General features: G+C 41.8%; 6 protein-coding genes across 7 annotated transcripts; 1 reads left to right on the forward strand and 5 right to left on the reverse strand.

Annotated features, from left to right (window-relative positions):
* Positions 1–32,618: 32,618 nt before the first annotated feature.
* mybbp1a (MYB binding protein (P160) 1a) lies at positions 32,619–55,507 on the reverse strand. Its single transcript, XM_049592215.1, has 27 exons — positions 55,263–55,507; positions 53,863–53,958; positions 51,817–51,900; positions 51,650–51,724; positions 51,348–51,455; positions 50,962–51,152; positions 50,537–50,704; positions 50,142–50,259; positions 49,038–49,327; positions 48,850–48,960; positions 48,638–48,763; positions 47,857–48,054; positions 47,445–47,553; positions 46,867–46,960; positions 45,689–45,852; positions 45,181–45,300; positions 44,526–44,699; positions 43,484–43,657; positions 43,126–43,283; positions 42,061–42,195; positions 39,714–39,804; positions 38,846–38,977; positions 38,679–38,747; positions 38,472–38,585; positions 35,683–35,784; positions 35,453–35,577; positions 32,619–33,259 (listed from the first exon to the last, which is right to left on the reverse strand). Exons 1-27 carry the CDS (start codon positions 55,437–55,439, stop codon positions 32,899–32,901), a joined length of 3,864 nt encoding a protein of 1,287 aa, XP_049448172.1. The 5' UTR covers positions 55,440–55,507; the 3' UTR covers positions 32,619–32,898.
* Positions 55,508–57,133: 1,626 nt separating this feature from the next.
* tbl2 (transducin beta like 2) lies at positions 57,134–67,361 on the reverse strand. The gene is made up of 7 exons (XM_049592504.1): positions 67,162–67,361; positions 63,115–63,239; positions 62,640–62,824; positions 61,390–61,541; positions 60,838–60,964; positions 60,010–60,162; positions 57,134–57,860 (listed from the first exon to the last, which is right to left on the reverse strand). The coding sequence occupies exons 1-7, from the start codon at positions 67,286–67,288 to the stop codon at positions 57,401–57,403; spliced, it is 1,329 nt and encodes a 442-aa protein (XP_049448461.1). The 5' UTR covers positions 67,289–67,361; the 3' UTR covers positions 57,134–57,400.
* A 2,032-nt stretch (positions 67,362–69,393) lies between these two features.
* On the reverse strand, positions 69,394–85,376 carry pom121 (POM121 transmembrane nucleoporin). Its single transcript, XM_049592189.1, has 13 exons — positions 84,775–85,376; positions 81,872–82,081; positions 81,462–81,611; positions 79,842–79,922; positions 79,534–79,705; positions 79,357–79,445; positions 79,194–79,273; positions 77,275–77,396; positions 77,052–77,151; positions 76,424–76,699; positions 73,971–75,710; positions 73,100–73,198; positions 69,394–70,931 (listed from the first exon to the last, which is right to left on the reverse strand). The coding sequence occupies exons 1-13, from the start codon at positions 85,344–85,346 to the stop codon at positions 70,831–70,833; spliced, it is 3,792 nt and encodes a 1,263-aa protein (XP_049448146.1). The 5' UTR covers positions 85,347–85,376; the 3' UTR covers positions 69,394–70,830.
* Positions 85,377–87,137: 1,761 nt separating this feature from the next.
* LOC125898964 (G protein-activated inward rectifier potassium channel 3-like) lies at positions 87,138–94,199 on the reverse strand. The gene is made up of 4 exons (XM_049593068.1): positions 94,144–94,199; positions 91,489–91,711; positions 88,840–90,043; positions 87,138–87,463 (listed from the first exon to the last, which is right to left on the reverse strand). The coding sequence occupies exons 2-4, from the start codon at positions 91,666–91,668 to the stop codon at positions 87,252–87,254; spliced, it is 1,596 nt and encodes a 531-aa protein (XP_049449025.1). The 5' UTR covers positions 91,669–91,711; positions 94,144–94,199; the 3' UTR covers positions 87,138–87,251.
* Positions 94,200–95,940: 1,741 nt separating this feature from the next.
* On the reverse strand, positions 95,941–106,213 carry zw10 (zw10 kinetochore protein). The gene is made up of 16 exons (XM_049593056.1): positions 106,016–106,213; positions 105,082–105,216; positions 104,865–104,966; positions 104,337–104,414; positions 103,288–103,447; positions 102,770–102,949; positions 102,396–102,593; positions 100,720–100,856; positions 100,443–100,625; positions 99,673–99,896; positions 99,125–99,196; positions 98,856–99,025; positions 98,624–98,754; positions 97,618–97,749; positions 97,114–97,316; positions 95,941–96,665 (listed from the first exon to the last, which is right to left on the reverse strand). Exons 1-16 carry the CDS (start codon positions 106,118–106,120, stop codon positions 96,545–96,547), a joined length of 2,331 nt encoding a protein of 776 aa, XP_049449013.1. The 5' UTR covers positions 106,121–106,213; the 3' UTR covers positions 95,941–96,544.
* An 849-nt stretch (positions 106,214–107,062) lies between these two features.
* On the forward strand, positions 107,063–121,150 carry mks1 (MKS transition zone complex subunit 1). Of its 2 annotated transcripts, none has more exons than XM_049593065.1 (18): positions 107,063–107,435; positions 107,604–107,725; positions 109,560–109,612; positions 109,723–109,890; positions 111,764–111,864; positions 113,393–113,521; positions 113,731–113,835; positions 114,047–114,155; positions 114,296–114,352; positions 115,791–115,833; positions 115,917–115,979; positions 116,081–116,151; positions 116,240–116,309; positions 116,423–116,530; positions 117,486–117,619; positions 119,387–119,469; positions 119,602–119,699; positions 120,395–121,150. In XM_049593065.1, the coding sequence occupies exons 1-18, from the start codon at positions 107,359–107,361 to the stop codon at positions 120,496–120,498; spliced, it is 1,695 nt and encodes a 564-aa protein (XP_049449022.1). In that variant the 5' UTR covers positions 107,063–107,358; the 3' UTR covers positions 120,499–121,150. The 2 variants fall into 2 exon arrangements, with proteins under 2 accessions (XP_049449022.1, XP_049449024.1); XM_049593067.1 differs by having other exon boundaries at positions 111,767–111,864.
* Positions 121,151–121,896: the final 746 nt, after the last annotated feature.

The following is a 121,896-nucleotide window of genomic DNA, read 5'->3' on the forward strand; positions in this document are numbered from 1 at the left end:
GGAGAGGCGCCAGGAAGCAGGTCTATGGCGCAATCATAAGGTCTGTGGGGGTAAAGAGGTGGCGGCCGTTTACTGAAAACCTGCTGCAGGTCATGGTAATCAGAGGACATTAGATAAGTTGATTACCTCGGGAGCTGGGGCTGAGTCCGTGGATCTGGCTGGCAGAGCGGAGCGGAGGCAGTGGGCATGGCAGTGAATACTCCAGTTGCGGATGGTGGCGGTGGTCCAGTCAATGTGGGGGTTGTGAAGCTTAAGCCAGGGTATTCCCAGAATGACAGAGTTTAGAGGTGAAGAAATAACATACAGTTCTACGTGTTCATGGTGGTTACTGGAGAGAACGAGCTTAAGAGGTTCCGTCTTGTGTGTGACCAACTCTAACAGTTTGCCATCTACTGAATGCACCTCTTTTGGAGATGACAACTCGTAAATAGGGATGGCGTGAGTTTTAACAAAGTCAGTGTCTATGAAATTGTCGTCGGCACCAGAATCCACTAGCACCTGAGTGGGGACTGAGTGTGTGAGGGCGTGAATCGTACCTGGCACTTGTACTCTCGAGGCTGAGGAGGAGGAGATGTGGCTCACCATAGTCCCCCCTTCTAGTGGTGAGCCCCGCCTTTTGGCACCTCCGGGCAATGGGAGACGAAATGGCCCTGTTGGCCACAGTAGAGGCATAGCTGGTCTCGCATTCTACGTCGTCTTTCTGTTGGTGTGAGGCGTGCCTGTCCCAGTTGCATTGGCTCGTCGGCAGGTGGCGGTCGCTGCTCGTGTGCGAAGGAGGTGGTATCTGGGGTCCCGAGGTGCAGTCATGGGAGTTGAGGATGCCAGGAAGGAACCGCCTCTTCCCCATCCCCTGTCGCTCCCTAGCTCTTTCCTGATCCTGTTATCCAGGCGGATGGCCAAATCTATGAGGGAGTTGAGTGAGCTACACTCCTCCCGAAGCCAGCTCATCCTTTAATTCCCCGCTAACCCCTTAAGAAAAATTGCCCGTAAGGCTGAATCATTCCACCCACTCTCTGCCGCTAGGATGCGAAACTAACTGCGTATTCAGAAAGCGGATAAATTCCCCTGTTGTAGGTCAAGCAACCGGCTTACAGCCTGACTACCCTTTACCGGGTGGTCGAAAACCCGTTTCATCTCCTCTGTGAATTGGAGATAGTCGTTAATTAACTCTGGTTGTTGGGTGGAGATGGCTAAGGACCAGGCGGCAGCCTGCCCTGTGAGTAAACTCATAGTGAAAGCTACCTTAGCTTGAGGGGTGGAATAAGTGAGGGGTTGCTGAGTGAAAACCAAATTGCACTGGTGCAGAAACTGTGAGCATGTCCCTAAATCTCCTGAATACCTGGCGGGTATGGGGATATATGGCTCCCGTGCCTGAGGTGCTGGGCTGGTTGGCAGGCTGTCGGCTGGGTGGTGATCGCCGGGGCTTGGAGAAAAGGTGAGGCGGTCCTCCAGGGCCGCCAGTTGCCGACTTAGTTGTGAGACGCCGGCCGAAACTCGTTGCATGTGCTCCGACATCTGCTGCAGGGCTGACTCGGCCTGGTTCACCCTGGCCGCTTGCGAGGAGAGTTCCCGTTTCAAAAAATCTGACTCTGCTGGGTCCATGCTGGCCGGATTGTTCTGTTACGTGCCAGTCAAGGAACCAGGACCCAGTAGCAGAGTTCAAACAAAAGCTTTATTGCCAAAATGTTCACAAAAGGAAGTAACGAGGAACACGCTCAAAAAACAAGGAAACAACTGAAAGCGCTCGACAAAGCACGAGGAAGACACTGAGGACTACACGTGGCGACAGGCAGGAGATCACTGAGAGCTCGAGCGAGGAGAACCAGCATAGGGAACAATCCGGCACAGGAGACAGTGAGAGAGTGGCTTAAGTAGCTGGCTGATTAGGCAGAACAAGCTGCAGGTGTGCTGGAAGCCCTGCTCCCAGTGATCGCCCCGCCTCCCGGCACATCCCCTGCAGGCAGAGGGAGAGAGATATCAGAAACATATTTTCACAGAAAAAACGACAAAAAACCGGACCATAACACAAAAACTTTCTAAGGCCTAGATCACACAGAAAATGCAAAACGCAAGGCACACCTCACTGCCTGTTTTTTAAAACTTTTTTACTGAATGCCACTCGTAAGGAAAAGACACTTGCTGCACCTTTTTATTGTTGCTAGGCAACCACCCCATCACCTCCTTACACTAACCTCTCCGCGTAATCCATCTACCGTTTATTTTGGCTAGCTAAAACTACCTACTTATTTCACAGTAATCTGTGTGTAGTTGCTGACATGTTGAGGCAGAGGGTACTGTCTGTAGCTCTGGTTGAGGGTGAGAGGCTGTCAGCAGATAAACAGAGATCTGTGTGGGTACATGAGACCCTAAATAAAAGGCTGGATCATGGGGAGTACCACCAGTTGGTCCAGGAGCTTCTCCTCCATGATGGACGTTTCCAGGCATATTTTAGGATGACTCATGGGTAGTTTGACAACCTGCTGTCTATCGTCGGGTCCTATAGCTCTGGGTATCCAGCAACCACTACCACCAGTTTCTCCTCCATTGTTTACCAACTGTAAACTTGTTGTCGTGACCACCACAGAAGGCCCGCCACTCAAATCATCCAATTGGACAATGGGGAAAAAGCAGAAAGGACATGGGGCACTTTTCTGCTCTGAGTTGAAGCACCGAGAGCGCAGAAATACGAGGTGCGTCACAACGTAAAAACAGCGAGCAAAAAGCTTCATTCTCATTAAGAATTACAAAAAGGCACCTCCAGCTGCTGAAACACTTACTGTGTGATCGAGGCCTACCCAGCTGGCATTCTAATGTTCATTCACTGTTGAATCAAGGTTGAATTATGTTTTGATTTTGAAACTAAAATCTAAAATTAATCAATGTTGAGCGTTGTTTTATCAACTTTAAATGTTGTTTCAAAATTGTTTCAACATTGAAACACATCTTTCTAAAATTTCAGTGTTGATTTATAAGAATTTTTTAACCATTTTACAACCATTATGACAATATTGGTAATGAGTGACAAACAGTGGTGGAAAGTAACTCAGTACATTTACTCAAGTACTGTACTTCACAACTTTCAGTGACTTTTACTTCAGTATTTCAATTTTATACTACTTTATACTTTCACTTCACTACATTTCTGTAAAGCAAAAATATTGTACATTTTACTCTACTACATTTATCTGACACACAAAATGTGACACTGTGCTACAAACTGTGTCCTCAACAGGGGGGTCTGTAACCCTTGGGGGGTCCCCAGAGTTATTGCAGGATGGCACCAAATTGACCTTTCAGTAAGCCCCGCCCCTTTGTGACAGTCCAGCTAGCTGTCACATTAAGCATGGAGCCCACACTGTAACTAACTGCACTCCTTGAAGGAATATCATCATATTTTTTGTAAAACTGAAAGAGTGATTCCAGAGAGAAGCAGACAGAGGGGTCTACAGTCTGTGTTTGAAGGATATATCCAGGATGTCAAACTGACTCAGCAGCAACAACAGGTAAAAAAGACAAAGATAGTTAGAAGCTAAAGCTGAACTATAGGCTACAGATCACAGTGTGAAAGTGAACCACCACATCACTGCTGATCACCACAGAACACAATGAATATAAAGAGAAACTTTGCTGATGTTGAACCAGCTGTGTGGCATCACAGTGTGTGCAGAGGTCAATCAACACCTCTCACACAGCACCACCTTTTAATACCAAATCTGTGTGCTAGGTACCTCAACAGAGGGGGGGCCAAACATGGGGACGATAAGGAACGGTTCCATTGGTACCATCCACAACTTTTCACAGTGGAAATGGAAAAAATGGTTACCAAACTGAACTGAACAGGACTGCTTGGTAGAAACAGGGCTATAGACTTTGGGTTAGTCCCGCTCAGGAAGATGGAGGCAGGTAGGAGTGGTTGGGGATTTTCCATGCAAGTAGATGGACACAGGTAGAGAGGTGCCTGGGGATTTTCCACACCAAGTATTGATATTTTATCATACAAATTAGTAATATTGCAAAAACACTTAAACTTTTGGTTGCCAATTGTGATAGTTTTTTGAATAATATGGCAGACAGACCTGGGATGTTCTCTGGACGAAGAGCAGTGGTTAAAAATTCTGTCTGACAGTGGTAAATATGTCCCAGAGCAAATTCACCTAGTATAGAATAATGCACAGATACTACTAGACACCAGCAGGGCTGCATAGGATGTGTTTATTAACAAATGACTCATGTTGGAAATGCCAGCAAGAAACTCACACCTTTTGACAGTGTATTTGGGATTGTCCACTCATTCGGCCCTTTTGGAGTAAGATTCTTATAAGACACATCAGTAAATGGTTCGGTAAGACATTGCCTCATTGTCTCCAGGACTGTGTTTTTTGGGGGACAGATCAGAAGTATATAATGTGTCAAGGGATGAATTTTCAGTTGTTATTGCTAGAGTCATTACAGCTGCTAGAACAATACTCAGGTACTGGAAGTTAACGAAACCCCAAGTACGAATCCATGCTGACTAGGATGACTAATCGTACTCAAGGACCAATCTGGGGGGATTTTTGGAATTATTTTGCATTGTTATTTTTAAATTTTATCATTATTTATTTTAATGTGTTTATTTATTCAAATTTAATTTTGTTATTTTGATTATTTTTGGCAGACTGGGCCTGGTGCTGTAACCCCTCTTGCACAGATCTCTGTTACCGTGTTGGTATTGTACTCTTATTTTTGTTCGTCAAGATCGAATGTCTCATTTGACATGTAGAACTGTCATGCACCAACCTTGCCAAAATCAGTAAATCATAAGATGTTGACAAACTTTTCCTTCGAGGACATAATTTATATAGTGATAAAGTATCATGATAATATCATATTGTGGGGCCTCTGGTGATTCCTAGTCCTGCCATAAATGAGGCCTTGGAGTGACTCTAGTGTAAGAGATTATCTTTTTTTTCTAGCTTTCCATGACTTACGTAGACATAATATATATTCAACCTCTACAGGCAGGTGTCCTGGTCACCTCGTGGCCAATGTAATATCCATGTTGCAGTTGATGCTGAGGATGTATTAACCCTCGCTCTTTCCTCATGTTTCCTGTTCTCTGCCTCCACTCTCACGATCCAATAAAGCCATTTACAAAAGGAACAAAGCAGGGAGGTTGTGTGTCTTCATTTAGGAATGCACGAATGTAAAATCGTCATATTATAAATCCACACACTCTATCACACACTGCTGCTTGGTGACAGGGTCATCATTAGGAAAAAAGAAAAATCAATTTGTGGAAGACATTTCCTCTCCTCGTGCCTCATTCATTCTTTCCTAAAGCCATTTCTGTTGAACACAAAAGGAAAGTTGCTCCGTATGTGTGTGTGTGTGTGTGTGTGTGTTTGCGCGCGCATGCATGAGTGCATGCATGGTGAAACGGCTTTTGTGCAGTTCATTAGAAATTCTGCTGACAGAGACTTGCAGTGAAAGCAGTGGTGTGTGCGTGGAGGGAATATCAAGAGGATGGCTCCAGCCTGGAGATGGCCTGCAGCTTTAAAGATATCAGCTCATTTCATATGAAGATGCCACACACACACACACACACACACAAAATGAGAGGGCAGCGGCGTGTACATCAATATATGTTTAGCATTCAGGCCCACAAAGCTTTCTCATTACAGTTAATAATCCTGATTAACACAGGCTGCAGTCGGAGCGTCCTGGCACAGGAAGAGGACGGAGTGGCTCAATAATCGGCAGATACATAATGTACAGTGTCATTAAGGAAGACAAAAGCGTAGCTTCAGTTATAGTTTGGATTTATAATGAAACTCACAGTGATGGAAAGTACCTGAGAACATTTATTTACGTACGATTTGGAGGTACTTGAGTATTTTCTACTATTCTCCACTACGATTCAGGGGGAAATATTGTACTTTTTACTTCACTACAGTAATAACACAAAATAAAATCAACATATAAATTGTGATGTATTATCATAAGACTTTATTGATCCACAGGGTAAATTCACAAGCTACCCAGCAGTATATAAAGTACTGAAAATTATCTCTACCTTCGCCATTAAATTCAAGTAATGTGCACATTAATGCCTCAATAATTTTGATCCATTAGTTTACACACCGATCAGCCAAAACATTTAAACCACTGACAGGTGAGGTGAATAACACTGATCATTTTGTTACCATGCAGTGTTTTGCTGGGAAACACTGGGTCATGATATTCGTGTGGATGCCACCTGACACACTTCACACACCCAAACATGGTTAAAGACTAAGCACTCCCCGATGGCAGTGGTACCACCAGCAGGACAATGCGCCATGTCACACCGCAAACACTGCTCAGGAATGACCCGAGGAATGTGACATAGAGCTCAAGGCAACGACTTTGCCTCCAAATTTCCCAGATCCCAATCTGATCAAGCATTTGTCTGACATGCCAGTAACCCATGGGTACCCCAGATCCAAGGTGGGGCCTCCTTGGATCAGTCTTGGCTCTGACATGTCACGGCATGAACCAGGCTTGTGAGGAGGCAGGTTGGGGTGGTGGATGGGTCACGAAAAACTAGACTTTTGCCCAGGACTTTCCCCTAAAATCACATGTTCAGATCCATGTGAACTTTGCATCATTTGGATTGGATTGGATTGGATTTTAAGGTACGTCCTCAACATGTTTCTTTTCCTAAACCTAACCTCAGTAACTTTGTGTTAATTACATAACTGTACGTTAAGGACGTAATGTCATTCGTGGGCGCAAATCCGTTGGATATCATACAAACCATTCTTTGAAAATACATTGCATCGACACAAGACCTCTTGGGACTGTCCTGCGGTGTCTGGGTTTTAGCAGTGAGTCCTTCTTTGTTATTATTATTTATTTTACCTTATTTTCATACCTTATTATTATCATTATACTATTATTATATTACTGTCCTTTTGTTTTTGGTGATCTTTACAATTATTTTGTTCACTTCAACAACTAATATTAATTCTATCACTATTTAGTGCACAAATTTCTTGTGTTTATTTGAAGTTCTTACTATTTTACAGGTTGTTAGTCACATGAATGTAGCCGCTTTCATCAATCATTGTGGCTTATGTTGGTGAATAATGACTGTCGGTGTCTGACGCTGGAAGTAAATGACCAAGCGGCAGTATTTGATGACAAAAAACTGGCTCTCTGAAGGGACACTTGAGGCTGGCTCTAGAAGCCAGTCGGTCCCCATAGACCTCCATGTTAAAATGCCCAACTTCAAAGCATGAATAAACATGTTTACAACCTGGTACAAAAACAGTTTTGGTCTCTGTAGCTAATTTCCCCATTCATGTCAATTGTACAGGGGTGAATATCTAAATAACTCACCGGATTACATTTTGTTAAAGCTTAAAGTTACACATAATTAAGGGTAGGATGCTTTGAGTGATGGTGTCCTCAGCTTCTCAGTCAGATCCACCCCTCGCTCCTCCACAGCTCCACCCTCTCATCCAAATATGGACCAAGAAATCCAAGATGCAATGGCTGAGATGACGAACTCGAGGTTTCAAAACTTGAGTTCACAAATCAGTGGGTGATGTCATTCTACCCACGTCTGTTATTTACAGCCTCAAAATGCTTGTTCTTGCTGGAGCTCCAGAGTAAAGTGTCACAGACGGGATGGAAAACTATAATAAGGTGGTTTTTGGTACTTCAATATATCTTCATATAGGTATCAAAACTTTGATTAAAACACCAGAAAAGTGTAAAATGTAGGAGCTATAAGCTTAAGATCTGAGTCCTTCTTCCACCACTGGGATCTAAACTCAAGGAATTTTTGTAAAGATCCATAACAACACAGGCAGGTGAACACAGTGCAGAAGCAACAACAAGGCGTTTAAAGAAATGAAGCATTTAACTTACCAAACTCAGTTTATAGCAGACCAAAGAAAACAGAACTGGCTGGCTGGATAACACGAAGATCAAAACAACATCTTTAAACAACGGGATGCAAAGACCACCAACTGACAAGAAAAACACACATACACACTGAGAACTAATCACAGCAACAAGACACAGCTTGAGTAGGCGGGCACTAAAGAAAGGAGGGAAACACAAGGATGGCGACCATAGTCACTGTAGCCCCTCTGACACTGCCGCTTCAAGGCAGGAATGTTACACCGTAACGATGCTCGCCGTTCTGTTTAAAAGGTGCAATCATGGAATGTGGGGGTTATAGTTGTGTCACCTCTGAGCTGGAAAGAGAGGTAGCAATAGCGCCAGGAGTTTATATTCTATAAACTATAAATCAGCTATTAAAATTGTTAAATTAAATGAATAATTTCTTATTTTCTCACATATCACAGATATGCAATGATGATTGCTAGGTAATATGTATAATGATGTTATCCAATGTGAAGTCTCTGATCATGTGATGAGACAATGTGTGTATGATAGGGTGGACTTGGGCCCATCGTAACTACCTTACGCCACTGATGTTTATTATATGTTGAGTCAATATTTCATTCTAGGGATGCCATTTGTGGATTGCCACACCATTTATTTGTCTAAATGATTAAACATCCACCCCCTCGCTAGTCAGTACCAGAAATATTAGTCGGTTAAACCAATTAGTGTTTTATTCATGTACAAGGCTGCTTAACTGTCATGCAGCCACCCACCACTGGTGGGGGCTACAGAGCCATCAGACAGCAGTACCCCTCCCTGTGGAGTTATAAAACAGCATGGTGGGAATTTGGAGAGATGTCCTCTCACAAAACCAGCACGGTTTGGCAGTACTTTGATCAAGAAAATTAAAACAAGGTAGCATGTAGGCCGTGTCAGAAAAAACTGGCATATAATCACTCGACTGGAGAAATGCACATCCACATTCAACTCAAGCATTTGTATTTTAACCTGCACGGAACGACGGCTGCTGCTGCCAGCAGTGCTCGCCACACTCAGTCCAAATTGACATCATTCACCCGGAGTCGCTGTGATCCCACCTGGTCTGAGAAGATAACGCAGCTCATCATGACAACGACCTCGCAAGGTATGCTTCCACTTAACTTTGTTGAAGGTAAAGGCCTCAAGAAGTTAACTGAATATTTTGAGCCTGAAAACACCGTACCAAGACGCAAAATGATAACCTCGAGGCTGGAGCACATTCACCATAAAATGAGTGTTCTCCTTTTTTAGATTAGTCAACTAGTCTTAATTAAAGTTTTCATTTAGTCGACAGGGATTTTAGTCGGCAGGAACATCCCTAATACATTCAAGAGGCGCTGATGAGAATAAATTAGTATACTGCAGAATGTAGCCACTAGCAGTTAGCAGCTAACTCAAAGAAGAAGAACAGCAGCTGGAAATAACAAGGTCTCTGAGCTCCTTATTCTCCATTCTCCTTCACGCCTCTTTTGCTTCTGCGATGCCAGCATGCTCTCTTAAATTATGCACTGCAGCAGCATGATGTTGTTTGGTTCTGTGTAAAAATGCAAAGGCGGTATAAAGAAGGGACTTCGGGAGGCTCTATAACACCATCTCTGCGTAAATGGGGCTTATGTATAATGTGAAAAATGTTGCTTGTACTAACAAACCCAGAGTGTTTCAGCATCTTTCAGCTCATTGTAGTTTTTTATAAAACCAAAACAAGGTGGAGACAAAACACAGAGCTTGGAAGAGAGTGAAAATGGGACTTGCTCTCACCAGGCGACCAGAAACACAACTCCAAATGAATAATAATGTTGCTGTGTAACTATTGGATGTGTATATCAGCTGCTGTTTGCTAACTTCACCATATCAGCGTTTCAGCATGTCTCAGCTCATCATTTTGGTTTTACAGCCCACAGCTTCACTGTTGTGGTTCACTCTCTCATCAACCTTGTTTCCAGCCTCAGCAGGCCGTGGAAAAGCACCAATAAACCAACTGCTGCTTGGTGACGGGCAGGTGGCAAGCAGTGTGCAGAGGTGTGAAATTGGACAGGGTTTAAACTTCTCTCTCAAGCTCTTTTTTTTTTCATTCTTCACACAGCCGCTCTGTCACTTTTTGTGTGTACGACAGCATGAAAGCCTTCAAAGAGAGGCAGTCTGAATGTGTGCACCATTATCTCCATTTCTACAACTCATGACTGACTACAAAGATACACTTGGCGCAACATCATCTGTTTGAAGAGGCCTTGACTCTTTCCACTCTTTCCAGAAAATACAACTGCTTTTTTTTTTTTACATTGCCTGTTTTTAAATCTTTTTTTTTTTTTTTTTTAGTTTAAGTCGACCTCCAGGGCACCAAAAAAGCTTTGGCTTGGGATTTTTTTTTATAAGTTATTCCATTTATTTGAAGATTAAGTGGCTCCTCTGTGGTTGGAGTCGGGTCTCTTGTCTAATGTGGGTCAGTCTGACCCGTAAAACTGAGCGGACCTGTATGAATATTAAAATAAGTGCTATAATCACTCTCCATTTAACAGCCCTAAAACATATGCCAGGCCTTAAACTGTGCATGAATAGTTGTATAAATCTTTCAGCATGCACTCATCTTCAGTGTGTTCATCATCCAGGGACCCTCTCTCCCTCCGAGGGCATTCATTTTTCATGGAGCCCTGCTGGTGATGGAGCATGTCCACAAGTAGGAAATTACTGTGAGAATCTTAAACGCTCTGTGGTACCAACACAAAACAGCACAGAGACTTCTTCTTTGCTTTTACCTGTTAGTACACATCATGCTGCTACACAGTCTACTTTAACTGAGGCTCTAAAATGCATAGTCTTTTGAAATGGTAGATTATTTCAGATTAAAAATCCATTCTAACATAAATTTTAAGGCATCGGTGGAGATTTCAAGGGGACGTAGGAGACACATCCCCTTCAGAATTTAGAACATGTGCATTTGTCCCACCCACAATGAAAAGGTATAGAAGGGCTCCCTGACCCTGGGGCTCAAACCAGGAACCCTCTTGCTGTGAGGCGACAGTGCTAAACATTACATCACCGTGCCGCCTTTTTTAATTTCAGTATTAATTCATTTTATGTTCTTATTTGTATACTGTTGTTTTTGGGTCATGGCACCTCTGTCAGTCCTGTCCTGACTTTCTATGTCTCTATTGTACTCACTATTTTCTCCTTTGCTTTATCACTATTGTACTGACAAAATATTATTGTGTCGTCTATGTGTTCTGTTTTTGGAAAATATCAATAAACAAGAAAAAAGTTCAGTCTTAGCCTAACCGATGTCTTTCTTTTTCAGTTTTCATAGGACTGTTGAGATGATTTAAAGTCAGATCAAAGAAAGGCTGTGAGGACAACAGCGATGACGAAACAAACACCCCACAAGGGACAGTCCTGCATGTTCACTCTTCACAGACTTCAGATATTACACACAGTGTTTTCTCAGCTCTCCGATGACTCTGCTGGTGTGGTGTTTGTCAGCAGGGACCAAGAGGCTGAATACAGAGGTGTTGTGGACGGGTCTGTGGAGTGGTGTGTGGGCTGAACCACCTGCAGTTAGTGGTGGACTTCAGGAGAGACAAGACTCCCCTGTTCTCTGTCTCCTTCAAAGGAGATGATGACTACTAGTACCTGGGAGTCCCCCTGGACAGCACCGAGGCCCTGAACAAAAAAACAAAAACAAAACAAAAAAGTGCTGCTCAGAGCCGGCTACTTCCTGTAAAGGCTCTGCTTGTTCAATGTCTACAGTATCAGGCTGCAGATGTTTTATCATCCCAGCTCAGTACCCTGGAGAATTACATCCATATTAAACAATCCTACGTCTCCTGATTTACAATACAACGCCAAAGCTCAGAGCCAATGTTCCCATCTTATCACACAACATGACTTTCTCGTTTACTGTAGCCATGATGTTTCCCTTACTTTTAAGTGATATAATCAATATTTTTACATTAACAACCAAGCATGCAAGCAAAACTGTATTTGTATAGCACATTTCATTCCAGGTGGAAGCACAATATGCTGCATGAGCTACCATGAAATTTACAGCAATAAACACTATGTTGATTGTATAAAGGTAGAGACATACGTAAACACAGTTAAAACACACACATAAGTAATGTGGCTTAAAATCATTAATTAGTAGGAATAAAAAATACAAATAATTAGAGGAGCTCTATGCAATGTTAAGAGCAATAGCAAACCAAACCGGTCTTGCTCTGAAATTGATAAATGCCGGCGCTTGGTCAGTGACTTCTGGGTGTCAGACACCAACAAAAAAGCTGTCCTTTCATGTTGGGCAGGGGGAAACACAGCAGGACAACAGCGTAAGTAAAGAGGGTGAAACTCTGAGTAGGACTGGCGGGAGGGGTGGTGAATGGGTCCAACAACCACCAATTTTCACCCGATGTGAAACAGAAGTAAGGAAAGTAAACAAAAAGCTAAAGTCAAGAGGAAGTGAGAATAAAACAAACTTGTTACATCAGGTAAGATTATTTTTCTTTAGCCATTGAGCTCTTCAGCAGAAATGTTTCCAGGTGATTTGTGTTGTCATTCACTGGCGCACGGTAAATATGCTCTGTTCCTTCAACACTGGATTGTGTTGTGTATGTGCTAACTGGCTAACTAGCATCAATACAGTCTTCTTGTTTCCCTTTTGAATGACGAATACAAACTATGGCCATCTGCTGGTGTGGAGAGTTATTTTCTGTCACACGCATGCAGAATGTACGTGCTGATTGGCATCGGCTGTGGTCTTTGCAGTGTGTTCATGTACAACTTTTTGGCTGAAACACAGGTGACACAGCTGTCAGCTTGTGTCACCGCTAGTTCTCTGAAGTCAGTTTGATGTGTCTGGGTCTTAATCTGAGCTTGTCTGTTTTTTTTGTTGTGGCAGCCAGAACTAAAAGAGCTAAAAGAAGAGTGCATTTTGGACTTATAATGACCAGGTGGCCAGAGACACAACTCCAAATCAATGAAAGTGTTGCTCTGTAACTGCTGAAATTTAAAAAAAAAACAAAAAAAAAACTAATTATTGAATGTAATCCAGGGTTTTGTAAAATCGTTCAATATTGACGCGCTTGTCTGACAATAGAGTTGATCACTCTCTGGTGGTCTGTGTCTTCCTCTGTATGCTGTGGCAGCAGACTGAGCAACTGACACCAATAAAATCAACATCAATATCAGGAAGGCTGGCTTCATCCTGGAGGTGGGAGGTGCATCTCTGGCGGAGGTGTCAAAGAGGCGCTCAAGCTGCTGAGCATCGTGGACAATACTTTGGATCACTGAATGCCACGGCAGGCCCTTAGTGGGTGTTCAGTGTTTTTGTCAGCATCAGGTGCTTGCAAGATGATGCAACTTGATCCTGGAATTCAAATTTGAGTAACAGATCCATGAGTTTGAAAGATTATCAGAAGCCAAAACCCTACATTGTGGTTAATTGTATTATTATGAAGGATTTCACTGCTTTGGAAGGTTACTGCAGCAGCAATCATTAGAAATAAGGTGTTCACGTTTCAAAAGAATCTACCAGGAATGTCAGCTGGCACACTACTGGGTGGTTAATGACTCCGGGTCAGATGAGTTAAAAGGTTACTACCAATTAAAGGAACAGTGTGTAGGATTTAGGGGGATTTAGTGGCACCTAGTGGAGAGGATTGCACATTGCAACCAGCTGAAACTTCTCCCAGTTCGGATTTCTTCAGAGTTTGTTGTTTAGGAGGTTTTTAGACAAATTATCCACAGAGGTATCTTCCTCTCCAAAACAAACGGACCAGGTGATATAAAACTGGTAAAAACAATAAATATAACAGTTTCACGTTACAAATTGGTATTTCTCCTACACTGTTTGGCATGTCGCAGACAGGCCGCCAGCCCAGCACCTGCTAATGTGGGCTCAATTTTTTCTCTGATGACTTAAGATGCAGATGTTCAGGAGATTTTTTCTGGGAGCTGAATTATCCACAGAGGTCTCTTCCTCTCCAAAATAAATGCACCTAGTTATTAAAACAAGTAAAAACACTGAATGAAGCTGTTTCATGGTACAAAAAAAAAAATGTTTTCGCAACATTCTTGTCATGGAGGGTTTGCTGACTATAGTGGCTGATGAATAGAAGTGAATATCCCTGTCTAGAGCCAGTGCTTGGTTTGTCTGTTCTGGGCTGCTGTAGAAACGTGGCGGTGCAACATGGCGATCTCGTTAGGCGAAGACCCGCTCCCTTTGTAGATATAAACAACTCATTCTAATTTAACAAAAACACAATAATAATTTTCAGGTGATTAAACACCAAAGAAAACATACACCCTGCTAACATATCAACCTAAATTCACATACTGGACCTTTAAACTTCACAAATAGACACAAAAAAAGATTAATTGTTTTTATTTTGGTTTGTTTTCTGCTGTGTTCATTCAGCTGTTTCATCTCTGTCCAAATTTTGTTCTGTTTTACAGCTGTGAGCATGCCCTCCTTTTCATCTGTGCAATGCATAGTGAGAAAATAGAGTCATCAATCAACACCACACTCAAAAATCTGCCTTTTTTTTAGTTTGCATATTTTACCACTTTTCCAGTGTGAACACACTACATACTGAAACCTACTCAGAATTAGTATGTAGTGTGGAACTGGGCTGCAGAACATCAGCTGTATGACACCAAGATACTTTGGTGCTGCAGACATGATCAGTCGTAACAGCACAAAATGGAAAATGATTTTTTTTTGTCTGGGAAAGTACAGTATGTTTCCAAAATGCTTTAAGGTAGGTCAAGGTGTGGCCTCATTGTAGAAACATCTCCACGCTGCGCTCTCCTTCACCCACACTTCTATATTTGGAGTATATGTCACATAGCCTGCAGCAATCTTCCAGTCAGGGAGGAGCTGAACTCGATCTGGTGGAGGTCTAAATTGGTGGTTTTCTAACTTACTTCCATGGGTGGATTACGAGACAATGGGCCCCTGGGCACAGATATGCAAAAGGCCCTCCACCTCTCCTACACAGGAGCAAGACACATTGACTTTGTGGTGGTTTTGACTCTATTTTTGTTGTTGCTGCTGGAACTGAAATGTGTTATTTATCATCATCCGAGTGAAATCACATATTGAAACAAAATAAAGTAACAATTTCCATGGACATTTCTGAGTAGGATGGAATTAAAACAAGTTATAATAGCTTAAAAAATTAATTTGACCGCTAAATATCACCACAACTTTTGGATTAATATTAAGTTGGTTTAACTTACATAGACTTGTCAAGGTCAAAACAAATCATGTTAGTTGTAAAAAACTGATAAGTATCTCAGACTATAAATAAAAACAATCAAAGGATTTACCTAATAATACCAGAGTTGTAACTACTTATAAAGATGCATGTAAATTGTTTCATTACTTTTTTTTTTTAAAGCTGAACCTGTTGATTCTTTTTTTTGTTTAAAGATATATTTATGGGCATTTTTTGCCTTTAATTGATGGGATAGTGCAGTGTGAAGGGGGGGGAGACATGCAGCAAAGGGCCACAGGCTGGAGTCGAACCCGGGCTGCTGCGGCAACAGCCTTGTACATAGGGCGCCTGCTCTACCACTAAGCCACCGACACCCCCTGTGGATTCTTTTAAGATTGTTTTCCGTCTTTCTTTAGTCGTTAAGCATCTTTTTTGTGGTTATGTGGGTCTTTGGGGTAATTTTATGTTTATTTTGGTCATTTTTTTGTCCCATTTTAGTGATTTTGTGTCTCTTTGTGGTTGTTTTTGTAGTTATTTTGTGTATCTTTGCAGTTTCTTTGCATCCTTTTGTGTGTTTTTTCCCTGTTTGATTGTGTTAACTCAGCTTATTCTCAGAACGGTTCATATGATATCCTATGAATTTGTGCCTCACCCTCATATATGACGTTACGCCCTCAACGTACAGTTATGATATTAATGTAAAGTTACTGTGGTTAGGTTTAGGAAAAGAAACATAGTGAGGATGCACCTAAAAATGATTCAAAGTTCACAAGGCTACGAACACGTGACTCCAGGAGAAAGTCCGTTTTTTGTGAAATTGTGCCTCACGAGTAACGTAACGTCCTTAATGTACAGTTACGCGTTTAACGTAAAGTTATAGAGGTTTGGTTTAGGCAATAAAGTTACTGTGGTTAGGTTAGGAAAAGAAACATGGTGAGGACAAACCGTAAAATGACTCAATGTTCACTCAAAGTTCACATGGATCTGAACACACGACTCCAGGGGAAAGTCCCCGGTGAAAGTCTGGCTTTTTCGTCAGTGCATCAGTCACTTGATTGCAGGCTTTGGTGGGAGTAATTTGAGTGCAATGCTTTTCGAAGGAAAACATACAAAAAATTTGTGAGAACAGTCTGGTCCATGCCTTGACATGTCAGAGCCAAATCTGATCCAAGGACACCCCACCGTGGATCAGGGGTACCTCTGAGGTACTGGCATGTTCCACGAATGCTTGATCAGATTGGATCTGGGGAATTGATATCCTACAAATTTGCACCTCACAAATGACATTATGTCCTTAATGACATTATGTCCTTATGTAACTGTACATTAAGGACATAATGTCATTTGCACCTCACAAATGACATTATGTCCTTAATGTACAGTTACAATGTAAAGTGATGGAGGTTTGGTTGAGGCAAGAAAGTTACTGTGGTTAGGTTTAGGAAAAGAAACATGGTGAGGACAAACCTTAAAATAACTCACCATTCACTCAAAGTTCACATGGATCCGAACACACGACTCCAGGGGAAAGTCCCAGGTGAAAGTCTGTTTTTTTGGTGACTCATTCACCACCCCAATGTGGCTTGTCACAAGCGCTTGGGACTGCTTCTTTGTTTACTGCTTTCAGTGCATTGGTCACGTGATCACAGCCTTTCAAAAAAACGTGGGATATGGGCTCGTTAACATGAACGATGGGAACCGAGTCGCAGCTGGGAACCGTTCTTTTTTAATATCACTGTGTGCTCCTCCTTTGCTCCTCCCCTGAGCAAAATTCATTGAAGCCTGCTTTGTTTTTAATGTTTATTTGTAAGTGTTAAGGTCACGGTGTTGCATGAATAACAAGTCATGGTAGCTTTACACACATACAAACAATTTGTATAAAGGGTAAATCCAAAATAGTGATGTCACTGTCAAAGCAGAGTGATATGGTGCAACCTTGTGGAATATTTACAATGAATCCAGATCAGACTTTAAAATCTAGTCCACACATGTCAAATGAGGTTATAATCAATATTTCAGAATAATTCAAACTCAGATATTTCAGATATCTAATTTTGTATTATTTTGTTCCAAATCTTACCCCATCATACCTCCCAGTGATTATTTCCAAGATAAAATGAGTTACCACCAGGCTGGCTTCTTAAAACTTAATAAATATAAAAATCAGTCAAATAAGCCAGTTTTTTGAACGTCTCTTTGAAAGGAACGGCTCACCAAGATCCGGCTCCCCTCAAAGAGCCATAAATCCCATCTCTATTGGGTGCACTGCTTTTCGTAGGAAAACATATGAAAAGTTTGCGAGAAGAGCCTGGTCCATGCCTTGACATGTTGGAACCAAGTCCGATCCAAGCGAGCCCCACCATGGATCAGGGGTAACCCTTGGGTACTGGCACATCCCGTGAATACTTGATCAGGTTGGGATCTGGGGAATTGATATCCTACGATTTTGCACCTCACGAATGACATTAGGGGGCCCCTGACACTTTGGGTCCCTGGAACTGTGCTCGATGGGCCCATGTTTACTTTAAGTGACTTTTTTTGTAAAATATTTAATCTCCTCACCAGAAGTAAAAGTGAGGGTGTTGTGTGTATTACTCAGGAGTAGTTTTAATGTGAAATCAAGTGCTCGACAGTTATATTGGGGCTTTTTATCTGGAACATTTCCTTGCTGAATTTCATAACTGCACTGAGTCTATTAAGATCACCAGTTATCTAAGTGATTTGGGCTCATTACTCATCACCATCAGCGAGCCAGAAAATCCAAATTTGGTCAAGAAGGAAGTCTGTGTGGAGATGGGGAAGTGGCAACATCACTGCTGACTTTTCAGACTCTGAAGTGATTTTGAACGGTGTTCAATAAAAGCTGAGATTGTGTGAAGTGCTGGCTGCTTTAGGCTGACATAAAACTTAAGTAATATTATATTAACAACATTTATTATATCAAACGTTTGCCCCCGGAACTGACTGCAGCCACGGGTCCCCTGCAGATACAGCTGTCAGTGTGTTTAATGAACATAGAGGCAGTATTTAGACTGGCTTAATTAAAAATGCAAGAAATTTTTAGTTCCACAGTTGTGATAAATATAGTACACGGCTGTTCCCCATCATGGGCGTTGGTTTCCTGTCAACATTGTGGGGGGCACATTTGAGATGGGGGGTCTGCGGTCGTCTGCCAGACAATTTTGAGCATCAAACACGTATTTCCTGCATTCTGATTGATTGTTATGCACCAGTTTGTGCCTTTTCTGCATCGATTAATGGTTTAACACCCAAAACACGCTGCCTGGGTGAGCAGCCCGTGACCACAATCTCGCTGGACTGCTACAGCTTGTATGTGTTCCATGTTCACACAAACAGTGTTGCTGCTGGGACTCTGCTATAACTACTGTATTTTCATAATTAAGAGCCGACACTCCACTAATTTATGGAGTCGTGCAAGCCTCTGCATTGTCAACAACACGATCCTTCAAATATTTCACAATAAAAGCCTTGTGTTAACAAATAAAGGGATTCTGTCCACAGAAACACTGTCAGAGGGCTTTTATTTTGAAACAGAGACAGAAAGTGTTGAGTTAAAGGAAGAATTGTATTTTTTCATGTCGGTGCGAGGTAATGACATCGAAACTGTAGTGAAAGGTGGTATAAGGTGTCAATATGATCAGCAAAAGACCATTTTCAGAGTCTATTTTTTGCTGAAATCACACGTCACACAGAAAAAATATCAACTCGATCTCACTCTGAAGTCGCTGAAATCTAGCACTTGGTCAGTTACTTCTGGTGTCAGACACCGACGAAAGAAGCTGACAGATAGGACAGGGCGTATGGGTGGGGGGGGTGGATGTGTCCAACAACCACTGACTTTCACCCGAGAGGTTGGTGTTTGCTCCCCATATGACTGTAAAGCCGAACCCTGTTTTTTTTTTTCCTAAGCCTAACCACGAACCAAAATTCATGGTGTCGCGCTGATGTAGTGCATTTATCTTGAAAGAGACTGTATGCAAACTGTACATTTCCTGTGAAAACAGACGTGTATTTTGAAAGAAGACGATGCATGCAACAGACTTAAGTTGACACGGCGTCCCAGAACGTCAACAACCAACACACACAGGGTACCTTGGACGTCGTATGAGGACGCGGAAAGTCCATGACCAAATGTCAATACGTGACGAGGTCCAATATACAGAAATGGTTGTGTAAACTTAAATAATAGCAGAACCTATATATGTCATATAAACACATTTTTAACAAATATAAATATGTACTTAAGTAGGTCTTACAAGGGGAACATGTCCCCTGTGTCCCCCCTGAAATCCACACCTGTGTATACCATGCACATATTCCACAGTACCTCTGAAACTGAAGTAGATGTCCAAGAACATGTGCTTCATACCAACTTTTCTTCTCAGATTCTGGAAAAAGGCAAATAATTGACACATACCTTGACTTAATGTGGCCCAAATGAACGAATGGCAGCTGGACATTATTTACAACCATTATAATAAGGGTTAAACGCTTCAAATCATGCAGCATTTGACTGACCACACCCTCAGGAATGCGTGTGCTTACCGATCAGGCTCTAATATTAAAACTCTCTGACTTTATCCATGATTTGATTCAGCTGTGAAGTGAATAAGCATTTGTTAATGTAGAGATCAGAGTGGAACAAAGGCACTCTGGTGTTTGTAATACATAATCTGAAGAGGAAAAAAACCCACAGCCCTGCCAGCTGACTATACGGGACCTTTAATGCAGCTGCAGCTCTTCATTCAGATGCTGAGTGGAGCAGCGGATGACCGGATGAAGGGACGCTTTTCTAGGAAAAACCAGACCACAGCTTTTTTCTAATCGCATTTTCATAACCCACTCTGATGCACACTGAGGGATTCCCCCCCGTTACTTATAGTGTTTAGCTGTGGAAGCGCTGCCCTGGATGCAGACTGAGCGGATTGCGGCAATCAAAGCGTCCTGAGTGATCGGAGCTCAGCGGCAGCAGCAGCATCTCATTGTATGAAATGCGTCACCGTGATCCTGTTCTCCCATTTACTCATCTCGGCTCTCACCTCACGGACTGTTCCCCGCACTGACAATTTCATCAGGTAAGAATTGCCTTTATTTGAATTTATTTGACTTGAGATGCAACAAATGCAGACATTATCCTCGGACATTAGAAACGCTGCTGCGTGGAGTGCAGGAAAGGATGGCTTCAGTTTGGCTAAATCTTGTAGGCCTACACATTACAATAGATGATGTATTGTCCCGACTTCTACCCCATTTTATATGCACAGTAGCGTCCGTGTTTCTAACTGAGCACACGCTCTGTGAGGGCTGGCAGCTTTAATCTAACACTGATGTAGTGTGAAATGGTGCGCACTGGCCAGGTATATGTTTGATAGTGGTCTTATTGATGAAGCCTGGACCGGTTAATAAGGGCTGGTGGGCGGGTTTGTTCTGATGGGCAGTCTCCTCTGGAGGAGCTGGAGGAGCGGCTCTCATGTGTCTTCTTTTCGGTGCAGGTAACCACATGCGCGGGCCGGTGTCACCGCGCTGAGCCCGGAGAGCACGAAGGGTACTGGGGTCAGAGAGACAAGAGCGGCCGGGAAAGGTGGACCGGATGTCAGCCAGAACCTCTGAGGCCTCGGGACTGTCGGTGCCGCTGCACCGCTGTCACGGGGTTTTCCAGGCCAATAACGGCACCTGCGCGGAGCAGCTGAGCTTTTTTCCGCCGTTCTCCTCCACCCTCGCGCTCCTCGTGCTGGTGGCCGTGCTCGTGGGGATCATCCTCGTTTCCCTGGCAACGTTCCACTTCCACAAGAGGAAGCTCCGGAATAGGAAGATCCAGCGCGCGCAGGAGGAATACGAGCGCGACAGTCGCAGCCCCGCGCGCGGCGCCGGGGCGAGCGGGGAGCCCGCGAGGCCGTGCGTCATCGTCCGGCCGGTGAGATGTGAGGAGAAGCTTTCGTGCCAGAGCGCGGAGCCTGAGAGCGGGGACGCCACGGAGGTGGCGGAGGGCGAACAGGCGCTGCACGAGACAGTTCCTCTTGACTGTTAACTTGGTGCAACTTCAGGGAATGAGACTGTGGAATAAACAGGAAAAGCAATAAGGCACAAAGAACTCCCACACCCATCTCTGCTGCTTGTAGATGACTTAGAAACATTAACGCAGAATACTGAGCAGAATAGAGGTAGATCTACAGTGGCATAGGTTAGCTATGTGGCCACACACCTTCCTAATACACTAGTATTTAGCCAACCAATTCCTTATGGCACTGTATAAAGTATTTGCCTGCTTTGACTTTTGGACCTCCTCCTCTTCCTCAGCCTAAAACGTTGTTTAAACCTCAAAGATGTTTAAACTTTAAATCCTCCCTGGGATGTGACACACGGTTGTGTTGAATTATTAAGAGTTGGTGACACAACACAGACCATAATGGCTCGCTGATCTTCCTTGGCATGTCTCTCTGACACACTACCAGTATGTAGTTAGACTATAATGGATGTTGTGGTGCTGTTAGGCAGTGCAAAGCTGCATATAGGCTGTAGAAAAATGGCTTATTTGTTTGCGTAGTATTTTTTCCTTCAATTAAGTGACTTAGCATATTTGCCTAAAGTACTGTCCTCCAATGTCTGGTAGACATATAGCTCTAGTTAGCCTGACAGGATGCAAGACTTTTTTGCCGTAGTATTGCACATAAGATTTTTTTTTTTAAAAAAATGTGTCAGATAGTAAGTTTTAGCGCTGATATAGTATTTTCATTTTTGAGTATTTATAATGTATTCTCTGACATGTAATAAACTGAGGATCGGTTTCAGTTCAAGCCCGTCCTTTTGTTTTTTTTTTCTTTCTTAATCCTTCATATTGTATCATCGTGGGCCTAATAGAAATTCTGTGTCATTTATTATGATATGAATTCACTGTAAATGTATGCCATTATGAGAGCTGGAATGTTTTACAGTAACATCATCTTTCTGGAGTTCATATAATCTGCCTTATCAAAGGAAAATATGTAATATTCTAAGTTTATAAATAAATACTTACATTATGTTAATCCTTTGAATGTGTCAGTAACCTTTAACAGTTGTGACTCGTTGACTATCATAACAATCCTAATACTCATTGCCATCATTCACTCTACATATATATGCAAATGTTTGGATGGATTTTCATTACATCACCCATTTACGTCACGAGACAAATGACCTTCCTAAGGGAGATCCATAGCGTTTGGGTCTCCTGCATAAGGACCCATTAAGAATCACTGCTCATATAGGAACCATATATAGTGCAAACACTGTCCACTGAATACAGAATCAGACCCACTGCAAATAGAAAGTCTCCCGCATGGACCCCATCAATCTCTCAATTTGATTTATTGACATGAAGGTTATCCATAGAGGTACCACCCTTAATCTCAACATCTCCCCATAATGGCGCCACAGCCTGTCTTATTGGAGGTCAGTGGAAGTGAATCAGCATCAGTCAGTGTTGGCCAGGTACCAGGACACCATGTTCCTAATTGTCCCCAGCAAGAAAAGGCCTGGGAATATGAAGCAGTCTTTGGCAAGGCTCCAGCCCCCTGGAAGATGCACTGACAGACTGCCCGTCGTCTATCTTATCTCATTGGCATAAGTGCAACAGAATGAAACCATTTATCTTCACGGGGAAATTGGAAGTAAGTCAACGAAAGATGACTAATGAATTCTACTTTCAAATGTACATTTCCATCGGAGCAATTTATAGATTGGGGTTTGGAAAATCATACATGTTTACAGCATAAAAACGAAAGGAGCAGCATTCTGTAATAATGAGAGGAGGATTTCTACTCCAAGCGACTGAGAACAGATTCAGTTTTTTCCACCGTTGGTCATAACCAGATATAATTACAGTATTTACTTCCATCTGTCCGTTTGACCTGGCTGTGAGACACATTTCCATCTGCTTAAGGTGGAGTTAAATTATATTTCTTGGGGGTTGGGAGGTGAAACACCTCATGTTGATAAGATAGGATGAGAGAAGAAACTTCCTGTCAGTGGCAAATAATGGATGTGAGTGACTAGGGATGGATGGAGGTCAGTGGAAAACAGATGGATATTGGCAGATCGAGATGGATGAATTTGTGGATGTCAGTGGCTAGGAGAGGATGGGGGTCAGTGGTACTCTGTAGGAAGGGATGGAAGGAGGTCAGTGGAGAGAAATTGATGGAAGACGATGGATAGGAATCAAGGAAGGTCAGTTGGTCTGGAAAGGATGGAGGTCAGTTCCTAGGAATCAGTGGAGGTCAGGGCGAGGAATAGATGGATGAATAGGTGCAGATCAGTGGTAATACGTCACTAAGGATGGAGGGAGATAAGTGGCTTGGAGAGGATGGAGATCAGCAGGGCCAAGTTTGGTCAGTGTCTTGGAATACAAGGTCAGTGGCTGAGAAGGGATATAGTTTAGTAGCAGTGAGTAGCTAGGAATGGATGGAGGAAGGCAATGAAGTTAATAGTGATGGGTTGCTAGAAATGTATGAGTTTTAGTTGCTAGAAATCAATGGCGATCACTGGCAAGGAATGAAAGAACAAACACGGCTAGAACATACACCGATCAACCAGAACATTAAAACCACTGACAATTCCCCAATTCCCAGTCTGATCAAACATCGGTGGGACGTGTTGTTACCCTACCTCACAACCCACAGGACCCAAAAGATCTGAAGCCAAGGCGTTGGTGCCAGACATTATAGGACACTGTCCAGAGGTCCTGTGTTTATGCCTTGACAGGTCAGAGCCAAGTCCGGTCCAAGGAGGACCCACCGTGGATCGGGGGTACCTCTGGGGTAAAAGCATGTCCCTCAGATGTTCAATCAGATTGGGATTTGGGGTATTTTAAAGCAAAATCGACACCTTGAGCTCTTTGTCCCATTCCTCGGGTCATTCCTGAGCAGTTTTTGTGATATGGCATGGTGCACTGTCCTGCTGGTGGGGGGTCACTGCCATCGACAAGTGCCGTTGCCATAAGGGGGTTTACTTGGCCTGCAACGGTGTTTGGGTGGGTGGAGCATGTCAAGTAGCATCCACATGAATGCCAGGACCCAAGGTTTCCCAATGGAATATTGCACTGTAACAAGATGATCAATCACTTCACCTGCCAGTGGTTTTAATGTTTTGGCTGATCAGTGTACATGGATGGAGGAAAGGATGAAGGTCAAAAGTAAGTGGTTAGTACTGAATGTAGGTTGGTGGCTGGGGGTCAGTAGAGGTGGTGAGGAATGATAAAGGTCAGTACGAATGGATGATGGGCAACAGCTAAATGGACAGAGGTCAGCTGCTAGGAATGGATGAGATGATGGCAATCACTTCACCTGCCAGTGGTTTTAATGTTTTGGCTGATCAGTGTACATGGATGGAGGAAAGGATGAAGGTCAAAAGTAAGTGGTTAGTACTGAATGTAGGTTGGTGGCTGGGGGTCAGTAGAGGTGGTGAGGAATGATAAAGGTCAGTACGAATGGATGACGGGCAACAGCTAAATGGACAGAGGTCAGCTGCTAGGAATGGATGAGATGATGGAGATTATTAGCCGGGGATAGATGAAAAAGGACTGTAGTTTTTTATTGTCACACATATGGGGCTGCACTGGAAAGAGAGAGACAGAGGGAGAGACTTTTGTGTGACTTAAGTTTGCTCTGGGAATAGCCTAGTTATTGTGTATAGCCTCATTTAGAATTAATGAGGCCAGTTTTCAGGGTTTTGTTGTCCCACGGGGTTCTGCTCCTCGGTGCTGCAGATAAACTTTGCAAGGGACGATGGCTGGCCAGTGAGTGGATTAGGTCCTCTGAGGCTGTTTATTATAGCATTAATATGGTTGTGTGTATGGTGTGTGTCGCCTCAGGAAACTGGTCTTCAGTTAGGATAAGTATTTAAATGGGGCCACATCTAATAGGAAGATGAGGTGAGCTTTTGTGCTTCCAAGTGCATAAAGGCCTGGTTTTGAAAAGTATTTAATACATAAAGTTTTACTTACTTACTTACTTCAACATTGATTTATTGTCCCACCAGGCCTCTCCCTGAGTGCCATCCCCAGCATGGGTGGATTATAAGGAAACAGGCCCCTGGGCACAGATATGGAACAAGACACAAAGATTTCATAGTTGTTTAGCCTCTTTTTTTCCCTTTTCATTGTTGTTGAGAGTCCCTTTTTGTCTCTTTGCAGCTGTTTTGCATCTTTTTGTGGTCTTTTGTGTCTCTTTGTAGTCATTTTTTGTCTTTGTGGTAATTTTACATCTCCTCCTGGTGGGTAACAAGGAAAATATGAAAGAAGTTAAGGTTATGATGTCAGTGACAGCTTTCAAGATAACACATTCACACTCCAGCCTCATCACAAATCACTGCTTGGTCATGGACTCTCCTGGGTGCATTTGTTGTTGACGTTCTGGGACGCCGTGTCAACTCCAGCCTGTTACATGCATTGTGTCTTTTCAAAATGCACATCCATTTTCACACGAAGTGTACAATTTGCATACAGTCTCTTTCAAAATAAATGTACTTCATTGCACTGTGATTTCACGTTTTTTCTTTAAACACCAAACACACGTGGTTACGTTTAGCTAACACATGCATGTGGTTAGATTAAGGTAACAAAAGCAAGAGGTTGAGTTGAAAAAAAAAAAAAAGACCAGGGTTTCACCAGCTTCCTGGGTGAAGGTCAGTGGTTGTCCTATTCGGACTTCTTCCACCTTAACTTTTGTTGTTTTCTGGCTATGTTTTCCCTGGACACTGTCCTGCGTCGTTAAAAAATAACGCTGACCAGCCGTGTATTATGCCAATGTGAAAGGTCAGCTTTTATCGTCGGTGTCTGCTGCCGGAGGTCACTGACCAAGTGCCAGATTTCAACAACTTCAGAGTGAGATCGGGTTGATTTTTTCTGCATGACGTGCAGTTTCAGCAAAAAATAGACTCTGAAAATGGCCTTTAGGTGATCATACTGACATTATGCCACCTTTCACTACAGCTTTGATGTCTTAATCTGTCACAGGCATGAAAAAATATAATTATTTCTTCTGAACGCAACACTTCCTGTCAGTAGCAGGTAGCGTTAGCTATGTTGGATCCAACAGGTTGAGATGCAGCTGACGGACAGAGCCATGATCTGTTTGGAGGCTAATAACAACAAAAACGAACACACATACTTAGATACAAACATCAGTAAGCTTCACATAATGTGTGTTTTTAATCTGATGGAAGGATTTTTCAGTTAAAGGTTAAACAACAAAGATATGTGTCAAGCAGAATCTGATAATGGACTCACAAAGCAGATTCACAGACTTGGATAAAACTTTAAGGTCTTCAATCAGACTCAGGTCGGTACACAGGTTGTCAGTTATACAGGCAAAGGTATCCAATACGACAAGTAAAAAGGGTGGTCAAAAGGCAAAAAACAGTCAAAAACACACTCATAAGGAACACTAGGAAAACGCTGGAACTCAAGAGACAACCTGACAACAAACAGAGAAGACAGGGACTTAAATAAGCAAAGACAAGACAAGGGATCAAACATGATAACGGTAAGGAACAGTTCCATTGGTACCATCCACAACTTTTCACAGTGGGAATGGGAAAAAAAAGCGTACCAAGCTGAACTGAACTCTACCGCACTTCTTTTGTATTTTTCCTGGTCGGTACGTGTCTCTTTGGGTGACTTTTTGCAGGTGAAGGCAAGGGGACCCCTGACACATCACATTGAGTGATCCATCCAGGACCAAGTTTAGCCCCACTGTAGGAGCAGAGTATGCATGAATAATTTTCTGTATGGTGTATATGTTGTATTGGGTATCAGGTCTCACAGGGTAATAAGCGGCCACCACTATAAATGGTTGTAACCTTTATTTGTCATGTTCGAGTTCAATGGACACTGACAAGTTTGTGATGGAAAATAAATGGATGGCGTGTTCAACTGGCAAGTTTGACTCAGACTCTGATTCTTCAGACATGGTAACAATCAATCGATGCAGCATCTCAGTGGCTTAAAGCATTGGCTTACACCCAAATTGATAAAGATTGGTGTTGAATTCATTGGCTGTACTTCGATCAGTTTTTTTGAGACATGGTTTGGACTGTCTCAGTTCTAAAATGTCTTTTGAATCTAACTTACTGAGCACACAGTATTCAGTATTTCCCCCTCTCCTTTGAATGTGTTTTTCAGCCCTCTAGACAACCATTGGTGTTCTTTCATTTCTGGAAAGTATGAAGATCAATTTGCAGATGCTTGAAACTTAGTTGTGTTGGAAATCATTGGTGTGGTTCACACTCACAATTGTTAATCTTGCCTGCTTTGGAAATGGTCAGAATTATTCTAAAATATAATACAGTAGGAGTTTTGTGGAAGATAGAAGAAAGCATATGGTCCTTTCAGTTATTGTTCCAGGAACAGGAAGATCTCCGCACAGCAGGTATTCAACAGGAGACAGTGTGAGGCTTTTGGGACGCCTCCAAGTAATGGTAGAACTCAACTTAAGTTGTTCCTACAAGGCCTGGCAAGTAAACTACTGGGTGCACTAATTAATAGGTTTCTGGTTGCGCTCAATATAGAACTCACACCCTGCCAGCAGCCTGCCAAACTGCCTGCTGTGGAGCATCAGACTCCAAGGGACCACACTTAAACAAAAGCAACATGGGTGAATACAAACTATTTCATAAGGTGAGGGGATGAATCATCAGGCCTGCATTCAGTTACGACTTACTTATATTGATGAGATTCTGCCCTCGACTTTACGGCCCACTCTTATTATTCCACTGAGCTGCATTAGCAGATTGCCTCTGCACTCTATATCTCAACTCACAGCGATGACAAGTGACAGTTCACTGTCAGGAAGAAAGGACACCGCTGCTCCTATTCTCACCCCTGTTGTCAGGGTTCGAGGTGGATGATTTGTCACCACCAGTGTCTGTTTATATACTTCATTACTGCAGGTTCAAGCTGTGACAGGTAGCAGGAACGCAGACAGTACCTCCACTGTTCTGTATGCAAGGGAAGGAATAGCAGATCAGCCTTGTTCAAAACTTGTAGTATTTTCGATAATGAAAGCTTTACTTTGAACTTCTGGTTGGAGCTCTTTGATACGTACAGAATTGTTCTGTTCTCATTCCTCCATTATCGTTCCCTGTATATTTAGCCACAGCTAGCTGCAGTTAGCTGCAGTGTGGCTCTAGGGACGCCGATGTCAGCCTGACTATTAGTCAATTCACAGCTATGGTCCAGACTAAAATTTCTCAACAACTAATGGATGGACTTAAGGTTAAATTTTGTCCAGACATTCATGGTGCCCAGAGGTTGAATCCTGAGGATTTTGCTGGTCTTTGCTGAAAGAGTTTTTTACTTTTTAAATGTTTCTCCCACAAAGTTGAGATTTTGGCCCCAAAGTGGAGGGAAAACTCATGATAATCTACTAGAGGAATCTTAAACCTCATGGTGGTGTTGGAGAAAAGGTTGTGGGGGTCCAGATTTAATGGTAACCTGATCTGTGACCTCAACATTCAATTTTGTTGGTGGATGGGTCCAACAAACTCTGGACTTTCACCCACTAGTTCACCATTCACTTCCCATGTGAATGTTAAACCAAACCATGATTTTTTTTTTTCATATACCTAAAAACGTATTTTAAACAGTAAACAAACGTTTACTGTAACATAAAACATGACTTTTTTTGTTCTGGTGAAAAACTTAGGAGGAGCAGCTGTACTCCAAGCTCCCTCCAGATGTCTGAGCTCCTCACCCTATCTCTAAGGCTGAGCCCAGACACCCTACAGAAGAAACTCATTTCAACTGCTTGTATCTGTGACCTCATTCTTTTGGTCACTACCCAGAGCTCATGACCATAGGTGAGGGTTGGGACGTAGATGGACCAGTAAATTGAAAGCTTTGCCTTCTGGCTCAGCTCCCTCTTCACCACGACGGTCTGGTGCAGCGCCCGCATCAATGCAGACGCTGCGCCAAACCGCTGATCCATCTCACAGTCCATTCTACCCTCACTGGTGAACAAGACCTGGAGACTGGGCAGTCTCCGCTCCGTAAATCTGAGAGAGGCTGTACATTCAACTGATAATTCTTGGTGGGTTCATTACTACGAGTGACCTCTTTCACATTGTCATTTGATCACATTACAGCCACTTAAACAAGACACCACTAGACATTAAGGACAGACCTTGTGCTCTATATTTTTCTTAATGTCAGTTAATCCTGTAAAAAGACCCAAACCAGCAATCTGTCTGTGACTTCTCTACTCCATCTCTGAATAAAGTCAGACTTCTTTTTTTGTAATTGGCGTGAACCAAAAATTGAATCTGTCACTTACCAAAACCAGGTTGCCCGGCCATTCATTGTTACGACTAAACCCAGGAACCATTAGTGAAAGATCTGTGAGCACCTGTGTCAGAATTCACCTTTCTGTGTCACATGATTGGACTGGCCGGTGAAATGTAACCCCATTATATAACATTCTCATTAGGAAAAACGTCACTGGCCTCTGCACAGGATTTCATGTTGCCAGCCTTTTTGCTATAAACTAAGGTGAGCAATCACACAGAACTGTGATTCAGCTGTCAGGAAAATGATGCAGTGGCCCACAAATGGATTACTATACAGGACATGAAGCCATGCTGCCATAAATCTACAGCAGAGCCAGGCAGGTATAGCAGCCCCATCCATCAGTTATCTCATCTCTGCTTCAGAAGGGTGGGAACCAACAGGAGCCATCTTGCATACAACAATGTGTTTGGCGCTGCACTCACAGTGAATTGTATTTGTTTGGATTCCCAGCGAGACACAATGCATGGTGGTGTATTTGTGCTATAGTGTGTCCTAACTCAAATATCAGAATTTGAATCTGTAGGATAAAAGACTCCTCTAATCAATAACTGATGAAAAATGTTTTTAAATCAGGGTTCCTGTGGATCCTTAAAAAGTCTTAAAAGGCATTGAAATCACTGATCTAAAAATAAGACCTTATTAGTCAAAAGTGCTGAGCATACAACTGGATAAATGAGACTTGGATTATACTGCACAAGTTCAGTGAGAGCTCGTAAACAGATGTTTTGGTGTAGTTTTGCTCTGGTTCAAATATGACTTCAATTCATCAAGAGTTTAAGTTTTGGGATTCTTCGTTCACGGTTACAAATGGTCGTTTGTGGGGTTGAAGTATTTCTTAATGAGAAAAAGCTTTTGGAAACCCACTGTACACTTCCTGCTCAGCAGCAAACAACAGACAGATACAGTCAGAGACCAGCTGATGAACACAGTGAAGCATTTAGCAGCTGAAGAGACAGATATTTCCTTCAGGAGTTGGTGGAGACAAAAAACAGAGATAAAAGAGGCTGAATACTGGATTTTAATTCATCAGGTGACACAAACACACAGAGTCAAAATAAATGATGAAGATGGAAATGAGAAACTGTTTGCTCACCACAAGTTCACCACATCAGTTTAAAAGTCATATATCAGAAGCCCGTTTTACACAGTGATCATGCAACAGAGCCGCTACAAAGTCCCTTCATTTCACCGCATTTGCAGTTTTGCATACAACTGGATAAATGAGACTTGGATTATACTGCACAAGTTCAGTGAGAGCTCGTAAACAGATGTTTTGGTGTAGTTTTGCTCTGGTTCAAATATGACTTCAATTCATCAAGAGTTTAAGTTTTGGGATTCTTCGTTCACGGTTACAAATGGTCGTTTGTGGGGTTGAAGTATTTCGAGTTGGTGGAGACAAAAAACAGAGATAAAAGAGGCTGAATACTGGATTTTAATTCATCAGGTGACACAAACACACAGAGTCAAAATAAATGATGAAGATGGAAATGAGAAACTGTTTGCTCACCACAAGTTCACCACATCAGTTTAAAAGTCATATATCAGAAGCCCGTTTTACACAGTGATCATGCAACAGAGCCGCTACAAAGTCCCTTCATTTCACCGCATTTGCAGTTTTACGCATAACCAAACAACGGCCGCATCATTCCGCTCCAGGGTGCAATTTTAGACGGCATGCCGGCATTGTGAAATCAACAGAGGTGTGACATGTAAAACAGCAACATTTGCCTCTAGAGTGACATATAATATATGTGTCAGCAGCGCTTTATAAACAATAACAATGGAATTAACATGACAATAACAATCATTTACTGTCTCTGTTATATCGCGGGTGATCTCCACCTCTGCTCGGAGGGTAAGAAGCTCCTGGACCTCATTGTTTTCCCAATAAGTGGACATTTTTGGCCGCTGTTCTTCTTCTTGAACAGCGCTATCAGCTACGTCTCCGTTTTATATTGCACAGTGAGGCAACATAACGGTGCAATACTCCTGCCCTGAACAGGCAGTGTAAAAGGGGCTAGTGTCGGTCATGTCTCGATGGCAGCCCAAGATATGCAACAACTCTAAAGAGATTTCATGTTCTGAGTTTCAGGTGATCATTTTAAACCAAACCATTATCTTTCCCTAACCCTAACCAGACCTTAACCACAGTGTTGTCACACCATAAAACAGCAAAACAAAAATATTTTGAAGCAGCTAGGGTTACCGTCTAGCCACTTCCACGAGCTTTGTGCAATTGTTTCCGCTGCCACCCATAAGACACTTGTTGAACATTTAATTTTATGTGCCCAGCTCTTTAAACCCAGCTGGCCAATGATGTCATTAGACAACTGTATTTGAAGTTGGGTTGTGACATCCGGTGACCGAAATGCAATGTCAGGATAACATCTGATGCCAGGATCAATTTGACATAGGATACAGTCAACAGATGAGGCTGATATGTTGGTTTAAGTTATGTTGTTAAGTAACCCAAAATGCTACGTCTTCCAAATGCCTCAGTCTGACATCATCTTGATGTAAAAAAACAACATTTAGTCGTAACGTATGGGGAACAATACCCAACATACAAAAAATGTCATATTTAAAAGACATTTAAAGTATTGTCAACCTGATTTTCATACCAACCAAAATTTAACATCGATCCTACTAAAGTATGAAAGAAGTCAAAATGCTAATGAAACCTAAATGGAGCACAATTATTATCATCAATGACTGCAGTTGGTTTTTTGGTCTGCGTAAGGCCAACTGACATTTTACAGTTTGATGGATTTGTAGATTTTATGGTCATATGAATATTTTTCCTTGTTATTTTGTGTTAAGTTAGTAAAAAGCTGAGCTGTATATTTTACCTGTTTACTCTGCAGCTGGTGAAAACTTCTTTACAAACATACGTCAAGTTTAAAGTGAATCCAGGTTAGATTTTTTAACAAAAAGAGAGCTTTCCTGAGAATTTGGGTGTTTTGGCACCCTGGGGATTGATTCTGGCATTTTTAGACAGAATATATTTACATTTTGAAGACTTAAAGAGGCAGGTTAAAAAGGAAACCCTGACTGTAACAGCAGACTAATCAACCTTATCAAAATTAACAATGGAGACTATAATATTCAATGAAAAAACAAATGGTCTGAATAAAAAAATGACAGAACTGTTGTTGTTGTGATAGAGTTGTAATGGATTTACAGGATGAGAAATGAATTTATTGTTGGAGACATTTTTTCTAACAGCATTCACACATTAGAAAAATAATCCATCTTAATTCACATAGCACACATCTTAAGTTTTCAGTGTGTTTAATCATATCTGATATGGAAATGTTGATATTTTCACATCGTCCAAACTGAACTGGGAACCAGGTAAGTCGAAAAATTGAACAGACGAAAACACGGCCTCATTAAAAAGGAAATGAACATTAAACATTAGTGTCCACTTTACATTTGCCCTCCTCCCTCTTTCTTCTGCTTCTGTTTCTTCTTCTTCTTCTTCTTGGCTGCCTTGCTGTCAGACTGTGTCTTGCTCTTCTTGGCTGGGCTGGGCTGAGAAGCCGAGGCGCCGTCGGCCGGTCGTTTCTGTTTTGTTTTCTTGTCATGTTTCTTTTTGGCTTGTCCTTTGTCTGCTCCCGCTTTGTCTTTGGAGGTCGAGTTGTCCGCCGCTGCCGCTGCTGCTGGCTCCAACACAGGCTTGTTGCGCTTTTTACGCTTCTTTGTTTCTGGCAGAAAACCTTTCTTTTTCTTGGGAACTTGCTGTTGGCCGTCCTCCTTTTCAGGCTTCATCTTTTCGACTTTGGGTTTCCTAAAATGTAATAAAATGCTTTTAATCAAACTAATTTGTTTCAGAGAACACTGTTTGAGAGAACACTAAAGCCAACAATTTATATGGAGCTGTGTTTATTAGTTAAATAATTTTTTGTAACAGTTAATGATGAACTGAATTGTAAAATATATAACATAATGGTGGAGAAAATCGCAACTGTACAATGAGGACACACTGGTGCTGCTAGTTGAGATATATTAAAAACTTTACACTGCTGCTACAAATTGAGGAAGCAGTGATTTAACGTGCACTGAAGTCACTGGTTTACACTCAACTCTCTGCAGAAATCTGATTTCCTAAACACCTCTGAAGCAAGAAACCTGGTTTAGGTTATCAGGGATTAGAGAAACCTGATTTTCCCTGCTAGATTTCTCCTGGAGAACATCAATCTCTTGGCCACATTAACATGTAACTGGGTGTCTAACTGGCTTTTGTATATGCACATGACAGTATGGCTGTGACAGCAGAGCACACAGAGATGCATCCTTGTATCTAAAATAATCCAATTCAAAGTCTAACTGAGGCTTAGTCCTCATGAACAAGGGTACATTTGAAAACAGCTTTTTCAATGCATTTTGGCCTCTCATCCACACAAACTGTGTTTTAGGTCATTGAAAATAGATCTTTTGTAAAACTCCATCCAGGGAAAGATTTTATGAAACTGTTTTCAGTGTTGACACTCAAACAGGGACTTTCTTGGAGAGCTGGTCTCTGCTTGGTGAGGCATCACAAATGAGGCAACATTTTATGCACTGGTGGACATGACTGAAACAGTGCTATTCCAACTTTGTTAACAGGACTTTTTATATGTTTACACATAAATGTACAGCCAAACCGACCTATGTGAGTCAAAGCTCACATAAAATACTGAGCCTGAGCCCAACCAAGCCCGACCCCTCCTAAAAGCACTAGTCGGCTTCTAACGCTTGGGACACACTGGCTGTGTTGCGGCACAAGCCACGCCTGTCTCCAGTGGTAAATGAACCAGCTCGGTGGATCAGCGACTCTCCTCACTGTATTTCCAGGCCAGAGGAAGGACAGAGAGTCCGGCTCAGAGCCTGGCTGCTCCCTCTCTTTCTGTCCCTGCCTGCAGGGTGAGAAGTAGAGGGAGCTGCTGTCTGCTGCTGATAAAGCAGTTAAGGAGCTACCAGGCTACAGCCAAAGAAAGGGGAGATGATATCAATCATTCAATTAATATATAATGTACAATATATGTTGGATTTAAATTTTTTAATATAATTTTTTTACATGAATTTTACATTTTAAATTTAAAATTTAATATACATTTTAAATTTCACTTTAAATTTTGTTTTATTTATGTATTTATTTATTTTCTAATTCTAAAAAAAAAAAAAAAAAAAAATCCACAGCCCAGGCCCTACCCAACCCGGCCAATCAGCACACATTTTCAGGCCAAACCCGGTCCGACCTCTTGGGCTTTTCGAGACCCGCTGGACTCAGGCTGAGATTGAGAACTCTAAACAGAGGCGCCATAAGTTGAATCTGGCTATCACTTTAACCCACCCGAACCCGGCCCAATCTTTTGGGCTTTTCAGGACCTGTCGAGTTGGACTAAGATTGAGGACTCTAAACAGAGGCGTCAGAAGGCGCTACAAAGGTAATGTAATATCTTGTTTTAGGCCTCTGAATGGCCGATGTCCTCTTCGTCTTTGCATGGGTTTAGGGGGTTGGCATGCTTTTGACAGCACTTCAGCTGTGTTTATACACGACTTGTGTGACAGGAAATAGGAATCATTTATCTGTAATACAAGTTAAGACAGACCGAAAGTCTGGACACTGTGATTTATGCCAGAAATGTGATTTAATGCACGGATGTTTCCTTTATAAGTCACTGTGTGCAGACTTCTCAGTTTGTCTTATGTACTGTTTTTGAAGTTCCGCCCCCATGCATGACATTCAATAAAAGAAGAGGAGCGTTGAGGATGTATCTTTACAGTCATGTTCACTAATTCAGGTCAATATAAGTGAGTCATGGTACCAACATTATGTGTGGGACGAGGGAAGGAAATCTGATTACTGACCTTGTGCATGTGTCTGAGGATTTTACAGAAACCTGATTATTACCTGCATAACCTGATTCCTCCCACTAATCTTGTTTCTGCGCACGCAAACACACACTCCACATCTAGAGCTCACACCACAGTGACTCACATGACTCCAAAGTGTTTCATCACGGCCCAGTAGGTGTCCTCTAGCTTGCCCGTCTTCTTGAAAGCAATGACGCCGGTCAGAGACTGCAGAGCCTTCTGAAGGGGCTCCAGGTCCACTGACAGTTTCTACACAGTGCAGGCGGCAGAAAGCAGAGATATGAGTCTGGACTGAAACCACAGCAACACATTCCCTCCCATGACTTCATCCTCACACTCGCAGCCTACACCTACCTGCTGCTGAACGTGCTTGACCAGGAACTGACAGAGCTCCAGGCTTTTCAACACCTTCTCCTTCACCACTTTGCTCTCAGTTTGACCGACCTGCTGGAGACTCTGAGAGGAGATGACACTGAGGTTAGAGGGTAGCCAGCTTGACTTCATCATCAGCTGATCCAGTCACTGCCAACAACATCTGATATGACAGATATGATATTAATCATGTATTTACTGGCCAAGTGATGACTTTGTCTTTGACCCCAGAAAAGGACATAGAAATAGTTTTATTAAGATGACATTTAGACATTTTCGGCAGCTGGTGATGCCTCACTGTCAGTCTTCCCATTTAGCATTTATAAGCAGTACAAACATTTAAAGGAATACTGATATTTTGTATATCAGTTATTCATCCTGTGTAAAGCAGCTCAAAAACGAGGACTGACGTTACATCTTATAAGCAACTTTTTATAAGGAAAGTTTTGGCACCTGGAGTTAAAAACTCTACAGAGGAGTTTGCTGTTTGTTTGGCAGGTCGGTTTTTGTCGACACAGAGGTGATGTGGTTTGGCGAAGAATTGCTGAAGCATGTAATTATGTATGTGTTTACCCTCAGCTGTCCTGTGGACGCACAGAGGTCAGCAAGAGGCTCTAATCATCATTTATCACAGCACCATGCAATTTCATAAACCCTCTACAACATTATAATTAAAATTTGCAGAAGCCTAAAGGATGATGATGTGTGATTGTCTCTGCTAACAGTGAAGAACTGATGAGTAGTTAAAACCTCATGTTATTTTACACATAGAAAAATGACTTTTAATCTGTTCAGAGGTTTACAGAGTTTTTAAATTTAAAAAGAGAGGACAGGCACTAGGGTTGTGCCAATGGGCGATCCGATCGCCCATCGGCGATAGAAGGGTTGTTTCACGATGTCTTTTTTAAATGACGATGCAATCGCGAGATGTGGGGGGAGACAGCGCGTGTGTGGAGCATGCTGACGAGATCGAGGCTGAACGAGGCTGAGTGAGAGGAGACAGAGGGAGACTGCTTAGTGAGAGAGCGGAGGGCGGGGGGGGGGGGGATCAACGCCTCCGCCCGCTCGACACAAGCATACTCGGGCGTACTATAAGCGGAGCGGACTCCGCAAGGAATATCTGCAGTCATTCGGGCTTTCATAGTCAAGCGCACTTCCGCGTTGTAGTTTCCTGTAAAAATGTCTGTGAAAATCCCCGCGATGTGAAAAATACATGCCGAGCAGTCACTGGTGCGTGGAGCGGAGTCTGCGCGGTTGTAAAATCTGAGCTTTGCGCGCACAGGGCTTGCGGACGTCCGCTTTGAGTCCGCATGGACCTCCGCGGAATCCATTCCGTGTATGTTCCGCCCAAGTATGTTCAGGCCTTAACGCGCGGAGTGGTGAACAAACCAAACAACACAATGTCAGGAGAAATTGAAAAGATATGCCGTCTATGTAAAGTCAACTTACTAATTAAGGAGCCATTACATGTTCAAGAGTTTTATAAAGCTGCTCAAATGCCAAACGGAGGCTATAAGTGAACGTTTTCAGCACCCCCCGGTGATGACATCGTTCATCTGCGATTTCACTAGATGGCGATAGGACGATAGGATATGGACAAGATCGCCCAACTCTAACAGGCACTGAGTCGGTCTTCGGTTAGGTCTTACAAATCAACGTCCAATATTCACTCTCCTTTTAGCTCCGTTTTTGGTCTCCACCAGCTCTTGAGAAAAAGTCAGCTCTTTAGCTATGTTCAGGAGCAAGTTGCCAACTTTGTTTATCAGTTGTTTGGTGCTGGACAGGGAGTGTTCAACTTCTGACTTTTTAAGCACCCAGAGGTCAAGCCAAAGGTTTTTTAGATGTGTCAAAGTTAACATGTTAATACTGAGTTAAGGCAAATTCCTTTTAACGCCACCAATGTTTCTGATGCGTGATTAACGCACTTGCATTCTGTAATTATGACCCTTGGCCCACCCAGTAGTTTGGTAAATCAGGAAGCGATGCAGCCAAAGGTTGAGGATGGCGAGCAGAAACAAACCTCTGTGAGGAAAGACATCTTTTCAAAGCCCAGCAAAATGATTCTCTCCACTAAAACAAAGTTATTTGCATTTATTGTCGATGTGTGTAAGTTACCACTGGAGTACGTCGAGCTGCTTAAAAAATGGGGTGTTTAGTGATCCTTACGAAGGGTAAAGACACTACATTGTGTTAGGGTTACTAAAAAATGTTACATTCAGGTCAATATGCTCATCTGTTGTTGCTTGTTGGGCTTGAGTTTGCCATGTTGCAAGGAGCATGCTCAGTGTTAAAGGATTACTTCAGCCCCTAAATATTTATTTATTTATCAATTACTCACCCCTGGTTACGTTGACTTTGTGAGGAAAACTGTGCTTTTCCTGCATGCCTCCATGGTGAATAAAGAATCCAAAAGTGGAGAACACTATCGATGAATTCAAGTCATAGGGTCCATATCAAAACATCTGTTTACAAACTCTCTCACAATTTGTTAGTCAGTATAATCCAAGTCTCATTTATCCAATCGTACGCTCAGGACTGGCCCAGGCCCAGGAGATGCTGGTCTACAGTACTGAGCATACAACTGGGTAAAAGAGACTTGGGTTATACTGCATGAGGTGTGTGATATAGTTTTGCTGTTGGTAAACTGCTACAACTTCAATTCACCAAGAATTTAACGTAACATGGGGTGATCACTTGTTTGGAGGGCAGGAAGTGTTCCTTTAACCTTGAGATGTACCCCAGGACTGTGATGTAGAGCTGCGTTGACCCACCTCCACCAGCTGACCTGAGACCTTCGCACAGAGCTCCGTCCACGGAGCGCCGCTCAGCAGCAGCCGAACCTCCCTGCTCTGCATCCCCCGCAACACCAACACACACGCCTGACCCTGAACACACACAAAACAATTTCCATCAACAGGAAGTCCAACGTACACATGAAGTAAACAAACAGAGCTGAGATGGAGGAGGTTCATCTTTACCTGCTGGTGTACTCTGACCCCAGATGTGATGTGTTGCACGGCTGGGTCCAACAGCCTCACACACAAAACCTGGAAATAACACACAAGCTGCGTTAGTTACTGCCAGCGGAGACGTGACTTCTGTCTCCACGGTGACCTGAGCTAACTTCATGTGATGCTGTACTCACGGGGAATCTGGTGAACAAGTCTGTGAACATCTGAGCGGTCAGAGGGCTCTTCCTCCTGCCCATGAAGGAGCTCAGAGCCTCAGAGAAGATGGCGGAGACTCGGTCTACATCCACGTTACCCATAAACCTCAGCTGCACAAAAACACACCATGAAAGAGCAAATACACAACATCAGGAATTTTCTTTCTGACAGCTGTGAATGCAAATTTTGACAAGTCTTAAATTAGTATACCTCAATAACTATTCAAAGGATAACCATGAAATTTTGTGCCACATTTATGTTCTCCAGCCTATAAAATCTACTGACTTTGGTGAAACACTGACTTTTCCTCTAGCACCACCATGAGGCCTCGATCACACAGAAAGCGTTTTAGCAGCTGGAGGCGGCTTTTTGTAATTGTTTTTAATGACAATGAAGCTTTTTGCTTGCTGTTTTTGTGTTATCTAACAATCATTTTTCTAAATTTTGTTGTGTATTTTCTCGTTTGGTCTGTAAAAGTCACATCCCAATTTCTCTGAGCACAAGATGTCTACAAATATCTTGTTTCATCTGACCGAGTCCAAAATCTAGAGATATTCAGTTTAGGAGGCTGGAACTAAAAAAAATAGCTGAAATGATATATTGCTTATCAAAATAAACCAGAAATATGTGTGTGAAAAAGACGCTCTGGCTAAAAAAAAAACAGGGGGCTGAGTTATCCAGGACTGACCCACTTCCTGACCCAGTAATACAGGAACAGACCTGGAATTTTTCTGGTGCAAAGCTGGACTGGAGTAACAACTATTGTGCAGTTTTCTAAACAGAGCAGCACCCCCGAGTGAAATCACGAGTTCAGTGAATTAAGGCAGGTGACAAATAAAAACATACTTCATTTGCTACAGCTCCGTCGGCTGTCTGCTCGTCTTTGGCCTCAGCAGGTGGAGTTCCTCGCAGTACTTTCACCACGTACAGAGCCGCACTGCAAGGACAGGTCAACATCAGCAAAATACAAAACATTAGAGGCACAAATTACGTTTGGGGGCTCTGATATTCTATCGTTCATCTTGGAAACAGACTGCCATGTCAATGCACATTATTGTTGTTTGGGTACAGTCAGAAGTCTGACAGGACTACTCCATATTTCTGAATGCTCTTTCCTGCTTTTAGGTTGTCAAAAGTCCTCTTTACAAACACTTAAGTATAAAGGAGTTTGTTTTGTACATGGAGAACAAAACCCGATATAATGGTTTAACCAGACTGAGCTAAAAGAGACAAAGATCCCCCTGAGCAACAGATCAGTAAGAGGAGAAGAAATCATCAATCATTGGTAAAATAATTGGAAATCTTAGTGCCAAAATGTGTGCAGATTTAAACAAGAACAGGCACCTATTTTTTCTTAGCACTGTTGGAATATCAGACAGTTGGCCCCTTTCAGTCTAACCACTGAATGGACTGCAGAGGGTCGAAAGAAAAAAGGCTTCCCAAAATATTTAGAGCCCAGTTGAGGTCCAATAATGAATTGAGGGTCACTGGAAAACAAATTCAAAATCAAAGTTCCAACAGTATTCTCCCATGTCATGCAACAGAAGCTCCGTTTACACGGCCTCTTCGAGGTGGGAATTTCACGCTGTTACGCCGCTTTGCCGTTCTCTATAAAAGGTACAATTGTAGAATGAGGGACAGAGTTGTCTCGCCTTTAAGGAAGCATCAGAGATAGTAACAGCGCCAAAACACAATGGGACAGCCAGCAGGACAGGATCATGGGTGGCACAGGTGTGACAATTTGACTTGACAATTTGTGTTAGTGTGCAACCCAACACGGGAGATTTAAAAAGTAGCTGACAGCAGTTAGCAGCTAACTCAAATAATAAGAACAGCAACCAAAAATGTCCCCAAATTGGGAAAACAATGAGATCCAGGAGCTCCTTACCCTCCGAGCAGAGGACAAGATCAGCCGCTATATAAAAGAGACGGTAACTGTTTGTTATTGTTTATAAAGCTTTGCCGATGCACATGTTAGATGTCACACTAGAAGCGAACACTGTCGTGTTACATGCCATGCCTGTCACGCCTCTTTCAATTCCACGATGCTGTAATGCTGTCTAAAATCACACGCTGAAGTGTGACGATGCTGCTGTCGTTTGGTTCTGTGTAAAAATGCAAAGGAGGCGTAAAGAAGGGACTTCGTAGCGGCCACATAGCGCCATCTCTGTGTACAAAGGTCTCTTGGGACATCGACTGAATGGAAGTTTGAATTGTTCAATTCTTCTTTTGGGGCTGAAACTATTTCAAATCCAAATAACACATTTGGTGTCTGAATTACTATGTTTTTATCTTTGTGAAAATATAAAATATTGACAGAAAGAGAAACATCATTATAACAGTTGATTCCAAACTCTTGAACGGTACTGGAGATGTCTCAGAATCACCGAAAGTCTGAACTACATATTATCTCAAATATGTGTAAGAACATTTTCAAACTACTATACAGCTTTCAACCACATCTCGCAATCATATTTTTCATCCCTTATCCTATAACTCTACATGCTATAGTACTGAAACTGTCAGTCATGTTATGCGTCATACCCTCTGTTTGTTCTGCTTTAATATGAATCCCATTTTCTCTCTTTGTATCAGTGACCTATTTTTCCCCCCACATGGCACCAACGAAGACTCTTCTTTAGCCACACATTCACAAATGTTCTTAAATAAATCATGTTTTTATGTTGTATCCCAATTCTGAAGTGCCAGCAGATCTTGTGTTACTAAGGATTCCTGTAGCAGTTCCTGTTTTGATTTTTAATGACCTCTGCTCACTGTGTATTGTGCTGTCAGGAAGAAAATGGTCGCTGTACGGTGGAAACCACCACATTCGTTGTCTGAAAGGCAATGGTTACTAACTTTTCTGGGTATTATTCAACATTATTCAATGTCAACAGCTCGGATAAATGGGGCTGAAGAGAACAAAGTGAACATGTAACTCACAGCAGCAAAAGCAGTGAAGATCCTTGTGTGTCCAACTGTAATTTAATTATAATGCGCACTGTTGAATCTCATATTTTATGTACCTCTTGAACCTTTCTGAGTGTTATGTATCTGTAGTCCTGTCGGTCATTAGGTGGGAGTTATGGGAGGAGGGAGGGAAGGGAAGGGGTTGTACATTTCTTTGATTGCACTTTGTTCTGCCAAGAAAGACGGGAATAAAAATTTGATCACAAAAAACAGTGAGTTGTACCTGAAGTAGTAGAGGCAGACTGAGGAGTCGGACAGTTTCTGGGATTTAGTCATCAGTTTGTCCAGCAGGTCATGGAGCTCCTCCTGTCGGTCCCCGACGGTCCTGCAGTAAACCTTTGACCTGCACAGCTGGTTCCTGGAAAATCACACAAACAGGCCACGTTAAGAAAGAATAAGTAAATGCCTACATATCATCCAAGCTGAGCCTGACAGCAGCAAATCTTATTGGAAGATCTGTGTCAAGTTTAGCTCCATTTCTTGGGCTGTGTGTTGTTGGCTGTTAAAATTTCACAGCTAAGTATCACAGAGGAACCACATGTCAATAAACTGCTCCTTTTAAATAAAACAAATATATTCTATTAGTGTTAAAATTTTGTTTTATTTATACTGAAAAAAAAGAAAAAAATTAAACTCAACCCTTTTGTTTTTGCTCTCATTTTTCACAGGTTTAAGTTAAAGATCCAAGACTTTTTTATGCTCAATACATACATTTCTCTCAAATTGTGGTCCCAAATTTGCTAAAATCCTTGTTAGTTAGCACTTCCTCTTTTCCAAGATCCATCTGACAGGTGTGGCATATCAAAATGCTTTTTTATTGATTAAAAAGTATATAAGCACACAGGTTGACCTGTCATCATAGTTTCCTGTGAGTTTCACCAATCATAGCAGTCCCCTGCATGACAGATATGCGCAAGACACATATCTCACATTTGTCATAAAAAAAAGAAAAAGACTGCTGAAGACCATGCAAGGTAATTCCCTGATGTTCTGAACAAAAGCCGGGGTTAAATGTTTTGCACCACGTGCAACACTGTGGTGGAACACAAACGACAACGATTCTACTGCAAAACATCTCAAGAGAATGGCTGAGACACGTGGACAACAAGCAAGACAAATCACCATGACAGAGGCTGGTGCATTCATATCTACTGCACGTGCTGAAAAAACAACAACACACTCACACACACACACAAAAAACAAAAAAAAGGACGGAGACATCAAACATTAAAACAGTGACAGACACAGATGTTGTGAAGCAGCTCAGTGCACCGTCGATGCGAGTTACCTGAAGATGTCTGCAGCTCGCCGGAGGAAGTCCTGCTCCTGCTGATTGCTGTCGGAGCTCATTCCTCTGTCGATGATGGTGAGCAGAGGCTCCACCAAACCCAGAACAAGAGGACTGCCAGCCTGCCGGGCCACGAACACCTCCACCAGGTCCAACACCTACAGCAAGACAAACAAGACAGGGAGACAGCTTTAAGTTTTATAGAAGGTTTTTTTTTTTTCCACTTTGATGGAGCGAAGCTCTCAGTTTCCACCTGTGTCTAGTCTCTGTGCTAATCTAAGGTCGGCCAAACACGTCCTGGAGCTGCACTGTGCACACAGCTGTTATAAGTGTTGACATCAGACTGAGGAGGACGTACCTTGATCTTAAAGTCTCGGACCAGCGCCTTCTCTTTCTGTATTTTTGTCTTCTCATCCTTCTTGGCTTGGTTCTTCTTCTTCTGCTCTGAGAACAGTGCCGCCAGGCCCTTATCCAGCTCCATCATGGCGTCATCATCCAGGTCTTCATCGCTGCTGCCGTCCTCTTCTGTGGCCTGAATGCACAGCACAACAGAGGACACAACGTGAACTGGGATCTGACACACGTGTTGCTCTGTTTCTCATCTGAAGCGTCTCACAAGACAAGAGCATTGTTTAATGAATCAGGCAGAAGGGCAGCTCGATTATAACTGTAATCACAATTATAATATATGAATTCTTGAGTTATGGTGAAAACCTGATTTGTGAGCTCACAGTGACCTTTGACCACCACATTCTTATTAGTTCATTTTTTAAGTCCACGGGGAAATTCGAACCAAAACTGAGGAAACTCCCTCAAGGCCTAAATATATTTTTGGGGGCATTTTGCCTTTATTTGATAGGACAGCAACAGCATGAAGGGAGGAGAGAGGGGGAATGGCATGCAGCAAAGGGCCAGGGGTTGGAATCCAGCCTGTGGGCGCTGTAGCAGAACCACAGCCTTTGTACATAGGTGCCTGCTCTACCAGGTGAGCTAGTGGGCCCCCCCTCAAGGCCCTCTTGAGCTATTACACTCACGAAAATGAGTTGAATGCAAGGTCACAATGACTTTGACCTTCGACCACCAAATTCTAATCAGTTTATTGTTGAGTCCAAGTGGACGTTTGTGTCAAATCTAAATAATCTGACCAATATATCGGTTGGGCTCCAGTTACACTGACAATAAAATGTATAAAAGCAGAGGTGCAGTCGACGGTACTCTACTCGAGTCGTGACGTGCTGCTCTGAAACATCAAATACAAGCTGAAGACTTGGAAACTAAAGGGAGACTGTACTAGAAACATCTGCTGCGTTTATAACTGTGCTAAGCTACAGAGCTGCCTCAGCTACACTGTGACTGATGTGGAAAATCACACCAAACGAACACCACGTCTGAAAACCCACCAGAGCGTTCTGCTGCTTCAGGACCTTCATCAGCTCCAAACGGAAATTTTGGTCCACCTCTCCCTGCTCCATCTCCTCCTCTTCCCCTGACTCCTCCTCCTCTGACTCCTCTTCCTCCATCGCTTCGTCACCTTCATCCTCATCAGAGTCATCATCTGATCCATCAGATTCCTCCTGGAAGAGCCAAACCCACGTTTCAGGACAACAAACATATTTCTTCTAAAGCAGCACAAAAATCAAACTGTAACAGTGAAGACATGTTTATTAAGAGGAATGAATAAAAGCAGGGTTCCCAAATATGTTCATGGAGTAGTTTAAAAACTTTTCAATGACTTTTCAAGGACTCATAATATTATTTTTTAAAACATATCAGATTCAAACTCTATTCAAACGAATGCAGGGAGAAAATGGAATAATGTACGTGTTCGTACAGAAAACATTATCACATATCGACGCATATTCGAGCTACGCTACATCGTGTTAGAGTACGTGACAGGTTGTCCATGGAAGATTACTGTAACAGTTTCATTACACAACGAAATTTCATGACATAACTTTCAATAACCTTCACTAGTTTCATGACTTTTCCAGGGTTTCCATGTTACTGATAATAAAAGAAATTACTGTTGCTGTATACTCTGTAAGAAGATCTGACCTCCATCTCCTCATCGTCGTCCTCGTCATCTTCCTCATTAGGTTTCTTCTTCTGGGTTTTGTTGTCGTCGGTGACGACCACAGCAGCGTCCTCCTCGTCATCCTTCTCTGGGTCCAGGACCTACACAGGGCCCAAAAGTCCCATCACTACAACCACTTACAGAGCTTCCAGTGAATACACGGGACCTAAGTGACTCTGAAAACAATGAGAGATCACTCATTTATTTTATTTGGGCAGGCAGCCGACAAGACATTTGTCTGTCCATCCATTTTCTGATGGTGATCTGGTCGTCATGGCAGCAGGATAACAGCCTGTTTATATAAAAAACCTGTGTACGACAAACACTTTACAAACTCTGAACGCACAACTGAGCTTGGCTGAAAGCTCTGGAAAAACAAAGTTACTGGACTTTGTGATTGTCCCACTTATGTTTAAGTGTAATAATCCTCCACTTAAACAGACAATGACAGGTGCTGAATTTGACTTTGACCTTGTACGTGTTACTTACATCTAAGATGGCGGTGAGGGCCGCTGCAGTAACGTGAGGGCAGATGGTGGAGAAGACCGTTTTGCAGACCTGTCTGATGTGTCGGCTCGGCTGGGACAGCAGGGACAACAAGATGTCCACCATCACCTCCACCCACTCGGGCTCCTCCTCCTGCTGCTCTGTGGCTGCACCAAGGAGAAAAGCACACTTTAGTTTTAATTCTTTTTTTTTTTTTGGCCCACTTTGGGGCAGCAGAACAAGCTGATATTGTAATTCCTGTCTTTTAAACAATAAGGTTACAACCAAGCGGGAACCTCTGGGGCTGAAAATTGAAGCTGACACAGAGGTGCCAAAAACTGTGTTTTAAGTTCATCAGAGTTAATTGTAGCATTTTGGTTGCTTAAAAGTCTTCAGCATTTGGTTGTATGGACGGTAAAAATGCCAAACTTAGGCTTCGAAATGGGAATCAACAAACCAATGCGTGACGTCACTGTGACTGTTGTTGGTTGTCATACCTGAGACTCCATTTGCTGAATTACTAATGTCTTTTTTTAAAACCAGTGTCCTTTAAATTTGACATTTTTTGCTTCTTGTAAACAACTGACTGACTGTTCTCAGGGTTTTTTACATCACCAGGCAACTGCAAAATATCAAAATGTCTGAAGCATGAAACATGAAAGCCCAGAGTGACATGACTGATTAATGTTTTCTCTGAACACATAGAGACATCCAGTTTGGACTGGTCTCATCTCTCCAGTGACCACACTGACAGCTGATATAAATCTCAACTAAAGAAGGGTCTCGTATCTGCAGCAGTTAGTGGAGGTGTCACGCTCGTCTCTTCTGCAAACCCACTCCTGTACAGTGCAACAGTCAGATGTGAAGGGATGATGGAGGCAGCTAACCTGACGCGCCAGATGGTTTGTTACACAAAACCATCTGAGAAGTCGTCATCAGAAAATATTTGAAAAAGGGCGAGGACCTACTAAAAATACTTGGCAGGTGATTGTATGAATCATCTGTCTGTCACCATCTTTAACGGGCCAGTCAGAAGAACGAAAACATCTAGAAAAGCCTTCAGTGCTGTTCTGTCCCTGATTGACACAAACGCATGACGCCTGACGAGGTGGATTCTCGCATGATGTTGTGACATTGTGAGAATCAAGCTGCTGTCGTCAACACTGTGTATGAGACCTCACCTTGTTTCTTCTTCTTCTTCTTGGCCTTCTTCTCCTGAGCCTTGTCCACGCAGCTCTGCAGGTCCTTCATGATGTCCAGCAGCTCTTCAGGGGCCTTCAGGACAAAGGTTTTGTGTCAGCAGATTAGTGTTTGTTGATTGGAAATTAAACTACAACACCAAATTAAAGGGAGAGTTTGGTACGTATCCATAGTTAGCACACTCCCAGTTTGGAGAAGCAGGCAGGAGAACCACCACTGAAGCTAAGCAATCAAGTAATTGTGATTTGAGGTTATATTGCCCCAACATTTTTACACTGATGTTATCAGTACGTTCTGTTAGTTTTAGATTTTAACAACTTCTAACAGATTTTTTTTAGGTGGCTAAAATAAGTTTTACTGCAGTCCATCGTTTGACTTCCACATTAAACTCCAGCCTGCTTCTCCAAACTGGGGGCGTGCCGACCACCATGTACTGTGTGTAACACACTGACTCTGGATAAGCACCTCATACAAACCCACTTCAAAAAATCCAAACTGTCCCTTTAAGGCTGCAGTAATGTCAGTACTGCTGCTTCACAGCTCTGGCGGTATTCTGTACCTTAAAGAGGTGCATGCCGACCAACAGGAAGAGCTGCTGGAAGGCGTTGCTCTCTGCAGTCGCGCCTTTCTTTGCTTTCTTCTTCAGGTTTGCCACCGACTCCAGCATGCTGGAGAAACACACATGTAGAGGCGGAGCTGTAAAACACGGCCCTACCTCACAGCACTTATTAAACAGACACACTGGTGTAGCAGTGGAGTGTCTCATTTGTTTAACGAGATGGTGAACAGAAAAATTAAGCTGCTGAGTTCAGTGTTATTTCATTATAGAAATGATAAACTACATGAAAAAGATCCTCGCTGTATTATCTGTCACTCCATCAGAAGTAAATGAATAATTAAGCTGTATGTTAATCTTGTCCTGCTCCTGTCAGTCACAGAGGCCACACTCTGAGGAGATCCTGTCGTCCTACCTGTCCCAGGCCTGTCTCTGCTCGGGGCTGAAGGGCTGGCTGCTCTGGACGTGTTTCGGCTGGTTAAGCAGGACTTTGGCGTACTGAACCAGGTGGTAGATCCACATGGTGCCATCGGCTGTGACGCCCTGTACACGCTTTTGGTTGCCTTCGGCCGAGTCCTCAGTCAGAGGCAGGTGGTGCATGGACAGGAGGAGTCTGGAGGGTGGACAGATGGAAAGTCAGTGGTTCAGATCACAATAGTAAAATGAGTCATTCCTCAGGGGGTTGTGACACTCAGAAAAATGTCTTAGCTGATCTACAGGTGTCTCTTTGACAATGTAAGTCTATAAGATTAAATCCTTTTGGGCCCCACAGCATCATGTGACAGACCCGGAAGTTGTAATTCAGCATTTTACCACTCAAAATATTGGCTTCAAAGCCCGACACTCTTCCTGGGGGCCTGGTCTTTGCATATCCCACATTTTCCAACTACATGGATGCAGATGGGTAGAGCAAACAGAAAACTAAGCTGCAGACGTGAGAATTTTAATTCACTGACCCCTGCAGTTTGGGAAAATAAAAGATCCAAACGTTTCCTCATCACAATTCCATGTCAGCTCGTGTCTGCGCAACCATCTGTTTCTTGGCCAGTTCTTTGTGACACCAGATAATAAACCCATCAGAAGCATTAGAAGCGTGACCGAACAAATGCTGAGAGGAGCAAACCACACTGGCTGTAAATGGTGGCTGATATTTAAGAGGCAGCTGAGAAAGAATAGCAGAGAAGCTCATCTCTCACCCAAAGAAAGAATTGACAAGCACTCCTCTGGTTTTCTCATCCAGTGGGGCAGAAAGCTTCCCCTTTGTCTCGGGGATGTCGTCCGAGGCCTTCTTGGCACTGAAGAACGCGTGGAAAAACACAAACCTGGAAAAAAAACAACACCAGCTGATGGCGCTCTCTTCAAACAAACACTGAGACCTTAACATGGCTCAGCTACAGGCAGGTCTCACCTGGCCACATCCATGATGAGATCCTCCTGCTTCTTCACTTGGTAGTTGTCAATGATCGAGGAGAGCCGAGAGACGATCCACTTCCTCAGACGGAATGTGGCGTTCTCCCCCCTGAGGAAGGAAAATCAGTTACATCCATCCACACACATCAACGTGCTGCTAAACAAACAGCAGGCGTGCACACTCACTGTTCTTTTCCTTCCTGACTGTCCTTCTGCTTGCGGGTGCTGAAATCCAGCAGCTTGTCCAGCTGAGGCTGCAGGAACATGTTCTTCAGCCACTCCACGTACTGCTGCAGAGCTGCAGGCTGCAGGTGTTGCACCACCCTCCACACCGACGGCACCACTGGGTAGCCCCTGTTAGTCAGCGAGGAGAAGCCCACCATCACTGCCAGCTGCCTGTCGGCGTCCTGACAGCCCTGCAGGAAGTCCGACACGTACGTCTCCATCTCTGGGGCCAGCTTGAAGCGGTCCTTTGTCTGAGAGAGAAAAATGATGCATGAAATTGTTTAGTTTGCTGTTTGTGTGCATGATCACTGGTTTAAACGGGTATAAAGACCAATCAGGGATGAGACATTAACCAATATAAACTAAAAATCTCTTTAGGTGGCAGCGGCACAGTGCTGCAGTGTTAGCATTGTTGTCTCACACCAAGAGGGTTCCTGGTTGGAAACCAATGTGGGGGGTTCAAACCTTGGGATGGACAAGCTCTTCTGTGTGGAATTACTGCCTCATGTGCCTCCACAAACCTGTCAGGTTGCACTTACAGTTTACATCTATGTCTGTGAAAACATGGATGCTTCATGGATGTTTAATGTGTGTTTTGAATCAACTAAACTTTACAGCACTTCACAGAAACCCCACCACCAACTAGTGTTTTGGAGGTGTAACTGCAGAGTGACATAGACACACCACCACACTAGTATAAATGCTCACAACGGCGTAGGCCACGTGCTTAGGCTCTGTACAGAACTGATGCACAAGTAACGGTCACAGTGTTGTTTAACCTTCGACCACCAAAATCTAATCAGTTCAGTCTTGACTCAAATTGGACGTTCGTGCCAAATTTGGAGAAATTCCCTCCAGGTGTTTTTGATATATCATGTTCACAAGAAAAAGATAGAGAACCTGAAAGCACAATGCCTCAGGGCCGTGGCTACCACCAGTGCAAAGGCAAAAAAAACAACAACATTGTTTGTATGTTAACTTGAGTTAACCAGAGCATATGCTAACACTGTTTGAGATGATGTCCTGTTGAAGAGTGTAACCTGTCGATTAGACCGAGTCACTGACCTGAGCAGACACCACGTGCTCCCCGTAGCGCGTCATCACCTCTCCAGACAGCACCTCCTTCAGCTGGGCCACAGACAGAAGAGGCAGGGCGCTGCCCAGCAGACGGAAACTCAGGTAACTGGACGCAAACAGGACGACACCAGGAGAACATGTTAGCAGAGTGTAGTTACCTAGATGATATCACATATAATTTACAGACGTGATTAATTAAAGGAAACACAGGCTGCAGTTTCGTGTGCAGCTGAGGTGAATATGAAAGCTGCAGACACTACAACAGCTGTAGGATTTAGGGCACGCTCAGCAGAAATGCCCTCAGCTATGACTGTCAGGATCAAAGTTCCTTAGCCCTTTGCTGCGCTCCCACTGTGCAGGCGATGCTCCCTGTGAGGACTCACTGAGCAGGCCCCGGTGGCTCCTTTAGCATGCCGTTGATGATGGCGTTACTCCAGAAGAGCTGGAAGCTGTCTTCCTTCAGTGAGAGCTTCAGGAGGTCCAGGACCACCGCTGGGAGGACACACTCCTTCTTCACCGACTGGGCCGCCATCTTTATCACCTCAGTCAACCTGCAAGACGACATCACAGGGTGCTTAGATTATCCACACAGCAGGTGTAGTGAGGGAAACTGGTGCATACTTAAACAAGCTGAAAGGGGGCATATCTCCACCTATCTTGGAGTAGTAAGACTTACTTGGGTCAATAAATGGATTCCCCTCCTGTGCTTGTGTACTGGGACAAGGACAGTAGTCCAATTGAATGGCCTAGTCAAGCTGTAACTGTAGCTCCACTTAACTGTGCCTGTAAAGGTACTGACTGTTCTTACTTGGGGATGTTGTTGGCGTTGATGATGGTCGACGATCCCAGCAGCTTCTTGAGTTTCTTGGGCTTGAGGGTTTGTGGGAAACGCTGCAGGGCGACCAGCAGCAGCTGCAGCTGCTCTGGAGTGCTGAAGGCTGATGCCAGGTCAGTTTGCAGGGCGCCAAGCAGGACCTCCTCGAACACCTCCTCTGGGATCTGACGGACCGCACACACACGTCAGTTTAAGAACAGAGTGAGTGGATGTGTATTTTAAGAGATGAAAGAATCAAACTACTAAAAGTGGAATTCAGGATTAAAGTAAAAGATAAAACTTAAACGCCTTGTGCATGATGCATATGTATGTATTATGGTTATAGTGATATGGCCGCTGTGTCATTATAAAGTTGTCACCTCGTTGAGGATGTCCATCATGGTCTTAGTGGGCAGGTCCTTCACATGTTGTCTGTGTTGGCCGAGGCTCTGAAGGAGCTGCACACATCCCAACACCACCTGGGGCTCCTGCAGAAACACAAGAGAGACCAACACCATGTTACACTACAGCTCACACACACAACAACCTTCACACACACATCACAGTGTGCAGCTGTAGATTCACTGATGTACACAACATGTACGTTTTGGTTCTGACATAATCACTATTTATCCTGCAAACACAAAAATCTGAGACGATGAATCGTGGTGAGAGCGCTTACTTTGGAGAGGCGGCCGGACTGCTGAAGGGCGAGGACGCCAAACAAGTTTCCAAACAAAGCATTTCTGAAAAGTTTCTGAAAAACAAAAAAGAGAGAAGACCTTGATGTTTTTAAAAAACCCATTCATGAAGCTTTTAGAGTCGACAGAGAAAACGTCAAACACTCACCTTTTTCACTGCCTGCAAATTGTGCTTTGCTTTGATTCTGTCTAGTGTACTCTGCAGGGAGACGTCTTCAAAGGCGCTTAAGACCTGAAGAACAAAAACTCATGTCATTTCCAGCACAGAGCTTTTATTTTGAAGTGCCATTTCCTGCTGTAGAGTGAGTGACTAACGGACAGTTACTTGACAGAGACAGCAAACTAGCTTAACAACATGGTCAAACACAAATCAAGTATGACGCTTAATGTATTAAACTGTGTGGACCTTGAACTACTGACTGAGGACAAATCTGGGCCTGTGGCTGGACCAGTTGGGAATCGCTGGTGTAATGAGCATGAGCCAGGAACGAGAACAACAGCATACACTAATGCCACCGAGCAGTCCTGTTCAGTTCAGTTCAGTACGCTTTTTTTCTGTTTCCACTGTGAAAAGTTGTGGATGGTACCAATAGAACCGTTCCTTACTGTCCCCATTTTTGGTCCCCCCTCTGTTGGGGTACCTAGCACACAGATCTAGTACTAAAAGGTGGAGCTGTGAACACTGCAGTCTGATTGGTCAGTAGAGGACGGTCACTCTGCTCAGGGATGAGTTGTGTCTGGTTTTGAGGCTCACGTAACCACTGTTCATACTGTGGAGAGTTTTATTAGTAAACTGTAACTATAAAATGAAAGGATGTTTTGCTGCCTCTCACAGCAGCTGGAGTCTGAGAAACAATAACTTAATTCACTGGGTCGACTGCCGGCAACTTTTAAGTTGGAATGTTAACTTGTAATGTTACTCAATGCATGAGTTGATGACGTGAATCCATCAGCACACCTTAAATTTCACTTTGACAACTTTGACCATCACTTTAGTTTCTACTGTCTTTCTTGGATGACAGACATTCTTAGTATTGAGTGGATCTTCAAGCATTTTAAAATATATATATATATATATGAATTTCGACTGGATTACGTAAACTGCATAAATTCTTATATTCACGTCACGGAGCGTTGTTCCTGTGGGCTGCAGCAACACTAAACCCCTGAGCTTGCCTGAGAAGGACTAAATGCACAAAGCTGCTATTTTTAAATATCCCATGGAGAGAGACTCTCACTGCAGCCTGTTATATTTTGTTCCGAAAATGTTGGCGTGCAGCCTCGTTCTGTGGATGATAAACCAGGTGCAGACGCGCAATCTATGAGGAAATACAGAGAGTGCTGGACGGAGCAGTGAGTGACAACAACCCATCCACGTGAAAGAGGACTGTTGGCGATGGAAACGTTAAACAGACCGAGGGTCTAGGTACCATGTCTGAAGGGTCACTTTTGGTTCCAAAGGTACTGTACTCAAAGTGTTTGGTGGAAACGGGGCTTAACTCACCAGTTTGTCCACATTTTGTTAGCACCATTTTGTCTTATTTAAACTTAGTAGTGCTGCATCACTTCACAGACAAATAGAAGCATCTGCTGCTTGCAATGATCCAACTCAGCGTGGGCGTTTAAAGTCCGCCAGAAACAACAGTTCCGGACCATCAGGACCAGTTGAACCAGCAGATGGTGGGACAATTTCCAGAGTGGGATTGTTGTTGATGAGGAGTGGAAGGAAAACTTTCACATGTCCAGAGCATCACTCGGATCTCTGAGTGAGCTCCTTTATCCTTTTATCAGCGGGGAGTAGGTGATGATGAGATCTCCAGTAGGTGTTTAAAAAAAGGTAATGTAGCCTGTACACTTTATCACCTACTGCACAATGAGGGGAGAATGCGGCAGACAGCTGACATCGGCAAGCATTTGGAGTCATTTTTGTGTTCTAGTGTGCAGAGATTCTTGAAAAATGAAATTTGTGTAGACAGAGACAGCAGATTTTTTTTTAAATAAAGGAGGAAAATATCAGTTTTTGAAAATATCTGTTTACATGTCACCAGGGCCTTAAACATGTCGCTGAAGTATCTATGAATGCTGACACTGAATAACCATGATACAGCCTGTTGGCCCGACTCTGTAGATGTTCTATGACGGTCACGACTCGCCACAACTCATCATACTGGTTTCAGTGGTCATCTTCACTCACCTGTCCCAGAGCCAGGCTGAATCCAGGTCTGGCAGCCTCTCGTGTGTGAGCCAGTCCGTCGACCAGCCTTTTAAAGGTGTACTCCAACTCATCTGCCTGCAGAGCACAGACAGCAACATTCATCATCAACACTCCATAACACAGATTTAATATAAATAACACGATTCAGATAGATTACAACATAACTTCCAACATACTGGACTCAAGTATGATTTTGAGCTACTCGAGTATGTCCTTGTTATTCTACTTTTCCACTGTCTACTCTGCATTTATCTCACAGCTGTAATTACAAATCATTTTACACACGTCTTATAATGAGCTTGTGAATTAAGATGCATTGTTATAGATTAAACTATCAAAAAGTAAATACGACAGTAAATATATTTGTACATGTCTATACTATATTACACTGATTATATAATAAGATATAAGATATATTATGAGCACACTTACTTTTTTACTTCAGGTATTAGGGTGACAATATTTCAGTGACAACACTCTAACCTACGTCTAACTTACATTAATGGTGTAGGGTTCCTATTTTTAAGTAAATAATAAAAATACTTCTTCCACCACTGATGATATTTACACTGTATGTACCACTAACAACCAGTGGTGAAATATATTTACTTACTATGTGTCATTCCTGTGTTAAGTACGGGTCAATGACTTAACTTGATGATCAAAATGCATGGCCTGATAAAAAATAACACTGTTTCTTAAATTTGACCGGATAGCTGACGCAAGGGACCCAATACTGTGGGCAAACTTTGAAACTGTACTCTCTGAAGTAATTATCAGAACCTTCATCTTGTCTGTGTTTAATCATTCATAGTTGTTTGACATCCAGACCTTGATGGCAATCAAACAGTTATAGAGGTTAAGCAAGTTGGTTTGTCATCAGGCTTAAACAAGACATACAGTTAAATGTTGTCAGCATAACGGTGATATAATATACCTGACAACTGGCTAATGATCTGACCCAGTGGAAGCATGTATAAAGCAAATACTACAGGATCTAAGACAGAGCCCTGAAGTGTGCCACAGGAAAGAGCAGCAGTATCAGACTTGAAAGGAACACATTAATGCCTCAATGTTTATAGTCCAATAATATAATATAAATTATTCTGAATTGGGGCATTCTGCACATTCAATACTTTTACTTTTAATACTTAAGGTTTATTTTGATGTTAATACTTTTATAGTTTTACTTAGGATTTTGAATGTAGGACTTTTATTTGTGACAGAGTACTTTTACACTGTGGTGTTACTATTTTTACTTATTAAAAGATCTGAGTACTTTTTGGGTCACTGCTGACATACACAGCTGTAACACTACTGTTCCCGTCTTAACTTAACCACGTTGTGCTCTCACACAGCCTCTCAGTCACTGTCCTCACCTTGTTGTTGGTTTTCAGGTACTGGATCAGGTCCTTCACCGCCTTCAGTCGGACCTCCTGATCCGGTTTGGCTAAGTCCCAAAAGAAGTCCAGGAAGACCCGGTTCTGTTGGAGGATCCCGGCCGGTCGGACCGGCTCCGGTGCTGTAACGGAGAGCTCCACCATCTCTACAGACATCTCCTCACACCAACACTGCTGCTGTACATGCTGCTGCTGCAGGAGGAAAACGTGCCTCTCATACTGCTTCCGGGTCAACACTTCCGCATTTTTTTTCTTCACCAAAAACTTTATTGGGAAGATATGTACAAATGTTTTTCACTGATTTGTAAATTAATTAAATGTATTCAGATTTTTTTTATTTGTGGAATTTGTGTATTTTTAGATCCGTTTTATATTTGTAAATTATTTTTTGGATTTTACTTTTTCATTTTTTGTTTATATATATATATATATATATATATATATATATAAAAATACATATAGATATTATGAAATGATTATGATAAATAATGGAAAATGTTCTCATACTTTACTGAGTAAAATTAAAAAATGCTAAAAAAGTCCTGAATTAAAACTGTTACTAAAATAGAAGTCCATATGTTTAATCAGCAAAATGAACTTACAGTATCAAAAGTACTCTGATAGATTTGTCTTCATATTATTTGTGTGAAATATTCATAGAAAATAAAAGTTCAATTTACACCAATGGCTGTAAATTGAACTTTTATTTTCTATGATTAATATATAAAAAAAATAAGAGCGGAGTAGGACCAGATAAGTTTTTGCTTTTTACCCCTTTTCAAACAAGAACAATATTTGAGTTGCCTATTTGCTGCTGAGGATTCCGTTTGTTTTTGTTTTTATTGTTTATGTTTTGTTTGTATTATAGTTTAACATGTTCAGTAAATTGACTAAAATGATTTATACTTATTCTAAATATAAATAAATATTTATAATAAATATTAGTTGTATAAATATAAAAGTTTCCACAAATACAGAAACATATTTGTAAACAAAAACTCTTTTTCAAATATAGAGCAGATGCACAGATACAGAAATCTAAATAATATATTTATAAAAACAAAAACACTCAGTGTACATAAATGTAAATCCACAAGCTTATAGAGGAGATTCAAAAATAAAAACCAGATTCACATCTCTCTTCAAAAGTTGTAAATATTAATAAGATATTTACATCTATTTGTAAATTAATTAAATGTATTCACAGATTTTCTTTTATTTGTGGACTTTAATTTTTATAGATCTGTTTTACATTTGCAAAATACTTTTTTGATTTTATTATTTTTTTTATATATATTTGTGGAAGGTGTTTTATATTTACAGTTTACATATTAAAACAGATAGTCAATCTGTTCAACAAATAATATTGAGACAAATCAATCTCCATAGAACTCATTAACGTAATATATTAACATAGAAAGTTATATTATTCTGTTTTTAATAAGTCAATCATTTAAGGCACTAATACAATCCGTTTTGAGAGTGCCAGGCCTCTCAAACATACATATAATTATATATATATATTTTTAGTATAATTCATATGCCAAAAAAATATTAATAAACAGTTAAAGATTAATTTGAATGAAAGCATTATAATTGTGATGATATAATAGTGAATTCTTTATGTAGTGAAAATCTGATAACGTGCCAGCCCTAAATAATTCCTATAGTGTGTGTATTTCACTGAGAACCGAACTGCCAACTTGTTGTCACAACTCCTGCTCTTACAAACATGTTTTAAACTGATATTTGAGATAAACTTCAGCAGATAAATGTTAAAACTCTGCGCAAATCCTTCTGCACAATGAAACACAAACATCAGAGTGAAGGAACAATGAGCCAAACACATGTTTCTGAGTGAAGGAGGACTTTAAATCAAGGGCTGTAAAAGGCAAATATAAAAACTGCCACAGCAGAGATCACACTTCAGACATTACTGGATATGAAACAGGACAAAAACACCTGAACTCAAACCATTTTATCTTTCCATAAAAAGACGCTCTTTATTAAAACAGCATGCAAACTCCATTTCTCCATGACCAGATCATTTAGTGGCAGACAGAGAGTTGAGGTTGAGTCACACTTTCACAATCAGAGGGGAGTTTCTTGGGTCTCTTTCAGTCAACGGGAGCAGCCAGCACAGTGTCCAAGGCGCTCTGAGCCTCTGTGATCTGCTGCTGCAGTCTCTGCTTCATTGCCTCATTTTGGGCCTTCTTCAGCATGTCCTGCATGTCTCTGATGGCCGCCCGGTAACCCGGGGCATTGTGAAACACTCGGATGGCCTTGTCTCCGCTGCACGCCAAGAAGCGCCCGTTAATGTCAAATCTGAGGTCGGTGATCTCCTCGCTGTGGACGCCGTGCAGCTCCTCCTCCAGCTGGCCGCTGGTAGCATCGTACATAGCCACGTTACAGCCATCGCTGATGGCCACCACACGGCCGTCTGGAGACAAGGCCGCCCGGCTACCTTCAGATGACGCACAGGGGACTGTCTTCAGGAGGTAAGGGTCCTGCTGCTTTTTGTACTCCACATTTGTATTCCACAGCTTCCACGTTCCATCTTTAGAGACGGTCACCATTCTGATCAACACAAGAAAACAATCACATACTGTGTATCAAAAACAAGAGATGCTGAGTGCGAAGACTGTGTGAAAACATTTGACTTATTTGCAATCAGCATACAGACATTTATGTCTTGTTTGTGTAAAATATGCAAAAGCCAAAGTCTAAAAACGTTAATAACAAGGTTTAAAAAGGTGTTAACAGACATATTCTTTAACTTTGGGCAGAGCCAAGCTGGCTGCTTCCAAACTTTATGCAAAGCTAAGGTTTTCAGCTGCTGGTTCTCCATTTTATATATTTAGCATGCAGACATGATAGATATCAATCTTCTCATCTTACTCTCTGAAAAAAAAGTAAATAGGCACATTTCTCAAAACGCCAAACTCTATCTTTAAAGTCAGAACACCAGCTGTGGTTACACGGACAATATTCCTTCAATCTGATTGAAATCATTCTGATTAGGAGATTCCAATTAACCGTTTACACAGACGTTAAATAAAGTGGTCCAATAAGATGAGCCTTCACATCAGGCCCACGGGAAGTGTGCTGAGATCTGAAGTCAATTTTTGTAGTAGTCAAACCGTGGTTGCACATTAGCAATAAACGATTGATCTGACTACTCAGGCTGTAACAACAACGTTACATAAGGCTAGTGTTTCAAAACAAAGGAATACATTTATGCATTAAAAACAAAGCACAAGCAGAGTGCGAAATATTATTGAGTTAATGAATATCCTCTGTCAAAATCAGCAGAGGGAGGGCTATGCAGATTGCTGGAAATCTGGATTCCCCTGCCTCAACACCAGATATCACTTTTAAGAGATGGCCAGGCAGAGACCTAAGGGTTATTGACCAGTTGTTCTGTGATAATGTTTTACAGCCATTCTCATATCTCCAAGACAAATTCTTTCTACCCCAAAGTGATATGTTCCGATATTTTCAGATTAGACATTACATCACAAGCCATAAAGATTGGAATAGAATTAAAAATGCTCCAACAAATGTAGAAACATACTTAATTAATATAATTAAACATCAGCTACCCAACAAAAAGCATGTTTCTCATATATACAGAAATCTGTTACTGGATACACCAGACAATACTTTTTATATTAAAATAAATGGGAGCTGAAGTTAAATATTATAATTGAGGATGGAGAGTGGGAAACAATGTGCAGTGGATGTCATAAGGGTACTAATACAGTAGTAACATGTGGAAGGAGTTTGATTGGAAGATGAAGACAAGGTTCTTTAAGACGCCTTCGGTGGTTTCCAAATTTGTAGATAACCCAGCTGCAATATACTGTTGGAGAAAATGTGGAATGGTTGGCGACCACTCGCACGTATTTTGGGATTGCCCAATGATGCTTCCTTTTTGGAAGGGGGTAAAGAGAGCGATAGATAAAGTTCTGGAAATTGATTAACTATTCACCCCAAGTCAGTGTCTTTTCGATCTAACTCCTGAAGACATGTACACCAGAGACCAAAAGCACCTGTTACATATACTCTTGATGACTGCTAGGAAAATGGTGACAATAAAATGGATGAATCCACAGCCACCTACAGTGGCACAGTGGAAACAGAAGCTGAGGGAGGTGTATGGAATGGAGGCTTTAACTGCTCAATTACAATTAAGGTCTGATGTCTTTGTGAGGATGTGGCCACCTACAGCAAGATACCTCTCTAACTGAGGGGAACCCCATACTATGCTGTAATGTCTTAACTGTCCATTTATTTATTTTTCAATCATTATTATTATTCAGCTTTCTGGGCCCCAATGGCTTTTTTTGTTTTGTTTTTTCGCACTGTCATACATATTCTGTGATGTTGTCAAGGAATGTTCTATATTGTGTTTTTACATGTTTAATAAAAATACAGGTCAAATAAAAAATAGGTTAAATAGTCACAAAGAATATATTTATTTCCACCAGAGAGAAACAACCTTATTAACGGTTTAAATGGTTGTTAGGCGACTAAAATTTTCCTATTGAAGAGATAATCAAATGTTTACACCACCCCTCCAGGCCAAATTAGGCCAGTCTCTACATGAGTTACTTTTATGTTGAGCGGGTTATTATTCTGATTATTGTGGAATATTAGGGTCCATGTAAACACATAGTGAGACACCTCTTTGGCGTTGTATTGTGATCAGAAAAGCTGTCCTTACTTGTGAGAGTCATTGGAGAAGGCGAAGGCGTGAACTCCTGCAGAGTGTCCCTTCAGGTCAAATGCTCGAGCCACTTCTCTGAACTCTCCTCCCTTCCCGAAGCACACCTCCCACACCTTCACGTCAGGAGTGAAGCCGCATGATGCTACAAACCTGAGAGCACAGAGATGGACACAACACACAATTGATTTGAAGGATTAAGTTCAAATCAGTGAGTCAGCTCAGTGACACTGACTTTGTTTAGCCCATGTACATATAACACAGACCTGTGGCAGAAAATGCAAAATCAAATGTGATGCCCAGGGCTTCTGACCGAACTGGTTTGGCTTTCAGACATTCTCACAGCTGAAGTACTGACCTAAAAGTTTCCAAATTGATCAATCAATCCCAACTGATCTCGTCCTGAATGAAGGGACCGATATGTTTATAAAATCATGTCCACAGGTAGCACTGCATACAGACTTATTCAGTCAAAAACAGTCTCATCTTCCACTTCTGGCACCCCACAGGCATGTGTCCTGAGCCCCCTGCTGTACACGCTCCTCACATATGATGCTCTGTGAGGTACCCCAGCATTCATATGGTGAAGTTCGCAGATGACACGACTGTGGCTGGACTGAGCTCCTTATTACAGAATTCAAATAAGAAAATGTCCACTTTTCAAGCTCAGTGACCCTAAGCAGGTTTGTTTTCATTCTGACAGTTTTCAATGTTGTGAGACAATAAACCACACAAAACTTGAAGAGGAGTGAATATGTTTTCTGAGAGAGACCCCTGTTTGATCCGTATAATGGAAGGTTGCAGTGATGAAGGGTGGAGAGGACTGACCTGCCACACGGTGAGATGGCAGCGTAAGAATTGGTCATCTGGTTAGTGTTGATAGAGGCCAGCACCTCTCCTTTCAGGTCCCAGATATGGATCGTGGTGTCGGTGGAGGCGCTCATGATGAACTTACCTGCAGAGGAGAAACACTGAATCAGCCCATCTTTGAATTACACATCTTTGAAGACAAACTAGAACATCTATCAAATTCTATTGAAAACATCTTTTATCACACAGCTTCATTTTAAAGATATTTTCTTTCTCAGAAGTAATTCTGCTCATGTGAAACCCTCAATAAATAAATGCCCTAAATAAAAAAGAAACTTGGTGTTTAGAAGGGATTAAAGTCAAAAAAAGAAAGTGATCAATGACAAATGGGTCGAGGGAGATCCTGAGACCTCAACCGCAGGCATAGGTAATTATGTAATTACTCTCTCTGCCAGAGGGGGGAGACAACAGCCCCGCACTGCAGCTTCAAACATATAACAATAACAATAATAATACAAACAAAAACTTTAAATTCATACATGACCTTGAGACATTTTGTGTGTTCTGTACCCGTCTCTGCGATGCCAATGTTGAGGATGGGGGCCTTATGGTTCTGTGGGAAGTCCTCAGAGGAGGCTTTGAAGGAGAAAGTGCCGTCCTCCTTTTTGATAATTTTAAAGATTCGGATGGTGTCTCCATTGGCCAACCAGGTGATAAACGCCCTGCAGTGAAAAGATGAGAGTCGATAAATGAGATGGTGAGATTATTACATGCCTAAAAATTACCTCAACATGAAGGAGTGACATTTCTGTTTGACATGTACAGATTTCTGCTGTAGTTATATCCAGTATGGGTGTGTTGAATGAACCAATTTGAAAAAGGATTAGGCTAATATGAGGAAGAACAAGACACCAGACCAAAGCAGTGGATGCAGAGGTTAACTCACTGTGTTGATGTTCAAATTTAGTCAAATCAGGTCTTTCTATAATCACCTCACTAAACTTTCCTTCATCTCTCAGTGCTGCTTGAGGTATAGGAAGTGGTTTAAGGACTTGGTTAGGTTTAGGCTTGTAGCTCTGATCATTAAGGTTTGAGGGCAGGTAAGGAATGCTTTATGTCAGTGAGGGTCTGCACAAGTACAGCAATGCCCAATGTCCAGCGCATGGTGTAGCACAGCTCAACTGGACTCCCTTATTTTGGGGTTTTCCATTTGCAAAAGTTGCAGAGAGGACCTGGTACCTTTTTGGTACCGTTAGCTGATACTAGCAGGTAGAGTTAAAACACTGCAGACCCCTGATTGGTCAGAGAGAATTGTCACTACTGTCGGGATACAGGTCGACCACAATTTTTTATTCACTCGATCCACTTTTTAAAAAATGGCAGCCCACATCACTATGCTGCACACGACATACATTTTGCCGTACAACCGATGAAGTGCGGACATTTATTTGTTTGGATGGTGATGAAAGGAGTTGGCGAGTGTCTCATTGAAGATGATGTTAGTTTCACGTGGCCTCACTATGGTGATCAACAGAGAATCCCATCTACTCTTTCTATCTGAGGTGGAAGACAACAAAGAAAAGGACTTGAGCTATGGAACTATGGAGCAGGATTTGGGGTTAAGAAGGTCACTGCATGGTTAACTGTGGGTTTTCAGTGCTTCAAAGCTGGTTCACTTTCTAAGCCAGATAACCCGACAGTATCCTGGGTATGATGAACTGGCTTCACGGTACAGGCCTCTGACATCGAAAGTGAGTTGAGAAGCGTCGTGCCAAACCATGCAGTGGAAATGTGGCATAAAAAAGAAGAGAGGGGGAGACCTGGAGTCCGGGCTGAAGCGGACTAGTGTGGCGTGATCCAGCTCCACATTGGCCCTCAGACACTTGTGTTCTCGCTCCAGGAAGTCTTTGGTGCTCCAGATCCGGACGGTGCGGTCGTCAGCACACGACGCCAGATATTTCCCATTACTGCTGAAATCCAGGCATGTCACGTTTGCACTGTGGCTCTGAGAAGTACACAGACACACATGCTTTAAAGAATGACTCTGGAGAAGGAGCCTAAAGTTAAGTGAGGCATCATTGGTTCCAACTGAATCCTTAAAACGCATCACAAATACTCTCAGTTGCTGGTTTTATTAACCATCTAGCTAAAATTGATGCATCGATCAGACACAGTCCTTTTGGAGCTCTGATGTGTTCATGAGTACAGACATGCCATTGAACAACAACCCCAGCGGTGCTCAGAGACTCTTACAATGTGTGTGTGTTTACAGTGTCACCGTGTGCTCCAGTTTACCTTCAGTGAAGCTGCCAGGAGTGGATGGCTGAAAGTGTGCTGAGAAGCTTTGTCCTTACGGCTGCGCTGCTTCTCCTGCTTCGGTTTCTTGGATGCGGCTGGGCCCTTCGACACACTGCCTTCAGCTGAGGGACAAAAGTTAGGATTATGAAAGAACATTTGAGGTTATAATACTACAACATCAATATCATGGGACCGAAACCAACTAAAATCTGAGGATTCTCGTCTCGTCACTCTTGCAGAAAGTCTGCAATAAGGAGATGGATGGATTCTGTAGCATCTGTTACAGCAACCCTGAGCTCTGAAGTAGTAATTATCATTTTATTAAATAATAATCATTTCAACATATGCTGCATGCACTGTTTTTATAAAAATCCCTTGTGCATTTTTGCAAATTCTGAACAAACTGAACTTCTGTTACAGAAACAGTTTAACTTTTTATAAATATTCATATGAACAACTATTTTTTCCACCTACTTGTATGAACATAATCACTCCCTGTTTATTTGTACTAGAACTGCAGGGATGAATACATTTTTTCTCAACTACATAATACATCACCAACTTCTCTGATAATAGATTAATTGTTTTAAGTCATTTTTTAAGAAAGAAAAAGTCAAAATTTGCTGATTCCATCTTTTTAAATGTGAATATTTTCTTGTTTCTTTCTTCCTCTATGACAATAAACTGAATATCTTTGTATTGTGGACAAAACAAGACATTTGAGAACGTCTACTTGGACTGTGAAACACTGATCGACATTTTTCTTCACTTTCTGACATTTTATGGACCAAACGACTCCTTGATTAAACAAGAAAATAATTAACTTCAGAGACAATGAAAAAAATTGTAAACTGCAGCCCTGATTTACACCTGTTTTTGTTCAGCTTTGACTGCATATCTGTTTATATCTTTCTACTTGTCATGGTGCCCTGTGACAGTCTGGTGACCTGCCCATGAAATACTCGCCTCTCACTCAGTGTCAGCTGTGATAGGCTCCTGCCCTCACCCTCGCGACCCTTAACAGGATAAGCAGTTACAGATAAAGAATGAATGAATGAATAATCGTCCTTGTGGCTGTAAGTACACTGCAACCAGTGTCACATTTCTTGTATATGTACACACACACACACACACACACACACACACACACACACACACACACACACACACACAACCATTCATTCAACCAATAAAAAGAAGAATGAAATGATTCAAACTTCCATTTAGTCGATATCCACACAATGTTGTACAATAGGGGATGTTAAGATGAAAGTAACTCACAGCGCATCTCAGCCCTGAAGAAATCTCCTAAGGTGAAAACTGTTGGGAGCAGGGAGGAGGACTTTTAAGAGGCTTAAGAGGAGAAAAGGGTGGAAAGACGAAGAGGTCTGAGACATATTCTGGATGACAGTGAGTAAATGAAATGCGGCAGATTTGATCCTGCAGGGAAAATGTTTATGGTTGATCTCATTAGGGATACGCACACACTTCCCACCTAACACCAAACGCCAGAAATAAAATGATCACAACATTAAGAGAGTTGGAAAACTGGAAAAATGCAACAGTGATGACCTTTCCATCAGCAGAGTGATCACACTAACAGTGACAACGCTTTCACAGTCTTGTATTGTTAGAGCACTGGTCTTCCATGTGGAAGGTCCACGGCTTGAATTCTGCAGAGGTTGACGTTAGCAAAGGCATTTCGCAAGAGGTTCCCACCGCCAAATTAAACAAGATAAGATTCCTTAAGGAGGCTTCAGGATAAGGAATCTGAGCCAAGTCCTCAACGAGGGCGCGTCTCAAGCCCTTTGTAGACGGGAGGTTCTAGACATAAAAGCGGATTCATATTGTGATGCAGTTCATTTCATTTCCACTTGGTGTCCAAACTTTGCAGGCTCAAAAAAGACAACCAATAAACATCTGTTAAAAAAGTGTCATACTGAGCAACAGGACCAACACACCTCCTCACTAAGATAAAAGTTTCTGTCCCTTCCTCGCTCAGAGTTGCTCTGAGAACTTTCCTAAATCACTCCTAAACTAAGACTCCTTGTTAAAGGGACATTGTGTAACATTTTCAGTTGTTTATTGGCAAAAATGGGTGTCAGCATTCATAAATATGTCATCATTGGTGTATTTTTACCTCTACCAATAATTTGACTTATTCTTATAAAAGGAGAATTTCGGATTTGTTTGTACATTGTGCAGGTAAGTCGTCTGGGGGATTCCATAACGTTTCGCCATCTTGAGAATACATCCGCCAGTAAGGGACATACAGCCCTTCCTTCGGCGAATTAAAAAAAAAAAGGTTCAACATCGGAGTAGCCTTTCCCGCTGTTAGCAGCGCAGTGATGCAAGAAGAGGGATGAGGTGTGTGAGGTTGAGCCACCTGTCAGTTGTCAAAAGACAAGACGTGATTGGTTTATTTCGATTTACACCCGCCCCAACAGTCCTACGTTGTAAACATAGCCAGCATGGTGAGGAGGGGGTTGTCAACTTGCGTCGTGTGTGTCTGTGTAGGAGCCTGAATGAATACTCCATGAAGTATCGGATGACATGGTTTCATCAATGTTATCATAGCTTTTTGGTACACAGCCGCTACCGTTGTTGCAATACACGTTTGAAACAGTGAGGCGCTAGAGTGCGCTATCAGTTTGAATGCAATATATGATTTCAACGTTAAATGGGAGAAATTCCTACACACTATGGCTTTAAAAATGTTTGGACTAAGTTAGGAGCTTTTTGAGAGTGTTCTCAGTATATTTGTGAATACAATCCCAGGGGCCGTATTCACAAATATTCTGAGAACACTCTCAGAGAGCCTAAAAATATTTAGTAAGGAGTCTTAGCTTAGGAGTGATTTAGGAGAGTTCTCAGAGCAACTCTAAGCAAGAACAGGACAGGACCGTTTACCTTAGTGAGGAGGTGTCAGTGGACCCTGTTGCGAGGTATGGTGCATTCTTTTACCAGATATGATTGGTTGTCACAGACTTGCCCTTTATTGACCCTGCAGGGTGTGGAGACTCAGTGGAAATGAAATTAACTGCTGACTGCATTGTCATTGTTAGTGTGATCACTCTGCTGATGAAAGGCTGCGACGGACTCAGTGCAGCAGTGATGACTGCTGCACTGTTGTGTTTTTCCAGTTTTCCAAATATCTTAGTTATGTGATCATTTTAATTCTGGCGTTATAGCGTTAGGTAGGAAATGTGTGTGTGTTCTAATGACATCAACCACACATATTATCCCTGCAGGATCTAATCTGTAGCATGTCATTTACTCACTGTCATCAAGTGGAGAATATTTCTCTGACCTCTTTGTCTCTCTTAGGAGCTCTTTTAATGGCCAAGAAACTTATCTTCACAAGGACCTAGTCTTAACTTTAAGGGGAAATTGTAAGAAAACGTCACAATTAAAGGAATTTTCTTAGAATATCGTCACTAGGGGCAACTCTAGGAAGCTTTGAGAATACGGCCCCTGGTGTTTGGAGGTTCCTTTTCAGTATCTCAAATAAAGGGTAAGTAGAATGGTTTAGCAAGGCAACATGCTGTATGTTAATTCCAGGTTGTTGGAGTCATTATTGTGCACCTGACACTGAAACAGGAACCTGGTCCTGGTTCAATCTGCACACATTATGAAACTAAGCCTCCACTTCTTCTTCTCTCCTTATTGAACTGTTGCTCTGCAGTAAGTCAGGTTGTACAGTGATTTATTCTTCATGTACAATCAAACCTTTCATACTAAATGACACCTACTCCAAATTGAACGCCAAAAGCTGCCATCTCATTGGTCCGTCAGTGTAACCTTTGCTGATTGGCTAACGACAGGTGACAGTCGCTCAAAGTTCCCTCAGTTTCTTAACAGATTCAGCAAAGTCCGCCTGTCAGTATGAGCTAGCAGGTGCACCCTTCACACTCGTTATTAATGAATGAATGTATTAATGAATGAATGTTAGAGAGCACAGAGACAGTGACAGAGTTGGTGACTCACCACCCTCCCTCCTCTCCAACAGCCAGCTAGAGTTACGTTAGCTCGTGAGGCTCTTACCGGCAAACTCCGCCGCCTGCTCTATTTCCTCTCGTATTTCTTCTTTCCGTCGGCCCACCGCTAATGCGACCAGTATAACCAGTGCTCCCAGTAACAACGTCAGGGCGAACAGCGCGGCTACCTCCATGTCGAAAGTTTCCTGCCACGTACTTTGCACTGCTAACGTCTACTTGGCTACTTCTCGCTACTTGGGTACTGCGCATGCGTCCAAAGCTTCTTTGTCTTTTTCGTCGATTATATTGTGAAGCGGCAAAGTCGGATACTTGGAATTATCGCCACCTAGTGGACTGGATCTTAAATTATAATGCATAAGTTAAAAAAAACACAATTATCAGCAAAATGTACTGAAAATATGAAAAGTTAATGTTCCCACTGTGCGGTAAAATGTCAGTGTTTCACAATTATATATGAAGTTTTTGGATTAATGTTACTGCTGTATTCATGTGTTCTATCTTACCGCTGTATGTTTAAAGGGATAGTTCAGATTTTTTGAAGTGGGGTTGTATGAGGTACTTATCCATAGACGGCATATTACAGTCAGTCAGTCAGTCTATCAGTCAGCACGCCTCCAGTTTGGAGAAGCAGGCTGGAGTCTGACATTTTTCAGGTGGGACTGTTTCTAGGGGGTAAAAAAAATGCTTTGCTGACCCCTTCACAGCAGTACATTGCTTAGCTTCCATGTCAGACTCCAGCCTGCTTCTCCAAACTGGGGGGCGTGCAGACTGACATCTAGATAAGTACCTCATACAACCTTACTTTAAAAAAATCTGAACTATCCCTTTAACTATAAAAAAAAAAGGTATACTGCTCTAAGTATGATGGATAGAGATGAGACAGAGATAAACTCAACCAAATATAACACAGGGTGTCTACAGGTATCAGACACTCAAATGTAATGCTTTTTAAGACTTTTAAAACTTCATTCAAAATAAGTTTAAAACTTTTTTTTTTTTACATTTATCTTTTTCTTATTCAAGCATCGAAAGTCACTATATGTGATCCCATGCACAGGTACCTTTTATGTAGGAGTATGGTTATTAGAGTGAGTTAAGTTCATCTACATTTTGCTACCTGAAGAAAAATACAAAAGGACAGTTTCAGGTTTGCTAACATGATGTGGACTTTCACGTGGCAGAACTTGACTCATTTTGACAAAAATTAATTAAAAGGAGGGTAAATTTAAGATATAATATGCAGGATTGTGGGTGAAATCAAAGAAGGCACCCCCATTGAGCATTTTCACCTCACAGACTTTTTTTTTGTACATTTGAATAATATTTTTTCAAATATGTATATTGAATTAATATATATATATATATATATATATATATATATATATATTCCCCCCAGACATTCTATCAATACTTTTTCAGATATTTGAAAAACTTTTTTTTTTTTTTTTGGACAATTCATTAGCACTTTTTTGGACATTTTAATAATATTTTTCTGAAATTTATCAACATTTATTCTGATATTTTATTAATATTTTTCCCCCGGGCATTTTATCAACATTTTTTCAACCATTTATTATCTTTTTTTGTTGTTGAGACATTTAATCAATATTTTTCAGACATTTTAATAACATTTTTCAGACATTTCATTAACACTTTTTCTGACATTTTAGTAATATTTTCTGACATTTTATCAACATTTTTCCAGGCATTTATTAACTTTTTTGGGAGGGACATTTTATCAATATTTTTTCGAACATCTAAAAAATATTTTTCGGACCTTTTATTGACATTTTTCAGCATTGTGTCTCTCGCATGCCCGCTGCTTACGGTCTGGCACCTGAGCGTAACGTTTTTATAAAGCCCCATCCTCATAAACATCCCAAACACAGAACGTAAGAAGAAAATAAAAAGATCCAGGGAGAGGGCAGTCTCCATAGATAAATACATTACCACACACAGAGGGGGTCATACATGACTACTGAGAGAGACGACTTCTGTTCGAATCTCTACATAGTTTTTGCATCCTGCATAGTATGCCTTTAAATTAGAATAAATGTTTCCAGCAATTAAGGTGTCACAAACTCAAATTTAAGACTATTTAATGACTTTTAAGGCCTAATGATTTTAAAATTGAATCAAGACATTTTCAGAGTTTTTAAGGACTTGCAGACACCCTGATAACAGTCACATCAATGCCCTGGTCACATGTTTTCACAGGAGAAAAGTACAAGAATGGGACATTGAAGGGTTAAAATGTGTTCTTGTTGGAACATCCATGTCCAAAATTCAGTTTTTATTAATCCAAAATTAACCATCAAAAAAAAAATTGCATCAGATACTGCTCACTTTTCACAAGAAGAGGTGGTTATGACTGAGAACACAAATCCTTTTGATAAAATGCCGACATCAGGTTTACTGTCATGTTTGTTTGACAAAATTCTTCAACTCTTGGTGTGAGTAAGAGACATGAGAGACGACAGAGATCCCTGCATCATAGACAACTTCTCTAACAACCAAGATAAGGGATTGTAATTTTAGTAAATCTGATGTTGTGTTAATGTGGTGTAATCTAGAGATATTCCAGTAGTGGGGATGATGTGTTGGTGTGCAGATGTTTAAAAACTTAATGAATTTATTAAAGGTACATCTGTCTTAACAGTAGTTGAAGGTAAAATCTAAATTGATCTAGTTGATCCTGTCAGATTTATTTGTTCAGTGAAGTAACATGGATTCAGTGCCTGGAGTAAAGAGAGGTAGTCTGGCACAAACAAACACATCTCAGGATTTAAAGATAAAGATCACAGATTCTTTTCACAGGCATGAAGTTGAAGAATTGGCTTTGGTTTTGTCAGCACAGGTTAAGAGGAGTCATCCTAATTACATGCTGACCTGCTAATTACATCACTGTTGGCAATCACTGTGAATAACAAAAAGAAACAAAAAAACAAAAGGCCGTCCACAGGAGGACTCTGGGAATGCTTGCAATGACAAAGAGTATGAAACAAGAACACGAGGGTCTGCACTAACTACATTAAGACATCTACTAAGTCGCCCTTTAAGTGCAGAAACACATCATTCATTTACAGGGTCAGAGAGCCAATTAAAAAAATAATTTAAAATGCAAACATCTCATAACTTTACATTTACACTGCAGTGTTGTGTACCTTATCTGAATCAACTGTGCATGTCACCCTATTCAGACTCGTTCAGATAATGTACTCAAATATTCTGTAACATACAAACCAGTTAGCGCTTCACGTAAAAAAATAAATGTTTGAGCCGAGGCTCCATGTCTCTGCCGGACTCGACTTTCTCCTTAAGACGAACCAATGGGAGTGTCCACAGACTGTAAAGGAAAAGAGAACTTTGGATATGCTTTTGTTCAGAATCAAACTATCACTCGTCTTCTCTCCTCAAGTATAGTACATCATTATGGATTCTGTCTCCTCACTGCTACATTCCCTCACTGGGTCATGTAGTCATCCAGGCAGCGTTAACTCAGCAAGCTGGAGTGCTCTTTCGAACTCCTCTGCAAGCACAATGTTTCGGGCCAGCACAACCCACTGGAGGAGGGGAAGGAAGCAGAGGGCATGGTGGCGGCCTGGTTTGGGGGGTGTCGGTCTTGGAATGGAGCGATGTTAGCCAGATTAACCATAGCAGCAACAGCAGCAACAGCTGAAGTCCTCTGAAAGTGGTGCTGGACACATGTAGCAGGTTACTTCTTCCTGTTGTGTTGCCTCCGCGCCTGCAGCCTCTGGCGTGCTCCAGTTGGCTTCGATCCAGCTCCGATTGAGAAGGAGGGAGTCGCTGGAGACCCTGATGATGAAAACACACAGTGTCATTTTCTAAGCGTCGACCTTTTTTTGTTTTTTACTTCTAACATTTTCACTAGGGCTGTCAAAATAATGCACTAATTTCAATTAATTATTCACAGAAAAAAATAATGTGCTAAAAAAAATAACGCCTCCTTGGTGCCCTTTGACCCAGTGTGTCACTGAAGGCCACAGTGGCTTTGTCACATGATCTAGGCAGATGAGACAACGCTGCTCTGCCCCATGAATAGAACATTTACATCACCCAGATGGAACTGTTGATAGGAGCAGTGTTCTTGGCAGTTTCAGCAATAAAGAATTTTCGTACCATCAGAGAACTTGAAGCCTGAAATATCACCTCAACAAAAAACATTTAGCAGTGAACCCGGTGGTCTGAGCTGGCACAGCCTCTGATGCTAGCACTAGCAGACCAATTTGGGTGGTAGAGGACAGGGGGACAACTGTGTCCAAAATCCAGCAGCTTCACTACGACACAAATCAGCAAAAATTAATTTGAATTGAAATATTCAAATACTTTCGCAGCAAAAATTAACATATGCAATTAATTCTAATTAATTATTCACAGAGCATGTATTTTTTTAATCACTTAACAGCCTTAATTTTCACGAAAATATGTTTTAGTTGAGACCTTTAAGCGGGGCTGCACCCAAACGTTCAAAGTAACAGCTTCTCTACTTTTCTCTCATCTACAGATCACTTCTCTTCCTCTCTGTTGCAGTTAGCTGTGCGGTTACATCATTTTAAAATCAGTTCTGCCAACAATGATGCAAAAACATGCAATGCTTTGACTCAACATGGGGTTCAAACTGAAGGCTCTTTGACTAGTAATTATAATCATTCAAGGTTATGGATCAAACACTTTATGAGGGTTCAACATCACAGCAACAAATGTTTCGATAACATGTAGCAGCAACAGCTCAAAACACTCATCCCTGGGCTCTAAACTTTGACCAAAATGCGACCATTTTCATTAAGCATGCAACGTTATTGGGGGTTGCATTCATGCAAGTGGATTATGCAGACTCTACAAGAGTGACAGTTGACTCATTTAAACAGATCCAACACAGGTTAAATGCGCATCTGCCAGGTCCACATTATATATGTCTGGTGTATGAAATGTCTGTATCCTCACTGTGTTGTACTATTATGATTATCTGGTCACATCTTTCGCCTCATCTTGAAACTGTCTCATTCCCTGTCCTTGCAGTTCTCGTACTCGTACACCTCAAGTCCCATCCCGTAACTACTTTTAGGCTAGCGGCTAGGCTTGTGCCGGTTTGAAAATTTTCCAACCAGTTTGATTTAAAGCCAAATATCTAATCGAACCAATATATCGAATATATACCTAATTTTACCACTGGGGGTCGCATTTGAGCTATATTTCCCAATAAAAGCCCATTATAGGTGTAATGTGCTTCCAATCCACTAGGTGGCGGTAATGCTGTATAAACAGCAAATACACACAAGTTTAGGTTACACAAGAAGAAGAAGAAGACGCAGAAGGACACCAAGGAACCTTCCTCCGACTCCGCTCTCTCAGTGGAGACATGGCGGTTAAGAGGGCGGACGTTCCTGCAGTAGTTCCAGCCCCCCAAATAGTACCAGGAACTTCTTCAGTGGAAATGGGTTACTAGGGCAACAAACTGAATGACTGCTGACTCCCTCGCACTTTTCCCCGCCCCCAATGAAATTTGATCTCTTGCAGCAGCAGCAGACAGCTGAGCTGAGCGGAGTTGGGAGTCCCTCTGAAGCCTCTGAAACAAACTAAACAAAACACTTGTAGGCTCCTCCACTTAATTTATAAACAAACATAAACCTTATTAAGTTGTCATAATGCATGCTACAATGCAAGATAAGTTGTCCCTTGACATGCCACTGATATGAAAAGCTTTTTTTTCCCCCTCCTCCAGTTTATCCAGTTGACGTGAATTAAACCGGGTGGAGCTCTTATACCGGACCTAACCGGTTAAAACGGAAATCGGCACAAGCTTACTAGCGGCAGAACGTTACCAGTGAAAAAACACAGGGTGTTTTTGCAATTTAAGAAATCATACAGCCAAAGACATCTTAAGTGGGTCGTTGGGAGTCTGCAGCTCTTCATCTAACTGCTACTACTCATCATTGCCTTTTAAAAACAGCATAATGACCCACCAAAGGGAACAGAGTTGAAGCCTTGGACTGGAGTTGCAGGACTTCCAAAGGGATTTGGACCTGCAGCAGCACCCTGGCCGAAGGATGGGGTCGACGTCCCTGCAGAGAAAGAAGCACACAACTCAATTAAACTGAACAACTGACTGGGGCTAAACCACTGAGCTTTACTGGGAAAGAAACCCTTGTAGAGTACTATAAAACAAGCCACAGAGACCAGCAAAGCATACTTGTGTCGATACAGAGGTTTAGATGAGGAGGGGTGTCAATTTCCCCATCTCCTTTTTTCAAAATTTTTGAATCAAGAGTTTGTAGTTTTAAATGAGGAAGTATTACTCAGAGATTTCTCATTCATATCGTTTCATGATTCTCATTCAGTCAAAAGAGTTGAACATGTTTCCAAATAAAAGGCTCGGTACTCTCACGTATCTGTCTCTGATTTGTTTTTACCTATATCAAGAGCAGGTCGCTCATCTGCCAGTTATGCTCTATTACGCAATCAAATGGACTAAAATCACGAGTGAATGATTTGACAAAGCCTACTGAAGTAGGAGCTTAAAAATAGTGCCATCTTTTCTTTCTATTGACTCCAGAATTTATCGTCAATCAAACTGTGAAACAAAGAACTGGAATAAGATCATGAGAAATATTCCCAACCATGGTTAAACAATAAAATAATATGTCTGAAGAGCAACTGACTAGAACATGCAGGCTTTTTGTAAACAGGGATTTTTGATGTTGTCTAAAAATGTCATCCTCTATCAAGTCTGAATAACTGTTAAAGCCAATGCAGTACTTGTGACTCTTTCAGAAATCCCACCGTAGCTTGGGTTACAACATAACAAAGCAAAACAAATCTGTCTTTATTCCTTACCGAAAGCTGGTTTGTCAGTAGCAGCAGCCCCAAAGTTGAAGCTTCCCATCTGTGGTGCAGGATTATTGGAGACTGGTGTTCCAAACTGGGGGCATGGCATACCAGCACCAAAGTTAAATCCACCGGGTGCTGACTGAGAAGGGCCGGCAGGAGCTGGCTGAGGAGCAGCACTGCCAAATGTGAAGGTGGCTGAGGAGGAGCTCTGAGTCTGGGTTGCTGCACCAAAGGTTGGTGGTGCAGCTGAGGGAGCGGTGGTGCCACCAAAAGCAAAACCAGTGGAGCTGGCTCCAAATGCCGGTTTAGCTGGGGTCCCAAAAGTGGTTGCTGTGGTGACAGCAGCTGAACCAAAAGCGAAAGGGGTTGGGGCAGTGTTAGAGGCAGGTGTAGATGATGCTCCCCCGCTGCTTCCAAAGGTGAATGGTTTTGGTGGTGCTGCTGAGGCTCCAAAGGTCGCCGTTGCCGCCGTTGCCGAAGAGGAGCCAAACGTCGGCTGTGTTGCCGGTGCCACTGAGGAACCAAAGGTTGTCTGTACTGCTGGTGCCACTGAGGAGCCAAAGGTTGTCTGTGCTGCCGGTGCCGCCGAGGAGCCGAAGGTCGTCTGTGCTGCCGGTGCCGCTGAGGAGCCAAAGGTTGTCTGTGCTGCCGGTGCCGAAGAGGAGCCAAATGTTGGCTGCGTCGCCGGTGCCGCTGAGGAGCCAAAGGTGGTCTGTGCTGCCGGTGCCGAAGAGGAGCCAAAGGTTGACTGTGCCGCTGGTGCTTGAAATGACGACTTTCCAAAGGTGAAGGTGGACTGGGTGGTGGCGGCAGCAGCGGTGGAGGCTGTGTTGGCCATGGCAAAGCCTCCGAATGAAGCAGTGGTTGCATTCTGGCTGGGTGCTGCCTGACCAAAGGCGAATACCTTCTGGTTGGCTGCTTGAGGGTCTGGCTGTGTGGCACCAAACGTGAAGTTGCTGTTGCTGGAGGTTGTGGTTGCAGCAGCGGGGGCAGCTGCAGTAGTGGTGGTAGCAGTTCCAAACTGAAATGTGCTCCCTGTACTGGGGGCCTGCGCTGTGGCTGAGCTGGTACTTGTTGTGGATGGTGCTGACCAGTTTCCAAAGAGGGATTTGATGGCTGGCTCAGCTGCAGACTGTGTGGCTGTGATGGAGCTGGTGGAGGCTGTACCAGTGGTGGTCATGCCAGGAAAAACAGATGGGGTAACGGTGGTGCTGCTTGCTGATCCACCAAACATTGAAGATGTAGTACTTGAGGAAACCGTAGAGTCAGGGTTGGCAGCCGTGTAGGGCGGAGGCTGTCCAAAGCCAGTAGCTGCAGTGGCAGCTCCAAAGATGGGCTTGAAATTTTGGACAGGAGGTTTGCTCTCTGATGCCGATGTAGCCGATGAGGTGGTGGTGACGGAAAAAATGGGCTTGAACCCTGAAGCCAGCAGAGGGTTGGCGTTACTGACCGACTCTGAGCTACTGGCCGGGGCAGTCGCAGCAGTAGTGACCGGGTTAGAGGCTGAAGAAGCAGTGGGGGTGCTGATCTGACTCGTCAATCCAAACAGGGTTGGTCCTGCTGTAGGCAGAGGGTTGCTGGAAGCCTTGGACACCTGACTCAGCACCTGAGTGAAGGCAGAAGGCTGCTCCACACCAGCAGAGGAGGACTGAGACTGGGAGGCAGGAGGGAGCTGTGGTGGAACCACTGGGGTCGAAACATTCAGGGTTAAGCCACTGGGTTGAACCGGTGTGGTTGATGCAGACACTACAGACACAAAACAAATAAGATCTGGATGATAAATACATGTCATGATACATCTATCATATTTACTTATATTTCACAGATAACAAATTGTGAAGACAACGCCTCTGCACAATATAGCATTTTAAGTCTTGTGTTGTGTTGTCCTTAGGGGACTGGGATTTATCCTGGCTTTATATGAGCAGAGGAATTCTCCATTTGTTGCTAGGCTAATTTATACAATGTAAAATGCCATAGGCTTGTGCTAATAATGCTAGCATGTTGTACTTGTGGAGAAAATGTGTCCAGATAAAGACAAGTGTTTGTCTGTGAATGCTGCGAGTTATAGTGATTATTGTGTTATTTATTGAAATTATTTTGATGACAATTGTTCTGAATCTTCCTCAGATTTGTGAAATGTTCTGCTATTTGGCAAATCTTGTCATGTTCTGACAATAAATATTAGTTTAAACCAAAATAAACTTTGTGGTTTCTTCAACTTTCAGTCCGGAGCAAAAATCAGCCTTTAAAACAGCAAAGAAGTTATGATTCGACTTTTTTAGCATGATAATTATCGATATTGATGGATATGAACATTTTAGTTGTGATAACATTTAGTTGTGATAACAGTTAAAACTTGGGGGGGGGGGGGAATAAAAATAAAAAATTATTTATGTTTATATTGCAAAGATGAATTCAAAACTTCCCTGAGAACATCCTCAGTTCAGTGATCGTACCTGCACTTGTGTTGACAGCAGCTGTGGAGCTATTAGGAGAGCTGATCTTCACTTTCAGAGCCTCCAGCAGTGGGTTGTAGGCTGCAGGTGCTGTGCTGACGCTGCTGCCGGGGCTGGGGTCCAGGTTGATGACTGGGATGGCAGGGCTGGACGAGGCTGTGGGCAGAGGAGCGGCCAGGAGGCTGCTCAGGGTGGTGGTGGTGGTAGAGCTGGCAGAGGAGCCAGGCTGGGTGGAGGTGGTGGCTGGCGGAGAAACAGACTTCTCCGGCTCTGGAGCTAAACAAGGACACATCGACAGGAACGTCAGAGGTCAGGCTGGCAGCCACACGAGTCTGGTCTAGTCTAATGATCCTGACACACAACCTCAAAGAGAAATCACTGTAACATCTCAGAAACAAGGAAGCAGAGATGAAAAGCTGCTTCACTATTTGGATGATTAAAATTACTGTACAGCTGTAATACTCAAGGAATTGGACTTTTGAGTCTTGAGTTGATATTATTTCAAGGTTAGATTAACGATGAAGGCCAGCTTGTCATTCTTCAAGTGTTTGAGTCTGTACAGTGCAGCATGAACCAATTAGTGTTGAATTTAAAGAAGAGTTGTTTTCCTGTGGATGCTTCCACTCACCGGGCGTTTCCAGGACCTTCTGGATCTTGCTGATGGCAGCCTTTTTCTCTTCATCCAGGTCTTTCACAGTGATGGTGTAGCCCAGCTCTGGAGGCGGAGGCTGCAAATCAACAAGCACCAAGAGTTAAATAGAGAAAGCGAGGTCACTGTAACACATGACCATATAAACAAAGGTTTCTGAAAGCGTGAAGTCTGAAAATGTGGCCCCGCCCCACCACCTCACCAGAGAGATTTGATCGTCCCGGTGGCTGGACACCAGCTGGATCTTGCGTTTTCTCTTTCCACCACTACCAGTAGAGTCTGTTGAGGTAGGAACTGGGACCTTGGGGACTGGAGTCAGTTTGGCTGCAACATAATTACATAATGGACAATAAAATTAAATCCAACGGAAAAAGAAATACACAGTGTGTGTCTACCTCTATACAACCAACTCAGCTTCATGCAGGGATGCACTTTTCTGATACGCTCCACTGCCCCCACCGTCGTTTGGTGTTTTTTCAATATCAATATTTAGTTGGATGGAAACTGAATGTGTCTGCTCTCTACAGCAGCAGCAGCACAGAGGAGCAGCCCGAAGTCAGATTTCACTTGTCACAAGAGTAAGTAGAGATGACTGACAAGATGTTGGGGGAGAATTTTGTGTCAAAGCGCTGGCACCAAATTGGCATTTTTTAATTGAAACCCGATGTTAATAGAGAACCTGATAATGTTTATCAGGGAAAAAGGAGTTGGTTTCATTGCTAAGAAGTTGGAGGTGTGTTGCCTGCAGCCCTTCGTCTAACAGCTCACTGTGGCTGCTCCTGCTGCTGCATGAAATATTTCAAACGAATAAAAAAAAAAAATTAATGTTGTCTTGTCGATGCAATTTTGATAAATGATAGCGGTATTGCTAAGTTCAGTGACAAACACATTGAACACAACAAAATTCCATGACTCTTCCAAAACTTCCAATGATTCTTACTAATTCCCTGACTGTTCAAGGCTTGGAAAATCCATCCATCCATCCATTTTCATCCGTTTATCCGGGGGCCAGGTTGTGGGGGCAGCAGGCCAAGCAAAGCACCCCAAACGTCCCTCTCCCTAGCAACACTTTCTAGCTCCTCCTGGTGGACCCCAAGGTGTTCTCAGGCCAGACGAGATATGTAATCCCTCCAGTGTGTTCAGGGTCTGTCCCGGGGCCTCCTACCAGTGGGATGTGTCCAGAACACCTCTAACGGAAGGCGCCGAGCCAGGAGGATCCTGATCAGACGCCCGAACCACCTAAACTGACCCCTTTCGATGCAGGGAAGCAGCTCCCTTTGAACAAACTCTGAGCTCCCTCTGGATATCTGAGCTCCTCCCCCTATCTCTATGGCTGAGCCCAGCCACCCCACAGAGGAAACTAATTTCAGCTGCTTGTATCTGCGATCTCATTCTCTCGGTCACTACCCACAGCTCATGGCCATAGATGAGGGTTGGGACGTAGATGGGCCAGTAAATCGAAAGCTGGAACATTTGATTGTGAAATTTCATGACTTTTCAAGGTTTCCCATGACTGAGGGAACCCTGAAAGGAAACACTGAAATGTATTTGTAATTTCTTAAATGTCATATCTCAAAATAAATAAATAAATAAATAAAAATGTAAAAATTCGTAAAAAGGAGACCAAACGTACACCCCAAGTTTAAGTATCTGAATTATTATTAGTCAAACCAGTGTATCAGTAGCTTTTGGTCACAGCAGTCAAAGTGTGACCAACAGTTTACACACACAACGATCCATTTATGTAACACACTGCCTGACCTGCATCTTATGTCAACAGCTTAACACAGAGACACTGCACTTAATCAGGTTTAGAGTGGAGGAGTCTCACACAGGTTACCTCGCGTATCGGAAAATTTGGTACAAAAATGGGTCCTCGGTTTAGAAGGGATATATATATATATAACTGACTATGTGGGATACGTAATGACTTCAGTTCCATTAAAGTGACCTGTAACTGCCTCTGGGGCAAAGCAGAATCATGTAGCTTTTAATTTAGCTAGTCATTAAAATGTTCTGTCAGTATTATACAACCGTGCGTAATCTGCTGCACGTCTAAGCCTGAGGAAGTCCTTTGTTTACTACACAAGAGGACAGCCACTGGAGATAAATGAGACTTACAAGTAACAGGTGCCTTGTCAGAGGCTGTCTGGTCTGACCTCGCTGAGGATGCTGAGCTGGGAGACTGCCCCTCGTCCTCTCTGGTAATGAAACCACAAGTTACAAACCGAGATAATATCAGAAATAAACGTGGATAAAAAGCACAAAAACAACTGAGACGTACCTGGGTCTTTTGGAGGCTCCTTCTGGAGTCTGAGAGCGAGATGATCCAGGGCTGGACAGAGGGGAGCTGGGTGCTGACCGCTTCTTCCACTGTGATGGTAAACATGGAGTTAAAGCTTAACAGCTCCACTTTCTCTCTGCAGGGCCAAGAGCACTTTAATGCAGTGGTAGGTTTTACCTGGCTGAGGCCTAGTGTAGAGCTGTAGGAGCTGTGGATAGGATTTCTCCACGAGCCTGTGGTTCCTCTCGGGGCATGGACCCCACTGCCAGAGCTGATGGAGGAAGTACGAGACCTTTTCATGATGGACTCCTCTGCCAGCGACGCCATCCCTCTTTTCAGGCTTCCTGGCCTGGAGGAGGGAAAGAAAAGTATTTCCACCTACATTTAGACAGCCACACTAACCTTCAAAGCATCAAATACACAGTAAGTAAAACTCAAAAACAAGATGAGACAGTATGACGTCACTTAAGAAAAGTTAAACTCACTTAGGGACCAGCTGTGATGGTGTTCCATTGGGCAAAAGAGGCTCGAAAGCAGAGTGTGCACTTCCACCGCTGTCGTTACGCCTTGAGAAATAAAAATGGATTACACACATGTATACACTCTGACTGACTGAAACTTTACACCTTGAATAAAATGCATCTTGTAGCCAGATTGTATCTAGATACGACAGGCTGTCGACCGGTTTCACCCACATAAACGTAACGCTTTTTAAGAATCTTTGACGATATTTTTAAATTAATTTTAAGGCTGAATTTTGGACAAATCATCTTTACGTATAAAGCTAAGCAATATATATGTAATCTATTGAAGACAGTGCTGTTATTTCAGATTAATTGCTTATTAGAGAGTTGGGTTAATCTACATTTTGCCGACAGGTGATCACAATCTGTCCTTGGCTGCATTTACACCTGTGTTTTCATGTGGTCAAGTACTATCCCATAACAATCTATTCACCCTAAACGCATTTTAATGCCAGGTGTAAAGGTCTGATGTATGAACCAGGTCTTGAATATTATTATGTTGAGATGTCTTGATTTAAGTTGTAACAGGAAAGCTGACAAAAAAACCCCTAAAGCCCTTTTCAGACACATAATGCGTGACATTATGTGTCTGAAAAGTGTAACATTGCTGGGTTCATCAGCTGTTAAAATGATGGTCGTTCAGACAATCTAAATTCTGTCACATTGGCCCCTTTTACACTGCCTGTTCAAGGCGGGAATATTGCGCTGTTATGCCGCCACGTTGTTTTGTACAAACGGTACACTCGTGGAATGAGGGAACAAAGTTGTCTCACCTTAAAGCCGGCATCAGAGGTAGTAACAACTCAAAAACGACCTCTGTGTGAAGGGTACAGCCGACAGGATGGTACCATAGACGGCACGGGTGCAGTGTTTTGACGGTGTGTTATGTGTGCGATCCACCACAGTGGATTTAAAAAGTAGGTGATAGCCATTAGCAGCTAACTCAAAGTAGAACAGCAGCTGAAAATGTCCACAAATTGGAAAAACAGTGAGGTCCGGGAGCTCCTTGCCCTCTGAGAAAAGGACGTGATCAGCTGCTATATAACAGAGACGACTGTTATTACCATGTTATGCTATCGTTATAGTTTATAAAGAGCTGTCGACACATGTTATGTGTCACACTAGAGGCCGACACTGTTGGGTTACATGTCAAATTCCCATGCCTCATTTAATTCCGCGATGCCAGCATGCTGCTTAAAATCACACACTAGAGCAATATGTTACTGCTGTTGTTTGAATCTGTGTAAAACTGCGAAGGAGGTGTAAAGAAGTGACTTCGTAGCAGCTCTATAGCACCATCTCTGTGTAGAGAGGGATATTAATGTACGCTACAGCTTCATTCAGACATGACGGCAACATTTACAGAATGAGCCAGCATGCTGTATGTAAAGCTTTTTGCTGGATATTCATTCATCCATGCAGGAAGTATGATTGGAAAGTGAGTAACAGTGTGCCCTGCTTAGATCATTACTGTGGTTCTTCTTGTCATATTCTTGGTACTGAGGCCAACGTTCATCACACGGTAAGAAGGTAATCAGTGCCAGTGGAGGAGCATGTGAGCAACAGAGTCTTCTCTTGTACCTTCTTTTGCTTTTCTGCTCAGTTGTGAAGCTCCTGTCCTCATCCTCCACCTCTCTCTTGCGGCTTTCCTTCAACACCTTGAGGACACTCTCTCTGGAGCAGGGGTCCACGGGGACCCTGGGGAGCCCCGCACAACTCAGATGGTCAAAGCTAAAAGCAAAAACAGGCGACAAGGAAGTTATGGTTAAGTGTCAGCAGTCAAAGCTAGCAAAGCTAGGTGTTACGTGTCTTAACATATAAAATAGCAGCTTTCAGACATGATATGGAAACCAATAACGTCCTAAAATCTGAAACACAACAGCAGACTGAAAATAGTATATAATAACGTAAATACATTAGTTTACGTCTAGATAGTGAGCACAATCACAAACACACTGGTATGATGGCAGACTGAGAATAAATGTAGAGACCTGGGGGAACTGTGGTGGTCGGGCCTGGCAATCTTCACAGTGACGGGGCTGAGGACAGCCGGTGAGTTACGAGGGCTGAGGATATTTTTCTTCCTGAAGCCATCCCACTTGACAGGAGGGAGGACTCCCACTGATGAGAAACCCGGCTGCTGCAGGGGGTAGTGACGCTGAGGAGTGATGGTGAACCTGCCCACTGTGCCGAGCGGCTCCCTGGGGGGGACAAAAACATGATGCAAGACATGTAACCTGCATCCAATACCAAATACACAACAAAGGTGTATTCATTTTTTATACAACACTAATCTAACTCATTCAGAGCCTCATTTGTGATTAAGTCACAAAGCCTTCTCTGTACAACCCTTTGAGGTAAAGTCCAGGCTTGATTTGTTTTACCTGTTATCCAGCAGCTGGTTGCATCTTCAAAGATATTTCTGTGATTCCACAGATGCCTACTGTCTGCCAGGAATGATAAAAATGTTTGGCTTGGCTGAAAACAGCATTTAAACTCAACATTTCCACACACAGCACTGTCCACTCTGCTCTTCTTCACTACACGCTCTATGTCAGGCCAGCATAACCTACAGAAATGTTGGACTCAAACACTGGTTTTGCCCTGGGTAAACATTTTATCACTTTGGGCAGACAGTCGACATCTCTGAGACCACATGAAGTTCCTTTGAAACTACAATCTGCTGCTGGATAGACTTCCACAGAGGGTTTGAGAGGGGAATGCTGGAGGACCAAAAACAGAGAAACACAGAGAGGGCATTCTTACAATACGCTGAAATTGTTGGTTGTGCATGTTTATGTGACTCTGTGGCTTTTTTCTTGACCAACAGCAGCCTAGAGGACTGTTATACGACAAAGCCACAGGACTTGACTAAAGGATAAGTACCACACTGACTAGTTGGCAGACTAGGTACACTTACAATGGCAACTTTTGATCAAAGAGAACAAATTCAGTGGGTCTTGCTGGCAGTTGGAAACAGGAGATATATCACTGTCTAATGTTAAACATGACATAGATTTATGGATTATTATTATTATGGATTTATTTTTCAGTAATTGATATTATATTACCTTGTCTACTTTCTGACAGTTTCTTTATTCATATGATTCTATTTCCTTGTTTTAGTTCCTCTTATTTTATATTTCTTCATGCTCGACATTGAATATCTGTTGCAGTCTTGATAGAGGATGGGACAATGTAAACACCAAGGAAACCATAAAAGATGTTATTATCCATTCTTGAGAACTGGGACAAAACCTTATTTTTAGGGGGTTTTGATATTTGCTTTTCAATTAGGCTGAGAAAATATATTTTGAAAGGCCACAGTCTTGACAATTAAACCTTGTAATGGTCCAACATCCCAGTGATAACATTTCTTCCTGAATAGCATAGATGATGGATGTCAAAGGTATGATCTGATGGAGTTGACAAAAAACTATATATTTTTTAATTTCACAGCAGTTTTAGTGAGTAGCCATTTTACTGTTCAAAGTTGCTCAGACTTCACTAAATTCTAATTAGAATACTTATTTTTCTTCATTTAGTTTGGCTTTAGACGGGCTATACTGTAGCCCGTCTAAAGCCAACTCTGTAGTACAGAGTTGACCTGTTACAGTTGACATACACCTGATAGAAATATTATTTAATGAATATATCAACAAATAGAAAGCTCACCAGAACTGCAACAGCAGCATTTACACCTTTTTGGAAACCAGGAGGTGAGACAGGAGTCCTTGTGATATAGCTAACCCCTTTTATGTCTGATTAAATAATGTTTTTGTGGAAATCTGACAGGACTGACAAAAAATGGGGCACATTTTTAAAGGGTTACTAATTAATAACTTATTATAGCAGCACATTTTTACACTGATGTTATCAGTGCATACTGTTGGTTTTAGATTCTGAAGGTTTTTAATAGTATTAAGTAGGGATGCAAGATATTAGATTTTTTTTTGCCAATATCCGATATGCCGATTCTTAACAATTCATTCTACCGATCACCAATGTATCCACCCTTTCCCCCACCAGATTTTAGTGATAATGAAGTCTCTTCTGTAGTGGAATTAACATCATATTATGCATACATACTCTTATTGTGACAGCCCACCAACAGAAAGAGACATGAAACACAATACTTTTCAACGTATGTAATATTCATTCATTGTTCAAAATAACAAAAAGCATGTTCCTTTTAAAGCTGATATCGGCCGATACAGATGACTTGCCGATATTATCGTATATCTCTAGTTTGAAGTAGTGAATTCTTGTCTGGACAAGGCTGTTTTCTGGCACAGGGCAAGTCTGGCAGTTTTAAAAAATGAAAGCAAAACAAAATTTTATACAGAGTTTTTTTTCACATAAATAAAACATTTAAAAATAATATTTCACCCCAAAAATAGCATTAGAGTGTTGATAAGTTATAATTGAATGAATTGTCCCAGTTCTCAAAAGTTAGTGTTATAGTTTCCTTACTAAATACCAGCAAGATGGATGGAAAGATGAAAATACGTCAATGGTCTTTCCCTGTAAATGTGTCATGCTATATTCTTATTTTTAAAATACATCACCATGTTGTCAATAAAGGCAGATAAAACGTGATCATGTTTAACAAATATGGAGTGTTTCATACCAACTAGAAGCCAAGTCTTAACTCATTTCAATGGTCACGAACTGACAGTATAAACGTCACTATTTCTACACGTTTGTGTCTGTATTGAACATCCATCAGGAGGCAGGTGCTATATATAGTTTTACTTATGTCAGTGTGCCGTTAAAGACGCTTCCAACGGCTTAAGAGTTAATAATTAACGTTAAAACCCGCCAAGAAATTGAACCTTTATCTTCCCCGCCTCCTGACAGACGTTGATATAGCGTGGTTTGGTTATGAACGTACCCAGCAAATGACAGCCTCCTGTTTGGAGTACAGACAGCATGGTTGGGTCTGGACAGTTTCTCACGCAGTTGTTCTCGGGGGTTTCTGCCCGCTCTTGGCCTCCCGGGGTCGGCGGTTGGACTCTCGGGCTTCCCGATGTAACTCCCCATGAGGAAATCCCGGGGGCTGAAAAGAAACGAGTCACTTGTCAAGGTTTCTCTCCGGTAAATCCCAGGTTCAACGAGTCTTTCTCTGAAGTGTCCCTCAGAGTCCCGGAGCTCGGTTTTGTTTCTGCCGCTCTTCGTTCTCCCCCGTGCGGCTGCCGACACGCCGGTCACCCCCCAGCCCCACAACCAGCGCCGGAGCACGGCAGGGACGTTCAGCCCAGCCCGCGGATTGAGGCCTAACCTGGCGGGAAGCGGTTCTCCGCTGTGATAGTAACACACAATACAACACACTGCAAGAATTAAAGTCGCGTAAAGAAACGTAGGAATATAATAAAGAGCGAGACTAACTAGGCCTAAAGCAGAGAGAATCGCTAAGTGTTTCTCTCTAGGTGACATGGCGGCAGCGCGCCGCCGGAGGACTCTCATATCCCATCATGCTGTTCTCTTCTGACGCTACTTCTTCCTCTCTGGATTTTAGGGCGTTCGACGGTTCAGTGCATCAGCGCCACCTACCGGGTTGGAGTCATATGATAAGATAAGATACACCTTTATTGATCCCACAACTGAGAAATTCCAGTGTTACAGCAGTCAAGTGGAAAGAGTCAGATTAAAGATTTCAGTATTAAAAAACTTAAAAAAAAAAAAAAAACAACTAGGCATGCAAAAAAAGTACAAAAAAATACAAGAAACATCAATAAATAATAATTTTAATAATAATAATAATAATAATAATGAGTAGTGGATAAAAAGTGAGCAATGGATTAAAGTGAGCATATTTAGTGCAAAGTGAATATTGTGTGGTCCAGCCAGTTGAGGCAGTTTAGGTTTATGTGATGGGTGTAAGTGTGTATGTATGACTAGATTCAGGAGGAGTTAAACAGTCTTATTGTCATGGGGACGAAGGAGCTCCTGAAACACTCTCTTCTGCAATGCAGTGAGATGAGGCGACTACTGCAGCTGCTCCTCTGTTGCTCCAGGAGGCTGTGGAGAGGGTGTCTGCTATTGTCCGTTATAGCATTCAGGTTGTTCAATGTGCCCCTCTCCACTACAGCTCTTAGTGGGTCCAGTCTCCTGCTGAGCACGGAGCCAGCTTTTTTAACCAGCTTGTCCAAAACATGGTGTTTTTGTCTGTCAACCTGCCTCCCCAACATACTGCAGCGTAGAAAAGTGCACTGGCACCACTGTGTGATAGAACATGGTCAACATCTACACACACACATCAAAGGACCTTAGTGTCCGCAGGAAGAACAGGTGGCTCTATCCCTTCTTGTAGAGGGCACCAGTGTTAAAAGACTAGTCCAGCTTCTCATCCAAGAGGACCCCTAGACATTTGTAGGTGTGCACCACCTCAATGTCCTCCCCCTGTATGGAGACTGGTTGATGGGGTAACCTCCTCCTTCTGAAATCTACCACCATCTCCCTGGTTTTGGCTGTGTTCAGGCTCAAAGCCATTCCTTCTCATTTAATCCATCTAACTAAAAGTCACTTATGTTAGGGTGAACAAAACATCCCAGAAACTGAGTTTGCAATACTTCTGAATGGTGTCAACACATTTCACAAGACATGTAAAAATAGACATATTTGACAAATTTTTCAAAATATAAACAAAATCACCCCTAGAGGGAAATTTTTACTGGACCTCACATTTGGAAGAGATTATCTGGCAAAAAAAACATGGCTTTTACCTTGTAAGTACTGTATTAACAAAGTAAAGGAAGTTCATTTCAAAATTTTGCTATCTATCCAGTGAAAGCTATTATTTCCAGACATGGATGTTGATAACTGTTGTTCATAAAACAAGAACATAAAACATTCAGGATGCCACAGGCCTAATGTCGCCTTTGCTTTTCAAACCCACTTGCAGGTTTTCCCAGTGCTAAAAAAAAAACCCATTTTAAGTGCCTCCCCCCTTTTAACCACCTCCTCCCCTCTCATAAGTAATAAACAGTCCCTTTCACTTATGGTAAGTCAATAAAAAATTGTTGGAGGTGCAGGGTATCCTCCCCTGGCACACTGAAATAACCAAGATCTATTTTGATATTTAAAAAAAGGGGCACGCCGCCAGGAAAAGCAAACCACACAAATGTTTGTTAGTAGCCCAGAAATGACCACAGACGACAGCGTTTAGCGCAATGTTTATTTTTGAAATATTATTTAAACACAACATAACACATTTTAAAATGTGCCATTACACATTAGACAGAACAACAGGAATTATGGCTGCCCTGAGATTAATATTCATGAAGTGAGGTTGTTAGAATCTATCAGGGAATATCACTTGAAGTCTCTGATTATCTGTGATGGTAATGTGCAGAAACAAGAACTGCTCATTCAGCAACCATTTTTGTAAAACACAACCTCTTGTTCCTCTGCTATGCTCCTGTCTTTCGCGCTGAGTAGGGACATTTGGACTTCAAAGGTTTTGTCAAAAGCGCTGTAGTCCACACGAAACGCCCCTTTCTCCAGGGAAATGCACGACTCAAATCGGTGGCCCCAGAGCACCTCGTCCTCTGTGTAGGAGGTTCTGGCCTGGCATGTCATACCTGCAGCACAACAAAGCATGAGAGGGGCGGATAAATGTCATTTTATTAGAAAAAGAGGCAATATTTTAAATATTTCCACCAGTATGCAAATAGAATAACAACACATAATTTTCTCTCAGTTTCTGGCCTTCCATCCACAATGTCCATACAACGCTTTGGTAACCAGTGAGCATCCAGTCATGCAGAAACAAAGATATGTCCAGCACAGCAGCTGTGTCATGTGATTTGTGATAATGGAAGACATAAGTTATAAGAGAGAGTCAGAGAAGATGGGAACATCCTGAGGATTAAGGAGCAGGCCATCGTCTTTCCATCCAACCACACCTCGTACTTGTGACACCATTTAAAGGTCCAGTGTGTCAGATTTTGGGGGATATATTAGCAGAGATGGAATATGATATGATAAGTATGTTTCTTTTATTGTATAATCACCTGAAAATAAGAATCCTTGTGTTTTTGTCATCTTAGGATGAGATGTATATATTTACATAGAGAGCGGGTCATCGTCTACAGAGAGCACCATGTTGCACTGCCATGTTTCTACAGTAGCTAAGAACAGACAAACCAAACACTGGCTCTATTTGGGACCATTCACATTTTCCACTGTATTTAAAAGCCCCTCTGCAACAAGAGTGTTGGAAAACACTGCACTGTTCAGTGTTTTTTACTGGTTTAAATCACCTGGTGTTTGTTTTGGAGAGGCAAAGACCTAAGCGGATAATTCAGCTCCACTAAAAGCCTCCCAAACATCTGTATCTTAAGTCATCAGAGAAAAAAGGAGAGCTCAGATTAACAGGTGCTTGACTAACGGCCTATCTCCAACATGCCAAACAGCGTTGGACAAACACAAATTTGAACACTGCTTTGTCAGCATTCAGGAATGCCGTGTCAATATACGCATGTTATATGCATGTGTCTTTTCAAAAGCACATGGTTAGGTTTAGAAAAAAGGTCATGGTCTGGCTCAACATTCACATGGGAAGTGAACAGCGGCCTCCTGGGTGAAAGTCCTGGGTTTGTTGGACCCATCCACCTTCCCTCCCATCCGCTTCATAAGGACTTTCCAGCTCCTTATATTTTGTTGTCGCCAGCAGTGTTGCAAACAGACCCCTTTGGGTGTTTTGATTAAACTGCCATGAAAGGTGGCATTTTGCATCGGTGTCTGACGTTGAAATCACTGACAAAGCAGCAGTATTTGATGAGTTGGGAATGAGAATGGTCTGCCATCTTACATACTGTTTCTTTCACTGTTTGTCAACTCTTCTTTGAGGACAGAAAGGGATCTAAAAATGCAACATTTTGAAATGTAGCTGCATTATTGTGGACATGGCCTTAGCTAGTGGGACAGATCATGACCTCAAAATCTTTCTACAAACCTGAAGCTTCCACGATGCCCTCCAGGATGACAATGATCTCAAAGGTCTCCCTCTTCAAACGCTCGGACCCCACCTCCCAGAAAGGGCTGCTTTCATTGATAACGTGGGTGATGGTCTGGGGCTCCACCAGGAGCAGCCTGTCTGCCCCGGTGTCGTAGCCCAGATTGATCTCCGACTGCTCCAGCGGGATGAACTCGCCTTCCTTTGTCTGCCTGGATTTGATCAGCTTGGCCCGGATCTTGGCATCCACCATGTGGCTCGCTCTTAGGTCACCGATGCGGAAGAGCATGCACAGCTTCTCGTCACGCTCACATATGACGCAGTGCTTGCTGAAGATCAGCGTCTGGGCTCTCTGCTGTGGTCGGGAGATTTTAACAAACATGCAGCCTACCATCAGAGCATCGATAATGGAGCCAAGGATGGATTGGACCATCAGGAGCACCGTACCCTCGGGGCAGTTAGCTGTCACCATCCTGGAGCCATACCCAATAGTCCTCTGGCTCTCCAACGACAGCAACAGTGCTGAAAGGAAACTGTCTACATTTTGGAAACATGCCTCCCACAGTGGGTCATGAACGTGTGAAATGTCGTCACGCAACCAGGCACCGAAGAGGTAGATCCCACCGAAGGCCACCCAGGTGAGAATGTAGCACATAGTGAAGACGAGAAGGAACCAGCGATACTTGAGGTCCACCAATGTGGTGAAAATATCTGAGAGAAAGCGACTCTTGTCTGCAATATGTCCCAGATTGACCCTGCACTTGCCGTCCTTGGTGACGTAACGCTGGCGCTGATTGCTGGCAGAGACGTGCAGTGTGTGCTCGTCCCCCAGCAGCTTACAGCGCTTCTTGTGACTCTTTGCACCATGTAGCTTCTCAATCGCAGAGATGGGGAGGTTGCTGCTGCTGGTGGAGCTTCTCGATTGCCACCTGGAGCTGAAACGCTTGAGATGTCTGCTGCGATGCAAACGCTGAGGTTTTTGAGTGTCTTCTGCTGGTTCCAGAGTCGCTGCTTGGATAGTGTGCGGCTGGTGGGGCTCTTGTTGAGCCAGTGTCAGAGCATGAGAGGACGGGCTGCAGGGACTCTGGGAGGGAGAGGCCTCCTGGGATGGTGGGAGTGATGAGCACTTAGCGTAGCTCAAGTTGTGGATGAGAGAGCCTCTTTTTGTGTTCATCATGGCAGCAACAGTAGATTTAGCTGTAACCTGAAAGAAAGGACAACAATGCAAAATATTCATAAATGAATTATTCAAATTTCTTAAAATTACACCTACTTCTTCTCCCTCACTGAAATATCCAAACATCTACTACACTTTTGTGAGTCAAACTCAGATTTTGAGGAAAATTTCACCCACAAAATGACCATTTGTGTATCAGTTACACACCCCATGTAATGCTGAGTTTGTGTGAAACACACAAGCACGGATGAGTAGCGCATGTGTGCTCATATGCAGAAGTGTTTTAAAACTACATTTCCAAAAAAAAGTTGGAATGCTGTGTAAAATGTAAATAAAAACAGAATGCAATTATTAATTGTTATTCAATTGAATACGGTACAGAGACGAGATATTTAATGTTCAAACTGATAATCTTTTGTTTTTTCTAAAGATATTTTTTGGGGCTTTTTAGCCTTTAATGGACAGGACAGATGGGGGGGGGGGGGGGAGTGACACGCAGCAAAGGGCCACAGGCTGGAGTCGAGCCCCCTTATACATGGGGCGCCTGCTCTACCACTAAGCCACTGGCGGCCCCAAACTGATAAGTGTTTGGGGACTGAGGACACAAACTGTTGAAGTTTTCTTGCTCAATATATGACTTCAGCATCTCAACAGTAAGGGGTCTCTGTTGTTGTGTCTTGTGCTTCATAATGTTCCACATATGTTCAGTAGGAGACAGGTGTGGACTGCAGGCAGGCCAGTCTGGTACCAGCACTCTGTCACTACGATGCCAATCTGTTGGAACACGTACACAATGTGTCTCATTGTCTCGCTGGAATAAGCAGGGACGTCCCTGAAAAAGACATTGTCTGGATGGCAGCATATGTTGCTCCAAAACCTCTATGTACCTTTCAGCATTCATGGAGCCCTCACAGATGTGAGGTTACCCGTGATGCCATGGGCACTAACACACCTCCATACCATCACAGATGCTTTGAACTTTGAGCTGGTAACAATCTGGATGGTTCTTTTCCTCGTTAGCCCAGAGGACACAACGTCCATGATGGACTGGTCAGACCATTTTGTGTCAGTCCGTCTCAGACAAGCTCGGGCTCAGAGAAGTGCAGTGATGTGTTTACCGACAGTGGTTTTCTAAAGTGTTCCCGAGCCCATGTGGTAATTTCCTTTATAAAGTCATGTTGGTTTTTGAAGCAGCGCATGAGGGGTCAAAGGTCACGAACATTCCATACTGGTTTGCCCCTTACATGCAGAGGTTTCTCCAGATTCTCTGATATCATAGATTGTGGATGTGAAATCATTAAATTCTTTGCAATTGTGTGTTGAAATATGTTGTTCTTAAACTGTTCGGCTGTTTGCCCACAAAGTGTTTTTACAAAGTGACCATCCTTGCTTGTGAACAATCTTTTGGGGATGCCCCCTTCAGACCCACTCACATTTTTGCACACACGATATCATATAATAGACAGCTGTACCTTGTAAGTATAAGGAGTGTAGCGGACTGACTCAGACTGCGGTCGAGGCAGGTACGCCAGCAGGTGTTTAGCAGTTCGAGCTTGCGTTGGGGGAATGGAGTTCCTGCGAGGCTCGGTCCTGACGGGGCTCCTGATGTGACTGTTGCACTGAACGTTCTGTAGCGTCACAGTGGAGATCATTGTTGAGGTCCTCCAGATGTTGATTTCTCATCAGGTTCTGCTTCTGTTTGGGCCACAAAATTCAATAATATGATGTCGATGTGTCAGTTTTCAACGGAGCTGACATGGCAACTAAATCTCTCATTGGTGCTGCTTTCATACTTCTACAAGGGTTTGTGAAAATGGACTAGAATATAATAATTGGTGACTCAACTCAAGAGGTTTTGAGAATATCATTCAATGGGACATGTACAGTATATTACCTTCTCTCAACCTATACAGCCTTCCCTTCCAAGAAAAAATCCCTGAGAGCCTGAGCTGTGCTGGTGTGTGATGACGTGCCGAAAGCAATGTTTACTTCTTTATCAGCACAACATGAAAGTTTCATCCGCCTGAAGTGGGCTGATCAGCGTCTGAGGCCCGGCTCCAGTTTATTACACATACAGGGATTATCACTAATCCTAAAAATTAATCGGAGAAACACCAAAGAACACGATGGATTTGAAAAGATTACTGACTGTATTTGCCTGAAGGCTTAGACCAAGTATTGTCCAGATGTGTCCAAGTGAACTGTGGTAAATTCACTTGTTTCTTCTACAGCACTGCGATTAATGTATCACAACACTGACACGATCGACATCACATGTGTGACCCAGCTGTGTGCTGCAGCTGTTCAGGGGAGCCAATCAGATGGGCAGGATTTTACTGTGAGGGAACTGGTCCTCTTAAAACGAGTCGATTTAATTCTGATGTTCTGGTGCTGTGATTTGTTTTGCTTTTGTATCTCCTGACGTATGGAGGGTGAAATATGTCCTGTCCATACATACACTCTGAAAAATAATACACTGGTTCAACTTACAAAAAATTTAGGTGTAAATTTGCATGCATCTTTTTAAGTGAGTCCAACTCTGAGTCAATCCTACGAGTCTTTCATAATCTGACAAACTAAGTTAGTTTAGTGCAATCAACATGATTTGCTTTACCTTGAAAACGGTCATTTAATAATATCCAAAATATTTATCCAAAAGTTGATATTTTATTCAAGATAACTCATTTATTTGAATTCTATCCTTCTCAAAAATGTCAAAAATATTTTAGATTTTGACCAACTTCTTAAAATAAGTTGTCAACCTAATAAAACACGTGAATGAAACAATTTTTTAAATACTAAAAATGTCTTTGTCCACTAACCCTATGCATAGTTTTTAGTGTAAACACAAGTGGCAAGGAAAAAGATATGCTCACAGAGACATCAGATATCCTACATAACTACACAAAATAACTAAATATCCACATGTGTTATGTGCCATAATTTGTATGTTAACTATCATGTACAAATACACTTAATTTTCCTTTTTTATACCAGCTTTGATTCTTCATGATCTGGCTTTGGGTGATAAACACACCTCCGTTACATTCATAACTGGGTTCATGTGGGAAACCTACAGGTAACACATTCACAATAACACTAATAAACTGGAGTTTAATCATAAAAGTGTACAACAGTATAAAGTGATATTATTGAAAGTAAAAATACATTATGCAGTAATATTATTTCCTAACTAAGCTCCTTAGAAAGCAGGGAAAATTGGAATTCCCTCATGATTAATTTTAAATATTTATGTGCCATTCTTTTAATTTGTACGGCACTTTGGTCGACTGCAGTTGTTTTTAAATGTGCTATATAAATAAACTTTATTTGGTTTTATTTGATTTAGTAAAAACTTCAAATACGTTGAATTGCCGGCAGACAAATGTCACATGATGTTTGCATGTTTAGCTGACTTTGTAGTGCTCAGTGACGAATACTAAGAGTTACTGCAGTTAGGTAGAAGAGTACCAACTGTACACATTAGTAGCAAATCAGTTAAAGAAACCTCTTGAAATTAAAATATTCAGAGTAGACAAGAGTCGTTTAATCAATCAGATGGTGGATAGAAAATAATCACAAATTGTTTTAATGATTGATCGGTTCTTTAAGTAATGTGATAAACTGTATAAAGTTGTTTTGGGGTTTCTTATTGGACATTTGACGATGTCACTTTGGAATCTGAGAAACTGGATTCACCATTTTTTACTATTTTCTGATTAAACAATTAATCAATTAACAGAGAAAATAATTAACAACAGAATTAATATTGATAATAAATTGGTATTCTTATCTCTAAAATTGCAGCCGTAAAATAAAGCAACACCAAAAACACATATATTGCACCACTGTCTATCACTCAGCTTAATTACACAACATAATCAAGTTAACTTAAGTACTTGAGGTAGTAAATCACTTAAGTTTATAACAGGAGAGTGGTAACTAAGGTCACACTGTTACACGTACCTCAGACTGCAAAAAATAAAATAAAATCTGGTAGTTATGAATACTATTAACATATTCTGGAAATATTAACATCTTTGCATCAATAAAATGTCCAATATCCATATTTTTACCACTGATTTGTCCACTGAATAGATCATTACATAGAGAAATGAATGGCAAACCTCTGTGAAGCATATCTTCAGATGAATATAGCTGCTGCCAGACGTTAACCTCCTTGTTGGAGTCATCAGCTTTGATCAGATGAAGGAGGAGACGTGGAGCGATTGAGGAGCTGCTGTTGTGACTGTCCAGCTGTTTCTGTGTCTCCTCCCCCTGGCGTCATTCACTGAGACAATGCTGACAAAACTCCAAACAGTGCATGTTTTGTCTGTTGCAGCTCCACAGACAGACAATGTGACAATAAAACAACTATTAGAATGTATGATAATGAACTTAAATTAAAATACCGCTTTTCTTAACAAAGTTAGAACTGTTTTACTTGCCTGAAACAGGTCTATAAAAGATAATAAAGTCATAGAATAAGACGAAGGAAATTCAAGGCCTCGTTGATAGTGTCAACAGAACTGCCTTGCAGTTGTGTCTCCGCCAGCCTGTCAAGCTGCTGTTAGTTTCCATCCATGTCAGTAAAAACATGGATGCTTCACACACGGAAGATCTATACAATCAGCACAGTTTCAAGTTACCAAGTCACCAATTCAGTATCTGACCAAATGTCTCCCCTTCTGTTCCTGAGATATGATACTGAGTAATGGACAGAAAAGTGTTTTATGCAGAACATTACGATGTCACAGTGAAGTTGACCTTTGACCTTTTGGACATAAAATGCCATCATTTCATCATTTTCTCCTGTTGAACATTTGTGTGAAATTTTGTCATAATAAGCACAAGAATTCTTGAGTTATGGCCAAAAACATTTTGTGAGCTCAGAGTGGCCTTTGATGTTCAACCACCAAATTCTAACCAGTTCATCGCTGAGTCCAAGTGGACATTTGTGCCAAATTTGAAGAAATTCTTCAAGGCCTTCTTGAGATATCGTGTTCACAAGAATGAGACCTATGGCCAACAAATTCTAATTAGTTCATTGCTGAGTCCAAGTGGACATTTGTGCCAAATGTGAAGGAATTCCCCCGAGGCGTTCTTGAGATATTGATTCACAGTGTTATCGCTGTATGTGTTCTTTGCTACTGTCCCTTTTCCAACCATTGTAGATCTGCCCAGATGAGCTGCCTTGCTTGCTTGTTTTATTTGTTAATAAATCCCATGGATTTGATTGTTTTAAAGGAGTCTTATGTGGTTGTTTTGGGTGAGTGTTGGAGTTTTGCTCGGCTCATAAGGCTGCTCACAGGTGGGGCATGACAGAGCACTTTAAGCAGTCTTACTAAGAGCGAGAAGCCCTTTTTCATCAGCACTGCAATGTTCTTTTGTTTTGTTTTGAACGGCAGAAATTTAGGTTAGAAACTTGTCTTTTGTCTCACATTTGTTTTTCTTTTTGTTAGGGAAGTTCAGGGTCCATGAATGTATTTTGTTTGTCGCTTTGGGCGCTGCTCTAGTCTGAATTTAAATAAACTGCTTACTTTGTCGTCTAAAATGCTGTGTAACTGGCCTTTAATGGGAGTGGGAAGAGTGGGGAGTGACAGCATGTTATGTCTAGGTTACCCTGGACCAGGGACATAACAAGAATGGGACGAACACATGAACCTGAAAATGTAATGCCTCTAGACACGACTATCACTGGCACGGACGCATATAAAAATTACATTTCTTACAGCCCCAGGAGTTCAGATGTTTCTCCCACATGCACTGACAGCATGCAGCTGAACCAGGTGCTTCCTGGACTTGAAACGTTATGACGGGATTAAGCTGCGATTTCTCCCCAACAACGTAAAAAGCATTGTGTACTGACAGTATGGCTGGAACATCATCATCACATTCATCAAATACAAACAGTTTGGAAAAGGTTCTGAAAAGTTGAGTCTTTTGGTTTATTTGGACCAGTAATAAATACATTGTAGAAGACTTCAGATTAATGGCTTGCACAATAAAAACTATTGACAAGAGATGAAAGGTCCAGAGGATCTTAGACAGAACTAAATGGTTGTTGAGAGATGTTTGGGCTCAAACAAACCCGAATGACCTCCTGAAATGACATCAGTATAGAAAAGCTGAGACAAGCTGCAGATGAAGTTTGATTAACAATGTTCAGCAAAGTTAACCCTGGCTACAACACACACGTCAACAGATGGCGGGCCACTGGTTACACAACCTTCAGTTGGCTTTGTTGTGGTAAAGCCCCAAAGCTATATGACTGCTGATGTAAAGAAGCTGTGGTGTAATCTCTGTGGGACTAATTGCAGACTGAATGCCGAGGAACACATCCCACAGATTGATTACAACCAGCTTATATACGCACAGCGACAGCACCTCAGTCACACAGCAGCGATGTCTCTGAGACAAACTGTTCATCCTACTTACATGTAAATGCACATTTAATGCAACAGAAAATGGAAATGAATAAAGGCATGACTCATATTTTCCTCAGAGGAAAAAGTGCTATAGTGTCGTTCATTTGATTTTGGTTAGAGCTACAGCTCTCCTCTCTGTGTTCTGGAACAAGGCTCGGATCAGATTCTTCACCTCCGAACTGGAGAACTCCAACGCCAGCGGACCTTTACTGTCAGCCCACCTGTGGAGAGGAACAAAGACAAATCAGCCAGTCACACACATCGATGAAAAACAAAAGTATGATGGTGACCAGAAGCCCTTTTATTGAATGTTAAAGAGGCACTGACATAAACGTAAGATACTGTGGCAGTGAGTTTGAAGTTAGATTAGCTCAAGGACTAAAAGTCAGGAGATCTCGACCTTAGCTGCTTCAGCTTTGACTACCCTTATGGGGGGGGGACCTGTGTCTTGCTAACTGCAGTCTTTAGAGTTGCACAGTGTCACTTATGCCCAGGTCAGACCAAAGATTCATGACGAGACAAAACCATTTTAGAACGTTGCAGAGAAAAGTCGCAGCAGTGTGAACTGGCCGGTCTGAGCTCGACTCAAGCCGGCTGTTGGCGTCACCTGCAACTCAACTGGTCAAATCGTTATCGTATTTCTACTTTATCATCATGTTTTCTTCTTACCTGTCAACAATCTCCTGCAGGTTGGCCCGCAGCACGATGACCAGCTCCTTGAAGGTACTCCACTTCCTCACGTAGAGAGGCACTTCCTCCTGATACTTCTTGTTCTTGTTTTCCTCGGCCAGAGGGATGAAGACCAGCGGACCTTCCTCGATGATGGTTTGGCACAGTGTGTGGAGGTGCTCCCCGTCCTCAGAGGAAATATCCTGCAGATGGTAAAGTGAGAATTAAAATCCTTATTGATCATCAGTAATGTAAAACTTGGCGTGTACAACAGATCCTCTTCAAATCTCACCAAGATACTTTAACTGTTCTGTTTGTGAACTTAACACATTTGTGTATTTCATCACAGCCCAGTCACCAGATGAAAACCTGCTGGGATAGTACCATCGAAACCTGGTATTTTAAACCAAAGCATGATCTTTCCAAACTCAGACCTCTTTCAGTGCTCAAGAAAAGTCCTTTATTTATGTTGAGGGACTGTGATTTAAAAAAGGAGAGACAAACCTCCAGCATCATGATTTTGGCGATGACCTCCGTGATGGCTGTGTTGAGGAGGTTGCCCATGGCTTTACAATAGATGCTGACTGGTAGGACATCCTGCCACACTGTGCCCAACTGCTTCAACTGGTGGATGACCTGCAAACAAGCAAACAAACCATCACTGTATGAGTGAGAAGCAGTGCACACATGAAAAAATTAACAGCTTTGTGCAGTCATAGATACATCCTGAAATCTGAAAAAGTGAAGCGCTCAATTCCCATTTTCATACTACTAGGACTGCCCCCTAATAGTCAACCAAACTTTAGTCGACCAGAAACGTCATTAGTTGGCAAAATGTGAAACTCTATTAGGAGCTGCACCTTGTCAAAATAAATCCAAACCTATATATCTGGACCATGTGGGACTTAAATTTGAAAGGACAGACACAGGAAGTGTCCACGCTCAGCAGTCAGACAGGAGTCAGGTTAATTTCCAGGGCTGGTACCTGTGGTTATTCCACAGGCTAGTTAATAACATGTCGGGCAGGAAATCCAAAGTGTGGGATCATTTTGAGAAGGTGAAGGACGAACCCAAGGTGATATGTAAACTCATCTTCATTGGTCAACTACAAACATGACGTATCATCTGAAACATGGAAGTAGCTACATGCCCATTAGCCCACAGCGTCATTAACAGGCGGCTCGCTCAGTGTGTGACGTGCACTTGTAGATAAAATATAGGCCTATATTAATGAAGGTTCATTAGTACGCTTTTGTATTTCTCTGTAATGTAGCACAGTGTTAACAATGTTACTGATACTATTCTTTCTCACACCTTCAACTCAAACCACCAAAATATATCATTTAATCATTACATTCATATCAGAAACATGTAGGAGACTAGTCGACTGATGGACCGTCATGATGACTGTTGGCTGACTAGGAAAACTCTTCGTCGGAGGCAGCCCTACATGCTACACTCTTGCTATTACATCAAAATTACATATTATTTTCAGGGCCTTTCCTCTCACCTGTCTTACTGCTTTGCTCGCTGCAATGTAGTTGTCTTCATCATCCAGGTTGCAGAAATTCTGAGCAGTGGAAAGTCTCTCCAACAGTTCAGCTCTCTGAACGTTCATCTGAGCCAAGAAACACTGAGCACCTGAAGGAAAAAGACGACAAGGTGCTCAGCATATTTCGAGGGAAATCTGCAGATTTGATGTTGATATTTCATATGAAGAAGCGCAAATTCTGTTTCTTTACCCAGTTTCCTGAATCCGGGCACCATGTCCACAAATGTGGCAACGCCCTCGCTGAGGGGCTGCGGCAGGTGAGATCTGAAATGGTGGCCCAGGGTGAGCAGGTGGTGGGCCAGGTACATGCAGTTGTTGTGCTGGATGGCAGCCAGGTGAGGGAACTTGAGCAGGTTCTCCCTGGATGGAGTTGCAGACAAACAAAAGACAACAGTTAGCACCTGCAGGGGAAATGTGTCAGTGTGATTTTGCTGTGTTGGATAATGGAAACATCCTCACTTGTGGTACGTCGGTACGACATCGTAGAACAGCTGGAAGATGTTTCTCACAGTGAAGAAGAGTTGTAATGCACTGGAAAGAACAAATACAGGAAAATTGGTTGTATTCTTTAACACTTACTGATGATGCTCTGACATGATTCAAACATTCCCACCCAGTGGCCAAAAAATAAAAGAAACTATTGAGATACAGTATAAAAATGGCAGCATCCGGTGAAGACAATGCAACGTAACAACGAGGGGCAATTATGCACCGTCCATTTACGTCCACTAAGTATGTTTGTTTTTGCCTCTGACAGACTTAGACTATTATTGTAAGTGTGAGACAACAAAATGAAAATGATCCCTACAGACCTTTTTATTAACAAGAAAGATCTTTAGTGTTCGACAAGAAACTGCCCTGAAATTGCATTTGCCAAATCCACCATATTCCATTTAAATCAGTCAGACGTTATTTGTGTAGCACTTTTCATACACACAAAACTACAACACAAGTGCTTTATATAGTACCAAAATACCACAGTAGGGTCTCTGAGCACTGTAACATACCATTGCGTGGAGCTTCCGACGGCTTCGCACAAGGTGTTGAGCGCCAGCTCCATCAGCTGCTGCACTGACTCGCTGATGCGACAGGCTGGCAGACACAGACTCCACGCAGACAACTGCTTTGCGTTCTCCATCGTCAGCTCATCCTTTGTGCTCTCTTGTTTTACCTTCGGTTCTGAAGCTGGAGGAGGTAGCTTGGGAAGACGCAGCTTGTAGTCTGGTGTGATCTAACAGAGGAAGATTGGAAAAAAAAGGGAAGCAAATTACAATTAGATAAGAAATCAAAGAGCATCTGGAGATTTATGGGGACAATTCATGCTAAGCTGAACTACAGTATAGTGCAATTGAATAACGATTTAGCGCACAAGTTTAACCTGTGATAGCTTAGTGTAACATGATTTGAAATGCATCCTCAAATACCAAATTCCCGACAGCAAAAAAAAAAGATCGGTGTAACAGAATACCATGATGGGGAGCCAGAGAAAATCAGTGTAACCTATTCCAAGAGCAGAATGAAGAAGCAGAGGCACAAATGTGGTATTTGGGTTGTGTTAAAACAGAAAGAGGCTGCTTTAATTCTTCACTTTTACAATAGTGAGAAAAGGCTTTAAGGTCGGGGACTATTGTTGCTAACTTAGGTAAAAGTCTTGTTAACGTTTGCTACTAAGACTTTGACCTTGTAAAAAACATGCATGTAAAATGTTTCCTGTTTTCCATTTCTAGCTACAGCAGATTCTCCAGCTGATTCACACTCAGCTCGAGCTCACACATACTTTAACAGTGTTGTGCATCTTGGAGGTCATGAGTTTGCGTGCCGCCACAATGACATCTTTGCACTTCTTGCTGGCAAAGTGACAGTTGACGTCTCTTGCATATTTGAGCAGGTCAGTGGAGTCGCCGTGTAGATACTCCATCTCCTTCAGAGACTTCTCAAACTCCTCAGTTTCTTTGATCACCTGGAACACATCCAATAAAGAATATATTCAGTAAAAATGTAACTGTGTGTACGTTACAACATCATTATAATAAACAAACTGCTGTTGTTCATACAGTGTTGTATTTCTCCAGCTGGCTGCTGTTGGTGGGGATGGAATAGAGCAGACACTCATGGATGATGCACTGGGAAATTTCCTCCCAAATCAGCTCCCCCAAGATGGCTGAGAGCTTTTTGTCTCCAATGGACACATCTGAAAAATAACAGACATGTGACTCACCTTATATTCGTAATTTTAAACTTGTCCACCTGCTGACTTTTTGGTTTCTACTGCTTCTACTGATCTGTCTGGTTTGAGAATGAGAAGCATAAATTACACAAACACCTGCTGAGTGCTTTAGACGCCAGTGGCGAAACAGGCTGCAATGAAAAAACAAAACAAAACAACAACAACAAGGGATGTGACTGAGTTTACTTCGATCAAAAGTCTTTGTTTTTGCCTCTGACAGGCTCAGATTGTTATTTTAAGTGTCTGACATTATGGAAAGGATCCCTACAGAGACAGACCTTTTTGTTTAACCAGAAACAGCCCCAAAACTGACATTGCCAAACCCACCAGATTCTATTTAAATAAAGTTACTTTAGTGTGTACAGAGGCAGAATATTTTCACATCTAACTGGGTGAATTAAGGGTGAATTTCAATAAAACCACAGCTGGTTATTGATGTAACACTGGAGAGACAAACCAAGATAGATTTTGTGAGTTTTTTGTTTCTCCAAACTTTGAATTAAGTCTGTTTTGTGTTGACGAAAATCACAGTTTCACTTTTGAAACCTGAGCAAATTGGATTGATTTCTTTTAAAAACATGGGAAGAAGGCAAAGAGCAACAGAAGAAGAAATGAACCCAAAAACTGCAACAAAAAAAAGAGAGAAAATTAAAAATGAGAAAATTAGTGAGGAGAAAAAAGAAAAAGAAAGAAAGTTAAGAACAAACAAACAATGAAATGACCTGGAAATGTTATAATATAATATATATATACTTGATATAAAATATAAAAAATATACATTTATAACATAAATTATATATTATACATAATTATTAGAAAATATACTATAATGATATATTGTTGTACTAAAAATTATTATTAAAATAATCATATCATTATTAAATCATATTTAATTATCATATTAATATAATTATATTAAAAAAATAAAAAAATATATTTAAAAACATTTTTGAAAAATAATAATAATAATAATAATAATAATGATAATAATTTTCTAAATCTATTTTTGTTTTGTTTTTTTTTGCAATTCTTAGCAAGTTGCTTGTTGCCTTTTCCCACAAGTTTCTTAAAGAAATTGCACCAATGTGCCCAGAGTTCAAAGGTTTAAACAATTGCTAAAGGTGTCTGAAAGCAGCACAAGAAAAGTGATTTCATAGAGTTGCACAGAGTCTGTTGGGTTAGGCAATTTTGGGGCTGTTTCTGGTTGAACAAACAATACCTTACTCTTTAACTAAAGGGTCTACCTCTGTGTGAATCACTCCCATAATGCTGTCAGACACTTTGAACAACAATCTGAGCCTGTCAGTGACAAGTGTGGTGACACTGCAGCCTGTCTCACTGCTGCTGGCTGCAGCGTTCTCGCTCAATACTGGACCAAGTTCAAAAACTTTTGTTCTGTCACTTAGACAGAAAAATATAGGAAAACACGGTCAAGGTTGGTAATTACCAAAGCTACCCTATAAAGCATGACATCATTTCCACATGGGCCCAGCTGGACCGTACCTAGCAGGTGAGAGTGCAGTGTCCTGAGCACCAGGAGCAGTTTGCTGTAGACTTGTGAAGGAGTGGATCTCTCCTCAGGGCTCTCCTCCAAACACTGTAAAGCCAGGACGGTTCCCTCACCCGGCTGCTCTGTTACCCTCACCGACAGTGACGGGTACATCACCAACGGCTTCATCATGGTCTTCAACAGCACCTGACCTGCATGACAACAGCAGAAACCAGCACTGAGCAGGTTCTGACCTGGGATACATTGAGCTTTAGAGCTAGATCGATAGATTAACTGAGACAATTAATCAGCTGATACAAGCTTATTACAGATACATGAGTTTAAATGCACATATCAGCTGATAAAGTAAAAGAACCTGCAGCCTTACTGAAGAGTTTGATCTTGTGCTGAAGGTCCCCCTGGATGGCCAGAGCTTGCAGGACGCAGCACAGCAGAGCAGGTGGTTTCTCTGCACTGTCCTTATTGCATGCATGGCTCAGGTTCAGCTCCACCTTCAGGAAGGACTTCAGACCTGCAGGCTCTGGTGGTACACATCCAGCAGTCACTCCTAGATAGATAAGAGATAGATACGTTTTTGAAATATACAATAAGTAAAAGACCAGTTTATGAAATGCAACAATTTTGCACAATCTGGGTGGAAGGGATCCCAAATCACTTCTAGGAAATGACTGGAATTAATGCAGTCACTGGGTGAAAGGTGAGGGTGAGTATTGCTCTGCAGCCTGTACAATCCTCTGTATGAATGATATCACATGTGTAGATATATGTAGACAGAAAAAAGCAATTCTGCGACTCAGCACAGTACATAATAGAGTACACTTCATACAGTTGTATTCGCACCACACCTGACGCACATTTTGAAAAAGCTTTCAGAGGACGTTTTACCCTTTGAGGACGGTAATCTCCAGATGACGAGGCGCTTCCATTCATCTCCCAGGTGGTAAATTAAGTTTTCTCTCTGCACTGTCAGCTCAGAGCTGAGAGCGCTGAGCAGCGGCAGCTGGGAGGTCTTCCATTCCTTCAGAGAGTCCACACTGGCCCTTGCCTGGAAAAGTTAAATCAGTAGGGCGGGGTATTGTAAAAAACATGCGATACCAGTACCCTTTAAGCGATACCGATACCAACAGAGTCAGTATTTGAATCGTTTGTTTCTGTGACTCAGTGACCAATGAAATCTTGCTGACTAAAGACCTATCTGGTCGATTAACGTTTGGTCGACTATTAGGGAGCAGGCCTAACAGCCATTGAACGTTTTGGTGGCATCTCAGCACGCTGAACTGCATACTCTGTCAAATCGGAGTTCCCACACATTTTCATGGACAAAATCTAAAAACTTTTCCATGACTTTTCAGACCTTTCTTTAATTTCTCGACCCACTTACTCAGCGCTTTTAATAAATTCAGCTGGCTGGCATACACGGAGGGAGAGACAGAACGTGAGGTGAAAATGGAGAAATATACCTCATGGTAAACAAAATGTCACACATCAACGTACATTATGACACGTGTCGTTACGTTACATAATGTGGAAGATTACTGTCACAATATTATTACACACAACAGAATTCCATGACCTTTCCAAAACTTTCAACAATTTTTAATGATTCCATGACCTTTCCAGGTTTTCCAGGACTGTGGGAACCCTGTATATGTGGCCACAAAAAGGATCGGATGCAGGTGTTTGAGTGGAGAAGTTTCAATACTACTTGGTGCTGTGTAATTTCTGTTGATACAAATCAGTATCAGTCAGTAGTTAACCTGCACTTAAGGAACCAGGTCAAGTCAAGTCAGTTTTATTTATATTGCCCAGTAACACAAATCACACATTTGCCTCAAGGGGCTTTACAATCTGTACAGCATACAACACACTCTGTCCTCTGATTCAGTTAAGGAGTGGAGGTAAGGTTGTGGTGACATGATGTCAGCAGCTCTTACCTGTTCCAGCTGGTTGGCTGCATCAACATACTTCTTGTCCATTAAAGCTTTGTTGAAATCCTCCATCGCACTGTGAAACTGAGTCACACACAGAATAGAATACATGACAGACACAGGAACATTTAAACATGAAACTTATGGATGCTCAAAATATCTCTGTTTCTCTGCTGATACAACTCTAAGACTTAAACTTTCATACTGCGGACAATGTGTGTAATAACTGTTATTATGAGACCATTATCTAAAGAAAAATAAACAGAATTACAATCAATTTCTATCACGTGACATTAACATCCTTATGATTTAAGTGTGTGGAGAAGCAAGTTTCTTGTATTTTAAAAAATGCGCGTTACGTTCAAAAAGAACTACCACTGGCAGTAAACCACTGAGATTAGCCACTGTGACTAACCGCAGACAGTAAATGACACTAACTAGCTTACTTCTGCTTCAACTCTCACTGGAAGGTGCACCCAGAATCATCTCTACAGGAGCACCCTCAACAATACGGTGGATATAATTTAACTGTACCTCTTTTAGGTGTCCGAGCATTGTTATGATGATAGTGTTTTTCTCCAGCTGCTGCTTCAGCTTTGCGTACTCAGCCACAGCCACGTGGATATTCTGCTGCACCTGTGGTGACAAACAGCAAGCAGCAAAAAGTTATGACACTGCAGTGAAACGGCCTCAAGTAAAACTGAACCCAGTCTGTTTTTATCAGCTGGTTTATAAACAGTTTCACACATACCTCAGTCTCAATGCAGTTTTTAAGGACATCCATTTCTTTGGAGACCTCATCAACCTGCACCATTAGCTCCTCAGATCCATTAAGACTCGGGAGGAAGTCACTGTACTTCTTGTTTATCATGTCACACACTTCTTCCTATGGAGTCAAAAAGCATGAAGAAATCAGAGTCAACAGATAAATGTCTTTCATCTATTACAATCATTAAAAAGTAGCAAATCCTCATATTTGTGAAGCTGGGACCATGAAATGTTTTTGCATGATGATTTTCAAGGGGTATATGCTTAATATTTATTTGTAAATTAATTAAATACATTCACAGATTTTTCTATGTGTTGGTGTTTTTGCAGATCTGTTTTATATTTGCAAAATAGTTTATGACTTAACACACGGGTTGTCCATCTGTTTACGCAAATAATATTGAGACAAATTTATCTCCATAAAAGAAGCATGAAAATTACAGACTCAAGTAAGGTACAAGTACCTCAAATTTGTAATCAAGTACAGTACTTAAGTAAATGTACTTAGTTACAATTCACCACTGACTTCCTCCAATAATCCGACCCACTGTGAGACGACCCAAGCATCGCCAATAGAAAGTTATTTTCTCAAAGTTTCAAACACGTCCCAACATTGTAGTTTTACTGAATATAACAGAGCCACGTAATCAGGTGTCACCACTGAGTCTGCACATCATCTGGCTAGCTAACAGGCTTTAGCTATATTAGCTCTGTTTAGCTGCTGATGTGACGAGTATTTATTAGCTGGGTGTTATTTCAGGGAGCACCGTAAAAGTCCAGCTAACGTTAGCCAAAGGATAAGAGAAGTTTCATGCCTTTCAGTGTCAGCGCCGCTAACTGCTAACCGCTAACTGCTAACGCTGGTTCAAACTTTAGTTAGCTTAACGCAGCTAATGCTAAGCTAGCTAGTGGATTACCTTCGTATCTTCCACCTTGCGCGACATTTTGCTGATTTTACTGGACAGGTCTTCTTTCTCCAGTTTGCCGGAGCTGGCGAGCACCTCGGTTACAAACGACGCCATGCTGTATCTGTACAATAACTTTATAATCGTGTTGTTAAAGTGTGACAGATCAGCACAACAACATCTCAGGACCCGCCAGGTGGTCTGATTGGCTCCGAGACATCGGCGACTGGATGCCCCGCCCCTCTGTCTTCTTCTTTGTTTTTTTATTTGTTGTTAAAGCATTACCGCTACCGCCACCGCCACCTTCTGCTGAATGCAAAAACCTCACCCACTAAATTAAGGGCTAGGGCTTTTTTTTGTAAACCTTATTCATTTTTTATGCCAAACAGTTCCATTGCATTTTAATCTTTCATAAGTTTAAGGGCTTTAAAATACAAAGGAAACATGTTATTATATTTACTTTGTGACGTGAATAATACTTTTCTGAAAGATCTGTGAAATTCCATTTCTTTTAGATACTATGGGGTATAAGATATAATTAAATATATTTCTTTGGGATTTTTTTTTTTATCTCATTAAAGTGATAAAAGAAAAGGGGCAATAGTCGTAGAATTTGTTCAAATTCCTTTGATTACGGATATAACAGAGCTGGGGTGGCTTGAGTTATAGATTTAAAGATGTTACAATTGCTAATCAAACCATATCTATGAGATATTCTTATACAATGTGACAGATCCACTTTTATCAACCAAATAAGTCACAGACCAAATTCCCGTCTCCATCCAGTTCATGTTATACAATGATTTTTTTTATTCAAAACAAAGTTATAACGGCCTCTACAATAAAAACACAAATAAATAAATTAGGCTGTAAGTAGCAATTGCAGAGGTGATGTAATCTGGTGTGAAAATGTCAACAAATAATTATTGTACAGTCAAACAAAACATGTGAGGAAGTTTTCCGTCATTTTTCGGCTCTATACTTCCGTCCAGCAGGTGGCGGTAATGCTCGTATATATATGCTGCTTTGCCAACTACCAAAAAATTCACACGCGAAGAACCACCCGTATCTCTATGGCAACAACGATAACTATCCGTTTGCTGTGCTTCTTGCTAGCTTGTTAGCTCCTCATAGTAGCTGTTATATACAACACTAAGCGTTTATTTACTGTCATTCTTGTCGCTTCTTATTCGCAAATACTCTCAGCAGTTAGCTAATATATCGCATGTTGTTGCGAGAATGTAAAAGACAAAAAGTAGCTGTGTGCTAACTAGCTAACGAAAAGTGCTAGCTAACATCAAATAAACAGTATACCGCGAATGTTTATGTGCTAACTGGATATTAAAGCTAATTTAATGGCAGACAGTTGGAACACGGATGAGGGGGAAGCTGTGTATCGGTCCCGGGATGCTGTGAAAAACATGAGAATAAGGTAGGTGACGGTAACGTTAAGATTAGCTTAGCTACAAAAACCCCCACATGCTAACATTAACGTTACTCTGAAGGGTTGGAGGAGGATTTACAGTTTACTTTAAGATTCTGCATCTGCACAGCTCATGTTATCATATTCAATTCGTATTCATTTGTTTCCCCACTTCAGGGTGCGTATAGAGAGGGTGACCTCCACAGCAGCCCTCTCTCAGCACCTCCAGCAGCAGGTCCTGTCCCAGCAGGACAGAGGAGCCATTGAACTGGAAACCCTCACTCCACCAGGCCAGACAGGTACAAGTATTTTTACTGGTGAGGGGAAGACTAATGGTGGTGGAGATGGTCAGAGGAGAAATCCTCAGGTGGACAGTCTTACAGCTTTCGCCAGTTCATATTAATTATTCACTTTGTCTCTTGTGCTGTGCTCATGTGTTGCACCTCTTACTCCAACCTGCTTCCTTTACTCGCTCTCTAGTAAACATTTTGGGTCTCTATATTTCCCTTGCTTGACATTTTAATTTGTAAGAACTTCTATGCTTGATTGTCAGCTACGATATTGTCAGCAGGACATGAGAAAAACTAAAAAATAAATAACAACAGTGGTAATAATAAAAATGCAAAGCTAAAGGACAGCACACTGCCAGTTAAAGGAAAGAAAGTACAATTATGTGCCAGTTTGTATTATGAGTAGGTTGTGGTTGACCCCCTTGCTAGGTATGATGCATTCTTTTAACAGGTGTGATTGGTTGTCACAGACAAGCCCTTTTGTGAGCCTTCAAGCTGTGGACACCCAGTAGAAATGAAATGAACTGCTGACTGAAAGAGTTCTCATTGTTAGTGTGATCACTCTGCTGATGGAAGGTTGAGACAGACCCAACTCATTACTGCTGCACTGTCACATTTTTCCACTTTTCCAAATATCTTAGTTTTGTGATCATTTTATTTCTGGCATTGTTGTTATTGCGTTGGGTGGGAAATGTGTGCATGTCCCTAATGAGATCAACCACAAACATTATCCCTGCAAGAGCTAATCTGTAGCATTTCATATACTCGCTGTCATCCACCATTTGGGGAATATTTTTCTGACCTCTTTGTCTTTCCTCCATTTTCTCCTCTGCTTAAGAAACTCTTAAGCCTCTTAAAAGTCCTCCTATCTGCTCCAAGCAGTTTTTCACATTAGGAGCTCTTGAAAGGTCCAAGAAGCTTTGTGAATAACCTTTAACTCTACAAGGACTCAGTCTTAATTTTAAGCAGAAATCCTAAGAAAATGTCACAATTCTAAGGATTTTCAAAAATAATTTTGTCACTGATAGCAACTTTTAGTACCAGGAAGCTTTGTGAATACGGCCTCAGGTGCTCTCACCTTGACTGGCTGAATTTATCTAATAAAACTACTTCCAAAAGAGGTTTTTGATAATGATTTCTCATTTTAAAAGACAAGATCCACCTGCAGCTCAGTAAAAAATATTCATTTCTGTCTGTAGATAAGGTCAGTGTTTTTCAAACATGCTCGTTTATGTGTAGATACATGAATTGCAGATCTCCCAGAAACATTTCACATGCTTTTAAATTGATCTTCAAACATTCATTTGTTTTCAACCAGGCAAAAAATGATCTCCATTTACCATATTGTTGTACATCATAACATCAAGAAACATTTTAAATCAAACACACAGGTCCACAGTTATGGGATTAATCGAACATCTCATTGAAATTTATCTTATCCTCCTTGTCAGCTTTTAGGTCACACTTAAAGAAATGTCTCATTTCATCTTGATTCGTGTGACATGTTTTTTTCTCCTGGTTATTTATATCTTCTTATTATAGGTATGTTTTTATGGTTGTGTTGTTTTCTTTTCCATTTTTCTCTTTGTTTCTGTTGGTTTTCTGGTGCCTGTGATATTGTTTAGTGTAATGTGTTCCTTGTTTGTTTTTGTTGTTGCTTATTTTGAGTAATTTCTCTTTTTTCCTGTTATTTGAATAGGACAGGACTTTAAATGACCCGTTTAGACTTTCCTTTCTCTCTGGAGCTGAAATAACTTCCTCTGTATACATCTTGTGTTTTCTTGTTATTGTGTAAATAAATAAATATTTTAATGACTCGACATTTCTGTTACTCTGTCACCAGGTGATAATGAGGAGGAGCTGGTGGTGGGCTGGCAGGAGAAACTCTTCAGTCAGGTAGGCTGTTTCCTCAAAGTGCTTTAGATGATGTGTGTCCTGGTTATGACCCCGACCTCCTCACCATCATGTCTGTGTGTGTGTGTGTGTGTGTGTGTGTGTGGTCCCAGTATGAGATGGAGCTGTTCCAGAATGACGCAGCGTGTCAGACTCCTCTGGACCGTCAGTACCACACAGAAGTGAAGGCCCTGAACAAGGCCAAGGGTCGACGTAATCACAGGATATTTACATACACCGATCATGACCGCTACACCGCCTGTCTGCCATTCCACCAACTGGTAGGTTATGCTGCATCCAACAACATCAGCGCCATCACCAGTATTTTACATTGCAGGTTTATATTTTCATATACAAAGCAGATAAAGCCTAAATGAGAGTCATAAGAGACAAAGTGAATGATTCCGTTTACTGCAGTCTCTTCCAGTCATGTCTTTAAATGATTCAGTGCAGTCTTTATTATCCACAGTAACAGCAGATTAGGATTTTAAACATGTTGTAGGCTGTCACAAAGCCGTTTTATTCAGTTATGTGTGTGTCTGCCTGTTATGAGAGCAGACATGCTTGCTGCCATGTTCACATTTTTTGTCAGTAAGCTTTTTTCCATGACGAAAACGAGCTGATGAGCTAAAAATAGATCCTGATAGTAAAAACTAAGACGAAATCCATGTTTAATTTTTGTTGACGAGACGAGAAGTGATGAAAATATAGATTTCGTCTTAGTTTTTATTGTCAAAATCTATTTTTAGCTCATCGTCTCGTTTTCGTCATGGAAAAAGGCTTGTTGCTGAAAAATTTTCATCATAGTTTTTGTCAGTGAAATTAACGCATTACTTCATGACTCTCTAGGTAAAATTTTTGGCACACAGGTTCCTCAGGACTTTGAAACTTTGTATCTGGGCCGTGTTTCCTTTTTGGACCAAAGGAAGGATATAAGATTATTACAAATTCTTTTAACGGCAGCTAAAAAATCTATTAACAGGAGATGACTAAATCCAGCACCACCAACAATAGATGATTGGCTTGGAATATTTTTAGAAATATTCAAAATGGAAAAAATAACATATTGTTTAAGAACCCAAAAAGAGCAAGTCTATCTAATTTGGAACAAATCGCATATATTACCGCTATTAGAGCTGACTTTATCTGAGCCTATGGTCCGTTAGACTTTATTTTATTGTGTTTTATTACTCCTGTAACTTTATTATCTGACCTGGCTGGCAACTTTATCTCCCACTGTTCCATGTAAATAGTTGCTTATGTGATTTCCTGTTTCTTATTTTATATACTAAAACTGGGAAGATCTACACTGTGAATGAAGATGCAGCTACTGTAATGTTATAACCATGTCTTTCCAAACAAAGATATAATTATAAAAAAAAAGAAATTTAACGCATTACTCTTGAATGAAAACAAGGTCTTCTTCAGATCCTTAAAAGATTTTAAGAAAAGCGTTGACCTCCAGGGCTGACAGTGGAGCAGTCACTGCACAGTGACATGCTGCAAATCTTTATCTCCTTAAATCATTACTCACCCTCTCTGCTGTGGGACGCCATTTTCTGCTTCCATCATGAAGTCGGTCTTATTGTTGAGTGAAATATAGTAGCTAGCATGTAGCATCTGATCTGACATGCAATTGTCTTTGAGAGCACTTGTTTGCACTTGTTCTCATATGATTAACCTATGAACTAACTTGCAAACTCGGACCACTGATTTGCCAAACCTTCTGATTTTATTTTGTAGTAACAAAAATTCTTAGGGGAAATGTATTGGAGTAACAGTATTCATTTGATTTAGGAAATGTAGTGGTGTAATAGTGAAAGTTGACAGACATATAAAAACTCAAGTAAAGTACAGATACTCCCAAAAAATACTTAAGTATTATAACAAGTCTTATTACTTTGTTACATCACACTGCTGTTGGTTTCTACTACCACTTCGAGAAAACAGAAGACATTTCCTGAGAATTTTATTTTATTCTGTTGAGTGTTTTTTCCTGTTATTCAGGGTCTTTATATTTTTGATACCTGTGATATTTTTTAAATAAAGTTTACCTTGTTTGACACTGTAGTGTTACACATGAACCAGACTTCTCGCCACACACTGTAGCTGTGTTTGTAATTGTGTGTTTGTTTGTTTTTTTTACCCTGAAAGCAGCACTCCACTGACCTACTGACCACAACCAAATCCAGCCCCACATTCCTGGCCGAAAGGATGGCCAGCATAAGACACAGACGGCAGGACAGACGTACCATGTGAGTGAAGCAACGGATCATTTTTTAAAATGGATTGATAACCCAGATTGTCGTCCATGGGGAGATTCTGTCTTCTGCTTTACGATTCTCAAAATGTAATTGAAGTCTCCCCTTGTAATTAACTTTCTGTCTGTGGTTGTTCAGTATCTGCATTTAATTGTGTAAATACAGTTCAGTTATGTTCAAAGTTCATTAAGTAACTTTATTGCAAACAATGCTAATTAAAGCTGGGGTTGGAAAAGGGGTGAAAAAAAAAAGCAAACAGAAGTTAAAAACATGCCCTCCTCCTGCAGCTCTATCCTCTGTGTCCAAAGCCCCTACCACCAGGCAGCCACAGGCATATGCATGCGCTTCATACAGTGACCCAGTGTTCCCCATACATTCATTTATTTAATCTTATTTAATTGTAGAGCTGCACGCAGCCCAGGGTCACACCGCCTTGCTCCCTGCCACTGTGGACCTGCTTCACTGCTAGGAGACCATGCCTTAGCTTTGGACCTTTGGTCTGCTGCAGTAGTGGCTCGAATTTAGCCGGTGCAAACCCACCAGTGCAAAGATGTAACAGTGGGCTGGTGGGTTAAACCTGTGTAATGGCAGCAACAGAAAGTTTGCTGATCAGGTGCGAGGTTGGGGCTGTGTGGTCCCCCTGAGCTGGGGTTTGCGCTAGCTCAATGGAGGTTGCTGCAGCTGCTGGCTGGGGGTCTGTCCTCAGAGCTGCTGCCTGCTCTCCTGTGGGCAAGAAGAAGAAGAAGAAGAAGAAGAAGAACCTATCCATGCATTTAATAGAGAGATGTCAGAATGAGGGGGCTGCCTTGGACAGGCGTCCAGGACAATGGGGGGTTTGGTGCCTTGCTCAAGGGCGCATCGGCAGTGCCCAGGAGGCAAACAGGCACCTCTCCAGCTACCAGTTCACCATCCATGCTTTGTCAGTACAGGCACTTGAGCCGGCAAACCTCTGGTTCCCAAGTCAAGTCCCTATGTGCTGAGCTACAGCCGTCCCAAAAGTGGTCGAGGTGGTCTCTAGCGGCGGAGAGTGAAGCAGAGGACACACTGTGATTTCAAGACTCTAGCTAACGTTAGCAACATAAACGTGAATTTGAAGCTGCAGCCTTTGGCTCGAGTCAGCAGTTGGCTAAACTATAAGCAGTATTTATTTTCTCTGTATCTCTGAAACACTTCAGTTGGCTTTTGTTGCCAATGCCAGAGTAGCAACAGAATCAGGCTTTTACCACCTGGGACATACACGCGCATCTGCATTTGCAGAACAGCCAATAGGAATGGCCTCTCTCTGAAATGACGTATGATTGGCCAAAGTCTTTGATCATGGACTAGATTTTCTAAAGCCTGAAAACAGTAGGAGATGCAGAAGTCTCAGTTCACTTGAGTTACAGTATAAGTTTATTACAGGATTTTTGCCCAATGACACCAAAATAAAACTGCCTACCCCAGGTTTAATCCTCAAAGACAGAACGTGTAGTGTTTAGTATTTTAAACAGTCATGTGATTGGATGGTCTGGTGTACTTACAGGGATTGTAGCATCCCTAAATCAAAGATTGTCAACTGGGAGCCCACCGAGGAATTTGTAAAGAGCCGTCATGTGGTGAATAACGCCATGCAGACCATGCACATCATGGGAGACCTGGGCCCCTCTGGAAGGTAACACCATTAACCCACCTGCAGCACTCTCAAACATTAGTGTCATCCATCAGTTTGCACCTGGTGTTAACTTGCAATCTGTATTGTTCTCACAAGAGCAAAGTCGTGAAAGAACTATTTGCTATTAGCAGGTTTTATTGTCAGCATAAATTGAAATATACTAGTGGATGTTGAGTTGTGATTTTCTCTCTGTAAATTTGCTTTCTCAGGCTGGGCCAGAAAGAGAATGAATATGTGCTGGCAACTGTAAAAACAGATGGGAGTGGAACAGTCATTGTAAAACCTGACTTCAACAAAGGCAGAGAGCCGTACAGGCAAGTTCACAACATGACTGGAGACTGTGTGTAACTCCAGTACTGACAGATGCAACATCAACGTGTTTTAAAACAACTGTCTGACCTGTATGTATGTTCTGTGAATGTGTTGCCACACCAGCGACTGAAAGTCTCGACACAATTCTGATGAAACTGGACTGTTTATTATAAGGATTAATGGATGCATGTTTTTGTGTGTCCTGTTTTGTAGGATTGTAACAGAGGGGAACAAGAGAGAAGTTTGGCGTTTCATTTTGGAGAACGTAAGCCCCGGTATGCAACCAGAGGAAAAAGAGAGGGAGCAGAACATGTACAAAGACGTGAGTTTATCTCCATCACTTTTCCTCCAGGACCAGAACAGCATTTAATAGCATAGCGTTTAATGTTTGTGTTTATGATATTGATTATGGAGTCAAACATGTTTAATGACGAGGACACATCGACTTTTCTCTGTCTGTAGCTGTACGTACGGCATAAAGAGTACCTCAACAGCCTTGTTGGACAGGACTTTGAAATGGTAAGTCATGTAACAAATTATCACTGGAGCTGAATTTGATCTGAAGATAGGGACCGGTGCCTGTTATTGTTTCCCAGAGGCAAAAGTTACATTTTCAAATTGCTTGTTTCGTCCCAGCTGGAACCGCACGTCAGTATGGTGTCAGAAAGATGTTGGAGTCTTTGGTTGAACAGGTTTAAATTTTGGTTAGAATGAAAGTTGGGTTGACAACGTTGTGTGGACGTTAATGGTATGGCGTTTAGCAACTAAATGTCGTTACTCTACATCAAAATAATGTTAGCATGAGATGATTGAAGACATTGGATTTTGGCTACTACCACAGAAATATCAGCGTCATCTGTCATCAGTTTTCAACGTCAAATTAAAATTGGCATTAGATATTGTCCTGACTAGAGCTGCCCCCTAATAGTTGACCAAAAGTTAGTCGTCATCCAGAAAGGTCATTAGTCAGTAAGATTTCATTGGTCACTTAGTCGCAGAAGAAAAAACAAACAAAGAATAAACAAAAAAAAACTAAATGTGAAACTCTATCAGGAGCTGCGCCTTGCCAGAATAAATCCAAACCTATATAACTGGACCATGTGGGAATTTAATTTAAAAGGACAGACACAAGAAGTGTCCACGCTCAGTAGTCAGACAGGAGTCAGGTTAATTTCCACGGCTGGTACCTGCGGTTATTCCACAGGCTAGTTAATAACATGTCGGGCAGGAAATCCAAAGTGTGGCATCATTTTGAGAAGGTGAAGGACGAACCCAAGGTGATATGTAAACTCATCTTCATTGGTCAACTACAAACATGACGTATCATCTGAAACATGGAAGTAGCTACATGCCCATCAGCCCACAGCGTCATTAACAGGCGGCTCGCTCAGTGTGTGACGTGCACTTGTAGATAAAATGTAGGCCTATATTAATGAAGGTTCATTAGTACTCTTTTGTATTTCTCTGTAATGTAGCACAGTGTTAACAATGTTACTGATACTATTCTTTCTCACACCTTCAACTCAAACCACCAAAATATATCATTTAATCATTACATTAATATCATAAACATGCAGGCAGCTAGTCGACTGATGGACCGTGATGATGACTGTTGGTCCACTATCAAAATTCTTAGTCACGGGGGCAGCCCTAGTCCTTACAATAAATTTTTGTCACCCATTTAAAAAAAGCTACCTAAATTCAACCAAATATGAGTGTCTAACGATGTTGGTGGCCAGCTGGGGTCTGACCAACACATCAAACCTAAAGATATTCTGTTTACTGTCATGTATGACACCAAAAAGCAGCCTCACATTTCAGAAGCTGGAACCAACATGTTTGACATCTCTTAAATATTAACATTGGACTTAAACAAAATGTTAAACTAGCTAACTAACACTTTTTATGTTGGTCATTTGGCAAAGGCTTTTGCACTGACTACATGTCTCTCCTTTAGCCTCCGATGGGTATTCTGCGTTACCTGATGAATGGAGAGATAGGTGAGTAGGACAGCTGTGATTGTCACCACTGTTTATGTCTGTCTGTGGCATTTATATCACTTCTTATTCTCCTTTGTCCCCAGTCTCAGCCAAAGGCTTTGAATATGATGATTTATACATCCACTTCTTCATGGAGCTGCCCAACAGTACGTCACATACAGCATATGACACCATTTACACTGTATTGAGACATTCTAAATGAGTTCAATTTAACCACCTCAACTTGTATTGTTCTCCTTTGCTTAAGATTGGTCCAGCTTGCCGTTTCAGTCCCTCTCAGGCGTTACTCAGACCTGCCGGGCCAAAACATTAGGGAAGGTGTGTACACGGTAAAAGAGACGTGTGAACAGCTACAGAGCGTGGCTGCTGAGGTTTGTTTAACCCTCAATACTCTGTCTGCCAACAGGAAAATGTGGCTTTCTTCAGTTTTCCCTTCAGCTTTGAGGCTTTCTACATGACTGAAAAAGAGAGTGAGGGTTAGTATCAGCCATTAAATATAGAGTTAATTAGTTTTTTGCGGTAGTTAAATCTGAGTGGTTCTGTTTGTTTGTGCTGCATTTAAACTGATACATGAGTCTTTGTATTTCAGAGTCAGTTCTCCAGTGGCCAGTGATCTATTTCAAGGTTCTGTCTCTGGACTCCTGGCAGCGCTATCGAACTGAAGGATATGGCTATCTGCTTTTCCCTGCCGTGCCTGGTATGCTGTGTGAGCTGTGAAGTTGTTGGAGTAAAAATACTGAAATGATTAATTGATTTGATCATCAGAGTATTTGCTGTTACTTTGCTGTTGTTTCAGCTCTTAATAATATTTGAAAAAGATATGTAGAAATGTAGATGATGAACTAATCGCTAATTCACCCACAAAACAAAGCACATACACAGTTGGTGTATTAATGGAGATTTTATAGTTTTTGATCATATTTTTACACTTAATGTCTTCTATGTATTTATGTGAGTTTTGTATTTTTCTTTAGTTTTTATTTTTATTATGTTTCAAAAAAAAAATTCAAGATAGATTTGTGTCAGTTTCAGTTTGGATTTTATTATTTAAAAATGTTTATTTTTTAATTATTTTAAAATGTTTATTTTCAGTTGAGTTTTTATTATTTAGCAATGTTTATTTTTTTATTATTTAAAAAATGTTCAGTTTTTTATTATTTCAAAGTATTTCATTTCAGTTCAGTTTTTATTATTTAAGAGTTTTATTTTTTATATTAGAATGTTTATTCTTTATTATTTAACAATGTTAATTTTTATTCTATAAAAGTTAGTTTTTATTATTTAAAAATGTTTAGTTTCAGTTTAGTTTCTATTAGTTGTGGTATTAGTTTTAGTTTTTAATTTTTTGGTGGGATATTTGTCAGGATAAAGATTTAAGAAATTCAGAAGAGATATAACAATACAGACACAACACTTAGTAAACTCACAGTCCAGTAAACATGGCATATTGACAAAGACTAAAACTTAAGATGTTTCTTTTTATTTTATTATAGTCTTGTGTGTACACAATGTTGCTTCAGTTGAGTTCAGATCTTTTTTCCTAAAGTCGAGTTTTTATTTTATTTTAGTTAAATGTTTTTTTCACACCTAGTTTTTAGTTTAGTTTTAGTTTACTTTAATAACCTTGGTGTGTGTACTTCTGTGTGTACCAGGTAAACATATAATAACATGCCATACGTGGAGACCCCTTCAGACGGGGACCATCTCTGCACTGAGGCGCTTCTTTATCGGAGGTTCTCCGGAGCTTGAGGACCTCAGCTATGTCAGAATACCAGGGACCTTCAAGGTAGGCTCCCACCTCTGTGGAAGCTCTCTGAGGATGACACAGCCAATATGAACAGTTTAAGCTAATGAAGACGTAAAGATTCATTTGGATTTATGTTTACATACATTTATTAGTTGCACTGTTTCCTGTGGCTGTCGGCACAGTTTGAGTAAATAGGGTCATCTGGCAGGGAGGACATTTCAAAATAGACTCTAACAAATAGAGAGTGGAGTGAAAAAGGTAGAAAACATAAAATGCTGCAGATTCTGCTGGTCTTGGTTTTATTGTAATGAGGGCTGCAGCATCGATTCTTCTAGTAATCGAGTATTCTATAGATTATTTTGGCGATTAATCGAGTAATCGGTTAAGAAATACTGCCTGTTTTCATTAAATTACTTTAGCTTTATATAAGGACAATAGTAACATGTAGAAGAGAAAATAAGAGTCTGAAATGAGAGAAATGAGCAACAAATTTGTTTCCTTTTTTGAAAGTCAGAGCTGTGTCACGCAGATGACCGATTTCACGTGGACTCACACTACGCTGCTATTTCTCATGCTGTCAAAAATAATTAGTGTCAGGCAGTAGCGTCACTACAAGTAGCAATATTACGAATTAAACAGCATTCTCAGTAGCGTGGAGGTGATGTCACGGGGCACCTACCTGCCAACCATCATCGCAATATTTCAATCTTCATTATGAAACGTCAGACAGATTGTTGTTGATTAATTTATAGCTCTACGGCGGAGGTAACGTAAGCAGGTTGTGAAACAGAAATGAACATTCATGTGAAACACAGTGCGCCTTGTAGTTGTACTGAATTTGAGACAAATAATTTACCTCGAGGCTGTTTAGTAGTCGAATAATTTGAGTTTCCTATCATAGCATCTCTCAGCAGTATTTAAAGGGACCCTCTTGAGTTTTCTTGTAAATAAACACAGCTCTGGTGAAATACAGATTTTGTCACACAGATACCTTATCACACATTAACAATGCTGATTTTGTGAATATTTCAGAACCTACATTGTTTATGTCCATGTTCATCCCCAAATCAAAAATACACATTTTTCCTCTCACCTGTAGAGCTATGAATCAATCGAGATTGTTTTCTTGTGAGTTGCTGAGTGTTGGAGACATCAGCTGTAGAGATGTCTGCCTTCTCTTATAGTGAATGGAACTAGATGACACTCGGCCTGTGGTGCTCAAAGTGCCAAAAAATATATTTGATCATGTAGAAACTATTTTCTCTACATCAGATTACACCCACCAACTGCATCACTGCGCAGGAAGAAGCATGCATCTACCTCTAGCTCACTTAGCACCATTGAGCGATCTAAAGTTACAGCTCAGCCGAGGGAGACGCCATTAATGTTGACATCTTGCGCTTTCACAAACAGTCATTGAGGAGATTAATGCTTCCTTCTATGGGTGATACAGCTGGATGGTGTAGTTCGGTAGAAAGAAAATAGTTCCTACATATAACTGCTCACAACAAGGTCTGTGGATTGTCTTGATTAACCGGGTCATGATTTCTGGAAAGAGACATTGACGAGGTTGAAGTGTATTTTTTGACGCTTTGAGCACCACAAGCCGAGTGCCATCTGTTTTGATTATACTGGAGAGAAGGCAGACATCCCTATGGCTGATATTTCTAACACTCTGCAGCTCACATCAAAACAATCTAGACTGACAAACAGCACGACAGGTAAGAGGAAAAACATGTATTTTTGATTTTGAGGTGAACTGTCTCTTTAATATTTTTGTTTTTATACTGTCATTCATGGCTGCAGGGAGAGAGGCTGAGTCGCTTTGGCTTTTGCACTGAAACCACAGGAAGTGTCACCTTTAATCTGCACTGCATCCAGCAAGCCAGGTGAGCATGCCTGAAATATTTGTGCGCTAACTATCTGAAATATTTCATGTATCATCAACTTTCAAATGTTTTAATTTCCTGTACAGTAGCTGTGCCATGTCTTTAAATGTATCCATGCTGTGTGTGTTTCAGGGCCTTTGTTGATGCAGCCATGTTGAAGAAGAGGAGGCAGAAAGTCTTTGACCAGCTGGGAGGATTTAGTCAGCAAGGAGCTGTTTGCACCATCCTGGGTAATGACATTCATTCAGATTTGGTTATTCAGGAGGTTAAAGCTGAAAACACACCGGGGCTGATGTGTTGCGCTGCAGCTCATCAGCAGATGGCCACACAAAGTTATTGATACTCATACTGAAAGATCTGCATTAGCTTAATCATGATTTAACTTAAAATCATGTGTGGACAGCCACTAATTAAAGTTGATTTCTCACCTGAAGAGCCAACATCTTTTGGCCACTGTCTTTATAATGACGGGATTGTGGGTTGTTTAGCTCGGTCGACCTCAGCAACAAGTCTCTCCTCATCCATTCTTCATCACACATGAGACACAGCTACATCTACAGAGTTCTCTTTATGCATTCATGTGAGGAGAGGGGTTGAGCTGCTATAGGAGCAGAGAAAAAGAGCTGCTTTGGGAGCTGATATGTACAAGCAGAGGGCAGCAGGTCCAGGAGCGCTGACTTGCGTCTAGCCACCACCGGTGTGGGATTGTACATTGAAATAATAGTGGGGAGTGTGGGAGATCAACCCTTCAGGACACAAGTTTGTTTCGGCACGTAACTCCACAATATTCAAGCTGCACTTTTGTTTTAGATCTTTTTTTTTTTTTATAATAAGACAAACAACAACAAGCAAATCTGATCTATTGACAGTTTGTCTTACCGTGGTCATGACATATTATCTATCTGCATTTTTTTTTCTTTGTCAGAGGCCTTCCAGAGGGCCAGGAAAAAGATGCAAGAGGCCCGAGAAAGTCTGCCCAGAGACCTCATCAGCGCCACCTCTCAGCTCCAGATCGAATCCTCTGCATAGGTGTAAGAAATCTGTGAAGGACTGTGGTTCTGTCAAATACATACAAACAAATGTCTCACACCTGCTGTGTAGAAGAGCAGCGACATCACCAGAAAGTTTGAATTGTCGTTTACAATATTACAATATGCTTTGTGAACACACACCATTCATCATGACCTGCTGTTAATAATATGGATTTATATCATGATGAATAAGGAGCAAAGCCAATATGCCTACTAAGTATGGTCTGGTTTGTTTCAGAGATGAGTTTATTTTCAGAGTTCGGAGGTTTGTGAAAACTGTAACAGAAATAAAATCCTTTATTTTAGATTTGGATTGTAGGTTTTTCACATTGTTATTTCTAACATTTAAAATGATATTTGTTGTAATAAAAACTTTTATATGAGCTATAACCACTGTTTTTGTCTGTGTTGTCCCATGTGATTGTAGCCATTTTCATTCAGATGTCAAAATTCTACTTGCACTATTTATTTATTTTCTGTACACAGTTATAGGCTGTGTAGATTTTGTGCAAAGGAGCTCCTGGTGTGTGGTATTGGTTGACTGTAACTAAGTACATTAACTGATAAATCATGATGTATCTTTATTGATTACGCTACCCGTCATTGTCACTCTTCACTTTTGTTTTTGCATCCATTTTCACAGGTTTGAATTAAAGATCCAAGATGTTTTTTTAATTAAGTAAATAAATACATTTCTTTGGTTGCAGATTTTTTAAAATCTGTGTTAGTAAACACCTCTTTTCCAAGATATTCCCTCTACCTGACAGGTGTGGCATATCAACATGCTGATGCATCATTACTACACAGGTGTGCCTTGGGCTGGTCACAGATGTCTCAGGTTTTGAGGGAGTGTGTCATTGGCATGTTACCATGAGACATCTCCAGTGTTGGTGAATTTGCCAATATATCCAACTGTCTTCACAACTGCACAAGTCAGTTACTATGACAAGCATTCAGATGAGCTTCTTTGAGACAGTTTCTGACAGCTTGTGCAGAAACTCTTCAGCTGTGCAAACCGATTATTGCATCAGCTGTTTGGGTGGCTGATCTCAGATGATATTGTAGGTGAAGACGCTGCATGCTAGTTGAGGAGGTACTGAGCTGGTCTGGCCTGCTTTGGATGTACTGCCCAGTACGTTTTAGAAAAGATTTTAGGATATTACTGATTAGTTTTAAGGCTCCACATGGTTCCTGTCCCAGCTATATCTCTGATCTCTTGGTACTGAACATGCCAGGACATACTTGGAGGTCTTTTGTCTGTTCCAGCAGCTGAAATCTAGAGGTCAAAGCTTTTGCTTTCAAGGCCTCGAGGTTCTGGAACAATCTGCCCGAGGAAATCAGGTCGGCCAAGTCAGTCATCTCTTACATCCCCTCTTCAAACAGACCTTTTTTTCCA

The sequence above is a fragment of the Epinephelus fuscoguttatus genome, linkage group LG12 (assembly GCF_011397635.1).
Source record: "Epinephelus fuscoguttatus linkage group LG12, E.fuscoguttatus.final_Chr_v1".
Classification (NCBI taxonomy): Eukaryota; Metazoa; Chordata; class Actinopteri; order Perciformes; family Serranidae; genus Epinephelus; species Epinephelus fuscoguttatus.

Coding starts and splice junctions, on each gene's coding strand:
- LOC125898964 (XM_049593068.1), bottom strand. CDS start 91,668: ATGATCTCCACTGTGACGCTACAGAACGTTCAGTGCAACAGTCACATC. Junction 90,044..91,488: donor ACACTCCTTATACTTACAAG/GTACAGCTGTCT, acceptor CCTTTCTTTCAG/GTTACAGCTAAATCTACTGT. Junction 87,464..88,839: donor GGGCATCGTGGAAGCTTCAG/GTTTGTAGAAAG, acceptor GTTGTGCTGCAG/GTATGACATGCCAGGCCAGA.
- mybbp1a (XM_049592215.1), bottom strand. CDS start 55,439: ATGTCTGTAGAGATGGTGGAGCTCTCCGTTACAGCACCGGAGCCGGTC. Junction 51,153..51,347: donor TGATGGACATCCTCAACGAG/GTGACAACTTTA, acceptor GCGGTCCGTCAG/ATCCCAGAGGAGGTGTTCGA. Junction 38,748..38,845: donor ACTTGTTCACCAGATTCCCC/GTGAGTACAGCA, acceptor TGTTATTTCCAG/GTTTTGTGTGTGAGGCTGTT.
- zw10 (XM_049593056.1), bottom strand. CDS start 106,120: ATGGCGTCGTTTGTAACCGAGGTGCTCGCCAGCTCCGGCAAACTGGAG. Junction 100,857..102,395: donor ACTGCACTCTCACCTGCTAG/GTACGGTCCAGC, acceptor GTTATTTTTCAG/ATGTGTCCATTGGAGACAAA. Junction 97,750..98,623: donor CGAGCAAAGCAGTAAGACAG/GTGAGAGGAAAG, acceptor GCTTGTTTGCAG/GTCATCCACCAGTTGAAGCA.
- pom121 (XM_049592189.1), bottom strand. CDS start 85,346: ATGAGAGTCCTCCGGCGGCGCGCTGCCGCCATGTCACCTAGAGAGAAA. Junction 82,082..84,774: donor AGGAGGCTGTCATTTGCTGG/GTACGTTCATAA, acceptor TGTCCCCCCCAG/GGAGCCGCTCGGCACAGTGG. Junction 75,711..76,423: donor TGCTGTCAACACAAGTGCAG/GTACGATCACTG, acceptor TTGTGTCTGTAG/TGTCTGCATCAACCACACCG.
- tbl2 (XM_049592504.1), bottom strand. CDS start 67,288: ATGGAGGTAGCCGCGCTGTTCGCCCTGACGTTGTTACTGGGAGCACTG. Junction 60,965..61,389: donor CATTGGCATCGCAGAGACGG/GTACAGAACACA, acceptor TCTCCTCTGCAG/GTAAGTTCATCATGAGCGCC. Junction 60,163..60,837: donor GCCATCTCACCGTGTGGCAG/GTCAGTCCTCTC, acceptor CTGTGCTCTCAG/GTTTGTAGCATCATGCGGCT.
- mks1 (XM_049593065.1), top strand. CDS start 107,359: ATGGCAGACAGTTGGAACACGGATGAGGGGGAAGCTGTGTATCGGTCC. Junction 113,836..114,046: donor AAAGGCAGAGAGCCGTACAG/GCAAGTTCACAA, acceptor CCTGTTTTGTAG/GATTGTAACAGAGGGGAACA. Junction 115,834..115,916: donor CCTGATGAATGGAGAGATAG/GTGAGTAGGACA, acceptor CTTTGTCCCCAG/TCTCAGCCAAAGGCTTTGAA.